Source organism: Onychostruthus taczanowskii, unplaced genomic scaffold (assembly GCF_017590055.1).
Source record: "Onychostruthus taczanowskii isolate IOZ18803 unplaced genomic scaffold, ASM1759005v1 scaffold32, whole genome shotgun sequence".
Lineage (NCBI taxonomy): Eukaryota > Metazoa > Chordata > Aves > Passeriformes > Passeridae > Onychostruthus > Onychostruthus taczanowskii.
This window is the reverse complement of record NW_024500572.1, coordinates 903962-1046071: the sequence shown is the minus strand read 5'-3', so window position 1 is coordinate 1046071 and position 142110 is coordinate 903962. Positions and strand designations below refer to the sequence as shown.

Below are 142110 nucleotides of genomic sequence, written 5' to 3'. Positions count from 1 at the left end.
GATGCACTTTTTCTTTAAGCAAGGCAAGTCAGTAGTTTTTCTTGGAAAAATCTGTGATGAGTCCCTGTTGCTCTGAAGGCTGAGGATGAGGAGTGTCAAGGACTGGTTTAAATCAGTCCATTTCCACTAAACAATGTAGAGGGGTTTGTCCCTGGTCATTCACAAAAAACTCCCACAGCTTTGCTGTGACTGTTACCAACACGCCTGTGATCTCATGGGGAAATGAGTTTATTAAAGAAACCTGAGATGTTGGTTGGAGAGAGGCTTTTGGATCAGTCAGTGCTGAATTCCTGATGGCTTGCCAGGAAGTTCAGTCCCAGTTAAGTTTCCAGGGAAGAAACCTTGTCTTCACTGAAGCAAAATTTCCTTTGCAGACTGAATTTCAGCCCAAGTTTAGAATAAATTTTCACTTTTCTCTTGTTTCTCCTCTCTGTTGTACAGCTCAGAAAAGCAGGTGATCTCTTTTCCATCCAGGGCTGTGACAACAGCTTCCACACTCCCACGTGTACACCCTCATACATGATGGTAATTATTACAAAAAGGAGTTTGAAGTAGCACCCCATTGATTTTTGGTTTCCATGCTGCAGATTAATGGACTGAGCACGCACTCTTTGTAATCACACTGGTAGAAATTCAATAATGACTCTGCCAGAGTACTCAAGTGACCTCAGACACTGAATTCATCCCTATTTCAACTATTTTTAATGAGACTGGCATATTTAGCAATGCCATCAGATGATTTGGAAAGCAAAGTGTCCTGTCCACCAAAGCAATACTGATGGGCCAACATTGAATTTCAGTGTTTACATCTGCTCTTTGCCAGAATTCACAGTGTCTGTGTGGCATGGAATTCATTCACTGGGATGTACTGAGCAAGAGAAATCTGTGATGTGTATGATCTGCAGGCTGCACTCCACTGGAACAAGATTTCAGCCAAATCAGAGCTCAGCCAGTACCCCTGACAATCCCCAGAGGAGCAGGATCTCACTGGTTAGTTTAGCAATTGTTCACTTGGGTTTGGAGGCTTTAATTGCTTGTGATTATCATTTCCTATGGCGTTTCTTGTCATGTCTGAGGAAGTGCAGGAGCGTGGTGAGGCTCTCCACTTGGAGATGCTATTTGTCAATTTTTATCTTGAGAAATGCCCAGAGATTTAATGAGACTGGTAAGGAATATTTAAAAGCTGAATCTGTTCATTGCTGGGGATGTTTGGCTGGCTGTATGTGTGCAGTTCCACAGTTTGGTTACGCCTGCTGTGATTTCCTCACCAGCTGTAAAACTCCTGTACATTAGAGATAAACATTGTTTAAATGCAGGGTAAATTCCCAGCAGAACTCCTGGAGAAGTTAACCTGGAAATGTCATGGTAAGGGCAGGGGACTTGATCACTCAGAGCTGGCCAGAAACTCAGCTTTTGCTAACATCACTCCCAGAGCCACCCAAGAAGGGGATTGTTGCCATGTTCTGTTAATTAAAGCTGTGTTAATTATTTTGGCAGGCAGCCTCTCCTGTTCTCTTCCGTATTTCTGGGGCTGGTGGAGTTGCTGAGGTGAGATGAAACACAAAGTCATCAAACATGATATAATTGCCACGACCCTCAGTGATGCAAATCAGTAGAGATTTGTTGTGGATCACACATTAATTCGCTGTGGGTTTATTAAACTAAAAAATCCCACAAGATCCCCAGAGCTGTAGAGCAGAGTGCATTTAGAGCAAAGCCAGCACACTCGAGGGCAAGTGGCTTTTACGTGTTGTGCATAAATAGGCTCTGACTTCTTAAATGTTGGGAGAGTAGGAGCTGCTCACCACCATCTGCTCCCAGGGGATTCCTGATTTCCCTGGCTTTGCTCTGACCTCAGCAACTGATTTTGAAGAGATGTGTCTGTAATGGGCAACAGGAGTTAAGGCCAGCTATGAGGATAGAAAGAAATAACCAGGTTTGTCATTTGGAGCCTGATTCAGTGTTCGGTGAAGAATGTCCAGCAGCTTTGCCATCTCTGTGTTTGTGGGAACATTTGGCTTTAATTTGGGTCACACACTGACCCTGGAGCAAGGGCACACCGTGGATGTGCATGAGCAGGAGAGTTCTTCCAGACCTCAGAGTTTGGGCATCACACACATCAGATGCTGAGGTGCTTTAACCACCAAAGCACAGTAAATCATTTCTATTCTTTATTATTTGCCATCTTTTCTGTGTGTTTCCAGTTTTCATGTGAGACACAGAGCAGAGTCTTAGTTTCAGTGGCACTCTCAAGATAAACCCCAGCCCATGTGGAGTGAGCAGCTGGCTGAGGTATTTATCAGGCTCTATTATAGCTGTTCCTGCCTTCTGGAAAATTATTCACAAATACACAAGCATGACTTCATTTTGCCAGGAAGCAAGACCATTAATCCTGCCTACTTTGAAGCCATGTCTTTTGTGGACTGTGGTGGGTAACTTATCTGTTCAGATTACTTGGATTGTTGGAGACTTCATCCCTTTGTAATGTTAATGACTGCTGAGTAGCTCAGCCTTGCATGAGAATTTTTTTCATACATTTAAGACTATTTTTCTGTTCCATCTTACATTTTTTTCTTATATTTTCCTGTATTTGACTATGCTTAGTTCTAAATTCTTGCATTTCTTATTTTATTATGTATTTAATATTTTTTATATAAGTCCTCTTAAAGGGGGATTTGGTTTCTAAGGAGTTAATTGCTGTGTGCTCTTTTACTCATGAGCCAATTGAATCAGATAATTTGCTGTTTCCTGAGTAATGTCAGAGAGTGTACAGAAAGATCTTTTGTTCCACTGAAGATGTTAAAGAGGGTTTGAGGATTCCTTTCTCTGCAAATCCTTTGCATGAAAGATTTACAGTATGTACGCTCCAAGATTTGGAAATGCTGCTATTTAAGCATCTACACATGTAATTAGTCACTAATTGTTAACAGCTCCTACTCTCTTTAGCTTTTTTATTAGACCTATTCCAGCTATCACTGAAATCACATTCAGGACAGTGTGTAAACCTTTCAGTTTTATAGCTGTTGCTGGTTTTTCACCTTAGGCAGGGAATGATGGAATTTTCCAAGGCATTGGAGTGCCGAGGTTCTTGCCCCTGACGTTCAAGAGCTTTTAGCTGATCGTAGCCCCCAACTCCTTTTGTGGGACCCCAGCCTGGTCTGTGCTGCCCTGGGGACACCTCCCTCTTCCCAGCAGCAGGACAGAGCACAGCTGTGGCCCTTGGGTGCCCCTTCTTGTTTCCACCCTCTCAGAGGGTCAGTGCTGCTGGTTTTCTTACCAGAGGCTGGCAGCCAAAATCCTGGTGGAGACACCCTGGGGAGAGAGGATGAGCATGGGTGAGTGTGAGGGATGAAGGGCAAGGAGCAGCTCTGGAGCCCTGGTTATGGAGTGGTTATTGAATTAAGGACAAGGAGCAGCTCTGGAGCACTGGTTATGGACCAGACCTCTCCTGAGCCTCTAAAAGTTTTCTCTCTCTCATTGTAATCAAGTGTAGATTATTTGGGCATTTCAATTTCATTCTTCCATCTCTCTTTATTGCTCTTTTTAAAATCTTAATGCTTCTGACTCCAATAGCCAAAACATCTCAATTATTGTCAGACTCCAAGGAGCTCAATGATAATAATTCTCTACAGGGAAAAAGATAGTTTAAGTGAAAGGAAGAGATTATTAGATGCAGGAAAGATATGTCAACAGTCATTCTCTCTTTGCTAAGTACGTGTAACTTAAATTTTAAAAGAAAGTATTGAAATTACTGCTTTTCAAAGAGAATACAAAAGGATAATGGTTGTTCTTTTTCTAAGGGAAGTCACATTTCTCCTGGGGCTGATGCCATAAGGTTCTTTCTTTGTACTGAAAACAGCAAAGTGCTAAACAAAGACTAAAGATTGAAGTTATTAGAGGGAGATCTATGCACTTACAATTTTATAGTTTGCACTATGCTATTCCTGGTGTTGGCTTCCTTCTGTGCATTCCTACTCACCAGGCTATAGAAACAGTTTCCATATTGCCCTCAGTCCGTGACAGCATTTTGACATTTGTCCAAGGCATGTAGATACCTGACCCCCAGGTTGTTTCTGCTGATACCTGAAAACTCTAGATTTGCAGGTCTGCAACTTGCAGGCTTTCCAGAGTTTCCTAAAGGTGTATAAAGTTAACCTTCACAGTCTTTGTAGGACTGGTGTCCCTCTAGTCTCTTCTCTAAGGCAGTTTGCACATTCATCTCTCATTTTGCTCTGAGAGTTACTGACGTGGGTAGAAATCACCTCCCTAACATCTCCCTCTCCTAAGATATATACTTGAGATAATGGCCCTTATTCCTCTGCTTGGCATGCCAGGTTAAAAATACCAGAAGCACTCAGCTCAGTTCCTCTCCAGTTCCAGTCAGGTTCTGGGAAGGACACTGATCTGATTAATTACCCCTTTGCAGCAGAATTGGGCTGGAAGTTTCTCGGGTGACCTCTGATCATGGAATTGCTGCTGCCTGGGAAGTCCCCATCATAAGCAGAGCTTTGGCCTGAGCCAGCTGAGGTCTCTTGTGTCAGAAGGGGGAAGTGGTTGATCTCCTGAATCCAGAACATTCACTTTAACCCCGTGTACTCTGTCCTGGGTGCTGCTTCTGTCCAGCCATGCCCAGAAAGCTGCCCGTGCTCTGTTCTCCTGGGCTGGCTGGTTTCTCATGGGCTGCAGAGAAACCTCAGCCATGCCCCTGGATTAGTGCCCTGTTGCCACTATAGGCTTGTCTGATGCAGCCCAACCTCACATTTCTGCTGGACACTGATGAGCCCCCAAAGACCAGAGCTCGAGTCTGGGGTGCTTGCAGTCTCTGCACTTCACTGCCAAAGCTGTGGCAAGCAGGGGAAGGCTGTGCTGCTAATTCTGAGTGTCTTCAGTCTTCATTTCTCTCCTCCTTGCCTTTAGCTTGCTGCCTCAAAGGGTCCTTTAGAGGAAGAAAGCCACAGTGCTGCAGGACTGGCTGATTTGCCTGCACAGGCTGCATTACCCAAGTGCTCACTTGTCCTTTGAACACGAAAAGACAGACAGGTGAAGCCTGGGGTATTACTTGGTACAAAGCAAACATTTAAAAAGCACAGAGTTTCAGGTCCTTGCTGGTAATGGAAAGTGCTATTTTCAAAAGTGCCATTTGACATTTGGAAGATTAACTGGTATTGACTTCCTGTGTGAGTCGGGCTCCTGAGTATCTGAGTCACTTTTGGAAACCTGAGCTGGCCATCTGTTTCACTTAGGCTTTGCAGTGCCAAGTGAAGCAATGCATAAATACTTGGATGACTATAGTTTGTAGTACCTAAATTTAAAAAAGCAGTTATTTCAACAGCCCGACACCTATTGGAATTTTCAGAACTTCTGGGGCCTCGAATTCCCAGTGCCTGGGAGAAAGCAGAGGCATTTGAAAGCAATCAGAGTCTGAAAGGAACTTGTGTTCTTGAAAACCCCAGAGCTACCCCAGCACTTTGGAAGGTGGCAGCAAGGTACTTCTAGAAATTTCACCTGCATCCCAGCGAGAATGTTGCAACAGACTTAAACGTGAAAGCAAAGTGAATTTCTAAAAATAGAGCCAAAAAGTGAGGTGTAAAATGGCAATGTACATGATGGGGACTTCCTGGTGCAAATTTGTGTTCAGATTGAGAAGGAGGAAATAAGAGAGGGAATGCAGGGACCTGCTCTGCGTGGGGCTGCAGGCTTGTGCTGAACAGTGGCTGCTAGTTTTTGGTTAAAGATAGCACTGCATTTTTTTAATATTCCCTTATAAGTAACTGTGTGCTGATTGTTCTAAAATAATTTAGAATAATGGCTGGTGTTCGAGTTTATTCCTGCAGCTGGATCAGGAGTGTAGAACAATTTCATGATTTCTTAGCTTTCTTAAAGAGTCATTGGGCTTTCTGGGTGAGGTGGATCTGGACTGGTTAACACGAGAGTAGACGCAAATAATTTTAAAAATATTTGGTTCCTGCTATATAACTCACTGATCTCCTTTATTCCAGTGTCAGAGCACTCAAAGCCTCCCTCACACAGCAGGCAGAGCTCTGCAAACTCCTCAGGACTCAATTTAAACATGGGTGTATTGTTTGTGTCCTCATTTCTCCCATGGACTCCTGCACGACCTTGGGCAAGTCACTTCATTTCTCTGTCCCCCAGCTCTGACAACACGAAATAGGTTAATAGTTCTGTGCTGTGCATGGAAATCCTGTCTGAAAGCAGCAAGAGAAATGTATTGCAATTGCTGTTGATGTTATGGATCTGTTTAAGCAACGTGTCCTCGTGGACTTGTGCATCATATGAGCAGCCCCTCTGAAGGCAGCAGGGCTGTTTACACACTCAAAGTGCTTTGCTGGACAATGGCCAGAAAACAGGGAAGAACCCATAACCAGCAGATACTCCCCAGGGCATTTAGCAGCAGGAATGATGGTTCAGAGCCCCGTTAGGAGGGCGGTGAGATATATAAATAATTGTCATCAGGATTTAGGCATTCAGGAGGCGCAGTCTGCTTTGCATGTAAACAAAATGTAGGTCTTGAGGGAGTCTGTGTCTCAGCTAAATCTGCTCATGTATAAATCCTCTTTTTTAGGCTTTATATTTTGTAATCATTGTAATTTAAATTCAGCTACAGTCCGCAGGATTTGCACATTTTACCACCATTAAGGAAGTCAATAGGAGCTGTGCATCCCACTCCCCGTAGCTGCCCTTCAATAATTAACTCCTTCCCCTCTCCTAAATCTGAAATTAGGGACAGCAGCAGCACTTGAGACAGCCTTTGAGAGCGTTCAGCTGAGAATCTGCATGTGAAGGACAACTAATTCAGCTGCTGTGTGTTTGTCTCTCCTGCCTGCTGCCTTTGCTGGGCTGCTTGCTGGGTCAGCCCCGGCCATCAGCAGAAGGTTGGGCTGTCCCCTGGTGATTCCATGCCAGGGGCTCAGACTGCCAGCAGCATGGCCCCTGAGCCCCTTGGTTTCCTTCTGGTGCTTGTGTGGCACCCTTCCCATCACACACATTGCGTGGAATGAACCAGCTCCCTGTGCCCTGCCAGCTGAACAAACTCCTCACAGCTCACTGCTGAGACAAGCTGGTGCTGGGGCAGGAACCCCCGTTCCCCCAGAACAGCCCCATTCTGCTGGCATCCCTCTTGTCCTTCACGTGTGTGCATTTCCTGGGCAGAAGTTGTGTTCTGTAGCTCTCCAGGGGTGACAGATGCTGCTTTGCCCATGGGCACAGGGGGCAGATGTTCCATGGAGCAGGACTGAGAGGAAAACACCCAGCCTTACAGACACCCATCCTTACAAACACCCATCCTTTCAAACACCCAGCCTTACAAACACCCATCCTTACAAACAGCCAGCCTTACAAACACCCATCATTACAAACACCCATCCTTACAAACAGCCATCCTTACAGACACCCATCCTTACAAACAGCCATCCTTACAGACACCCATCCTTACAAACAGCCATCCTTACAGACACCCATCCTTACAAACAGCCATCCTTACAGACACCCATCCTTACAAACAGCCATCCTTACAGACACCCATCCTTACAAACAGCCATCCTTACAGACACCCATCCTTACAAACAGCCATCCTTACAGACACCCATCCTTACAAACAGCCATCCTTACAGACACCCATCCTTACAAACAGCCATCCTTACAGACACCCATCCTTACAAACAGCCATCCTTACAGACACCCATCCTTACAAACAGCCATCCTTACAGACACCCATCCTTACAAACAGCCATCCTTACAGACACCCATCCTTACAAACAGCCATCCTTACAGACACCCATCCTTACAAACAGCCATCCTTACAGACACCCATCCTTACAAACAGCCATCCTTACAGACACCCATCCTTACAAACAGCCATCCTTACAGACACCCATCCTTACAAACAGCCATCCTTACAGACACCCATCCTTACAAACAGCCATCCTTACAGACACCCATCCTTACAAACAGCCATCCTTACAAACACCCATCCTTACCCCCCAGCCATGGCTGAACCTTTTCCCCTGCAGTTTAACACGCAGAATTCAAACCTGCACGAGAGGGGGTGTTCAGCATCACCTCCACCTCCAAGTGTTACAGTTGAGGGAAAGGGAGCCTCGATATCTGTGTTGCATGTGGAGCATTTTATTAACTCACAGAGGCACTTGGGGTTGGCTTTTTTTCCCCCTGGAGGCAATAGTAGAATTTGACAGGTGATTTTGTAGATGAAGACAGTAAACAGCTGTTGAAAATGGTAATGTCTGAGTGGTTTTGTTGTTTCTATGAAAACTTAGTTACACTCATTTCAGATTAATTTTTCATTGTCTTCTGTAAATGAGAATTGCTTACACGGCTGCTTCAAATGGGACTTTGATTGCTTTCCATCTACTGCCAAAACCCTAAAAGACTAAAAAAAATTCAAATGCATAAAACCACTTATGAGCAAAGATACAATAAATTCGTGTTACAGTGCATTTTAATTTGATAAAATAAAGTTTTGCTGTGCAGCAGTCTGTACTCATGTGTGAGAGAGGCATATACATTAGGCATTTAAATTCAGCACTGTGTTAAACAGCAATAAAAGCAATTCTGGCTGCTATTGGGAGCTTTTGCTGTGGTATTATGGAATTTCCCAAAAGTCTGAGAAGCAGTGTGGGAAAAATAAAATGAAATGTACTCATGGAAGAGGAAGTGCAAGTGCAGTGTTGCAGCAAAGCCACCAGAGAGGGATGGAGAAGGTGGAGCTTCAGTTCAGCCCCAGATTTCCGTGCTCCCTTTTTGGGGGGTGTGGAAGGAAGGGGCTGCCCTTGCCATCCAGGCACAGCACTGGGATGTTAGGTGGGACCTGGAACAGCTCAGTTTTCAGTTTATCAATGAACTGACAGACAAGCTTTCACACTTTTGTTCAGTGTGGGTGTGCTCACAGTCTCCTGTCAGGTGAAGCCATCTCTTCAGTGTACAGCACCACTCTGTTGTGCCAAAGAAGAAAGGCACAACAGCTGGCCAGCCTCAGCCATGGCTCAGGGCTGCTTTGGGGTCTGTTAGAGGTATTTACAGTGCTGGCTCCCTGCAGGGGGTGATTTCACCCTGCATGGTCTTTGGGTCTGGGGACGAGGTCAGGACCTGTTGGTTGTGAGCTCACAGAATGATCAGGCAAGTGTGAGTGAAAGTCATCTGCTCTTTTGTCAGATCACACACTTAATAACACTTGAGCCCTGTGCTGACCTTTTGCAGAAGTTTCTTTTGGCATAAATGTCAGGAAATGCTGCTGGAAATGAAAATATTGATAAATATAGTGCAGGATCTAAATTGTAACTTCAGCTTGCTGGGGAGCAGCTATGTGGGCAGCCTGCATTTGTTTTTGAAACATTGTGCATCACCCAGTCCTTCATATCAATACCTCTGAAAATGTTTCTAACACACATCATTTGCCTCCCAAGGCTTCCCACCACAAAGAGCATTGTTCAGGGAGGGAAATCACTGCTTCTTTAACAAATTGACACTTCAAAGTTCACAGCAGAGCCGTGTTTTACAACTTCTTCACCCGAGGAAGTTCAGCTCAGATGTGCCAATACATTTTTAAGGAGCTCCTGTTTTTCTTGCATTGAGCCAATTCTCCTGACAGGCTTAATAGGAGGTCAGGGAAGACAAATGCCTGGAGTGAGATCATGCAGCCCCTCCGTGACCCCACAAAGGGCTTTGACTCAGGCTCTGGACACCACAGGGACCTTCCAGAAGCCAAGAGCTAATGGAGCTGCCTGCCTCTTCCCACTTTCCAGAGCTTGGAAGGAGGGAGAGAGCAGGGGGCAGTTTATCAGTGACCAGGAGATGTGGTGTGGGTCCCCTCCCCTCTGGCAGTGTTCCCCTGCAGGGAAAGGCCCAGGCTGTGTGGCTAGTGTCACAGGAGCTTGGCTAGCACAGGGTAACCTGGATCTGGTGGAGGGTTTGAGAACTGGAGTGGGAAGGGGAGCAGATGCAATCTCAGCTGGGCAAATTCAGCCTGTCCAGCCTGCTTGTGTCTGTGTCACTTCCCCCTGTACACAGAGCATTTTGTTCACAAGGGCCGTGTCCTCAGCCTTTGGCTTGTCACAGGAGGTTTTGTGCTTGCCAGTAAATGACATCAGTGATTCCAGAAGCTCCTTTTTGTGTCTGCTGGCACAGGTAGAACATGGGAGTACTCTACGGTAATTTAATACAGCCAGTTTAGACATTCTCTGGTTTTTCTCTTCCCTTTCTCTGTCCTCTTCACTCAAGACATTTAGTGTCTTGTTGGTGATCTGTGAACCACATCATCCACAAGAGGAATTGAATTAAAATCTACTGATGTCAGGAAATAATGTGAATTTGCACTAGGTGTCAAACATTGAGGATGAGAGACAATCTCGGATAGCCTAGAGCATTTCTTACTTGCCTTAGGCATAATTTTGTCTTTATGTTTGACTACTTGGAGCTCAGTAATCCTGTAAATCCCTTTTTCTATATTCAGAAAGCTCCATCTGCTTTGGGAAACCCTTTAAATTAGTCCTAAAGGCCAAGTCTCTTTATAGAAATAACTGGATAGCACAGATATCCTATCTGCAAAAAAACCAGCCAGCTTCCTAGTAAAAAGTAATTCTTGGAAGGGTTGGTAATGCTGCTAAATTATTAAGAAAATGTTTGTCCATTTTCAAAAAGCTTTTTGATTGAATGTCACGTAGATGTGAGCATGTTTGGGATGTGTAACAGACTGTGGAGATTTTCCCATCTAGAGTGGGAGAATCCTCTCTCTGTCTGGTACAAACTGTGCATTCTGCAGCAGCCACAGCAGGACATTTGCAGAGATTTGTGCCCTTGTTTGGCAGCTCTGTGTGCACCACGCTGGCTTAGGCCAGCTCACCCTCCCAGAGCACTCCTGGAAGCTCAGCTCTTCACACTGCCCTGCAGAGCTTTTATCTCTGCCTTAGCCAGAACTTGGAGCGTCTGCAAGGGGAAGTTTCTGTTCAGACAAAACAAAGAGAGAGTTCCTGTGTCCTGTGCTGCCCTTTGCAGCCTGGTGACAAGTGATGCAGGGCTGCTCCCAGGTGAGGGCAGTGACAAAGGGGTGCAGCAGAGGAGAGCCACACTGGGAGCCAGGTCATTGAGTCAGGGTGAGGAGAGGGACAGCAAAGGGAAACCCAGCCCTGCTGCAGAGCAGCCAGCCCACCTGTGGGAGCAGAGCAGTGCAGCTGGTGGAATATTCAATAGCAGCCTGTGAGCAGCTCTCTGCTGGTGGAAAAGGTCATCTCTTGGTTTGCCTTGGGCTTTAGGAAATACTTTCAAATTGTCCTGCCTTCTCCAAGCTGACAGTGCTGCTGGAGAGGGCGCCTGAGGGTACAGGAGAGGTGACACTGGAGCACTGGCCCCACTGCCATCAACTTCAAAAGCAGAACCAGAGTGACTGGAGCCAAAGTAAGGTCAGGCCCAAAGTGTCACAGGAGCCTGGCTCAGGGCTGTCACCATGCTGCTTTCCCAGGCACAGGGGAACGGGCAGCAGCACTCACTGAGCAGCCCAAGAACTGGGAGAGATGTTAACACATAGCAGCACTCACTGAGCAGCCCAGGAGCTGGGAGAGATGCTAACCCAGGGCAGCAGCACTCACTGAGCAGCCCAGGAGTTGGGAGAGATGGTAACCCAGGGCAGCACCACTCACTGAGCAGCCCAGGAGTTGGGAGAGATGTTAACCCAGGGCAGCAGCACTCACTGAGCAGCCCAAGAACGGGGAGAGATGTTAACACATGGCAGGACTCACTGAGCAGCCCAAGAACGGGGAGAGATGTTAACACATGGCAGGACTCACTGAGCAGCCCAAGAACGGGGAGAGATGTTAACACATGGCAGGACTCACTGAGCAGCCCAAGAACGGGGAGAGATGTTAACACATGGCAGGACTCACTGAGCAGCCCAGGAGTGTGGAGAGATGTTAACACATAGCAGCACTCACTGAGCAGCCCAGGAGCTGGGAGAGATGCTAACACATGGCAGCAGCACTCACTGAGCAGCCCAGGAGCTGGGAGAGATGTTAACACATAGCAGCACTCACTGAGCAGCCCAGGAGCTGGGAGAGGTGTTGACCCAGGTTTTCCTGGATGGATTGTTTGCTGCAGCTCTGGTTTCTGTGTTTAAAGGAAGGATGGATCGTTTGCTGCAGGTTGAGGGGGTAACAGCCTGTCCCTGATTCACTCCTTTTCTAATGGCTCTGACAGGCTGCTACCCCAGGAAAACCAAACCAGATGGAGGAGCTGAGCTGGGAGGAGGCTGCAAGGGGCAAACCCCTTTATATTGTTTAATTTCAAGACCACCCCATCTGCTTGGCTGGCATCATGCTTCCCCCTGTTTAACCTTTTCTCCACATTGCAAAGCTGCTGTGTCAAACAAGAACCCCTGAGAGCATTCTTGGGTTTTCTGTGCCCACAGCTGTGTTTGCCACTGGCAGCTGAGATGGGAGCAGAGCACAGCCTGGGCTGACAGATCCTGAATGCTTGTCTTTAAGAATTGGCTCTCACGTGACATTCCCACAGCTGTGCAGTCACTGCTGCTGCTGCTCTCCTGCAGGAACAATTAACAATGTAAGAAAATTTCTCACCATGCAGGCAAAGGTGGAAATGCATCTGAAAGGTCCAGAGGAGCTTCTGATTTTGGCTTTGTATCTCCCCAGGGCCTTGGGAAGCTGAATTTCCATCAGTGCAGTCCTGCCTGTGATCAAACAGAGTGTTCAAAGTCAGCAAAGAGCAGCAGTGGTGACTAATATTGTTGAAGATTTCAATAACAAAGGGAAAGCTTGTGTTCTTTAGAATCTTCTTTCCTTTTTTTTTTTTTTTTGGACAGTGTCCCCTAAATGTCATTTGTATAATTACATAGAAACCTGGTTTGACTCATCTAGTGCAAAAAGGCATAGAAAGAAGGGCATAAAAAGGCAGCAATGATTGCTTGGAAAAAAATCACAGCAGAGTTTGAAATCTTTGCTCTGGGCGGTGAGGCAAATGTGTAATTCTGTGCTGCATGGAGGCATTCTGTGCTAGGCTCTTGTTTATGACTTTCTGCAATAGAAATCTCGCTGTTGTTTAAAGAGTATTGTGATATCATGGAGCCCGTGGTTCCCCCTAGCACTCCTGCCCTCTTCCTGGGGGTCAGGAGAAGGTGGAATTGTTTTCCTAGCAATGGAAAGTCACCTCTGCAAAGCACATCTCTCAAGAGCCCCATCCAAGCCCGTTGTGTTTTCTTGCTTTGCCTGATTTAGCACATTTGAAACTGAGGTTTCCCAACAAATCAGACATGGCAATTTTCTAATTGAGGTGCTGTAGGGGAAAGGCAGATGTGGACAGAAGCACAGATGTCAGAGGCATCACTGCAGAGCTGCTCTCTGCAAGTGCTGTGTCAGCCAAGGAGGCACTTGCTCTCCTCCCAGGCCACTTCCCATTAGGATCATGTCTCCTTCCTCTGTCTGGGTGAGCTATTGAGGACACGTTGCTGCTCTCTGTGTGGCTGGCAGCAGACAGGAGTGTCTGAGCCTGCCTGAGAGCCACGGCAGCCCCAGCTCTGAGCTGGAGCCTCCAGACACTCACACAGCAGCGCAGTCTCCAGGAGGAGCTGCAGTCCCCTGCAAACTTCAGTGAGCATTTTGCTTACAGACAGATTTTCTGCCATAGCAGATACCTTCTGTATTTTCCTGCCTCTCCATTCTGTCAAACAGCAGGGTTGGAACAAGTGGAACAAAGATCCAGGACCTCTCCTCATGGACAGAGTGCAGACCTGGATCCCCATCCTGCTCGTGACAGTGCCTTCATTCACAATACACAGTGAATTCTTTGCTCATCCACCCTAACTCCAAACAGCTTTTGCCCCACAGCTTACTTTTCTCTTCAAAACAACAAACTTTTCTCTTCTTCTCTTCTTACTTTTCCCTTCTCTTAATTTTCATTGTGAAAATTAAAACCTGTTTGTGGAAAGCAGAACATTAAAAAAAAAGGAAAACAGTTTTTTGGGCAGAAACTCTGATTGTGGTTCAATAGTAGTGATGGAGTAGGGGAGAAGTCAGGGAATCCTGGAATGGTTTGGGTTGGAAGTGACCTTGAAGATCATCCAGTTCCAACCCTTTATCTTGAGCAGGGACACCTTCCATTGACCACTTCCTGCAACTCCCATCCAGCCTGGCCTTGAATGATAAATCATGAAATGATAAATCTATAAAATGATCCATTTTTTATAGCACCCTCAATGCAGTAGACATAAGGAGAAAGAAAAATATAAATATCCAGAAGTGAGAGGGTGAACTTGCTAGTGAGATGCTGAATTAGGCAGAAATCCAAACGTAGATAGTTGGTGTAATCTCAGATCTATCAGCCGTGACAATATCCGTTTAAATGAATCCCTAAAAATGTTAATTGCACATCATAGGCACTTCAGCAATGACATTTCTGCCACTGAATGTCATGGGGACATTTTCCCCTTTATTATCCTTGAACAGGAGGAGTGAGCTACCACCAAATAACTGTATCATGAAACGTAATGGATCTACCTGCAGTATTTATGCTGGTTCCTCTTTCAATAAGCTTCTTTTTAAATTTACAATGAGCAAGAGCTTTGGATGGCATTAGGAAGGCAGAGTTGTTAAGCTTTGCTTTATGAACTGTAAAATAAAGGTTTGTCCATCAGACTAACAGAACTGCAGCTACTGAAAGCCCCAGGGTCTGTGGTTTTTGTAAATTTGAATGAGAGCTGCTTTATAACTGCAGCCTGAAGTTGGTCACATCTTTGTCTGATTTCCCCAGGACATTCACTAGCACCAGCTCATTCTCTTTTGTTTTAAACATTCCTAAAAAGGAGAAAAGACAGATAAAGCAGACAGGGAATTGGGGAATCATGGAAGGGAGCTTAAAACCCATCCAGTTCTGCTGACCTGGCTCCTCTCAGTTTTCTCTGGTGCCATTCCCATTTCCATGGAGTTCCAGGAGCTCCGGATTTCTCCCACTGCTGCTGCTCAGTGTTTTCCTCAGACTGGTTTGGGTTTCTGCTTCACTCTACTTGTGTTTGACTTTAGCATAGGACAGGCCATGTGAGCAGCACACAACATTACAGAGAATTTATAACAAAAGAGAAGGATTAAAAGAGTAACACAAACATTCTGTACAAATACAAATAAGGGGAATAATATGGTCTGAGGCAGGAGATACAGCCTGAGATGGGGGAGAGGAATACACTCATGCTGCAGAGTGCTCCTTAGTGAAGCTTGCAAAAATAGATTGACTTTCTAGAAAGAAAACTTCTTCTGCACCTTCCCCAGACTGGTATTCTCCAGCTTTGGGTTGAACACAGTATTACTGAATTCCCTGCAGCCCCCAGTCCAAGGGACTGCACACAAACTGGGTTTGCTCTGCGATGAAATTGCTGCTGTTGGGTTTATTTCTCAGAGGACACAGCTCATTTCAAGGTCTTTTTCTCTCTGTTCAGGCAGCTTCACGAACACCCAGAGAAGCTCTGCAGCTGAGCTGGAGCTGCCTTCAGACAGCTGCCATCAAGCAGTTGTGATCATTGCTTCTGCCCTGGAACAGCCCTTGGCAAAGGGAGCTTGGAAAGTTGTGCTTGTATCCACAGGGAGTGCAGGGAGCCTGGGGCTGGCACCCACAACTTGACTTTTCCTTGCCCCATGCACTTAGTCCATGGCCAGCAAGTGTGAAAAACTGCTTCACTTCACCTTAGTGCTACCTTCTTAGTTTCACCACAGTGTTCATCACTTAAGTGCTGTTATTCTCCTCACTCAGCCATTAAATGTGTGCTTTCTTTAAATCCGTTGCCTCTGCGAAGTGCAGGTGTTATATCAGCTTTGCATGCCTGCTGGATGGTGACTTGGTAGGTGTTTTTCCAGCAGGCAGGTTCTCTGTTGAGAAGGAATGAGGATTTTTATGTAGAAATATTTTTGGAGTTTTAGACAGAGCCAAAAACCAGATACAATGGCAGAGCTGTAAAAAACCCAGTCAGAACTAGAGGAGGTGGAATCTGCAGACACCTGACCTTTAAATGAGATGTGCATATCCCACATCTGATCTGCATACACACTTACAGCTAAATGTGATTTTTGTTGCCACCTGATTCGTAGTGCAGCTTCAGTTTGTTTCAGAGTGGGTGCCTGGTACTCTGACTTGCTCAGGAGCCCCGCAGGCAGCAGTGGGGCTGTGTCCCTCCTTTGGTCACTGTGTCACCTGGGGGCAGAGTGTTGTGATACGGCACGAAATGATGACACAGACACTGCTGCTCTCGAGGGGAACAAAAAGGAAGAAGAAGAAGAACTTTATTTTCTGACTCCAACATTTATAGTTTTCCAAAGGTGACCGTGGATTGGAGGGTGACAGTGCCACCTCTCCAATGCCACTGGACAGACCAAGGGTCCATCAATTCTCTCCACCTCCATGAAAGAATGCAAAACATAGGTTATTTACAGAACCGTGTGTGAGAAAGTTTGTTGAAAGAATGTAAACATCAGAAGGCTTAACAAAGTCTTACAAAATCAGGGCGACAGGCAGAGCTCTGCCACAGGGCCAGGACCCAGCTGGGACAGAAATCAGCTGGCCATGGCAAGAGCAGCTGCCACATCTTCACTGGGTTGAAGGTGGGGGCTGAGCCTGTCCAGCTCACAAATGGATTTAGTAATTGGAGTTCTGCAGGGGTTCCGTTGCCTCTAAGTGGAATAAAATACATGTGCAAGGTATTTGTGGCCAAAAATGTCATATCTAGACTGCTTTGTCAAAGGTGTTCTCCTGCCTCTGAAGATGTTTCACTGGCTGCTCCCAAACTGTTAAAGTCAGCAATTAAATGGGAATGATAAAACCTCCTTTGGGGTATTTGATCTCATCTTGCTGCATCTATCAAGCTGCAAGAGCCATGAAATCTGAGGCTGATGATGAGAAGATTCCGCCTTCCCTTCTCCCTTTGAAAGCTCTGGGTTTGGAGTGAGTCTCTCTGAAAATATCTGCTCGGGGTCTCCGTTCCTGTGCTGTCCCTTGGAAGCTTTTCAGTGCTTGCACAATTGCTGTCTCCAAAGGAGGAGAGTGCTGCTGGAGAGGTTCCAGCCCCCAATGAATACTGAGTAGAAAATGTCCTTCTCGGAGGCAGGAGGAGATGATGAATCACTGTGAAAGCCCATTCCCTGACCAATCTGCCGATGTAGTTTGTTATCTGCAATTGTAATGAAGACATTAGCAGCCTGCACCTCGAGTGGGGAGCGAGGTGAAGGTGGGAGATGGTGGCAGCTCAAGCCCTGGGCTTGCACAGTGCCTTTGCCAGTCTGAGGCAGAGCCTTGCACGCCTGATTCCTTTGGGAACGGGGGGAATCAATCTCATCTGCCTTGTGCCTCGTGTGATGCAGCATCAGAGAAGACTGATGAGCCTGCTGTCCTCACTGCAGCGTTTATTGGTGATCAGTGACTGAAAAACTGCTCTGCATGGGAGGAAGAAATCGGGGATTTATTGTGATCCCCAGTCAGGTGTCCCTCCTTCAGGGCCTGTCTTGTTCAGCTTTCTGCCTGTCCAAGAGGAGAGCATTTCTGGTTTTCTGTGCTCTAGTTAGCAACATGGCTTCTGCTCTTTGATCTCAGTGTAACATCGCTGAGATTAGCATCTGGAGGCAAGGCTTCAGGCACTGGGTTGTTTTTTTGTGAGACTAGAAAAAAAATTACCTTCACCTTGTTCCCCTGGGAAATAAAGGCACAGAAATATCCCACCATCCTACCCATGCAGGCAGTGCAGATTTAATTAGCTGAGAATTACCCTCCCACATGGCAGCTGAGCCAGGAGTGGTCCTCAAGGCTTTGCCCAGCCCTGCAGTGGTGGAGGCAGCTGGGATGCTGGGGCTCTGCCAGCGTGGCACAGCTGCCACGTTCAGGTGCCTAATGCCCACTGGTTTTGTTCTGGCTGTAAGGATCTCTATCTTCATGTCTTGCCTGAGGTCGTTCAAGGATGCTGTGGAAGAGCTGGGAAGTGAAATGAGATTTCCTGTCCTGGTCCAAATACCTTAATCAAAAAGCGATGTTTTATATCACAGTTTATGACAAGAAAGCCAAGAAACCTTATTAACTAATCTAGCTCTGATCTGGACTGTACAAAGAAATCAAGTGCAGCATTATATCATCCTCCTGAGGATACACACGTATATTGTGTTGTGATCAAGAGTTTGCTCAGTAATACCTTGGATATTTTCCTTTGGAGAACTTCATAATACTTTTAATGTCTTAGATTTCCATGAAATTATGTCCTCTCCATCTGTTAATGTCAAAATAGATCATCCTTTTCTTTCTTCTCTGCTGGTTTTTATGGTTAAAAGGTAAAAGCTAGGTTAATACTGCAAAATAAGATACTTAAACTGCATTTTGTCTCCAGTAGTTAGCATTACTCTGGAATTACTACATCCTTTCTGCAGTTTGTTGAGGGGGTTAGCTTTGTAACAGCTTTTATTAAGGACTTGCTGAAAGAAAGTTACTTTTAAGTGTTTGTACTCTGTGTGTACCAGTGGTTCAGGTGGGCCGTGGGGGAGCAGTCAGGTCTGGTGGAAGGAGGGTGGAACTCAGTGATTTTTAAGCTCCTTTCCCCCCAGACCATTCCATGATCTCTAAAGTCACCTTCACTCCCAGACCGAGTTCTAATTCTGCGCCGTTAATTTTCCTCAAAGTGCTGTGACTCACCCTGCTCCCCAGGCATGTTCCTCACAGATCTCCCATTATCAGCCTGGTTAGGAAAAGGTGCAGGAGAACAGGAGGTGGAAAATGGCAGGAACACAAGCCCTGAACCCTTTCCAAGGTGGGCAGAGCCCTGCTGTGCCTCAGCTGCAGCACACATGGCTCTGGGCTCCAGTTTGACCAGCAGCTCCTGGTGGCTTTGTCTCTGCACATGGCAACAGCATGCTTCAATACTTTCCTTTCAGCGAGGAGTCAGGTGTGCAGTGAAACTGGGGGATGATGGGCTTTGTGCTCCTCTCCATTTTTTATGTCACTTGGTAAGTGCTGATCTTGCATTAAGATGTCACTGTCAAAAGCGGAGAGCGTTAGAGAAGAGAGGAGCTGCTGAATTTCCAGCAGGTCGAAGTGTTCTCGGATCCCTGGGCACTTTCAGTAAAAATCTGTTGGAATAAAGGATGGCTAAAAAATGTTTTTAATCTAGGCTTTTTAAAATTTCTCTTTTGAGAGTCACTGTAATAAATCGAAGTTATTGATTTAGCCCGTAGCAGTCCTAAGATTCACTCATTTAAGAGTGGAAACTGCTCCATTACTTGGAGCAATAACCCAGCACTGTGAAATCTCTCCTCAGAGACTGCTGGGCCACACCTGCACATGGGCATCCAGAGGAGATTTCTGTCTGCTCATGGCCCTGGCAGCAGCTGGGCTCTCTGTGTGCTTTCCTCGGTGATCCTCTGCCTCCCCTCGCTGCCCTGGGAAACCTTTGCAGCCTGGTCAGCAACCCTGCCCTGGGTGGTCACCAGTGCTGGCCTCAGTGGTCACTAACCCTGGCCTCAGTGGTCACTAACCCTGCCCTCAGTGGTCACTAATGCTGCTCTCAGTGGTCGCTAACCCTGCCTTCAGTGGTCACTAACCCTGCCCTCAGTGGTCACTATGCTGCTCTCAGTGGTCACTAACCCTGCTCTCAGTGGTCACTGTGCTGCTCTCAGGGGTCACTGATGCTGCTCTCAGTGGTCACTGTGCTGCTCTCAGGGGTCACTGATGCTGCTCTCAGTGGTCACTGTGCTGCTCTCAGGGGTCACTGATGCTGCTCTCAGTGGTCACTGTGCTGCTCTCAGGGGTCACTGATGCTGCTCTCAGTGGTCACTGTGCTGCTCTCAGGGGTCACTGATGCTGCTCTCAGTGGTCACTGTGCTGCTCTTAGCGGTCACTAACCCTGCTCTCAGTGGTCACTAATGCTGCTCTCAGTGGTCACTAGCACTGCTCTCAGTGGTCACTGATGCTCTCAGTGGTCACTGTGCTGCTCTCAGTGGTCACTAACCCTGCCCTCAGTGGTCACTATGCTGCTCTCAGTGGTCACTAATGCTGCTCTCAGTGGTCGCTGTGCTGCTCTCAGTGGTCACTGATGCTCTCAGTGGTCACTGTGCTGCTCTCAGTGGTCACTAACCCTGCCCTCAGTGGTCACTATGCTGCTCTCAGTGGTCACTAACCCTGCCCTCAGTGGTCACCAACGCTGGCTCAGCTCAGCCCTGGCCAGCTTTCACACTGCTCGCCCTTTTCCAGGCCCCTAAGGGAACAGGATCTATTTTGTTTCAGTGGCTGTGCTATCAGCCCAGTGTGAGTCTGCCCCTGAGCCAGCTGGGCTGTACACCCACAGCTCCAGGTTTTAAACCCTCTGCTTTGCATAGAGCCAGTCCTGCATGTGAATGGAACAAAAATCTTTTTCCAAGGGTAAATATTTCTCAGAGCACTGAAGGTTTGAATGATCAATAAGTACTTGCAAAGGAATGCTTAACATCATGCTCAGAAATCTTCTAAAATCAGAAGTTCTGGTGCAGTTGGCACTGGCTGCTGTCCCAGGGGTGTGTGCTGCCCACACAGCTGGCAGCAGCTGGTGAGTTTCATGGCATTTTCTCCCAGTGTCACTCCTGGTTTGCCTTTTGTGCATCTTTTATTATCCTTCCATTAACAGAACATTTCCATTCCACCTTCTTTTCCCAAAACTGCTCTGCTCAGAGGCATTCAGGGGCTCTGCTGCCCGTTCTGCTGGGGCAGCACTTTGCTGCCAGCCTCTGCCAGGAGTGAATTCCCCCCATCCCTGCCCTGCTGAAACCATCAGCATCTCCTCATCGCTGCCCACCTGCTCCAGCAGGGAGGAGCTGTGCCTTCAGCTGCTGGCTGATGTCTCAGTGCCCACAGCCACCCTCCCAGGGGCTGCTCAGCACAGCCCTCAGCCCCCTGTGCTAGCCCCTGCTCCAGTCTGGCCCTGAATGATTAGCATTTTTATAAATTAAAATAAATCCAAGGAGCGAACCGGCCCAGGGGAACTCTCAATCCAATCAAATTAGACTCGTTTATCCACCCTGGAGCAATTCCTTGGAAGCTCTTCCTTGAGGAAGCTTCATTTGTAATCACTATGTGCTGTGTACTTTAGAAAAGTTTTATAATTACTTGCTGTTCCGGCTGCTGAGCTCTTCTAAATGTTGGATATTAAGGAACTGCTGTTTCAGTCAGTGAACAAGCTCTGAACATTAAATGTGCTTCACGAGAAGCGTTTTTTCCTCAGCCATTACACATCTCTGAAGGCATATTTTTTTTTCAAGTGGATGCTTTCCCAGCTGTTGATCGTGTCTGTTTCTGCTGGGTGAAGAGAGGAGGAGGAACCTGGCCATGGTGTGACATTGCATCAGGGCTGCTGTGCTGTGCAGGGAGGTGGCTGCATCACTCACAGATGCAGGCCCTGGCATATTGATGCAGGTCAGCCTGGAAGGGCACCAAGAAAAGCTTTCTGTTGCACCATGCACGTTTTTGGACATTCTTGTGTCTTGTATTTTACAGAAAAAAATACTTTAGCATTAATCAGAGAATTTTGGTACCATTTTTTATGCCCTTCACCACTAAAGCAGCCTGTGTTTGTCGTGGGTCAGGGACACCTGGCCAGGAGAGCTCAGGGGGTGATACCCAGTGCTGGGGAGAGCTGGAAATGCCAGCTTGGCAGGTGTTGTAGAAGGTGATAACCATGATTTCTGTCCCAGAATGGCTCACCACAGCACAGCTCAGGCACAGGATGGTGTTAGGATGCTGAAGGCCATTCTGGAACCAAGGGCTGTGCTTCCAGTGAAACCAGGACTCTGGGCAGTGGTTGGGAAAGATTTGGCAAAACCAGATGTGGTCCTTGCCTGTGGCAGCCTTCCCTGTGGTCCTCCTGATCCTGAGTGTGTCACCAGCCCCTCCTGATCCTGGGAGCAGGGCTGGGACACTCAGGGAAGGGGAGAAGAGGTTTGGGAGCAGGGACTGGCTGGAAATGAGCTCCTCCCCACCTGCAGGTGCCACCTCCAGCTCTCTGGAGCTGCCTGCAGAGCTGTGGGGCTTCTCTTGGAAAAGGTGCACATTTCCAGAGGATCTTTGGAGAAATGCATGCAAACTTCTTGGTCTGGAGACCTTTCCTGGAGTTCATTAACTCTCGGGGCAGCTTTGATGTGTGCAGAGATTTATTCTCCATTTGGTTGAAGTGAAGGCACTGGGATAGTCAATCACGTGGAAAAACGTTTTCTCTGCCAGTTACTAAGAATCAGAGCTAGAAATGGTGCAAATAATGTCATTTCAGGTGTCATTAATCGAGGGCATAATGGTGCCTTCAGCAGCCAAATGCAGGCTGCAGCTCAGGTGATTCTGGGGTCTCTGCACAGGCTCAGGTTTGCAAATACCTGAGCAGGTTCCAGGCAGTGTGTGCTCCCCTGGAGGTGTCCCAGGAGTGTGTAAACCCCAGCTACTGCAGCTGCCTCCTGTTTACAGGCTGCAAGATTTATTTAGTAGGAGCTCTTCAAATGGCAATAGGCTGGGCTTGAGTTATGAATTGCTGAACCCATCCATCCATCACATTCCTGCCCAGAATCACTCCCTAAATGCAGGCAGGGAATGTGCCACTGTCACAAAAGTGCTCCAGTGTCTCTCTTTTGACGCAGCAAGAAAACAAATTTCAAGCATTAGGTAGTATTAAGACTTTTCAGAGGGAGCCATCCAAATGAAAACCCATAATCAAAATAATAATTATCAGGGGAACCATTTGCTTTCAAAGTAATCATGCAAAGTAAAGCATAGAATACGTCTTAAGTAGCAAAAAAAGGGTGATTTCTGTTCAGAGGGAGAAAGAAAGTCTAGCACTTGAGAATGTTGTAAGTGCTTTGTACATGATCAGTTCTTGATGGATTCTCTCAGAAATGGGCCTTCATGTATTGTATGTAGAAAAGAGAGGAAAAATTGAAGCTGTAACGTGATGAATGCAGGCAAAGGTGTGATGAGGCTGGGATTGGGTTACTGAGCTAGGAAGTTACCTGTCATTCCCTTCATTTTCAAATCATTTCAGCATAGGGTTGGACTGCAGGAATATTCAGTGGAATATTAACACTGTGGGAAGGCATTTGGAAAGTTCCAGGAAAGCTGATGGATATTTTCTAATGAAGGGGATTTAAACTTTTTTTAAATTAAGCCAGAAGCTAGTCTAGCAAATTTCCTTAATATATTCTTATTATTTCTGGTGTAGTTAAAGAAATTTAATGTGAGGGAACATTTCCAGCATGTCTTTTCTTACTTGTTTTTCAAATTTGCTTACTGAGTTTGTGGTATATTTTACCTGCCACAGATTTTTTCTTTGCTTGGTCTCAGCTGCCTGAGATTTTAATTTCCAGAGAGCACCTCTAAGATTAGACTAAAATTGTCATTTTTTTCATTTAATCCTGTTAATTGTTTTAATGGCTTCCCCACACTGAGCCTCATTGCTGAGGATTTCTGTGATTTTGGTGGTGCACATCTTCAAGAAACCTTGGTTTTCTTTTTGGCTGCAGAGATTCTGGGCTCCTCAGCCTTCATGAGCTGCACTGGCCTTAACTTTGGCTGATCAGAGTTCAGATCAGAAACATCTTTGAAAAATCAAACAGAACTTGGAATGGAGTAAGTGTGTTACAATAACCTGGACTCCATCCCTCTGCAGTGCCCACAGGAGAAGCTTTGATAATTTTGAATAACTCCAGTTTGTGTGCTCTGAGGCAGTTGTAGATTGGAAAAAATCTTCCAGCAGTGTGATATCCACAGGTAAACAGCAGAACTTGCAGTGGTGGACCTGGCTGACTCCAGCAGCCCCCTTCAGCCCCAGTAATGGCTCTCCCTTTGCCTGTCTGCTGTCCCCAGGAGCACCAGCCTGTTCCACGAGGTCGTGCAGCTGGAGTTTGAGATCGCCAGCTTCAGCAGCCTGTCGGGCACGCAGCCCATCAGCTGGCAGGTGGAGTACCCCCACCGTGGCACCTCCGAGCCCGCCCTGGCCGAGATCTTCATCTGCCAGAAGGACCTGGTGGGAATCGTGCCCCTGGCCATGGTAAGAGCCCTTCCCTCCCTCCCTGTGCCCACCCTGTGCGGGCTGAGCCAAGCAGGGCCAGCCTCAGCCTCAGCAGGGAGTGCTCCCTGCCCTGGCACTGCCTCTGGAGCCATCCCTGGAGCCTGGCATTGCCTCTGGAGCCATCTCTGGAGCCTGGCACTGCCTGTGGAACCATCCCTGAATCCTGGCACTGCCCCTGGAACCATCCTCACTGTGCACAGCACCCAGCTGCAGCTCCTACACTGTCCCCAAGGAGAGGAACCATCCTCACTCTGTATTGACCCCACAGGAGAGGGATGTTGGGAGAGAAAGGGATGCTGAGAGGGAAGGGATGCTGGGAGGGAAAGGGATGCTGAGAGGGAAGGGATGCTGGGAGGGAAGGGATGTTCAGAGGGAAGGGATGCTGAGAGGGAAGGGATGCTCAGAGGGAAGGGATGCTGATAGGAAGGGATGCTCAGAGGGAAGGGATGCTCAGAGGGAAGGGATGCTGATAGGAAGGGATGCTGAGAGGGAAGGGATGCTCAGAGGAAGGGATGCTCAGAGGGAAGGGATGCTGGGAGGGAAGGGATGCTCAGAGGAAAGGATGCTGAGAAGGAAAGGATGCTCAGAGGGAGGGATGTTGGGAGGGAAGGGATGCTGCCTCTTCAACCGTCTCCCTCAGGTTTAAACCCTGAATTTCTTGCCTTTTCCCACAAAACCCAGTAGATTTTCCTTCCTACTTCTGTTTGCCTTGAACTTGCTACTCCAGAGGGCCTCAAGGACCTTCTGCTGAAGGCCAGGTTGCTTGGTCTTGGTAGGCTGAGGCTGATACTGATTCTCCTGCTTGATGACCTAACAGTGTGAGAACTTTTGGGTTGAAGTCAAAAATAGAAAACAATAATAGTCTCAATAATATATTTAAGAATCATGAAGTGCAGACTTTCCTGTGGGTAAATGGTTTGGGTTAAAATCTGCTCTCTCTGCTCAGGGTTTTTGGAAAACAAGAAATTTCATGGATTCTCCAGCATTTCAGCTGTGCTGTTGTTAGGCAGGCATTTTATTTTCTGTTGATCAGGATTTGGAGGAAGAGTTAGACATAGCTCTTTGGTTCTTGTGAATTTTGACCCTCCAGTGCATCATCTTGGTGGCAGGATTCTGGCAGTCTTTTCTTTGAACAATGTTCAGCAGATAATTAGATGAGTATTATTTCCTGGAAGTCCCAGTCTTCAATATATTCTTCCCCTTTGAAGAGTGAAACTGCTGCTCATATCAAATGAGGTCATGGCCAGCAATTTCCTGATCCACAGTCTGTTAAGTCAGCAGAAAGCCTGCACTGCATTCCAGATCTGAGGGGGAAATAATTGTCCTCATTACCTGTCAGCTTGAACAGGGAATATTTATTGGAGCATCTGTCCTCTGAGGACTGGAGAACGTGCATGAAGAGGAATTTTTGTGGTCAGATTTCATTTTGAGATAGATGCCTTCCACTGCCAAACAACAGACACGTGTCTGCTGGCAGACTTTGTGTCTTCTTGCTCTTTTCATGAAAGAATTCGTCAGCTTCTTCTCTGTATTCCATGTCTAAGGGAATGGAGATTCTAATATCTCCAGCCAGGGTGTGATGCCTTTGCACTTGCATACAGGGTTCTTGCAGACTTGTGTCTATCCTGCATTAAAATTCTACTCTGCCTGCGAGGGTTCCTGTAAGAACTGGAGGTCTAAAAGGATGAGTTTAGTGTTGTATAAATCATGTAAGGCAAGATCCTTTATTCCCAGCAGGTTGCCAGTAGGCTCTGTGGGTTCAAACAGAGGGTTCAAACAATGAAATCATTAAACCTTTCTCTTCACAAAGCTTTCTTGTGTTTATCTCATTGCTGTGGCTTGTGATAACACTTAGCCAGAGCCAAAATACACTGTGTTAGCAGAATGCAGCTGGGTGGAACAGCAGAGCACGACTGGCTTTACTAGCAGGATGTTGGTAGATAAAGGGAATTTTCCCTTCTCTGTTGGCTAACGCTGCACAAACAGCCAGGGAGCTTCCTTCATGCAGGCATTAATCTCCAGCTGAGCTGATGACCTGGCAGTTCTGCTGAGGAACAAGAGTCCCCTGGAAGCAGAGAAGGTGACCTGGCAGTGCTGGGAGGTCAGACCAGAGTCTTTATGTGCACTGCCCACGGAGCAGCAGCACGTGGCTGTGGCCAGAAACGAGATCTCAGTGCTGAGCATAAGTGGGGCTTGTAATCCTCTGGAGGGAGAGGAGGTTTTGTTGATCTTGCTGTTGATTCGAGCGTGGAGCCTTCCAGGGTAGAGCTGCTGACGTGCAAAGTCAAAGCTGTGACTGCACATTTGCAAAGTGACCAGGAAAAGGAGCTGCCCAAAGACCCTGCAGTGTCCCAGGCTGTGGGGGCAGCTCTGAGGGACACCCTGAAAGTCTTTCAGCAAACTTTTCCCTGGTTTGGGTGGAACATAAAGATAAAGGCTGTAAAGCTCATCTCATGTGAGCCATTCCAAACTTATGAAGCAAGAAAGATCATGTATCTTTTATTGCCCTGTGCCTGGTTACATTACAGAAAGGGTAGTAAGATGAAAACCAAGTGGTCTTCAAAAGATTAGTGCAGCCGTTGCTGTGGTGTTCTGAAAGAGATTAGAGAATTGACATTGTCAGCAAGAACTGAACCTGAAATGTTAAAATAGCCTTGTAGGGCTTGGCTCAGTGGAGCAGGTGGTCGGGTAAAGCTGCTGCAAAATCCACGGCCACTCCTCATGTAGTGAGAAGAGAGGGTTTTAGCAGAATCCATGTTCCATGTGCCTAAACAGTGTGCACAGGCAAGGAGCAGCAACACAGGGATGTGCTGCAGGAAATAATAGGGGCAAGAGACATCAAAAGAGCCGGACTGACAGGAACTGGAATCATTTTTTGCCAGAAAAAAATGACATGTAAATTTGAGGGAAGTCTATTTTTTCCCCCAAGCATCTGAGTAATTTTGGAGGATGTGTCACCCTTCAAGGTAGCTGCAGAGGAAAAATGAGACAGAAAAGCTAGAACAATGTAGTTTTAACTGGTTTGTTGCTTTCTAACTCTCCTATAACAGAATGTTAGCTAAGCACTGTGCACCAGACTAGGTTCTAGTCAGACACATCCTCTGCTTTCCAAATTCCTGAGTATGGCCCTTGCTGAGACCATCCACCCAGGGTGCCCTGCATGCAGGCTGTGTGAGGGTCTGTGTGTCTCACTCAAAGTGTGACATTAAATTCACATTGTTGTATTTCCATCACTGAACAGCAATAATTACCGAGGCAAGATTTGTAAAGAGGTAATGTCATTTATTAGGCTTTTGGATAGAGATGAGAAAAAATGAAAAAACGCTGTTTCAGGCACACACTCCCCCCTTCAGACCTCTGGACTCACTTGAATCACAGCTACAGAAAGTGGGGCTTGTGAAATTCATCAAGTAGCAGAGTTAAATAAGAAAACAAAATAATTTCTTAAGGCACAGAAAATGTATCCCATTGTCTGTGGACAGGAAGAACCTGCTGGCTGGACTGTGCCCTGTTCTGGCTGGTTTTAATTCCATGTTACTTGTTGCAGGATCAATTAGGAAAGTGCTTTTGCAGGACCTTAAATAATGTTCTGCTAAGCTGCCTTTGAGCACCTCCTCAGTTAATCACAGGTAGCCTCAGAACCAGCCACTTAAGGTGCACAGGCTTGCCTCCTTCCTTTCCACAATTTTTTCTGAGATTTGCATCCTGTCGTGAGCAAATGTAGGATTCTGCCTCTTGACCCTGTGAACACACCCCAGATTTCCCTCTGTGGTGTGTGCACACAGGAATCCCCCAGGAGAGCTCTGTGTGGTTCTGTTCTACACAAGCCACCTTCTGGGAAGCTCAGCCAGAGATCTCTCTTCGTGCTCTGAGTGGATAATGTGGATTTTTAACACTACCAAATTTTGCTTTGGGATAAAACAAGCTACAAAACCCGTGCATGAGTGCATTGTTCAATGCTGATATTAAAAGAAGCTCCTTCATGGGGGGGAAGATGGGAGATCACAATTTGATATTCATGCAAGACCATCTGTATGTGGACCTGGAGCTGCAGTCCTTCACCAGCAGGATGCTCTCCCTCTGGAGCTCATCTGCAGGTGTGACTTGCATGAAACACAGGCATTAAATGCTGAAGCACAAACTCAGTGTCAGGAGTCCATTCTGAGAGTTCTGCTCCAGGTTCACTTCAAAGGCCACTTGTCCCCATGGGAAGCCATGCAGCTTGCTCGTCCATGCAGATTTCCTCTTTACAATAACACTGATTTTCAGGTTTCACTCCTCACTGTGCTCCACTGGTACCTGCTCACAAGCAAAGCAAGCCTGGAGCAGGCTCAGGCCTTTCTGGAAGTTTCTGGCTGCTGTTTCACGTGCCCAGGAGTTTGTGCTCTCCTCAGCTGTACCAGTGGGTGTCATGAAGGATGTGATAATCTGTCTTTACCTGTCCTGCCCTTCTCTGCCATGAGCTGACTCATCTGCTGATGGGAGCTGATGCAAACTGAGTCCTCCCCCTGTGAACCAGCATCCTGGGAGCTGCAGCTTAAGGCAGGTTTGCAGTTTGTGTACACAGTGACCTGGCAGTGCCAGCACCAGTGTGTGCCTGAGTGCTCAGGCACTGCAATTCCTCACGTGCTCTTTGCTCAGTGCTGGGCTGTTCCTTAAGAAGTGCTTGGTTTGCCTGTTTCCTTGCATTCTGCACTCAGGGTGTTGCTGCTCCTGCTGCAGGAGCAGGGGCTGGACCCACCGCAGAGCTGTGACTCAGCCAAAACCACTTTTTGGCAGTTTTATGTGTGCTTGTTAACTGGCTTTCCATTAAAACAGAGGTGATCAAAAACTTAGCTCCCAAAGCACTGTTGTTTTATATACACATTTATGTCTGCTGTTCCCTGAGGTAAGGGTTTTTTAAGGTATTTCATTGTAATGAAGTCCCTGCAATACCATTTTAAAATATGGACCTGAATAAATAGAGTTTTCATCCCTGCACAGTCTGTGAGTTCACACCATAAAGCTCTATCTAGTTCAAGGGCACACAAGTGCAGAATTCTCACTCTGGTTCATCCTTCAGTCTTGAATGAAGTGAAGGCAACAGGCACGGAGGAGCTTTCCAGAAGGAAAAATCCATTTCCTGATTTGCTTATCACAAACAAACAAATGAACAAACAGATCACCCACGTGTCAGACTTTTCAGCTGACAGGTATTGTCTCAGATAATTCAGCTATGAGTCACATGAAATAAATACTGGGAGCTTAGGAAATTCATTTTATGCAAAACGGAGCTGTTCTATTAATAGTGCTAAGTGGGACAGCTTGAGCAGCACCCTGAAGTCAGGAGTTGTGAGTTCTCTGCAAGAGCAGAGTCCCAGTGCCCTGGTGTGCAGGGACACACACAGATCCTGCTGTGCTCCCACTGCAGGCTGCAGTGCTCCAGAGCAGCACAGCACTGCTTCCTGCAGCTTCAGGGGCTCTGATTGCACTAATTGTGCATAAATTGTTGATATCAATGCCTGCAAAGCACTGTGTCCCAGGACTGGGACCTGCAGTGTTTATTGATCCACCTTAGCTAGGGAAAATTGGCTTTTTTTTTGCTGCCTGCCCATCAGGAAACAAAAACAAAACACGGACAAACTGTTGTTCATTGATCTCAGTTTGGTCAGAAGGTGCAGACAGCATAAAGAACCCAGAATGACTCAATTTAATGTTGCCTTTTTAAGTCCCAGAGATCATTTCTACAGCCCTTGCTCTTTGCCTCCAGCTTCTGTTTCCCTACATTTCCTACATTCCTACTTTGTACAGTCACATGCAGTCCTGCCTTTTGCAGGAAATGAGAATGGGTGAATAAGGCTGTCCCAGCTGGCTGGGATGAATATTTCCATTGGATCAAGCTCTATGTCATTTTCTCTGAGTTTGTGCAATTTCCTCTTGCAGCATCCCCCAGTCTGACAGTGCTGTGGGATGGATTACTTTGGGATTTTTAAGATGCTGAGGAGATGTTGGGCCAGCTAACTTCCAGATTTTTAAAGATCTCTGAGAAATGTTAATATGAGGCTTAATAGATGCTCCTTAGTCTTGACAGGAGGCAAATCCTGCCAAGCAAACACAACATTGCAGAACAACAAGAATGTGCAGTGAGACACAAAGTAAATTATTGGCTGCTGGGTGTGCTGATGCCCAAATGCTCCCCTGGAAGAGGAGTGTCAGAAACCTCTGGAGAATTCTGTGTGTGAGCCAAGCTGATCAAAGTCAGGGGGCTGGGTGAAGGTTCAGTGAAGCTGAGCTCCCTGAAAGGGAAAGGAGGCACAGCACAGCTGGCAGGGGACACTTGTGTCAGCTCGTGGCACTGCATTGTGTAAGGTGTGAAATCTGGAGGCTGTGTTCTTCTTGTGGTGCATTTTGGGGCTCGTCTGAAGTGTTGGCTCAGCTTTGTGGCAGTGCCCCATCAGAAGAAGACATCTTAGGCAGCAGTGAGTATTTGAAGTGACAGCTGATTAAAACTGGGGCTGTTGAACACAGCCACAGAGGCAGTTTCCCAGCTGCCACACATGGCAGCAGAGCCAGCAGAGAGTGAGCTGTGCTCCCACGAGCTGCTGCCTGAGCAGGACCCTGCAGGGCTGGGCTTTGGTGCTGGAGCTGCTCAGGACTGTGCCCAGCCCTGCCTGGCAGCCAGAGCAGCTGGAGGAGGGCACAGGGCACTGCCCAGCAGGAGCAGGGCAGCTCCAGAGGCTGCTGCTTGCAGAATGTGCAGCTGCCAGGGCAGTTCTCACTGGCACTCTGCAGCGTGTGTGGGGCAGGCCAGGCTCAGCAGAGCTCAGCCATGGCCAGCTCTGCACTCCTGTGCTGCTGCCAGGGCTGGGGAGCAGGAGCAGCAGCATGGCATGGCTTTTTTTGGGAAAGGGAATGGCACTCAGCAGTCTCCATTGCTGGGCGATGCCTTCTCCTCTGGAATGAAGGCAGCAGCTCTCCCTAAGCTTAGTGTAGCAATATTAACTTGTTTGGCATCTGTTCTTCCTGTCTTTTCCCACTGTTTTCATGTTGCAGGAGGGTTCAATGGCTGTCTAGTTTAGTTCAGGACAGTTTAGTGCAGAAGTTTTCTCATTAGCTTTAGCTAACAGGTGATTGTCTGGACTTAACTGGTGAATACATCCACTGTCCAAACTAACTGCAGACAGCACATTTGTGGTTTTCCCTGGAGGGTGGAGGTCTGCAGCTCCCCGTGCTGTCCCTGCCAGGGGCTGGCAGCTGAGCAGGGGCTGCCAGGACAGGCCAGCTGTGCTTGCAGTGTGCCAGGGCACTTCCTCAGCCAGCCTGAGCTCAGCCGGGGTAGCTGTGACCCATACACAGAACCAGAAGGGATTTCTCTTCATTGGCAGCTTCCAGTGACGATTTTGATCTGTAAAGAGGGTTCTGATATTTCTGGAGGGTGCCTCACTCTTCACCAGCAGGTGAAACATTTGCTTAGCAGAAGTGTGCATTGTTTAGGCTGAGCTCTAATTGATGAGTGCTGAGGTGTTCCAGCTTGGGCAGTGAAACGATGGAGACAAGAGAAAATGCCTCACTCTAATGGGGTATAATGAGGGAGCATGGGGTTAAAACATCACCATGACTTTTATAAGACTCAGTGTTTTAATGAACTGCCCCCACACCTTAAAAACCCAGGAACCTTTCACCTTCAATTTGCTCTCAGTGCATGTTTGCCTTGCCCTGCTCTCGGTTTACAGTTCATTATCCAGACAGATGCTCCTCACTGAGGATGTTTGTCATGGAATTCACTCAGAATCTGTACTCCAAGCTCAGTGGCTCTGCTGGAGGGAGATAAAGCACAGAAAGCAGGACAGGGTTCAGCACAGGGCAGGGGACAAAGCTGGCACTGTGCTGCTGGCTCTTCTCTGCAGCAGCTGCTGAAGGGAGCAGCAGTGGGGATGGGATTTGATTCACCCGTAATCCCAGAACCAGAGGGGTACCAGAACCTCATCAAACCTCACCAAAAAAAAGCACTTTAAAGCATGCCCCAGCTCTGTGTGTGATCCCATGTGCTGAGGGAATTCCCAGCCCAGCCCTTGCACTCCATGGCCCCATTACTGTGGGGTGTTTCTAGACCCCAGTTCAGCTGCAGAGGGAATCCACACAAACACTGGAATTCCCCCTCAGAAACAAATCATGCCTAATATTTAGTGCTCCAGCACCATGGCATGACCACCAGCACGCTGGTGAGAGAGGGAATTTCGGCAGGCAAATGGAAAAAAAGCACCACTGACATTAATTTTAATCAGGTCCCAATCATCTGATTTGTCCTCTGTATTTTTTTTTCCTCTAGCAGAGCTGATTGTCTTTCTGCAAGATTTGTTACCCCACAGAACAATAATACAGGCTGTAATGATGTAATTTATGGCTGTAATTTGCTTTTGGAAATCCTCTATTAGTGAAAAATAGCAACAGTGCAGTTTTATTAATTGCAGTAGGTGACTGGTGAATGCTGAGTGTCAGTGCCAGAGCAGTGACTGTGTTGTGCCCTGCTCCCCAAGGTCCTGTAGGAGCAGAGCTCTGTGTCCTTTGGAGGCTGTGCAATGAGTATTTTGCTTAAACTAAGTAAGTGTAAAAATAACTCAAGTTCACTGGGAAGTTTGAGGAAATGACAGAGGGAATCATTAGCCTGTAAATTCAGTATTGAGAGGCACAGCAGAGTGTTACTGCACCCTGTAAAGTGCTCACACACAGGATGGCTCTGCAGAATTGCACATTTATTTACACCTTCTACCCCCAAACTGCTGCTTGCACTTCAAGCCTTGAGGTTCATTACTGAGCTCCACTCTCAGTGTGCCATGCCAGGGAGAACCACTTCATCTCCTTTCCTTCTTTAATGTGGACATTTTTTACCCTGGCATAACACTTTCATTTTCATTTGCATAAACCAGACTTCACCAGGATGCAGCTTGGGGGAGAAGCTTGGGCAGAAATCACCTCTGTGTGGCTGAAAGGTGAATTCTCTCCCCTTTGTGTTAGCAGCACACAGCTGGCTGAGGTCCAGGCTCGCTGTAACCTCTGTGCTCTTGAGCTCTGGTTTTGGGGAGCTGACAGAAGGCAGGAGCCTCCTGCTGCACAGATGATGTCAGCACCAGGAACCAAAGCCATCCGTCTCAGACCTGGGCGTCCTCAGGAATCGCTTTGTCCGGGGTCCTGCCTGCCTTTTTTTGGGAAGTTTTACAGCTTGCTGCTTGCTGGAGGCAGCAGAGGAGCCTCTCTCTGGTCTGGCTGCTGGAGCTGGGACAAAATGTCAATTGGAAGCGTTGAAAAGCAGGGCTGGAGGGGAGCTGCCAGCTGGCACAGGTATCCCGAGGCATAAGCTTGAAGGATGCCTTTAAGGGAGCTCCAGGAGTCAGCTCGGTGTGGTAATAAATAAACCATTCCAGACTCAGTCATTCCTGCCCGCTGCTCTTACCTCATCCAAATTATGGGCTGCTCATTAAGCCCTGCGAGCTCTGATAGGCAAAAATAGGAATTGTCTGGCGGGGTGGGAGCCACATGTCTGTGTGCAGCCAGGTTCTGCCTCTCCTGTGGCTGGGGCCCATCATTTTTCCAGTGGACTTGTATTTCCTGAGCAGGGTTTGGCTGGCAGGAGCCTGCTGTACTGCTGCTTCTGTGTGAAGGAACATTCCCTGCTTAAAGGTGGGTGCTGGTCTCCCTCCCCTGCTTCAGTACTGCCAGGGCAGCTCTAGCCCTGAGGAGTAAAAATCACAGTAATTCCATAAGTGGAGCCAGCTTTGTGGCTAGAGGTGATGTCTTTTATTAGGCCATCCACTAGAGGAGGAAAAAAAAGGCCAAGCTCTCAAGCACACTGATCTTTTTTAAGCCCCTTTCAGAGCTGGAAGTTGCTGTGAGATGCTCAGATAAAGTTAATGGTCGCTGGGATTGCTGCAGGTTACACTAACAAGGAAAATGGTGCTTTAAACAAATGGGTTTGATCCCTTGGTCTGTCATAGCCCTGACTTCCACAATGATCAGAGCCTCTTTCTCTAGCCAGGAGCCTCCAGCAGGGTCTGGACAATCAGCCCCTGGAGGTAAAACATGTTCCTGCCTGAGGAAGGGGGAAATAATTGCATCTGTGGTTATACTTACTGTATATATTTAATTTTCCTCCTTCCAGATATATGCCAGGTTTGGTTTCTGTAAGGCCCACCAGTCTATCAGACATGTGTCTGATCAATAATTTCATTTTCCTGTGTCACTCTCTCGTCTTTTTAACCACAGTGAGTTTCTGATGTCTGTACAGTATCTGCTCTCATTAATGCAATAATCTTGTTCCTGCCCTCTGTGTGCTTTGTTTATGTAGAGCTGCCGTGGAGTCAGTGAAATCAATAAACTGTTTGAAAAGGGAAAATAGCCTAGGTGCAAGGATAGGAAATACTTCTGACTATTTTCTGCATTTTTAGGACCACTTTTTCATTGGGGTTGCACAAGAGTTTGTGGTGTCTTTGTTACAGATTTTCCTTCTCAAAAATGAAAACTGTACAGCCAAAACAAGAAAAGAGCAAGTAGAAAATTTCTGCTGATTTCAAACCAGACTAAATTTTTTAAATTGAAACACTGAAGCAGAAGCTGCCTGCTTCACTTGCAGTGTGGATGGAACAGAGCTCTGACATCCACAGACTTCAGCCAAGTGCTCAGCCAGGAGTCCTTCTCAAAAATGAAAACTGTACAGCCAAAACAAGAAAAGAGCAAGTAGAAAATTTCTGCTGATTTCAAACCAGACTAAATTTTTTAAATTGAAACACTGAAGCAGAAGCTGCCTGCTTCACTTGCAGTGAAGCAATGGAACAGGGCTCTGACATCCACAGACTTCAGCCTAGTGCTCAGCCAGGAAATGAAAACTGTACAGCCAAAACAAGAAAAGAGCAAGTAGAAAATTCCTCTTGCTGATTTCAAACCAGACTAAATTAAATTAAAACACTGAAGCAGAAGCTGCCTGCTTCACTTGCAGTGTGGATGGAACAGAGCTCTGACATCCACAGACTTCAGCCAAGTGCTCAGCCAGGAGCTGAGGAGCTTCAGGAGCTTGTAGGACATGAGTTCTGTCTATTAGAAGGAGAAAGCAGCTCATTAATAATCCATGGCATATTAATCTGCCCAAATAAAACAAGTTCACAACCTCCAGAGCGGCCATAAAAATCATCCCTGTATCAGGCAGTGCCCCAGTTCTTTAAAACAAGGAATTGTCCTTGGGACTTAATCCTGGAAGTCCATAAAGCATTTAAAATTCCTTCACCTCAGTGGCAGAGTTCAGATCTCCCTCACCACCCCCAGGTTAATGCTCTTAGTGTGTTTCTTTCCACTCTTTTCCAAGCACTAAGGGTGCTCATGAGATAAAAAATTCTGTGTATGGCTGGCTGCTGTAGATGTTTCCATCTGTCTGCCAGAAATTAAATGTGTACAATTTATGCACTGCATAAATGCATAAAACCAGAAATTTTCAAGAGAACTTAGGACAATTTATTGCTTGTTTTATCAAGTGTAAGCGTGCTCAGAAGTACCTGCAAGTGCTCTTGGATCCATGGCAGCAGCAGCAATGGTGAGTGGCTTGGTCTCAGAACGAGGGCTTTTAACCTGTCACTTCACACATTTTCATCTGTTTGCATTTTCTGTGCTAAAAAGAGCCAGTTATGGTGCTGGGGTTGGAATATCTCAGGTAATCACTCCCATTTCAAGCCGTAACTACAATTTTTTTCTCTCTAGATAATGTTTCCTATGTAAGTGCTTTCGTTTCTAAGTCAATTTAGCCAAATACTGAAAGTGAGGACTGAAATGGCACAAAGAGGAGCAGGTAGTTTCCTCTGTCACAAACAAGCATCTTCTAAAAAAATCTGCTTTTTTTTAAAATACATGTGTATGCTTGGAGAATTAAAATGTAGGCTTCTGCTTCCCATCTTCTCCAGTCACTTTTATGTCCTTATTCTATATTTTAAGTGGTTGCAGACAGATGAAATGTGGGGTTCTGTTTCCCATCTCCTGCAGACGTTCTGAAGGTTTTTTGTAAAGTTTTAATAGGTTCCAGAATTGTTTCCTTTGAAGTCATTTTCAGTTCCAGACTCTTCCTCCACAGAGCAGGAAATGCCATCTTTCCTTGCAAATGCAGAGTGGCCACTGAGTCCTGGCAACAGAGACAGCTCTGGTGCAATATTTGGGGTTTCCACATTGAATTTTATTTCTTTATTTAATATTGTTTAATATTTGAGCTGTTCCTGATGGGGTTTGGTGCCACAGCTCCAGCAAGGCAGAGAGGCCCCAGCCAGAGGCTCAGCATTGGTGAGACACGCTGCTAATGATAAACACTCAAAAAACAAACTGCAACCATTTACAGCTTTGAACATGCTGAAGGGAGACACAATCTAACATGAAATCATTGCTTTTATTCTATGTCCTTATTAATTTGCTTCTTCCATCACCTTTCTGAAGGTTTGAAGATAAAACAGAGGGGGTTATATATATATATATTTATATACATTTATTTATAGATTTATTTATTTCTGAAGGTTTGAAGATAAAACAGAGTGGGTTATATATATATATATACACATACATATATATATACACATATATATATATCTATATATCTATATATTTATATTTATATATACATTTATTTATAGATTTATTTATTTTTATATTTATATCTGTATATATAAATATTTTATCTAAAATATAAATATTATATATAAAATATAAAAATTCTATAACATATATAAATATATAATATATCTTTATAGAATATATATATTATATATATCTATATAAATATAATTTTTATTTTTTTATTTTTTTAATCCATAAGGGATAGAATCAAGACCCACTTAGCTATAGTAGTACTTGGAGGTCTGTAGTTCATAAGTAAGAGTAATCAATTTCTTTGTTTTATTTTGCTTTAACTTTGGGCAGGCAGGCGTGGCACGGCAGGGGCAGCAGTGCCAGCCCCAGCTCTGGGGGAGCCCAGGCAGATGTTTGGGCTGTGCTTGCTCTCGGGGCAGGTGCTGCCCTGCATTCCTGGGCTGTGTTGTTGTGTTTAACAAAGCTTTAGCAGAGAGGAGCCTCCTCACAGTGCTGCTGTGCCAGCTGCAATTGGCATCCAAAGGAAGCTTTGAGCTCCTTTGTTCTCCTGTCCTGTCAGGAACAGACTGCAGAAATGGCAGCTTTTACTCACTAAGTCTGTTTCTTATGTAGATTTGGAGTGGCCTGATTTTCTCCACAGTTAATTTGTTCCTTAGGTGACATTTTCCATGGCACTGTGGACCACGGAGTAACCTGGATCCCAGCTGCATCCACGTTTGGAGGCTGAGGGATGCTGTTAAGGAAGCAGGCTGTCCCCTCTTGGTGTCACTCCTGAACAGCATTTCCCTGTTTCTCCTGCAGCTGATAGTACCCATGAAGTAAAAGCCCTTGTATTATAAAGTGATAAAGGAAGAGCAGGATTGAGATGTGATGTGCCAGTGGTGTTGGAATCAAGTGAAAGAGCAGCCCAAAATCCAACCAACAAAATCTGCCCTTCCCCACTCCTGCCGGGGTGCCTCTGCCTCAGGGGGTCCCCAACCAAAGCCCTTGGTCTGTAGGATCACTGCTGCTCTTCTGCAGGGAGTGCTGAGAATTTCAAGAGCAGAATTCCTTCCCCTCCTGTGCCTGGGGAGGTGGAGTGTCAGAGGACCCAGCTGGCAGAAAGCACAGTGTATAATTTACTGTTAATCCTGGGATTATGGAGATCAGCAGAGTCTGCTGCCTAGCAGTGTTATTTCCTTAATCAGCTGTAATCCCAGCAGCATTAATGCCTGCACCCACAGCATTGTGCTCACACACAGCTGCCTGCAGCTCTGCCCTGTGCCTGCTGTGGGGCTGGCACAGCTCAGTGCCCCTCTGGGCTGTTTGCAGCTGGCATGGGCAGCTCAGATCTCCCACACCTCCATCTCCTCCTCTTGCAAACGTGCTGTCAGGCAGTCAGTGTCCTCAGGGTGATGGGGAGCCTCAGTGGAAGCACAGCCCAGCTCCTGGAGCTCTCCTGGGTGGGCTTTGTCTCCTGCAGCCCTGCCAGCAGCCAGGACTTGCTGGCTCTGTCCTTGTTCTGTGACACAACTGCTGGGTTCATTTCAAGGTCAACAGTGCCCACCTGCCCCCTTCCCACATGCTCCTCCAGTAACTTTCCCTATCAAAACGTTGTTGTGTCAGTCCTTCAGGTCTGTGCCGTGGGTTTGGCACTGGTGAGGTGGCGTGGCTGTGAGAGGGACAGATCTGAATGCTGAGCCACACTTAACATCATCCTGGAGACTCCACTCACACAGTTTCCAGCACACTGGACCATTCTCATGACCTCAGGCTCCCATGGATTTCTCTGATAACACCATCTAATCGGATTTAGAGTTTAATTAAACAGCTGTCACTTTGCTTCCTCATTCTGCCACAATTTAATGTTGAATTAGTTCCTGAATCAGTCATGGCTGAGTGCTTGCCTTCTCACAATTGAGAGGTTGGATGAACATAAGGTTTGCTCTTCAGCTAAGTCCAAGCAACACTTTGCATTCCTGCTCTTTGTGCAGAGCTCCCACTGCCATCAGTGCAAGTTCCCTGAGTGGCCAGGGGTGGAATAAAAGTGAGATTGCTGCAGTCAGCCCTGGGGGTACCTAGCTGTGGGTGGGCAGACGTGAGCACAGCCTTCTGAGCCCTGCCTAGAGCACAATTGATTTGGGGGTGCTCTTTCCCCTTGCTAAGAAAGGTGATTTTTGTGAAAAAGCAGTCCTGCAGTTTGCTCTGGGCAGCGCAGTGGCTGCAGCTGGGGGAGGCAATAATGCAGCTGCTGCAGGTGGGCTTCATCCCATGAGCCCTGACACAGGCAGGGCCAGAGCATCAGTGAGGTTTGTGGTGCTCTGGGCTGTGCCAGCAGCTCGAGGGGGAAGCTTGCAGACCTCCTGGACAGTGGGGGTTTTCTAGCAGTAAATTTTAAAGTCATTTCTTACACACAAAATTCAATCATTTGCTTTCAGATATCTCCTTTGATACCTCCTTGAGCCTAGCCACTAGAGTTTTCCTCTAATCATTAGAGAAAAATTTGTTCTTTAATTATATGATTTGCTAATTAAACACCTTTAAATAATAATTATTTCCTTCACGTGTTGTATCCATTGAAGGGATGCCCTGGTAACAGGAAAGAACCTTCCAAACTGGGAGTTTGTAGATGTTCTTCAGGCAGGAAAGGCAGCTCAGCCTCTGCAGGGTCAGTCAGATGTTGCTGGGATTTGGGCATCCTGCTGCCAAGACAGTTGGAGGCTTCCAGAGCCAGGCTCCAACCTCCCTTGTTTCCAGGAGGATTATCTGTGTAGCCCTATCTCAGCTGTGGAAGTGCCAGTCCTGGCTTTTTTAGAGTTTGCAATTCACTTACAGAAACTTCTTTCTGACCTGGATATTGATGCTGACTTACAGTGCCTCTTCCTTCTGTTTTTTTTCAATTTACTCTGCTTCCTTCATTTTTGAATTTCTTGGGAACAAGTCCAAACACTGCTATCAGATGCTTTCAATTTTTTTTGTCACATAAAATAAATTTCATTTTAAAACTCCACTTGCTGCCTTGCACAGAAAGTAGATTAGTTCTTGGGGGATTTTAAAAAATTAAAGAATGTGGAAATGGCCAAGATATTGTGATTTTGAAAAGTGCCTTCATTTGAAATGAATTTGTAGTCTCTCTGAAAGTTTCTTAGGAGTGCTGTTTGTGTACTCCTGAGTTAGCCTGCAGTCAGGGCAGTATATTGCATTTAAAAATGGGACCCAGAACCCCCCACTCTGCTGCTGCTGCTGGAGAACAGTTGTTGTCCTGGTGGTGCTTGACGTGTCCTTGAAGATGGGACTGCTGCTTGTCACAGGGTGTTCAGGGGGTGGGAGAAGGCAGGGGAGCAGATCTGGGTGCTGTGGGTGACCCTCAGGCTGCTCCTGGACAGACAGACAGACAGACAGGCAGGCAGGCAGTCTGCTTGAGCTCCTTTTGTGTTGATCTGCTTCAGTTCAGCTTTGGAGGAGCTTGGCCCTGGGTGTTTCCTGTGCTGTGCAGAGTTTTCTGTCAGGGAGCAGGCAGTGGGGATTCTCCCTGAGCTGCCTTTATTGCAATGTGAAGGGAACACAGAGCAGGCAGGGTGTGCCATGAGCTGTTCCACACCCAGGGATAGAGGATACGTGCTTCTCTATTTTATTTCTAACCAAAAAAACACAATAAAACCAAGGCTTTGTTCCTTGGTCTCTTTTTCTGGTTTGTTTTAACTATCACAGGGCACTCAGAGCCTGAGGAAGGGAAGTGGCAGAGCTGAAAATTGCTTTTAGTATCGTGTGTAATATATTAATTGCTTATGCATCAGTTTTTCTTAATCTGTGTAATACCCATGAGTTATGGCTGCTCTCAGGGGAGGTGAAGGCAGAAGGTTTCCATCTGTGCTCAGAGCTGGGGCTGGGTGGGCACCAGTCCCTCCCCAGTGCTGGGGGTGCTGCAGCAGGAATCATTTGGGGTTCTTACATTTCTAGAACAGTCAACCTTCTCGGCATTTCCTTTTAAGTTTGATGGCATTTCTTGAGAGAGCTGCAGGAGAACCTGAGAAATAACAAGTTGCCAGATGAAAAGAAAATCTGACCTAAATTTCAGACTCACTAAACTTGAATTGAAAACAGTATCAACAGTATCAGTGCCCCATTTTGCTGCTGTTGACATCAGTGGCTGCAGTCCTCATGACTTCAGTGCTGAGGAATTTGCTGAATATTTCATTCACTTTATATCGAAAGCTGAAAAGTTGGAGAAAACTTTGAAGCTTTTCCTGCATGGGAATCTTGGGAATACAGTGATGCTGACATAGTTCAGGAGATCCAAGTGTGAGCCTGGTCGATGGTGCATTGAGAGGCTTTTATATGCCACAGCCCCAGACCAGACTTCAAATTTCCTTGTTATTTCCCCTGCAGTTAACAGCATCACTGACCCCTTCTGGATTCCTCACATTGCTTCATTGGCCATATCAGAGGAAATTAAATAATCTTGAAACAGTTCCAGACACAAAGTTCACAGAGAGGCCCTGTCTCTGCAATGGGCTTGGATTCATTTTTACTTTGAAGGCTCTCTCATCCTTACACACACATAGCCATCAAGTCTGTATTAATAAAAACTCTGAATTCACATGTTGGAAGGTGGATGTTGGGAATAACCCCTCATGTCTCAAAAGCAGAAGATCCCCACGCTGGGGGAGTGTGCCTGACCTGGCTTTGGAGAATGGTGCTGCTGAGCAGGGTGCAGCACTGAGTGTTTATCCAGCAGGTCAGGCAGGGCTGGGGTTTCTCTGCCTTTCAGCAGGCTGCACCTCTCTGGGGGCGAGCTGAGATCTTCAGCCACCCAGAGCTGGTGTGTTCTTCTGAGTTCTCCCAAGCCTTCTGATGTTTACATTCTTGTAATGAACTTTCTCACAGACTTTATGTAAATAATTAACTGTTTTGCATTCTTTTCTGCAGGAGGAGAAATTTAATGGACTGTTGGTTTGTCCAGTGTCACTGGAGAGGTGGCACTGTCACCCTCCAATCCACTGTCACTTTTGTAAATCTAGAAATACTGGAGTCAGAGAATAAACTTCCCTTCTTCTTACCTTGGGGTTGCAGTGTCTGTGCCGTTTTATTTGGTGTCTACAGAGGCAGGTGTGAGCAGGGCTGTGCTTTGTTTCGGTGCAGGACACGGAGATCCTGAACACGGCCATCCTGACGGGCAGGACGGTGGCAGTGCCCATCAAGGTGGTGTCCATCGAGGAGAACAGTGCTGTGACAGACATCTCGGAGTCTGTGGAGTGCAAATCCTCGGGGGAGGACGTCATCAAAGTAAGTTCCTGCCCAGGAAAGCTTCTGGGCTTTCACATTTCGTAGCCTGGCAATATCCACAGCCTGGGCTGCTGCAGCTCTCCAGCAGCTTGTTTGGGAAGAGTGTTTTCCTGAAGCACCGTGTCCTTTGATTAGCACTCGGGGCCCTGCTGTGCTCTTCTCTTATTTTCTGCAGAAATCATTTACCTGCACTGAAAGGGTTCCTTCCAACCACGTTTGCACCATCAGAACATTGTGAGTGGCTCCAGGAGCCTCCCCTGCCTGGGCCACGCTGAAGCTGAGGTGGGACAAATAACTGGAGGTTAGCACAGCATTTATTGGGATCAGCCAGGGATGTTTCCAGGTGTAATTTCTCCCTCTTCAGAGCTGGTTGGGAATTGCTCAGATGGTGAGAGAAGGTGTCTCCTGTGTGTTTGGAGTACATGCAGAACCTCTGGAGGATGTGGCTGTGACACCAGTGCTAACTGCTGGAAAACATACAGCTGCCTGGAAAACACAGCTCAATTAAGTGCTTGGAACAAAAAGGTTTGCTCATCTCATCATAAAGGAAAAATGGCTTTTAAATTATTTTTTTTTTCTCCATCTAGAATGCTCTTGTTTCCACAAAATTTCTTTATGTAGGGAAGTGGTTTGGGGTTCAAGGCAAATTGACATCTTCAATTGGTTCAGATTTTAAAAAGCACTCAGAAAGCTTCAAATGAGCACAGAGGCCTTTCATCCTTAATTCATTTTGAAATTCTCCATCAAGCTTTTATGTTCAATTCTTTAGAAATATCTTCCTCTGTGAAATCCTGGTGTAGAGACTTTGTTGGGAGTAACCTTTCTGCTGAAAAATAAAATCCAGTCATCAAAAATGTTGTCTTTTGGGCAGAGCCCATGGTACAAGGGCTGTGTGCATGAGTTTACAGCTCCTGTAAAGCCTGTAGATTACCTTAAAACAACAAACTTAGGGGGGAAAAAGGAGTAATTGGTGAGAGCTATTGAGAGCTATTTAATACTTATATTATCATCTAGAGGTTCAGGCAGATATTTTTGTGTGCTTTTAATTATGTGGCATTTCTGCTAATTAGGATTCAGGCAAACCTGACAGTGAGGCCAGAAGCTGCAGATGCTCAGTGCCTGTCTGCACTTGGCCTGTAACATTTAGTTATCAAACAAATGTCCTTTGTATGGTTCATGTAAAGAGCTTATAGGTAATGCTCCTGCCCAGCAATTGGCCAGCAGCTCAAAGCTTATTTATATTAATTTTTACTTCAGTTGGGCTGAATTGCATTGTTCTCAGTAACAATGTGGAAATCTGTGGAAATCTGTGTTTCCCTGTGGAAATCTGAGTTCAAGATCTATCTGCAAATAGCAGGTAAGAGTTTCCCAGTGATCCTCATGGTCCCAGGGCAGCTCAGTGCACAGTTTGAATCTGCTGACTGCTACTCCTTTACTTCTTTTATTGTCTCATAGTTCCCACTCTTTATTTCCAAATTTACAGCTGATTTCATGAACTTTAAATGTCTTTGAGTGCTCTAGACCTTCACACAGTGGTCCAACCTTTTAAAAGCGGACACAAAATTTATTATGGCACTAAAAAGGAAGCAAAAGCCAAATTTTATTTCGCTAAGCTGGAATTTACCAATAGGATCCATTAATGGCCATTGCAGCTGCATGCACGGGCTCCTTGCCATCTGCTGGAGCTCAGGTGGGTTTTGCTGCTGTTGCTGATGTTTTGTGCTCTTTGCTCAGGAGCAAACCCTGCTCAGGCTCCTGGCTCAGCTGCAGGAACGGGTGTGCTGTGGGGAGCCCAGCAATCCCCTTCCCTGGAGCTTTGTGGTTTGTGTTCAGGAGCTGAAATGGGGGGGAGTTGAAATGAATTCCACTGAGCACACCCAGCCACAGCCTGAGAGCCCTGGGCAGCAGCAGCTGCATCTCTGTGAGCCCAGAGCCAGCAGCCAGCTTCTCTGCTGCCTCCTCCTTCCTTCTGATGCTGTGTGAGCACCGAGTCTTTAAAGAAAAGAAAAGAAAAGAAAAGAAAAGAAAAGAAAAGAAAAGAAAAGAAAAGAAAAGAAAAGAAAAGAAAAGAAAAGAAAAGAAAAGAAAAGAAAAGAAAAGAGAAAAGAAGAGAAAAGAAAAGAAAAGAAGGGAAATGCCATTGTTCTGCTGCTCTGAAGCCCCAGGACTTTGGAGGTTTTTCTTCTCCAAAGGTGCTGTGTTGTATTCTGAGCAGGATAACAAATGGAAATTGCTCTTCCTTGCCCTCCTCCACACTTCCCATGGCCCTGTGGTTTATGGGATCAATGCACGTCAGCAGAACTTGAGAGGAGCTTTGTAGAAGTGCAGCTTTGCCACACCTCTGCCAGATGCCAGCAGAGTTACAGGGCAGCAGTGCTTGGAGCTGTGACAGGAGATGTCCTGTCAGCAGTGCTCAGCACCACTCCCAGCAGCCAGCCTCTGGAAACTGAGACTCAGAATGGGCATGGACTGAGATGCACTCAGCAATGGGAGCTGTAAACACCTTGCCATCACATCATAGCAGGAATTTCAAGGGCAGCTGGGTGAAGCCATGAGGTAAGGGAGGGAAGTCTGCAAGGATACAGTTTAGAAGTTTCTTCAGCTGCCTGCTCTGGGGATGGAGAACCAGCACAGCCCAAGTGGAAAATCACAGCAACAGCTCCTCAAGTTCCACAGAAAGTGCTTCAAAATCACCTCCAAAGCTTCAGCACCAAGAGTGGGAAAGGAAAAGGGAGGAGCAGCACCAGTCTTGTCCAGCTGCAGGTGTGATGGGAGGATGATCAGTTTGCTCCAGACCTGAGTAATGCAGTCAGAAGAGAGGATGGTTTGGTTCTACTTTGCTTTTCTGCCCCTGGTTGCAATTTACTCACTGTGAGTCTGTGCATTGTAGATACACACTGAGTTAAGGAATGGCAAACACCGTGATGGAAATGCACAGCCACTGCCTGAACTGTGAGATGGAATTAAAAGTGATTCCAGCCCGGGATCCTGCCTTGCAGAGCAGGATATCTGGGGCCATGCTGCATCTCTGGGCTGCCATCTCTCCAGTGAGCAGGAGCCAAGCTCTCTGTTTGTCCCCATTTCCAGAAATTGCTCGACTGGAGAGTGCACAGAGCAAGGCAGATTTTGGGTTCTGTGCTAATGTGAGCTGCAGAGAGCTCCTGTGGCTCAGCACAGCTACAGTTCAGCTTCAAAAGCTGCTCATTTGGGAGCAAAGAGATGCCCTCCAGTCTCAGCTGGCATTCTGTGCCCCTTTTACTCTCTCAGTTCTGTCGTGGTGAATGATATTCAGTTAGTTAAATGTACTGCTGCTGCTCTGCAAGGCTGCCTCTGAAATCTCTGTAATGAGATCAGATAATGGACAGCCTTTTCCCTAAGAAAAGCTCTCTTGCTTTGGGGGCTTTCTGCTTAGTTTTGCTAATCTGGCTGCTGATGCTGAAGATGCAGACCCTGCTGAGCCCAGATTGCATCCAAACCCTGGTGTTACCCAGCTCTGCTCTGCAGGCTCCATCCCTGTGTCAGACTGCATCCAAGCTATGGCCCTGGTGTTACCCAGCTCTGCTCTGCAGGCTCCATCCCTGTGTCAGACTGCATCCAATCCATGGCCCTGGTGTTACCCAGCTCTCATCTGTCCATCCCTGTGTCAGACTGCATCCAAACCACGGCCCTGGTGTTACCCAGCTCTGCTCTGCAGGCTCCATCCCTGTGTCAGATGGCATCAAACCATGGCCCTGGTGTTACCCAGCTCTGCTCTGTCCATCCCTGTGTCAGATTGCATCCAAACCATGGCCCTGGTGTTACCCAGCTCTGCTCTGCAGGCTCCATCCCTGTGTCAGATGGCATCAAACCATGGCCCTGGTGTTAGCCAGCTCTGCTCTGTCCATCCCTGTGTCAGACTGCATCCAATCCATGGCCCTGGTGTTAGCCAGCTCTGCTCTGTCCATCCCTGTGTCAGATGGCATCCAAACCACAGCCCTGGTGTTAGCCAGCTCTGCTCTGCAGGCTCCATCCCTGTGCTGTTCATGGGCACTGCTGGGAGCCTTGCCTGAGCACTGCCCACGGGGCCTGGATGCACTCTGGATGTGGAGCTCCCAGCACCAGCCCCGGGTGCCTCTGAGAGCTGCAGGATGCTGAGGGGTGCAGCTGGAATCAGTTCATCCTGCCCTGCTCCCGTGCCACAGAGGGAATCCTTCCTCAGCTGTCTCACAAAGCACAGTCATTCTTTTGTGGGGGTCACAGGTGGAGAGGGCTCTTGGGGTTATTCTTGCACTAACGTGAGCTAGCCAAGCCTTTGCAGTGTTGAGGTGAGAGTTTGCCAGCCTGCAGGGCTGTGTTTGCCCCTGTGCTGCTGGCAGGAGCTCCTGGCTGCACCTCCTGAGCCAGAGCTTCAGCTGCATCCCTGGCAGCCAGGGGTGGCCCTGGCAATCCAGCCCCTGCAGCAATTAGCAGCTCCTGGAATGGTTTCCACTCTGAAGGCTGCTCTAGCATTGCCCCAAAGCTGGAAATAGCATGGAAGAGCTCAGGTCTGAAGCTTTAACTTTTATCAAACAGTTTAATTTGAAAGAATGAGTAGTGTGGGCCTTGAGACAGCTTCAGTTTTCCACTAGGTTACTGATTATTCAGGATTATGCAGCCAGGCATTGAAATCCTTCTTAGGAAGCCTAATGTTCCTGTAGCACAGGATTCCCTTTGTGTGTAAAACCGTGGTGTTTAACTGGAATCAAGGCTGGAGAGCCACACGGAGTCTCTCTTTCAAAACCTGTAGAATTTAATAGAGGATAATTCCCTTTCTGCAGAGCACGTTGTTAAAAAGAAATCGTGGGAGAAATTCTATAGCAAGAACATGAATATCCAAAAAGCTCCTGGAATGATTATCACAGTCTAATATTTGCTGTCAGTTTTGTGTTGCTGACCTGTTGGTGTGTGGTGAATCAGTGATCCTGGTGCTCTTGTTCCTCAGTGGAATGAATGGCTGCTCCCAGAGCCTGACCTCCATGAGCTCCAGGTGCTTCCTGCTGTGCCAGAGGGATGACACTGAGCTGAGCACAAGGAGTCTCATGTATGAAAAGTGCTGAGCACCACTATTCTTTGCTGATTATCCTGTAATTTATTTTTTTTTTTCACTGAAATTGAGATTCCTTGAAGAGGCACTGGAAAAAGCTCTCTGCTCACAGAAGTGCTGTCATAAATATTTAAACATTTATGTAACCTTTGAATATGTTAGCAACATTTACATTAGTATAACAGAAATGGGTAAATGGGTTTACAGACAAAAATGCAAGAATCTGAACACGATGAATACGAGCAGGACATCCCCTGTTACCACATCTCCCCATTTCTGCTCAGTCCTGAAACCACACAGACCTCTGCCTAGAAAATGGACTGATGCCTCCCAGTTCTTCAGTCTCCACAAACCTGACAGGATTGCTGCATTGAAACCTTCTCTTTTTGTCCTTCTGAACTGTCCTTCAGAGGCTGGGCTGGTATCTCCAGAGGTGAAAACCACTGGGAGAATAAACAAGCTTGGGCTAGGGTGGACTCACAGAGCCAACCACTCATTTATTTTTAGGTTTTACAGTTGTCCTTCTTTCCACTCCTGTGCAGAGCAGACAAAAACCAGTCTGAGATCACCATCTTTTGAAAGGCAGCCTTAGCTTGTATTTGACGTGAAATTTGTCTTTCTAGAACTTCCTGACTCCTCCAGTAAAGAAGGAAGGTTTCCCAGGAGTCTGTAGTGGAATTTAGTCTGGCAAACCCGGGGTTCTGCAGAGGTGCCAACAGCCCCTCTCTGGCTGTCCTTGTCACCTCCTTCGTGGTGACCTCCAGCAGCTCGTGCAGTCCTGCAGTGCAGAGGCCATGGTGGGATCAAGAGCTCAGTCTGAAATGAGAAGTGAAGGGAGACCCAGAGGTTCTGCACTGGACTGGTACCAGTTCCAGGAATGTCCTTTGAATCCACTGCAGCCCATCTGCTGATTGCCAGGGGGAGGGACGTCCCCTCCCCAGCTCAGAGTGCCACAGGTAGCATCCAGGAGTGACTCTCTCTTGATTTCCTGGCAGCAGTTTTCTCTGTCAGCTCAATAAAATGGGATATGTTGCAGAGAGAATCTGTCCAAGTCATCTGGAAAGGCAAAGGCCTTTGTTACAAGGGGGCACAAAAACATAATGCCAGGAAAAAGACAAAGAGGAAGCCTCTAGGGAGTTGTGCTTAGCCCTGTCTTTGCTGTCTGCTTCTTTATTTCAGTTTTAATCTGGAGAAGAAGTTAGGAAAATAGAAAAAAGGGAGAAGTAGCTGAATGCAGCTTAATAATGAAAGAAACTGCTGAAATAGCATCAGAGAGCTCTTTAAAATGCAAAACTTCTTGCTGATCTGCTAAGCAGGAAAGAAAAAACCCAATCACTTAAAGGTGGTGGCTAAGCAGGCTTTCCCTTCATCATTGCTCACTTCTTCTGATGCCAGAGATAAAAAGCACTTTCAGAGGGAGGATGTTTTCATAGTGAAAGCATAAATACTACAGGAGATGAGAGACACATCAGTGCTCACAGAGTCTCCAGCTTCTCTTAGAATCTTCCTTGGCCTGGAGTGGGCAGGACCCAGAGCTGAGAGATTGCCCCTGCACTGCTCCCTGACCTTCCAGGAGCGTTGGCAAAAGCCTGCAGGAAAACAGAAATGCACTTCTGTCTGTCAAAAACTCTTCAACAAATATACCTTTTTCATTAAAAAAAAAAAAAAGTTCTAATGTGACACATGTTTTAAAAATCTGCTTTCTGTCCTTCCTCCATGGTCCCATGTGCCTTTGCCTCTGGGGATCCCCACCAGCCCTGTGTCCCCATCCTGTTTTACCCCACAGGACAGCAGATCAAGGCAGTGTAGCCAAGGCTGCCCTGGATAACTCCAGAACCAGTTGTGTGGGGTGTTATTTCCACCTTAGTTAGCCTGGGCTGGGGGCTGGTGAGGCACCACACAGCCTGTTCCCTTTGTTTGTGAGCAGCATCTGCTCAGCAAGTCAGAGCCCGCCTGGGGCTTGCTGGAGCTGCAAGCTGTAGCAGTCAGTCCATCTGCATCTGTCCTCTGAGGCTGAGAAACCTTGTTCACTGATTTTTTAACGTGACACTGTGTGAGGGAAGGGCAAGGAAGGCAAATGTCCCTGCTGTCATTTCTCTTCTGTCGTGGCTGAGGTGTGTTGCTTCCAGAAGAGCAGATATGGAATGAACCTGAACATTGCATGGGCATGAGTGTCAACACCCCAACCTTGGGTCAGCTGCAGGTTCTTCTCCTGTGTAGCACTGGTTGGGAAGTGCTGCCTTTCCCTGTCAGGAGTGATGGATGATGTTTCCAGGATGCATGCCTGGAAGGAGTTAAAATGCACAGAGAATTACAGGAATGCAATACAGCCCGAGCTCTGCTCCTCCTTTCCTCTCTCTCTTGTTCTGCCTCTTTCTCAGAAGTACAGGAGCAGAGGAGAAGCAGTGTAGGGACATCAGCAATGCTTGTTCTTGGGGAGGAGAGCCATGTTTGTCACAATGCAGCTCCTAAAGACCTGCCAGTGTTGCTGATGCATGCCCAGTATAAATAAAATATCAGCCTGGAGCAGTTTGAAATGCTTTGTGGTGGCTGCTCAGCCACCTCCTTAGGATGCTCTATGGACTTGTTGAGCCATTTGTTTGTGGCATAGCCACAAAGGCTTGTAGCAGCTTTCCAAATACACATGGAGATTGCACCTCAGCCCAGAGCCATTTTGGAATTGCGGTTTTGCTACTATTGTTATTCCTTTTCTTTCCCCAGCAGTTAGACTTGTCCAGTTCCTGACAACATGAGCTTTAGACAATATAAAATCATACATCTGGGCCAGACCTGGCCGGTCTGAAGCTGAGTGTGTTGTCAGAAATCTCTTACCAGCACGTGCAAGTGCTTCGCACCATGCATAAATAAGCAACTTGCACAACTAAACCAGAAAGTTCACTTTGTCTCTGGGTTGAACTCCTTAGAAATGAGTGGGTTGGCACCAGCTTCAGGACAGCAATGGCTGTGGCTCCAAGCAGAGTTCAGTTAGATTTTTCCTGACAAGCCTCCCAAACACTTGTGCTCAAAGGCAGGTAGGGCTGAGGAGCCAAGAGCTTTTCTCTGAAGCTGCTTTGTCGAGTGTTCCAGACCTAGGATGGACACCAGCAGCTCAGACACAGGGGCTGAGTGTCCCCTGGGATGTCCCAGGGGCTGCTCACTGCTCTGGGCACCAGCACCTCCCTGGGCAGGAGCTCAGGGCTGGGACTCCTGACATGCAGCCCTTGCTTGCCTGCAGCTGGGGCTGTGTAATGAGAAGCATTTTCAGGATTCCTCTCCCCTGGTGAAGCTGAGGCAGACACCGTAGAAAGAACAAGCAGCCCATCTAGGGGTGTGTTCTGAATAACTGCCTGGTATTATATGGGATATTACACATGTTATTGGGCTCCTTGTGACCTCTGCTGCACGGTGCTTTTAGATGAGATCAAACAGTCATTCTGAAACAGCCTGGTGTGAACTAAACCTGTTTCTGTATTGCCATTCAAGTTAATAGATGGAAAAATAGGCCATGGCATTCATGGTGCTGAAGTGAAGGTGTTTGTGCCCCCTTCAGGCTGTTAAACTGGCCTCAGGAGGTCTGAGGGAGAAGGCTGAAGAGAGGGATGGGTCAGATGTTGGAGCAGTGTAGTGCTTCAGTCAACAGAGCTGTTGGAGCATAGCCCTCTGAGGCAGCGAGGCAGAGAAATGTTTGTTTTATGTTCTCTGAAGTTTCTTTTTGCAATCTCATCATCAAATATTTTACCAGAATATGAGCAGTGCCTAAACCCAGGAGAGGATACAAACGTGGTGTGTCAGACTGGGAGCAGTTCAGCTCCTGCCTCTGTGGCCACAGAGGACATCCATCTGCTGGCTGAGTCTGGGGACATCAGCACTGCCAGCTGATAATCTCCACTTGAATAAAACAGTGCTGGGAATGGGTGGAAGGGAGCAGATGATGATATAAATACATGTTCAGGTGGGAGATGCATTTCCACCATTACCAGTGCTCGTTAGGGGTGATGAAGCAGAATTCTGACAGGATGGGAGCAAGAGCAGGAGTTGGGATCTGCTGGGTTTGCTGTTAATTTCTGCAGACATACCAGCTCATTTAGTAATGTAACAGCTCCCATTGCTCTCCACTTAATGTATGATTAATGTGCCACAGGATTTCCCCAGACATTTATGACACCTTTAGGAATAGAAATGACAATGACTTTATCACATGGAGTCACTTCATACTATCTGCATCTCTCTTAATGATTTATATATCCAGGAGTGATTTTATCACTAGTACTCAGTAACATAATAAATGAGAAAACTCAATGGTCTGTAAATTACAACACTGATTAAAGAAGTGATTACTGATATAACTCTTACATGACTATGATAATGCTTGCTTATATTTCAGGACAGCATTTACATATTAATGATAAATCTACTGTAGTGTTTAGAAATACTTTACAGCTTTAATCAAAATGTAAACATTTACAAACAGATAATGTTTATTGCAGGGGAAATGAGTCGACTTCTGTTACTCTTCAGTGGGTGAAATCTACTGCAGAGCCAGTGCTGAAAGCAGCATCACCCTGGTGGAGTCATTCAGGGCAGAGCTTTGACTGGCTGCTTGCCCCTGTGGAGCCCAGTTTGGGTTTGCTGGGTTCCTCTTGACCAGGCTGGGAAGAGCTTTGCTCATTAAGGATTCCCCAGCTCTGCTATCGGTTTGGAGCTCGCTGCATTGCAGACAGAAAATCAACTGCAAGCTTCATAACAGTATCCAGCTTTAGGCATCTCCAGCACGTTGTGCCTCCTGGGCCAGGGAGGGCTTTTGTGTTCAGCTGCTCCCACTGCACAAGGCCATCATTAACAGGCACAAGGAGAGGGGAGCCTTTTCTGTGTGCTTTGGGGTTCAGCCCCCAGGCTGGCGCTTGGAGCTCGTTTTGTCACGGTGATCACCTTTTCTCCTCCCCCTCTCAGGTTTCCGACAGGTGTGACTATGTTTTTGTCAACGGCAAGGAGATGAAGGGCAAGGTGAACGCCCTGGTGAACTTCACCTACCAGTACCTGAGTGCTCCCCTGCACATGACGGTGTGGGTGCCACGCCTGCCCCTCCAGATCGACATTTCTGACACGGAGCTCAGCCAGATCAAGGGCTGGCGAGTCCCCGTCGTGTCCAACAAAAGGTGGGTTTGCCTCACTGCTTTTCTTGGGTGCTTTGTGAAAGGAATGCTCCCAGAATGCTGCCTCTTCCCCTGAGGAGCAGCGGTGCTGGAGCCCCCAGCTTTGCTCTGGGCATCTGCAGTTAAAGCTGTTAAAGCTGTGGGACTTCTGCTCCTGTGCACGTGTCTGTCTTGGGCAGCAAAACACGGTGTGGAGCTCTGGTGAGGGCCACTGGCAGAGGGGTTCTTGGGAGATGGCAGCACAGGTGAAAAAGGGGCACAGTCCAGTTGTGTGGTCCTTTGTCACGTGAGGTGGAGATCCATAGTCCAGGAATCCAGAAGGGAGGGCTCTGTTTGAGGGGCACTCTCCATGAGCACTGCAGTGTTAATTTTCACTGATGTTTGAGAGCGTTTCTCCATGCTGTGTCCTCTGCTGCCGCCAGGCCCACCAGGGACAGCGATGACGAGGACGAGGACGAGCGGCGGGGCAGGGGCTGCACCCTGCAGTACCAGCACGCCATGGTCAGGGTGCTGACACAGTTTGTGGCCGAGGACTCGGGCCCCTGGGGCCAGCTGAGCTACCTGCTGGGCTCGGACTGGCACTTCGACATCACGGACCTGGTCAGGGACTTCATGAAGCTGGAGGATCCGCACGTTGCCAGGCTGCAGGAGGGCAGGATCCTCATCGGCCGGGAAGTGGGCATGACCACCATGCAGGTACAGCTTGGGTAGGGGCTGGGCATGGTCTGTGGGCATGACCGCTATGCAGGTACAGCCTGGGCATGGTCTGTGGGCATGGTCTGTGGGCATGACCACCATGCAGGTACAACCTGGGCATGGTCTGTGGGCATGACCACCATGCAGGTACAGTTTGGGCACAGACTGGGGATGGTCTGTGGGCATCACCACCGTGCAGGTACAGCCTGGGCAGGGGCTGGGCATGGTCTGTGGGCATGACCCCCATGCAGGTACAGTCTGGGCAGGGGCTGGGGGTGGTCTGTGGCTGCCACACACTGCCATGCCCACAGATTAGACACCTGTGGGGGTCACACGTGTGAATCCTGACTAAAGGCAGTGCATAAATATCAATGATATTTTTGCCCCTGACGAGGGGGAGAGGATGACGAGGAGGCATCTGACTCCATGGATATCAGAAGGCTAATGAATCACTTTATTATACTGCATTATTCTATACTATATTACACTATATTGAATTACATCTAAACTGAATCTGCCAGCACTCAACCCTGCCCACAGCTGCCCAGAACTGCCCTCATCTCGTGGCTCCCTCGTGGCTGTCAGCCAACAATCCCAACACACACAAACACACACCTGGCCCTGACAGGCCAAGGAAACACAACACCCTCACTTTGGATAAACAATCTCCATTTTGCATTCTACTGTGGCACAAACACAGGCACAGCAAATGAGATAAGAGTTGTGCTTTATTTCTCTGATGTTCAGAGAGTGTGAAACCCAGGAATATTCTTGGGAAGAACTGTGCCTTGCTTTTCTCTCTGAAGAGAAATGTGGCAACACACAAAGGGTGCATAGAGCTAATCTGTGTGGATATGAGGAAGGTGGGGAACACAGCATGTGCATGGACTGGCTATCCACAGTTCCCTGAAGAGAGCAGCCTGGCCCTTAATTTCAGCAAAGGGAAGGATATTCTACTGTCTTGATGTTCCTTCAGAAACAGAAAAAGCTGGAGGAACAGGAATTTCCCAGCCAAGACATGAAGGACAAATCCTAGGCTGGTAACCTCCCTTTGAAGCAGTTGGGAGGTTTAATGAGCTCATCCACATGGGAAGACAGAGTAACAGGAGAAGAGAATTTAAAATCCACTGTCGTGGTGACATAATGCAAATAACACAACTGGGACAGGACAGCTCCCAGTCTTGGGTGGTTTTCAGCCATATTCTCTCCACTCAGGTTTTCTGACCCTGCTGATGAAATCAGACTCCCTTCCTGTGCTCTTCATTTCTGTGCATAAAGCTTTGGAGACAGAAGGGATGATGACCTTAAGAAAGGTTTTATCAATTGACCAGCCTTTTCCTAAGTTGATTCTTCTGTGTTTCTCCAAAGGTTTTGTCTCCTCTGTCTGACTCCATCCTGGCAGAGAAGACAGTGACTGTGCTGGATGACAAAGTGACCATCACAGACCTTGGAGTGCAGCTGGTGTCTGGGCTTTCTCTCTTCCTGCAGCCCAGTGCAGCCACCAGCAGGGCCATTGTGGCCACAGCCGTTGCCCAGGAGCTGCTCCACACTCCTAAGCAGGTGATGTGCACTCTCAATTTACTGGGTTTGCCTTCTGGGATGGGGCAGGATGTTGTCAGTGTAAAGTGCAGGTGATAATTCGTAGCCAGTTTAGAATTTAGGTGTAGTCTGTGTCCATGTTCATTGCTTTTCCCTATGGATTTGCCTTGTCTTTTCTTCCCTTCCAATAGGGACTTCAGTCTGCAGTAAAAGTTCTGACTGCACTGCAGTTCATGCTGTTTACAGTTTTAATACCCTTCCTTTAGCTAATGAACCTGTTGTTTTCACTGCACAGGCAGTTTTTGGACAGTGATCCTGGTTTGCTGTGGGAGCATGCCCTTGTTTTCCATTCTGGGGAGCACAGAGCTGTGTGTGACACAATTTAATATCTTCAAGAACTGTAAAATAGAGGCAGAAGATGGCCACACCCATTTCTTTTCCCTCCTGGAGCTGTGACACACTGCCAGGCACATCTCTCCTTTTATTTTTCATGTGGATTTTGGGGGATTCATCATCCAGCTCATGTGCTGATCTTCATTTAAGCCAGCAAATTCCCATCTCTCCAAAGGGGCTCTCTCAAACAGCTTGTCTCAGGTCACAAACTCTGTGGAAAAGAAGACTGGAGAACACTACCAGATCAAGTCAAACAGTCACTCTGGCCCAGAATAAACCCAAGGGTCACTGGAACATCATTCCTTGGTCAGTTATGTGAGGGTTGGGACTGGGGACCATGCAATTAAATCTGTCCACAGCCACTCCTCTTGCAGAAACCATTTTTCCTCTCGCATAGATAGGGAGAGATCTCAAGTCAAGTTTTATGGCCCATTTTCATGATTATTGCTACCTAATTTTCTGGAACATAAAAATAATCTGGTTTGTTTTATAACTTAGTGACAGGAAAATGTCCAAACTAGAAGGACACGGTGTCCATCTGTTCCATTTGTTGCATCCTGTAAACATAAGAATCTTATGCAATTAACCCATTTATACCCTTCTTCAGGGCTTAGAAACCACATCTGGCATTCTGTCTTCAGACAAAGACTGTGGAAACAAAAACTGGAGCACTCCTAACCCAATGAAAATGTCCAAACTAGAAGGACACGGTGTCCATCTGTTCCATTTGTTGCATCCTGTAAACATAAGAATCTTATGCAATTAACCCATTTATACCCTTCTTCAGGGCTTAGAAACCACATCTGTCTTCAGACAAAGACTGTGGAAAGAAAAACTGGAGCACTCCTAACCCAACCCTGCCCTGTGGCACAGAGCAGCACCAGTCCTGCAGCAGCACTGGGAGAATTGTGGCTTTGATTGCAGCTAAAAGAGCCTGTGCATCTGAAAGGCTGCCCAGTTCCACTGTCAGCCCCTCAGAGTTATGGATGAACTGTCCTGAGCATGCAGAGACATTTATCAGCATCAGGTTATGGCAGGTTGTGCCAGGGGTGCCCCCTGTGACACCTCCTGTTGTTCATGGCAGCGTGATGTGACATTAGAGGGTACAAAAGAGTCAAAATGTGCAAACGTGGTTTGGGTTGAAATGACTTCTCCCAGCATCTGAGTTCTGAAATTGTTTTGGGGAAATGTTTGGTTTAAGCTGCTGTTCCTCTGCAGGACAGTCCCAGGTGCACATTTCTGACACAGAAGTCAGGCCCTGGTTCATCTCCATCACCAAAAACAAGACAGGAATAGATTTCACACTGGGAAATAAGTGGAAGGAGATGGCATAGGAGTGACCTAGAGAGCCACAGACATCTTTTCCTTTCAGTTGCAGTTTGAATGAAGGATATAACATTTAAGTCACTTTCCCTTAGAAAAATTAATGCAAATGTGGGAATGTTTGTGGCTAAATTTTGCAAGGAATGACTCATGATTTGGAGTGCATCAGCTGAGATCCTGACTGAGCTGGAATTTTGAAGGCAAATGCTGAGTGTTTTCTGAAAATCAAGCCCTTTTGAAAGAGGGTTTTTTCCAAGGAGACAGCCCAGGACTAAGCCTGTACTTGAACACTGTGAGGACTTCATTATTTAGTGTGTCTTTTCCTCTCAAGCAAGTTTATAAAAAGGCCCAAATAACTCATGCAAACCTTACTGATGCAGCTGACAAACAAAACTCAGAATTCTTGCTGTGGCTTTCTTTCAGTGACCATAATGACTGGATTGCCTTAATTATAATGAGCACACCTTATCTGCATACACAGCACAAAGCAGCCAGAGCACAAGTCCTGAAAAGTTGGCAGTTTCTCCACAAATACAAAGCACTCTAAAGAAGATAAGCCAATATTTTTTCACCTTGGATGCCTTAAGTTAGATACCTTTATCTCTGGCTGAGCAGCTAATTACCTGCTGTGACAAGGTGACCTTGAGGCATGCTGAGCCCATATATTATTTTTTAATCAATAGGGAGCTCATTGGCACTGAAAAGTGGATCAGTGATTTAGGTACCTAAAAATAGACACGGGTTGACCAACTTTTAAATATCAAAGATGAAGTGTCTTCTGAAAATTTGGAAACTCTGGCTGTGAGTGATCTATTTCTGGTGGCCATCTGCTCAGGTAGGAAAGCTGTTCCATTTGGCTTGCTGAGGGTTGTTAAATCAACACTGTCATCCTAAAGGCTTCTCCAAAATGTAAACAAAAGAAAACCTACAGTGTTGAAATGTTTTCTGATCTAAGTGAGCTTCAAGGACTCTCAAAGCTCAGCTGGCTCTGCAGGGGAACTCACAGTCACATCCAGCTTTTTTGTCACTGCAGGGTATTGCACGGGGCTGATGAACTGAAATGGGTCAGTGAAGAAAGCAGGGAAAAGCCTTTAATAAACATCTCTGTGCATTAGTGCATCTCTCAGTGCTGCTGGGGAGCTGCAGACACTTTCTCAGGGGAAAAGAGCAGTGTTGGTGCCTTCTGAAAGCCAAGTCCTGCTGCTCCCCAGGTGTGGTGCCTGGTCCAGCCCTGGGGCTGGCTCTGCTCTCTCTCTGGGAGGGGAGGGTGCCCAGCACCCTTGGCCAGCAGAGCAGGCTGGGCTCATGCCCTGGCCCTGCCTTTTGGAGGCTCTGGTTCAGCTCCTGGCCCTGCTGTCCTGAGAATCCACTGGCACCTCACAGTTAAGAAGAGATATTAGCAGTATTTTTATGGTGTGGGTTCATTACCCCATCCTGGCAGTGTAAGTTACACCCAAATTGTATTTCTGTCTGCTTTAGGCTGGCAGAGCAATGGAATGGCTCACAGGAATGACAAAGGAATTCAGCAGCATGGGAAAGGGAGAAGGGATGCATTGTTAGATAAGAATCTGAATTCTTCCCCTGCAAATACAAGCAAATTCCCACTGGAAAGGAATGTCACATTAGCAGATTGGACAAAAAGGAGAGAGAGAAACCCACAGTGGGGGAATGCATGGTTTGAATTAAGATCTGAGTCTTGGCTGCCTTTCATTTCCACATCGTAACAATCAAGCCAAATTTTTACTACACAAGCTACAGGCTTAAAAATAAATGCACATGTAATACTTTGATATTTCATGTGATAAAATTGCTGGGGAAATCCATTCCAGCATTCAAGTCCCCAGACAGAGCAGTCAGAGCTGGTCTAGGAGAAGCTGCTGAGAACAATATTCCTTTGCCTTTATTTGAGGGAGGGATGCATTTGTTTTCTGCAGAGCCAGCCATTTCTTTCCTCTGCTGTCCTGCCTCACTCCAGGACCCTTGCAGCTGACCCCAGCAACTGAGGGCTTATTCACAAATACTTTTATTTGTGCTGTAGTGAATGGAGACCTTTGAAAGGCCGCTTTATTCTGAGCATGGAATAAAATCAAATATCCTGATCTGTGTTTCTAAGCAGCAGAATTCTCTAAAATGCAACCAGTTTATCCAAGAGGATTTATCAAACGGTATATTTGGACTGATAAGGCACAATGTATTTCAAGGCCAGGAAAGGTGGTGGAACTGCCACAGATCAAGAGCTGAAAACACACCTGTGGTGGGGAAAGAGAGCAGCAAAGGCACAAGGGAAAGTTCAGACACAAGATGTCTTGATCAAGTTTTTTATGTGCTTAAGGAAAGCCTGGTGGTGATCGACAGTGGTTGTGGGAAGCAGTTTCTACATCTCTGGCCTGGGTTTTGCTGTCATTGGCATGACCTGATGAGCATTCTGTGACTCACGTGGCAGCTCAGTCAGCACTGAGATCCTCCTGCTCTGCGGGGAGCACTGGCTCTGATGTGTCCCTGTGGTCACTGGTTCTGGGGGAGAACACACCTCTGAGTGTGTGTGAGAGGAAAAGTGAGGGAAGTAAAGGCTGGAAAGCAAGACAATCCCTCAAACTCTTTGTTTGTGCTTGGTAATTAAAGAGCACGAGCATTTGTCACCTCAGTGTGGAGGGCGTGAGACGAGGGGCAGCAGCTTGGCAGGTGGGAAGGCTCCAATCCATCTTCATCTTCTGAGAGTAACTGGAGGACCTTGTCAGAGATTTGGAGGGGATTTATTGATGTGGTACACAGGATTTGCAGAAACAGCTCCTTGAAGGACATGGCACTAAATCATTTCCTTTTTCTCTCTTCTTTTCTTTTTAGCTTTTCAGAATTTATAATCATTTGGGAAATTCACTTCCTTGCCCTGCCTTTGGCTTTCCTTTAATGATGTGAATGAGAGGAAATGATCTCTTGCCAAATAGAATATTTGATCTGATCCAGTACATTTTGGCAGAATTTTAAACTCTCTCCCTTTTTCTCTCGTTTGTTTTCTTTCCCTTTTAATTAATGTTGTCCATAGTATGGGCATGACAATGTTGTTTTGTGAAAAAAATTAGTTCCTCCTTTGGAGAAACGTTCTCTTGGAAATAAAAAATGTCAGTGCTGGTAGAAAATAATGGCTAAGCCAGTGCACACCTCTGCTACCTACAGTAAATCACAAGTGTGCCTGCAAATTTCAGCTGCCATCCCATTTTTCTCTGTCAGTGCTTCATAAAACCAGGAATGCAGATTTGTAGGGCAGTGGCATAAAGAATAAAGTTGCTTTGAAGTCGCTGGCAACTTTGTCCAAATGCACAAAGGATTCAGTGAGGTGAATCCTGTGGTAGGGGTGTGGAGCTGTGCATGTTCCCAGCTGGGCAGGAGGCACACTGCCATCATTTCCAGCCCTCCCTGAACAAAATCCTGCACTTATTTTCTCTCCGAAGGAGGCAGGCAGTGATGATGGGGGAAGTGATGCTGGTGTTTTCCCTGGCAAAGGCAGGGTGTCTTCCCCAGTGGCACATGAGGCTGACCTTTGTTTTAGGGAGAAGGAGTTCAGCAGGATGCTGAATTGCCTGAGGAGGTGAATCCTTTTCTCTCTGCACATATCCATTAAAAAAACCCCTTTGCTTTCCTCTGACCGGGATTGCTCTGCTATAGATTTCTGTGATGGAAATTCGAGCTGTGCCCTGCAGCTTTGTGTTTGTTCACTCATTTCAGGGTTGTTTCTCTAATGAAAGATCAGATGTTTTAATTTCCTTATGCAGTTCATCCTTCCCAGCTTCTGAGTTACCCTGGCTCATTTTCAGCTCTTTGAAGTAAATTTGAATCACCAAGAAATTTGCCTTCTTTCCTGTTGTGCCACAACTTATTTTTCTCCTTTCAGTCCCTCAAGTACTTGCTGATAGTGCTTTGGAAATCAAATATTCAGTATGGCCCAACCTTCTGCCCAGCTAAATGCCCCTTGCTGTTTTCATTGAAAAGCTTTGAATTCAGCTGGAAGGGTAGCAGTTCTCTTTGTTTATAACCACAGCATAACAAATTGCAGCCAATTGAAAACCATATTAAGTTGTAAATTTGTATTATGACTGGACATTACCAGGGTGGCAATGTTTTTCCCCAGTGCTGGTTTTTCAGCCCAGTTGTTCTGATGTACCCAAGTGTGAAGTTATTAGAGCCATTTGTGGTTTAAGTGTGGGAAGGAAAGAACTTCACTTGTGTGGGAAGTTGCACTCTGGCAATCTGCCTGGCCGTCTGCTGGCTACGCAGGCAGGACACAGAACAAATGAAAAATTAAAGAAATGCCCTGCAAAGAAAGCTATTGAGATGTGGAGAAGTAAATATCTGTGTCATCTGGATGGGATTTCACATGGCAAAGAACTGACCTCTGGCTTTGTGCTTGCTTCTAATGATGACTTCTGACAGTGCTACCTGCAGAGCACAAAGACAGACCAATTAAATCCAGGCCATTTGTATTTTTATTGTAGACATCATGCCAGAATCCCTTCCTCCTCTTCTTGACACAGAAATTTGGTGGACTTTTTAATTATCTCAAGGATAAAGTGTGTTTTGCTTAAAACAAACCTTTCTCCAGCAAAATGACAATTGTTCTGTGAGTCTTTTTCTTTCAGATGAATCTTCTGCTCCAGCCATTTCCAAGATGCTGTGGTAGCTCCTTACTCCTGCTAAGATACTTATGCCTTAATTTGACAGCTCCTCATGACACCTGTGCATGTGTTACATGAGGGAAATAAGTGTTCTGTCAAGTGCCTCTGGTAATTTTTGTGATTTGCCTCTTTTGGCTTTTGTACGACAGGAATGACTTTCCGTACAGAGCTTGTACAATTGTAGCTTGCTAATGGCTACTTTGGTAATAAAGACGTCTCAAATCAATTATTTTCTACGTCCTTGCACAAAACATTTGCAGGGAGAGTATCAGTGGAACCCTTAGTGACAAATGTGATCGGTTTCCTGCCCCATGAGTCGAGGCTTGGTTTGTTTAAATGCAGCGCAGAGTCGCTGTGACCCATTTCCTCCAGCTGGGAGATGGATGGGCTGCGGGCCGATTCCTGAAGGCCCCGTGTTTAACCATCTCCCTGTCCTTGCAGGAAGCTGTGGTGAGCACCTGGATCCAGTTCAGTGACAGCTCTGTTACCCCTCTGGACATCTACGACCCCAAGGACTTCTCTCTGTCGGCCGTGTCGCTGGACGAAGCCGTTGTGTCCGTGCACCAGAGCCCTGCCCTGAGGTGGCCCGTTGTGGCGGCGGAGGGCGAGGGCCAGGGAGCGCTGGTCAAGGTGGACATGATGATCTCCGAGGCCTGCCAGAAGTCCAAGAGGAAGAGCGTGCTGGCCGTGGGGAGCGGCAGCATCAAGGTGAAGTTCGGGCAGAACGACGCGGACGCGGAGGCGGGCGGCGACTACGACGCGGACGAGATCGAGAACCGCGCCAGCGACCGGCGCCACAAGGCCGCGGAGCACGACGGGCGCTACTACGGCAGCTCCTCGGCAGAGAGGGACGAGGGGCCCCTCAGGAAGGCCAGCACCACCGCCAAGTCCATCCTCAAAAACAAAGTCATCAAGAACAACCGCCTGGACGGCGGCAAGCTCTCGGACGACAGCCAGCTGCAGAACATCCCCATCGACTTCACCAACTTCCCCGCCCAGGTGGAGCTGCCCAAAGGCGGGGCTGGCGTGGAGGACAACGACCTGGTGCAGACACCCCGGGGCCTCAGCGACCTGGAGATCGGCATGTACGCCCTGCTGGGCGTCTTCTGCCTGGCCATCCTGGTGTTCCTCATCAACTGTGCAACATTTGCACTCAAGTACCGCCACAAGCAGGTGCTGGTGGAAGGACAGACCACCATGACCCACTCCCACGACTGGGTGTGGCTGGGGAACGAGGCAGAGCTGCTGGAGAACGCGGCAGAGGCGTCGCCTCAGCAGGACGAGCACACCACCATCATCGACCGGGGCTCGGGCGGCGAGGAGAGCAACCAGCTGCTGAACGGCAGCGCCCAGAAGAACGCTCCGAGCCAGGCGCACAGGGCTGCAGACCCGGGGGGGAGGCTGGGCAAGGAGCACAAGGTGGAGCCTTTGCACTCGCCCACGTCCAAGAGGAAGCGGGTGAAGTTCACCACCTTCACCACCATCCCGCCCGACGACGGCTGCCCCACCGTCAACTCCATCCTCAGCAGCAATGACGATGACATTAAGTGGGTGTGCCAGGACATGGACCTGGGCGACTCCAAAGAGATCAGAAACTACGTGGGGAAGTTCAAAGACAAAGCGTAACTCCCTGCTGGGGGGTGTTTTTTTTGGGTTTAACCACACCTTGATGCCTTCAGTTCTACAGTATATATTGGGACGGGCGAGGGGGAGGGGAAGGGATCGCCAAGAGAAATGATGAGGCAGTTTTTATAATCAGGGAAAGAAATTTGCCAAACTGTCCATGGTTTGTTTTTGTTTTTGCTTCGTTTTGTTGGGGTTTTGTTGTTTGTTTGGTTTTTTTTCCCAGTGGTTATTCTGCTACTCATGGATTTAGGAAGCGGAATACAAAAGGAAAAGAACAAGGAAATGGTATGACCAGTATGATGAACTGGGCAAGATGGGGTTGTGAAAATTCATTTTATGGGTCATACAAATAATAATGATAGTAATATTTCACAGTACCAAAAATATCTGTAAAAACAAATGAGAGAATATAAGAGCATGAAAAGAATAAGCAAGAGGCAAACAATAACTTGTTCTGGTTCCAATAAAACATCACAGTTATGGACATATGACCCACAAGGAGACTTTTTATATTGGTACTCAAGGCATTTCTTTTCATTCCTTCATTTGAAGTGAAGATGTGTCTTTGGCATTACATCTGAAGGAGGAAGAAATTACCTGGTATTTTTCATTTTTACTTTTCCATTTGTCTTGTAAATTGAAACAGAATCACTTTCCCTCTTGTATTTTTCTTTTAAATATCTTGAAAACAGGAAAATTTAAAATTCAGTAAGTTCACAGTGGGACAAAGAACATTCTGTTTCTAAGTTACCTGTAAACAGTCTCCTGTCATTTAAAGAATTCAGGGGGATAAGTATTGACTAATAATTTCCACGTGGTGTCTCTTCTGAAAGCCTGAGCCTCCATTTCACCCTGGCTAGAAAGATGTTCTGTTTGGAAGAATTTTCATTTTCCTTTCAGGTTGGGGCTGTTTGTTTAGTTGCTCGTTTCAGATTTCCACAACCAAAGTTGCTGTGTTTCACCAAGGGAAGAAGGTGCTGTTTTCTGTTAGCTTTTACAAGTACCAAGCAGTGGGAGTGCCCCACTGGGGCACTGTAAATCTTCCTGGAACTGAGACCATCACAGGCCAAATATGCACAGCCTGCAGTTGGGTTGTTTTGGGGTTTTATTTTTCCAGGTTCATGAATTCATAATTTTGTGCTGCATTTCTCTGTTTATTCTGGTGTCACCAGCTCTCATCAAGCTCTGAAAGCAAGAAGAGGAATGGACAGAAAGACCCTGATTGCCCTACACATTTATTCCCTTGTACTGGGAGAGCTGGCCTCTGGGCACACTGTTGGGAGGGAGGGAGGGAAATACTGCTGAAGCAAGAACAAGAAATATCTGGAGCTGTTTTATAGATTTTTCTCTTTTTTTGCCATTGGACCAGCAAAGACTGAGAAGTTTAGACTAGATTGTAAATCTGAATTTCGAGTACATAAATACCAAGGCAGTAATGAATCGGAAGCAAATACAAAATAGAGATTTAATTTGTGGTGTGAGCTGGCAGAACTGTGCTGGCTCAGTGCCAGTTCACATTCATGGAGGACACAGATCAAAATCTATTCAATGAGGAGACCAGTGTCCTCCCAAAGCTCTCCTGACTGGAAGGAGGTGTGGATCCAGCCTTTGGAAAGCAGTGTTCTGTCCTGACTTAGCCAGAAGCACTTGCATCGTCCTGTCTTTGCCACGTATTCCCTTGTTTTGGGTTTTTTAATTACTAAACTCCGTAGTTTGGGTTTTTTTTTTTTACTTGGACAAAGTCAATCCTGCCACCCAATAACATAGATGGACATTTTAACAAGATATGCCTAGTATGCATTGTAGACTGAAAGAATGTAATATTTATTTATACATGTTATATGAATTGTAATTAAAATGCTTTACACGGCTTGACAAATTAACCTCTCTTTCCTCAGGGGGGTGCTCCTCTGTCATTTCTGTGGAGTGCTGCATCCACTGCCCCTTTCTGGAGGGAGAGCAGAGATGTGTGGGAGCTTTTCCCTGCTCTGAGCCTTCCTTGGTGGCTGCGTGCTGGTGGTGATGGATGGCAGCAGCAGCTCAGCCAGGCACAGGTCAGGCCAGTGCCACAATCCATCTTCTTCATCCCCTGCCAGCTCCAGGGCTCTGCTCCTGGCGTGGGCAACTCCTGTAAATAATTAATTAATTAATTAATTAACGGCTCTTCCTGGGAAAATGCAGGTGTCTGGTGGAAAAGGCATTTACAGCGTGGAGCTGCAGCAGAGGAGGGAGAAACAGAGCGCTGGAGCAGAAATAGTGGTGTGGTGGCACAGAAGGTACCAGTTCCAAGGAGGTTTTTGAGGAGGGTGTCCCACGAGGGTGGCACCCCCAGGAACCCAGTGCTGCTGGCTGGACAGGAGCAAGGTGACCACGCCGTGGGTCTGTGCACAGGAGGACAGGCTGGATTTGAAAAGACAACAGAGGGAAGTAAAAAGGAAAAAAACCTGAGCCCCGCCTTCACATTTAATTTGTCTGAAGCTCCAGAACATGGGGCTTCAGAGGCCAATACTGAAACTTCTCACGACCAAAAAAACTCTGTGACAGCCCTGTTCCGAGCGAGCCACCACAAACCATCATCTCAGCAGGGAGGAGAGCACTGGGCTGTGAAATGTCATTTATTGGAGACACTCACACCGGGTCAAGTGGCAGGATTTCCATCTCTGAAGCTCGTGGTTGCAGAGGCACTGGGGTGGGCAGGGAGCTGCTGGAGCTTGCACAGCTGCCTTGGCAGGAGAGGCAATCTGCCAGGGCTGCACAGATAACACGCTGCAAGGTGCATCTCCTGCCAAGTAGCCGGGGCAGAAACTCATTAATAATAATTTGCACTTAGAGGAGAGCCCTCATCTGAGAAGCTCAGTTGTAAAGGATGGAAATGTGAGCGTCCTGGAAGGGGACAGTGCAGGGTGGACACGTTCCCCCGCCTGCTGGAGGGCAGGGAGTGCAATCACCTGGAGCAGGAGCCCAGGGGAGCCAGATGAAGGTCAGGATTGGGGGAAGCTGTGATGGGTGTGATGAGAGGCAGCTGTGGGAGAGGAGAGAGCAGGTGAAGGCCAGTGGAGCTCCTCTGCTGCTGAGGCCACTGGAACAGCAGGGACTTCGGGGGAAAAAGTGAGTTCTGCTCTTATTCTTTTTTATTACTGAGTTCTGTTTGGAGGGAAGGGGGAGTTTCATGGTTTAAGTGTGGGAATCAGCAGGAGAAGCTGTGTTTATCCTGCCCTAGCTTTGGCAAGGGAATGAGGTGCAGCCAGCCTGGTGCTCACCCATGGGAGCCAGTGCAGCATCCAAGGGAGCAAAAATCCTGCTGGCTCCCAAATCCTGCTGGTTCCCAAATCCTGCTGGCATGGCTGAGCTGCTGGGCAGTCCATATTCCCTCCCCAGCACTCTCACTTGCCCTCAGCTCTAGAAATACTTTGACATGATGAAACGTGAGAGGTGACCTGAAGAAGGCTCTGGCTTTTGGAGAGCAGGGAGGCAGTGAGCTCCTGGTGCTGCACCCCGTGTGCTGGTCTTTTTTATTACTGAGTTCTGTTTGGAGGGAAGGGGGAGTTTCATGGTTTAAGTGTGGGAATCAGCAGGAGAAGCTGTGTTTATCCTGCCCTAGCTTTGGCAAGGGAATGAGGTGCAGCCAGCCTGGTGCTCACCCATGGGAGCCAGTGCAGCATCCAAGGGAGCAAAAATCCTGCTGGCTCCCAAATCCTGCTGGGCAGTCCATATTCCCTTCCCAGCACTCACACTTGCCCTCAGCTCTAGAAATACTTTGACATGATGAAACGTGAGAGGTGACCTGAAGAAGGCTCTGGCTTTTGGAGAGCAGGGAGGCAGTGAGCTCCTGGTGCTGCACCCCGTGTGCTGGGGTGGGAACAGGGCAGTGACCCCCAGTGCTCCACAGCTCCTCCCTCCCTTGCCAGGCTCCCAGACCATGGCAGCAAGAGGATTGCTGTGCTTTGAAATGCTCCTAGGCCAGATTGCAGTGCTCAGAATGAGCTGTGAGCAGAGATGCAGCAGCAGACAGAGATAATGGTGGAAATTACCAAATAACTGTCCCTCTTGGTTACTTCTTTTGGACGAACTCGGACCCATTCTTTTTATGCTTATGTTGAGAATTAGAGCTCTTTGTGTGAAGCAGCAGTGTCAAGGGCAGCCTCGAGCATCTTGGGGAGTGTCTGGTGTTCAGCTGAGCCGTGTCAGGCTGCAGAGGCACCCTGTGCTGATTGCACACACCCTGTGCTAATTGCAGGCACCCTGTGCTAATTGCACACCCTGAACCAATCCTCTGCCCGTCCCCTGGCTGCTGCAGGGGCTGCTCTGGGCACTCCAGGCAATCCTGCACATTTCTGGAGGTGTGTTCAGGGACAGTTGGTGACTCCTTTGGCCTGGTTTTGCCCTGCTCTGAGGGTTTTTGGCAGCTGCTTGGCTCTGTGGCCATGGAGGGAGTGGAAAGTGTCCTTATGAGGGAGATGTGTCGAGCATAAGGTGGAGCTGCAGCTCTTTGCAGCAAGAAAACTTCACTGACTTCACATCTTTGGCAGCATCAAACCTTGAGAGGAAACACAGAAAACAAACCTTGGAAAAGGCAGAGTGAGATGCTGTGTAGCAGAGAGAGGTAAGGGGGAGAAAAGGAGCAAATTATAACTTAAAAAAAAAAGAGCCAGGGAAAGAAATAGCGTGACCTTGCCAGGAGGGCTGGCTGTGAGCAGGGATTGCCATTTCTGCTGCTGCCTCCCCTGGCTGCACCTCTGTCCATCACCTGAGCCCTGCCCCGCTGCCAGGGCAGCTCTCCTTCCTCCTGACCCTGCTCTGGATGGATTTACATTTCCTTCAAAACTTCTGGGATTTGTTCTGGATACAGACACTGGTGGAAGGTTCAGGCCCTGAGGGCTGTGTGGGTGGAAACCCCTCAGGATCCTTTGCTCTGTCACTCCCCAGCTCTGCTCTGGGTTTGCTCCTGTCCCTGGCACCTCCTGGGCAGCTCCAAAGGGTCTCCCTGTGGGCAGAATGCCACAGTGCCTTGGGGGTGGTGGAGCACGAGGAGCAGGAGCTCAGGTGAGCTCAGCTCTGGGATGGAGCAGGAGCTCAGGTGAGCTCTGGGATGGAGCAGGAGGAGCAGGAGCTCAGGTGAGCTCTGGGATGGAGCAGGAGGGGCAGGAGCTCAAGTTGAGCTCTGGGATGGAGCAGGAGCTCAGGTGGGCTCAGCTCTGGGATGGAGCAGGAGCTCAGGTGAGCTCTGGGATGGAGCAGGAGCTCAGGTGGGCTCTGGGATGTAGCAGGAGCTCAGGTGAGCTCTGGGATGGAGCTCTGCAGGCTGAGGAGCTCCAGCAAACACCTCCTCCCTCCACAAACCCACCCTGCAGCTGGGCTCCTTGCTCCCAGAGGCCCCCACTTGTTTGGCATTCAAGGATGCAAAGAGGAGCAGAAATCGTTTGATATTCACAGTGACAAGTCAGGCACTGCCGTAGCCCCAGTTCCAACAATGCAGTGGACAGTTGTGTGTTATCTCAGTGTGCTTCGAGATCAGAGCTGATTTAAAGGTTATTCACCCCAGGAGAAATTATGCTGTAATTGAATTTATCTTGCATTTGTCTATTCAAGGAAACATAACTACAGTTTAAGGGAGAAAAATACATCAAGGAGGTAAATTTTTATCATCGGTTTGTATAAAAAGATACAAATTATTCCAGCAAACCTCCTCCACTGAGCTGTGTTATTTTCTGCATAATCGAAGTCCAGACTGGAAAATAAAGACTTCTTTCAGCAGATAAAGCTGTGCACCTTGAACTCGGAGCAGATGAGAGTGGAGCAGGGCAGCGCAGAGCATTGAAATAATGAGCTTGATGTGGGATGAATCAGAAACCCTGGGCTCCAACAGGAAAGGAGAGTTTAGCTGTGAAACTGCAAGTGGAGCTTTGGCATTCCCAGCCCGGGCTGGGAGCACTGGCTGGGGCCCAGGGCTGTCCCCAGGGCTGGAGGCAGCTTTTACCCGGGTTAGGGGATGGGGACAGGGCTGGCAGAAGCCCCTGCCCCCTTTGGGGCTGTGCCAGGGCTGGGAAGGAGCCGGAGAGGGTCGGGGGTGCCTCAGCCTGGGGGGCAGCAGGGACAGGCTGGGGGTCTCAGCGCAGGGCTGGGCTCAGCTGGGCCTCGGGAGCTTTGGGCAGCTGGGGGTGGCAGGGGTGGCACCCCCATACCCTGCTGGGTGTGACAGAGACACCCCTGGCACCCCCAGACCCTGCTGGGTGTGACAGAGACACCCCTGGCATACTCAGACACCCCTGGCACCCCCAGACCATGCTGGGTGTGACAGGGACACCCTTGGCACCCCCAGACCATGCTGGGTGTGACAGGGACACCCTTGGCACCCCCAGACCATGCTGGGTGTGACAGAGGTGTCCCTGACACCCCCCAGACCCTCCTGGATGTGCCCAGGGGTGTCCCTGGCACACCCAGACTCTCCTGCATGTGACAGAGGTGTCGTGGCCAGCCTCCTGCAGAGCTGCATGAAAATGCCCCAAAAGATGCATCAGCCTCCCTCCTGCCCCTGTGCCCCCAGAGCGGGTGGGGAGCATTCCCAGAGCTGCTGCAGTGTCACCCAGGCTGCCAGGGCAGGGACTGAGCCCAGCCCCCTGCTCTGGGCTCCTCTGCCCCACAGGGCACAGCCAGGGCAGGCAGGAACCACCAGCACCCTGTCCCTGAGCTGGGCTTTATCTCCTGATTTCATTTCACAGGCACATTTTAAATTGCTACATGTATATGGAAAGCAAACAATAGGGCTCTGTGCCTGCCAGGGACGTGAATCATGTCAGGGAAGTGAGAATAATAAAATATTGTTTAATATACTGCAATAGACACAGCAGATGTTTAACTTTCTTTCAATAAAAATGACCCCATATCATTTTATTAACTTTGGGGATGCACTGGTCTCCTCTCCAGAAGGCAGGAGAAAATCCAGCCATTGTAGCAAAAATTAAAGAGGAAATTGAAGGGGGATAAGGGGGATGTTATCGTGGCATGTTTTCTGCAGCTCTGTAGCACAAATGGCACTGGAACAGCTCCTGTCGAGTCTCACTCCTATCTGCAAAACCAAAGGGAATGAATTTGTACCCCAAATTAGTCATTTTCTCCAAAGCCAGCAGCAGGCTGCTGCATGCAGGCTCCTGAGCAGTCCTGAGCAGTCTCAGAGCTGCTCTGCTCCAGCCTGGCACAGCCACGTGGGCACAGCCCAGCGCGGATTTTGGGGAGGGGACAGCAGGTCCCCCAGCTGCTCTGGAGGGTGGATGCTCACAGGAGCTGCTCCTGCACCCACAGGGACCAAGCTCCTGCTCTGAACTCCAGCAGCAAACACACTTCTGCTGCGGGAAGCTGCAAGCTGCAGGTGAGCTGGGATTATTGCTTTTCGAGACACTTCAAGTGTTTTTCTCAGCATGGGGAGTGTGTTTTGATGTCTGCTGCTTCTACTTCAAAAGGCTATTTGACCATATTCTGCTTTGACATCCTTGTAAAAATATTTGAAGTGCTCCAGCAACATGAGAGTGCTTTGAAAAGCCCACTTTAAATTATCCTAGTGCTTCGTGCTTTTCTAAGGGCTCGGATTTGGGCAGTTTTGTATCACAGAACAATTTCATCACATTAAAGCTCATCAATTTGATGAGCTGGAATTTAGAAATTATGAGGATGGTGCACATGTGTAATGTAATTTTTGGAATGATGAAACTTTTGACAGGCTGCAGAGGCATCGCTGCCAGGCTGTGCCAGGGCTGGGTTTGTGGCTGTGCCTGGTACCAGTCACTGCTCAGTGATGGGACAGGAGAGGAGAAGGGGAAGGGTTAAACCAGAGAGACTCAGCTCTGTTGGAACAGGAATTAAGGCATTTCTAGACTATCAATATGTTTGACAAAGTTCTAAAATGTGCAGCCAATTAAGGGGAATCCTGTCCCACATTTTAATTCTTTCAGTGTCTGCCTGGGCCTGGCAGTGAGGCCCTGAGCAGCTCCAGCTGAGCAGGGCACTGCTCCTCACACGTGTTCAGCTTGCAGAGCTGCACTGGAGCATCTTGGCTGCCAGGGAAGCCATTTGTCACCAGGATCAAGTAATGAGTGATCAGAAGTTGGGCGTGCTGGCACCCAGCCCTCACCAGTTTGCGTGGCTGCAGAGCAGAGCAGCCTTTGGCTCTCCTGAGGTCCCAGCCCGGAGAAAACTGCTCTGGGAAGGGGCTGGGGTGGGCAGCAGGGCCCTGCAGTGCCCAGAGCAGCAGCCCAGCTCGCCCTGGCACGGGCTGACAGCTCCAGAGGGGACCCCAGCCTGCCCAGGGCTGGCACCCAGGACAGTCACACGGGTCCCTGCTGTCACACAGTGCTTGGTCTGGCTAGGGCTCCACCTGCACGGCCTGAGCAGTGCTGCCCTCCTTGTCCCCTGTCCCTGGGAGTGTCCCCTGTCCCTGGGAGTGTCCCCTGTCCCTGGGAGTGCTCTGCTCCCTGCTTTTTGGGCTCGTGTCCCACCTCAGCACTGGCCAGACCTCCTGGCAGCGGGAGGAGAAGCTCTCAGAGGATGCTCTGGGGCTGCTGAGTGTCTGAGCTGGTCTGGGGTGCTGCAGGTTGGCAGCGGGAGGAGAAGCTCTCAGAGGATGCTCTGGGGCTGCTGAGTGTCTGGGACACTGGGGAGCTGCAGGCTGGGACAGTGCTGGGACAGTACTGGGGACAGACAGTGCTGGGGACACTGCTGGGGACAGACAGTGCTGGGGACAGACACAGCTGGGACACTGGCAGGCCTGGCTGTGGTCCCTCCATCCCAGAGCTGGCTCTGTCCCCCAGCTGCAGTCCCAGCTCAGCTGGGCACAGAATTCCCCCACTGAGGGACATCCCCGAGCGTTCTGTGCCTGCTTGGGGCAGAGCTCTGCAGAGTGTCCTGGCAGAGGAAGCAGCTTCAGTGAGAAATACGTGTAAGGAAGCAGAAAAAGAACCAAAGAATGGCATTTTGTGTCCAGTGGCTGTGTCCCTGGGTCTCACCTCCTGGCTCAGCCTGCAGCCCCAGGCTCTCAGTGTCACCAGCTCTGCTGGGTTTCTCTCTGCTTGCTCAGAAGTGAATCTGTCTCAAACCACTCCTGCTCAATGGAAGCTGCTCTAATCTGCTTCCCCAGAGGGCTTTGCCTCGCTCTGCATAGAAACAAAATCACTGGGATAAGATTTGGTGTTGGAAATTGCTTTTTGGAAATTAAGAACTCTGTGCAGCTTCTAACTCCAGTTTATTGTCAGGCTGAGCAGCCTTGTCTCATGTCAGCCCTGAGCAACTTCTGTTAACACAGAAATACACAAATAAAACCAGCTCACAGGTGACTACAGACTTTTGAGGGAAATAGTGATGGATGTCTAAAGTGCTGTAATTGAACTCATGCTGGAGCTTTACATAAGCAGAATAAATGAAAAGAGCTCCCCTTTTTTGAGGAGGGGTGTTCAGTATAGATACAAAGGCAGGAAAAGCCAGGTTTTGCTGTACTCTGGAAATATCCACCGTGATATGAGCAATGTACCCACTTTCTAATCTCAAATAAAACACAGGCACCCTGCTTCACCCTGCTTAGAGCCTGGGGAGGCTGTAATTAGCCTGCAATGTTAATTCTTTCTACAATTCTTTACAAGTCAAAGTACCAAACTTTACTGAGAGACCTCCTCTCGTGTTGAACAAGGGCTTTTCTGTGTTGTGCTTTGAATTTAAGGCACCTGGAAAGACAAAGGCTTCAAAGCATCCATTAGGGTAACTCCTGTCAGATCTTCCCACTGCACTGGAACAACCCAAGGAGTGGATGTAAAATTCAAACTGAATCTTCAAGGTGTTTCATTAATGAGGAGCAGTGCTCAGTCGTGGAGTTAATTGCTTGGCTCTTATTTCTGTGACTGGGGTGGAAGCACTGGAAGATGGGATGGGGAGGAAGAATCAGCTGAGCCTTTGAGTCACTCAGAGGCCTCACCCCTCTGATGAGAAGTGTCAGATTAACATTCATTAATGGCCATAATTACCTGTGCCTGGAGCTGAGCCGAGCCACCCCAAATGAAAATTCAATCCTGCCAGGAGTGCCTGTTCAGCCTGCTCTCCAGAGTGCAGAGCCAGCAGGGTGCTCAGGGCTGGCACTGCCAGGGTGCTCAGGGTGCTCAGGGCTGGCACTGCCAGGGTGGTCAGGGCTGGCACTGCCAGGGGACACACGCAGAGCCAGCAGGGTGCTCAGGGCTGGCACTGCCAGGGTGCTCAGGGTGCTCAGGGCTGGCACTGCCAGGGACAGACACAGCCCAGCTGGGCAGCAGTGCTGTGCTGGCCCTGAGCTCCTGCACTGCTGGGCCTGCACAGCTCTCACCCTGCCAGAGCCCCCATTTCCCTGCAGCTTGTTCTCCTGGCTGCAGACTCAGCTTTAGCCCTCGGCAGCTGGGAAATGTGTCGGTGCTGTTGATAAAATTGAAGAACTTGTGCATGTGATGAAGCTCGGTGGCCAGCAAGGGGCAGAAGCAGAGCTGCCAGCGCTGCAGAGGGAACACCTCAGGGACCAGAGCTCCAGCAGGCTCCCAAACAGCACAGCAGGCACAGCCAGCTCTGCCTGGCCTGGGGGAGCTTGGCCATCAGTGAGGCACGTGTGACACGCCACAGCTTGGTTCTTTTGGGAACAGCAGCCAAAAAAGGGGAAAAATATCGGGTCTCTGTTCTGTCTCTTATGCAGCTTCCACTCTCCTAATATTATGCTTTTTTAGCTGGTTATAAATGGGATATTCCAGAAACACAGCATATGGAGCTTCTAAAACAGAAAAGGAAATTAGTTTTTCCTCATAGAGACATTATTATTTAGTCATTCCAGTTTTAAATCATACTGAGGAATGCAACAGCTGAAGCACTTTTGCTGATTTATCTGGGCAAGGATAGGACACTGCTGTAGTCCCTGACAGAATTAATGGGGTGCCTGTGGACATTCAGAAATCCAACACCAGTCCACTGTGTCTTCAGGAAATAAAGGCTAAAGAACAAAGTAGTTATAGTTTAATTTTATTCACCTAGAAACAAAAGGTCGAAAGTCACAGCATGGAGGTTCATTTTATTTTGTAAACTCATTAAAAAGATGTCCATGTACAAAATAAGGACATTTTAAACAACAGAACCGCAGACAAAGGAAACTATAAAAATTCAACACATTAATAAAAAGGCTTTATTTTCTTTCTGCATAATTCCTTGCACCTTCCATACCAGTCTGCACACACTCTGAAGTAGTACAGTTGTTAGAATCATTAAAATTCAAGAGGCTGAACATAAAGCCATTTGCTCTGCTGGAGGAATGTGTTGCTCAAAGATCCAAACCCTGGAGCACGTTAACTAAAAGTAAGACAAGAAGGAAGGACCTGGCTAAAGGCTGCTGAATGGTTACTGTGCATTGATCTGCTCACAATTCCAGCTTGCTTTGCTTCCTGCAAATGTTTGGAATAGTCCTTAGGGGAGGAACAGTGTTAGACTGAACAGGGCCTTGTGCAAAGGTGGCTGTTGTCCTAACACATCTAATGCAGGCTCAAAAATAAAAACATTGCTGCAGTCAAACAGCTTCAGTCCCAAGGAGTGTGAATGGTGCAGCAGCCTGCAGCAGCTGTCTGACAGCTCCTGGCATTCAGGATTCAGTCTGGACTGAAATCCTTGATACACTGTCAGTAACAGGTCAATAATAAATCTGAAGCTGTGCTGATTTGTGATTTGTCACCCCAGAATGACTCCCAGCACTGAACCCCACGTGCTGCTTGAGGCTCCTGTCAGTGGTTTCTGTCCCGTGTCCTCGGGGCAGGCTTGGCCTGCAGAGTGTGTCTGTGATCCATGTCCAGTGGGGGTGAGAACAGCCCCTGTGAGTCCCTGCCCTGCCCGGGGTGTGCCAGCCTCAGGAGCTCAGGAAACACCTCCCCTGGAGCAGGAGCAGCTCTGCCCGGGGTGTGCCAGCCTCAGGAGCTCAGGAAACACCTCCCCTGGAGCAGGAGCAGCTCTGCCCGGGGTGTGCCAGCCTCAGGAGCTCAGGAAACACTCCCCTCCAGCAGCAGCAGCTCGGCCGCAGTGCAGTCACCTCTGCCAGGCGTAGTGCAAGACACAGCCCTGCCCTAAGGCACTTCCCCACTGGCACGGGCAGGGCTGCAGGGTCCCTGGGCAGGCAGAGAGCTCGTGGCTGGGCACTGCCCTTCCCTGGTGCTGCTGGCAGCCGTGCCCGGCTCACAGCCTCCCGTTGGCAGCCGCCTCGCCCGCCTTGCCCTTGTGGCGCTCGTACTTGACGGAGACGATGAGGAAGAGCAGCAGGGTGGCTCCTTGGACAGCAGCCAGCAGGAAGAAGTAATAGTTCAATTGGCAGCCGTTAATGTTGCCTAGGGAGAATTGGGGAGGGAAAGAAGCATTAGCTGAGGTGGTACAAAGGAAAACGTGGATCTGGTCAAGGGGCAGTGGTGGAGACTTTTCTGCAGAACCAAACCAAGCCACGTCTCCATCCCACAGCAAAGTTCATTTTAATTATCCACAGCAAAGGCTGGCACTGCTGAGGAAGATGTGCACAGGATAAGCAATGTTTTCTTTTGTTCTCCAATGCCTTAGACCAAGTCAAAAGAAAATTAAAAAAAAAAAACCAAAAATGAATGCTGTAAAGGAAGAAGTTGGCAATTCCACAGATATAAAAAAGCCATTATTGCAATTGTTTCCATGAATGCTGTAAAGGAAGAAGTTGGCAACTCCACAGACATAAAAAAAGCCATCATTGCAATTGTTTCTCAGCCTTTTTTGGCAACAAAGTTTAGAGTTCATGAACACACAGGTGACTTCTTTGTGGTCCAGTTCACCTTTGAGGCTCCCTCAGTTACTGCTTTGGACACTGAGCAGTGTTAAATGTAGAAAGCTCATTGCTAAAACATCACTCCTCTGTTAGGAAGCATGCCCAGCTCCTGCTGGATTTCCAAGAACAATATATTGTGGCTCATTTCCAGCACACCACAGCCAAGTGGACCATTAGAATTATCAGATGTGTTGCAGAGACTAAAACAGTGACGTGTACATGGACCCTAACCAGCTGTTCCTGCAGCAGGCCTATAAACGTTCAGATTAAATTGCTTTAATTACTGAAACTTAAGATTCAATTAAATGAACTTATCATAAAATGCAATAAAATTAAACCGAGCCTTTCCTTGACATTTAAAATACAATATAGATGTGAATCTCCATTTCAAGAGCAGATGTGTTTAAAGAGCAGTAATTATCCTTTATGAGATGGGATATTAAACCCATGAAATCTTAGTTTTGGTGGCAGAAACAAGTCAATTCAATGGCAGCAAGCACCCCTGAAGTGCTGGCAGGGAGGGAACTTCCTCAGGAGCTTTTGGAGGCAGTCACTCACCCCCAATGATGTCATGAGATGGCAGAAATAGGAATTAGGGCATGTGAGATTACAGTGGTGATACAGCATGTCATGAAGCAGCCCCCAGTCATTCCCTGACTGACTCCTTGCAATTCCTCCCCTGGAAAACCCAGGTAGAGCTCAGCTGTGGCTCTGCTGACTTTTCATCTTGCTTCAGCAATGAAAATGGAGTTATAAAGTTCCAGAGGGTTACAGCAGGGGCTGCTGTGAGTGCTGCAGCTGCAGATCACCTGAGCCAGGTGTGTCCCTGCTGGGGAAAGGCACAAACACCTGGTGTGACAGTGCCCAGTGCCACTGAGCTGCTGACACTGATGCCAGTGGCTCAGGAAAGGCACAATCACCTGGTGTGACAGTGCCCAGTGCCACTGAGCTGAGCAGAGTGATGCCAGGGCCTCAAGAAAGGCAACCCCTTCCAGTGCTGGCCACCTCTGGGTAGATTTAGCACAGCCCAAATACTTCACAGAAAGGAGATTTGGCAGTGTGTTCTGTCAGCTGCTTCAGAGAACAAGGGCAAGGGGCTGAAGAAGCACCATCATCATTTGTGGGGAATTCTTCTTCCCTACTGAGCCAGTACCAGCTGAATGATCTCTGTATTGCAGAAAAGGTTCCTTTTCCAGTTTTGAAGTTGACTGGGGAAAAGAAGTCTCAATGGGATGAAATATTCCTTTGGGGAGGACACTTCCATAAGGTTCAGGCTGCTGCAGCTTTTAAAGAACAATCTTATCTTCTGCAGCTTTTAAAGAACAACTTAAAGCCACAGGTGCCAACTTGTGGCACATGCAGGAATCAGACACCACTGCCTTTTGGTAGATGCAAATCCAGTTGAAATGGCAAATTCTCTTGGACCAAACTGAAAGTTTAGGCTGCAATTTTAAGCCATGTGCACATGGCAGGTCTAGCAGACATTTTAAGAACTGTTCACACTCCTCCTTGTTGAGCTAATTAGCCCACTGAGGATGGGAGGGTTTGCTGAAATTCCCAAGGTGCCACCTACTGGTGCCAGTAATTATTTTTAACCTCCACTGGCAACTCAAAGCAGGTGATTTGTTGAACTTTAGGAGTACAAATAGCTAGCAGACAGAAGTGCAGAATTAACTCATGGTAATTTCAATGAAGTCACTTGAAATGAGGAAGCTGAATAATCACTTGGAGAGAAATGGGTACATTTTACTTCCCATAACCACAGAAAGCAATTTCGGTACTTTATACCAAATATATTCTTCTGCTGCACGCAATTTAAATATTTTTTACTGAAATGAAAATATTTGTAATTTCTAGAGATGAAATGCAGTAACAGCTGAGCAAGTAACTGAGGCTCTACAGAGGTGTTCCTCATGCTTTCAGGAGGAAAGTGAATTATTTTGCACAGTCACATTATTTCATGCTTAGATGCAAAATGAAACTATTAACAGAGCAGTAGACAAATTAATATTTTGAAAAGAATAACTGTGTTAAAACTGCTTTAAAACTCAACAGTGCCATGTCCTTGATGCTTAACTGAAACTTCTACTTTCCAGAGCATGAGCCCACTGATAAACACACTTACCAAAATCTGTGTGATTACTCATCCAGCCAATTTCTTTAATAGACACCAGTGCCAACAATCCAGAGCCAACAAAGGAGCCAATGCCCGAAAAGAAAAAGAACAGCCCCATAATGGCACTCTGCATGGACTTGGGAGCAGCTGAATATGCAAATTCTAGGCCTGTATTAAAAGATGAAAAAAAGCTATTAGAGTATGTAAGAAATGAGAGCAGATTGTTCTAGAAGTGTTCTAGAAGCCAGAGGTGTGTGGTGAATCCCTGGCAGTTCCCAGCTCCTTTTAATTGCTTTATGAATCCTCTTAAAGCTCATCAATGTATCAACCCCATGTTGAGACACAGACTTTAATCTTATTTATGTTCCATGTGTAAAATCAACAAATCTGAACCAACATATTCATTTTTCTGTCTAAAATTATCCCCAAAGAAATGAATTTAACTAGCTCAAACCTGCAGTTCCACGTTTCCCACCTTCCCTGTTCCCTGGCTGCTGGGCAGTGCAGGCAGGACAAGGAAAAGTCACCCTTGCATGAGCCATGAACATTTATTTCTTACAGCCTCAGTGTCCCTGTCTCTGAATGTGCAGACAGAAGAATTAACTGGAACTGGAAAGGCAGTAATTATTTTAATTTCATTTACTTTTGATCTAGAATTGTCTGAGTTCATTGCTTGCTAGCAAGCAATTCTTTTTAAGATTGGTAGATAGAGGGCTTGAACTTTCAGCTGTCTTTGCTCAAATTTCATCCAATAAACCCAAGAAAAAGGTACCAGTGACCATCCATCTGCAAATCTGTGCTACTGAATTTGTGTACCAAGAGCACACACTGGGTTAGCTCTGCCACACAAAGATTAATGCCCATGATTAACTCTCCTTTTTAGAATAATACCCCTGTCAAAAATCAAATGGGATTATTCACAGCAGACAATCAAATACATTCATTGCAGAGCTTTTTCTGACAGGTGAAATGCTTGTTTCAAAACAGTCTGCTCATGCTGGGAATTAATGCTACCTCATCTAACATTTTTCTTTGCAAGGAGAGCATTACAGACCTGAAATTGCATAACTCTTGTGTCTGGCATAACGAAGGCATGCTTTATTTCCAGCAGCACTGCTGTCTGCCTGCTCCAGGCAGCTTTTACAGAAACCCAGTGGCATTTCTCCTCAAGCAAAGGATGAACACCTGAAGGCAGGAGGGCCAGGCTGGGGCTGTGCTCCTGGAGAGAAGCAGAGCTGGCTGCTCTAGCCCCCAGCAGCTCCTGCCCCTGAGCTGTGCCCGCTCACCACCCTGCTGCTCCTTCCCCTGCTCTGCACACAGGGCACAAAGGGCCAGCAGGGAACTGAAACTGCTCACCCTGCTCAGCTCTGGGGCTTCCCTGACTCGAGCACAGCCAGAGAAAGGGACACACAGACACAGCTGCCAGCAGGCAGGGGCACAGTGCTGTTTGTGGCCACAGTTAACACTGCCTTTGTTTCCTAGGCTCTGCCACCAGTTCAACCATTCTGGTTCCCCAAGGAGTACTCACCTGCCCAACTGCACTTTAAGAAAAGCCAAGCAGAGTACCCTGAGCACACAGCAGCTTGTTTGTGACTTCTGGTTAAGTGACCAGAGCTGCCAAGGGCTCCTGAGCCTCAGCCACAGCTTGGGCACCAGGCCACTGAGTGTTCTGTGCAAGTTAAGCTCAAGTGTAACACGTGAAAGGATCTGGGCTCTTTTTTTTCTGCATTTCACAGATACACTGGATCTGAGTGTTCCAGCTGGAAAAAACTTTAAGACTCAGAACAAAAACCAAAACCAGCGTAACCCTGAACTTTCTGCAACAAAATAAGGTGCATTTCTAAATTTGAATGGCTTTTGCAGCAACACTAATATTTAATCTGGCATAAAGAATATAAAATCTTCTCTTTGCCTTCAGAGCTCCTTTGGCTGCTGGCAGCCATTGATAATGATTTCATGCTCCTGCAAACAAGCCCTTCTGAAATTAAAGCCTCGCTGCTGTTGTCATGTGAGATTACAATTCCCAGCTAAACAAGGGTGCTTTAGGAGGACTGACAGGATAATACAAAAGATTAATGCAATGTGTGTCATCTTTTTAAAGGTACCTCAAGTGTAACTAATGTGGCTTAATAAGAATATGCTTAGTTTTACAGTAAACACAAAAACAGAGGTATGTTTCAGCTCTTGTGCTGTTCAGTCCCTTTTTGCTCACAACAAACATTTCCCCATCATTATGGTTTTGTAACCAGCAACACTTTGATTATTTTAAGCCTGGATTTCATAACACAGTAGATGCCTTTATCAAGTTTAATACTGAATTGGTAAAGTACACTCTGAGTCTTGACAGGCCTTCTTAAAAATATTAAGAATTATGTTCAGATAACAATCAGAAGGCAGGAAAGAGCCTTTGTACAAAAAATCCAATGAAAGTGCACTACCCAAAGCAATTAAGCTCTGCATAGAATTTCTGGTACATTTTTTTTTCAAACACTGACCAAGAGTTTTCGAAGTTATAATGTGGTTGGCACAGACCAGCAGTGCAGAACAGAATATTCCCCTAAGAATTGTGCAAGCCTTAAAGGCTGAGAACTCCACTGAAGTCCTCTCAGCTTGGAGCTCAGCAAACAGAAAGTGCTTCAAGACCTTTCCACAGCCTGCAGATTTGCTATTTTTCCCTTGCAAACACCTATGAACTATTAATAGTGCCTGATAGAGAAACAAGGTTGTGTAAGACACAAGAAATTGGTTTAATTTTCCATGAACACTTGTGTTTCTGATAAGTCATCTGTTTATCCGAGTTAGGATTGAAGTGGCACCACCACTAAACTGACCACAAGTAATTAATTTTACTCTTTGGGTAAAAATCCGAAATACAGCCTTAGTTTTAGTAACTAACTAAATCAGGCAAGATTTTATCTTCAGATTTTTGCGTGTGGGCATCTCTGACAGGCACCATACACACATAATGAAATGGACAGCAAATGAGTAGACAGGAAAAAAACAACAAACCCCACTTTTATTCTCCTTGCCAAGCAATGCAAGCACCTTATTTTATTTCCTAACAAGTGTGATGACAGCAGCCCACGAGTAAGCAGACACCTGGTGGAGCAGAAGTTCTCTGTTCCACTCAGAGGGGAACAAATGGCCCGTGTGACAGCTGGGGCCACGGCCAGCCAGAGCTCCCAGAAGCAGAGCTCTCACTTCAGGCACTGTGATTGCCCAGGAATGAAAGTAGCCTCCCCCAGGGGAAGTGAAACAGGAGCTCTGCCACCAGCAGTCGAAGGAAAGGAGCTGTGGGTGCAGCCAGCTGGAGAGCACGAGCCTCACAGCGCAGTATTTGCAAAGAGAATGCAACACTTCAGTAAGGGACTGTAGTCAAGCAGAAATGCAGTGAGGTTTAAAATGAGTTTTACATGAGGCACTGGGGCATTGCATGGATTGCACAGGAGCTGCAGTCCCACTGCAGCAGAGCCAAAGAGGCTTACAGTGAGTTTTACATGAGGCATGGAGGGTTTGCATGGATTGCACAGGAGCTGCAGTCCCACTGCAGCAGAGCCAAAGAGGCTTACAGTGAGTTTTACATGAGGGACTGGAGGCATTGCATGGATGGCACAGGAGCTGCAGTCTCACTGCAGCAGAGCCAAAGAGGCTTACAGTGAGTTTTACATGAGGGACTGGAGGCATTGCATGGATGGCACACGAGCTGCAGTCCCACTGCAGCAGTGCCAAAGAGGCTCCTGGTCCCTCAGAGCTGTCCTGTGCTGGGAACCAAGCCCTGCTCCCCAGCACGTGAGCAAACCCGTGCTGAGAGCGTCCCAGGAGATTTCAGCTGTGCCAGCCCAGCCAACAGGGCAGGGAAGCCACAGGCAGCACCCAGAACCCTGAGCTCTCCTGTGTGAGCCTGCACTTGCAGGAAACACACCACAACAGCTGACCTTCTACTCCTCTCCTCCTTCACTGGCAGCTCAGCAATCCGTGAGCACACAGCATCTCACAGGCCCTGCAGGGCACTGAGCATCTCCTCATTTGTTCCAGACACACAAAATGTGAGCAGAGTTTCAGTTTGCTAAGAGTCATGTTGAACTACTGGAACAGCTACAGAAAAACTGATCTAGAAATAAAGTAGATAAAATTATAGAAAAATAGCTGCTTCATTATTAGTATTCACAAAAACTTTTCTTATTTTGCAGATGGAAAAGCTCAAGTAACGTGAATTTAAACTGGTAAGTCTTTCTAAATGTGGTTTATTTCTTCCCTTTGCCCTCACACAGGTGTTTCCACTTACTGACTTTCTAAACTGTGACCAAAAAAAAATCACAAAGCACAAATTGTATTTCCAACACAGAGGAATATTCAGAGGACACAAAACTGCATTAAAGTACAATATTGAAAGAGTAGATTGTTTTCCATTAGGACTTGCAAATATCCAGCACTAACTAGATGCCACGCAAATATTTTAGGTGTCATTGCTTGAAATTCAGTTTTGAAAGCACAGTCTTACATAGCCAGGCTTCAAATGTGCAAGACAATGGTGAGCTCTGCCACTTCAATTGAGCACTATTGTATAAAAATGTATTGGGAACATCAGAGCTTACCTGTAATGACTTGAGAAGTATTTATTTTCTAAGATTCCGTGGTTTATGATAGATACAAAAGCAGATTTAAGCACACACTCTTACCTGCTATACTTGCAAAGATTTCACTGAATCCAATCAGCACATATTGAGGAATCTGCCACCAGATTGGCAAATCTGCAGCATGGTAGGTAACATTCCCAATTGTCTGGTTAATTGTTTTAACCTTCACAATTTTCAGTCTGTTGCTTTCCAGAATTCCTGTGTGAAAGGGGAGGGAAAAAAGATTGACCTAAGATGCAAACACTGTTTTTCCACATTAAGAATTAAATTAGGATTCAGCCCTGCATTGCAATTAGAAAGGATACAATAGGAATATGTATTTGTTTCCTGACATAAAGCATTTCAGACTATTTCTGCTGTTGTTATTTCAAGACATAGTTGTTCTGCCATAGAATTAGTGATTATATTCTCATTCAGTAGCAATAATTATACAAACACTTAGCCCATTTCTGGATGGATCAGCTCAGAGCTCTCATGGACACTGTGCTGGGGTTTTTTTAAAGGCAATTTCATTTTCACAAACTACTACTTTGCACTGTTGAACCATTTCAACTGCCACCATAGTATTCATAAATTAGAAACCCTTTTGCTTATGGAAATGGCTCCACCAGTCCTGCAGAGCTATGAAAACCCTCTATGAATATGATTATGACATTTATATGACACTTTTCATCCAAAAAGATCCAAGAGCTCATTAGAGCTTGATTTACAAGCAATACATTGCATAGAAAGTACTTCATATGGGATGAAAAAGAGACAGGATAGTGTAAAATATAAGCATTTTTAGCTTGCTCAGCACAACAGTTTAGGGTAGAAAGTGAATATCAAATAATGCTGTGGGGTTTTGTTGAAGTTGCTCAGATTAAACGACTCACAGTTCCATAAAATACACAGAACAGCTAACAGTTAATAAAAACCCTGCTGCACCCAAAAGAGAGCTCTGTAAAGGCACTTTTGTCTCTTATCCTTGGAAATAAGGTGAATTTATTCATCACAATTCAGAGGAGCGGGGCTGAGCAGTGTGGTGACACTCCCAGGCCCCCTCAGTGCTGTCAGCTCGGGGCTCTTTCTGTCCTGAGCCCGACCTGTCCTCACCTGGGACACAGAACGTGTCCCCAAAACCCTGCCTGCCTCGTGCCATCCCAGCGTGTGCAGTGACTCCCTCTGCCTGCTCCCTGCCAGCCCCCCTCTCCTGCAGCACCCACAGCACCCACAGTGCCAACAGTGCCACATTCCGTGAGCCCTGAGCCCCTCGCGCCGCGCTGGCAGCGCTTCCCAGAGCGATCACAGCTCCTGCTGTACCAACAATCACAGCTCCTGCTGTACAAAACAATCACAGCTCCTGCTGTACAGCATGGTTCCCAGGAACAATCACAATTCCTGCTGTACAAAACAATCACAATTCCTGCTGTACAGCATGGTTCCCAGAACAATCACAGTTCCTGATGTTCACAATTCCTGCTGTACAGCATGGTTCCCAGAACAAACACAGTTCCTGCTGTACAAAACAATCACAGCTCCTGATGTACAGCATGGTTCACAGGAACAATCACAGTTCCTGATGTACAAAACAATCACAGTTCCTGATGTACAAAATTCCTGATGTACAACATGGTTCACATAAACAATCACAGTTCCTGCTGTACAAAACAATCCCAATTCCTGCTGTACAGCATGATTCCCAGAACAATCACAGTTCCTGATGTTCACAATTCCTGCTGTACAGCATGGTTCCCAGGAACAATCCCAATTCCTGCTGTACAGCATGGTTCCTGCTCTCCTGTGCCTTCCCAAGTCTGTGACATAAAACTGAGGGGAGCAGCCCGATCAGCACCTCTGTGCTAAGTGACAGTGCCAAATGTCTCACTAACATCTGAGATTTTAGGTAAAGATTGGTCTGAATTTATTCCTTCTTCATGTCAGGCCAGCCACCACATTTTCTCTATATTCCTCACTTCTTTTTAGGTGACCCATCTTGTTTTTATGTATCTTTCTTTAGCTCTTCACCTACCTCAGTGCCCTCTGAACTATGAAGGGCTGCTGTAATTAAAATAAAACTGGACTTCTTGATGTTTTAATGTTAATATAGCTGCCAAACACTTTAGAGTGGAACCTAATTAAAGTGTAAACAAAGCAGTAGAGTCATCTAAGAGCTTAGACACAATTTAATTTATTTGCACTCAACACAGAATTGTTGCACCTCAAAACATCAAGTGATCTTGATGTGTTTATACTCTTACAAAATAAGCATTGAGCTACCTAGGAGCACAATTACAATATACCAAACTTTGCCATAAATTCGTCTTTGAAGTACTTCAGAATCTGGAATCTATTGATTCTTCCCTTAAGACTTTGATAGACAAGTTTCATATTTAATTTTACACTCTTAGTAGTTAAAATAATCTGAACTTCTTGCTGTAATGGTTTAAACTCTATAAATGAAGTAGATTTTCCAGCTGAATAACCATGAACATTGCTGCTCAGAATTCACCATGAGATGCATGAAGCACAGCAGATGTTCATTAAATCTAATCAGTTGTATTTTAACACAGTTTATAAAATATTTTAAATAATCTAACCAATCTAATAGGCAGCCTGAGTAGTGTCCACAACTAATGGCTGTTAGATAAGCAAGTCAAAATGGAAATATGGCACAAACAAATCATTAAGATGTTGCAATGATTGCAAATTCTTGACATTTTCATGTGTTTAAGATTTCATTCAGTGTTCCGCTCAAAGGCAGTGGTTGGAAGTGATAGTGTATTTTAAGGATGCTAAAACATGGCAGCTATAAATATGACTTAATGAGAAAATAAAAATTGAATGAAACCTAGAAACCAACACCTTGCTAGAAATAAACAGTTTCCTAAACCCCAAATTTGTCACAACTGAAGCTCTTAAATTCCTGTTACGATGAAGAGATGTCAGTTTACTCCTAAAGGTCAAAACTTTCCAAACAGATTGCAAATAATCACCCAAAGAATTCACCTTTTCAGTTTCTACTGGGGCAGACCTGGGGAGGATCAAACCAACAAAAGCATTTGTTACATTTGTAGGTGAATTGAAAAAAGCATCAGAAACTTGAAGGAATTCTGCTGTAGGAACCCATTCCCCAACTCAGCCATCACAGCTTGATGTGCTCTTCCCCACTAGAATAAAGACACATATTGCTGGTTTTGAATTCCCTCATATGTGAGCCCACAGGTTCTATTTAAAGAGCTGACATTTTAAGTGTTTTACATCATCCTCTCTGCAGCAGCAGTGTCCTGAGAAACATGGAATAAGAGAAACACTTCTATTTAACTTTATGTCACTTTGCTTGAGAACTTTCCTTGCCCACAAAGTGACCTTGGCCTAATAATTACCTCTCTCATTGAAAGAAATCTTAATAACCATACAAAGTGTCCCTCTCCCTACAATACAGGGGATCCCAAGTGCTGCAATGAATTTATTTAATGCTGTAATGATTTATCAGGATGTTCATTACAGTGATGCTGGTGAGGGCTATAGACTCTGTGAAGCATTGCTCAGAGATGTTCAGTTCCACATCAGCAGCACTTAACAACTTGAGATCATCTCCAAAGCAGCTGATTTATGGGGCCAGCAGAGCTGACATCTTTTCCCTTTCATGCCACAGCTGAGTTATTTTACACTACACTAATTCCCAAACATTAGGGAACAGGAAGATAGGGGGGAGAAAACCCAAAGTGGGAGGAAACTCTTGTTCAGCCTTAACCTAACTTTTTTATTTCAGAGCATGGGAAAGGATTTTGGGTAAAATTTCAGCTTTTTTATACTTGTGAGTAAGAATGTATGAAGAAACATTTTTAAAGGGTATATGCAAAGTCTACTTCAGGCAGGAAAAAATGGTCCTATTTTATTGCAAGTGTTCAAAACAGTTTAGCAAATTGTTGGATGCAATCCCCTTTACTCAGGGAAATGCACCCATGAAGGCACATCCCAACTATCCCACTAAAAAACATCTGAATAATGCTGAATTAAATATTCACACAGCTCTTTAGAAAATGCTGTTGCAGTGAGCTGAACAATTCACCGTGTCAGGAGATGTCCAAGTCGTTTTCTTACCTGCAGCAAAGGCAGAGCACATCACAAAGAACATTCCAACTGCAATCCTCTTCAGTGAGGATGGCAGCAAGCCATTCCTCTTCAAAATGGGGTCCACCAGTTTGTCTTTTAGGGGTATCAGGATCAGGATAAGCACTGCATCAAACATCGTCAGCCAGGCTGCTGGGAACTGAAAGGGGAGATGACTCCAGTGGGCAATTTCATACTTAGGAGGTAATTTTTACTATTATTATACTAATTTTTACTATTACTATACTGATAAGGTTTTGATTGAACACTTTGATCCAAAATAAACAGCAATGCACTGACAGACATTGTGAAAATTCAAATAAGAGTGTTTAAAAGCTGAAGAAAATACTCAGCTCTTCAGGTTTTCATTGAATCTGGCTGCTCATACATCTGTAAGTCCAGTTTCTCATCTGACAGAATTGAACAATTCAGTCATGAAAAATATTTAACAGCCAAACTCTGTCTGTCTCCTCTTAAGCTTAGAACTATCACAAATATGCCACAGAAGAGCAGAATCAGTCTTACTAACGTAAATGCAAAGTTCAATTAAAATCAAGTTACCCTTGTCAAATGACTAGAGAGGGTGGTGTAACACATGTAAATCCTGTAAACCCTGTGTTTTACTTCTCTGTACCATTTCTGCAATCACATGGTGCCAGCCTTTCTTGAGAAGTATTGATTGAACAGCTTCTTTCAATATGCTGAAGGTAAAGTGATTATTGATTAGGCAGTCTAAAGTAACAAATGTGTCTCCAATTCCACGTGCTAATGTATCACTGAAGGATGGGGATGCATTCCCACTGGGATTGCAGGAATGCTTCTGTCCTGCTCTGGAAACTCAGGGCGTGGAGATCCATCAGCTTTCTCCAAAGGTCAGACTTTGGCCTCTGAAGGACAAAGAAACTCTGGATGAAAGCAGTGAGAATTACCTGAATGCATCAGAGCAGGCTGGTGTGAGCTCCAGACCCCTGGTGTGACAAAATCTGGGATGTGCATTGTGCTCCTCTCCTAAATCCCCAGAGGCTGAGGCCCCTGATTCCCAAAGGCACTGCCTGAACTGCCTGGAATTTCTGTACCACGCTGACCTAACCTGCATTCCCACTAAAGAAGGGCCCCTGGCACTTGTTTTGCTCTGCTCACCGTGTGGATGGAGTTGGTGTCGTTGGAGATCTCGGGGATTTTCAGATGCAGACTCTGCAGTACATACGTTGTCTGCATCTAGCATTAGGAAAGAGGAGTTGGGATTACTTGGACAAGGAGTGCTGAGAGCAAGGTATTTTTCATTTTGTAACCATTAACAAAGATTATACCAGAGGTGAAATGCTAACACAGCAAACTGAAAACAATTACGGTCAGAACATTACAAGAATTTTTAACCTTGTAGCTATTTTTACTAAAAACACAAAGAATCATTTGTGTGTCTTTGAAAACAATTTCTGCATTGTTTCTTTTGCCCAAAATGTATCTGATATTCTGAATCATCTCCATAAGGCAGAACCTGAAAATTAAAATGAGGTCTAGACCAGTAAGCCTGACCTATATGAAACAGCTGAAAGATGAAACACAGCACAGCATTTAAGAGATGTGAATCTGTACAACTGTGAGTCTTAACTACAATTGCAATGATTTTTTTTTTCTATTATTAGGTCAAGATATTATTGAGAGCATTCCTTAGTAGTCATTTTTCACCTCTCAACTTCAAGGTAAGTTTCCTATTTATAAGAGAACACCCCGAAAATGTTAAATCAGAGATTATGTAAAATATTACTGTAACCATTTGGAACTACTCACTTGAAAATACACTGTCCAGTAAGGTATTAAAGCCAGAAAGACAGGGATAATCTTGACAAGAGCTTTCACATCCTCCACCTTATCTTCTCTGAAGGGGCCCCCCCGAGACAGCTTGGCCATCTCGAAGAGGCTTTGCTTGCGAGGCGGGTGCAGCACTCCCTGGCCTTCACTTTGGAAAAGGATTTGAGATGTTTACTTACACATAACTGGCAATCTTCCTTATAAAAAGCTAATGCATTTCCAAAATGAGTAATTCATGTAAGTTCCAGCAGCACAGCTAGGCTAGAATGGATCCCCAGCGGGTGGAAACACGAGAGGAAACCTTCTGCCATGGAGTTTCCTTATTTCCCATCCTCCCCACACAGCCCAGCCCTGAACAACTGGCAGACCCTGGAGTAGCCTGCATTTTGTGATATTGCTGGTTAAGTCACTGAACTGTCTGGCAATCTGAACACATGCAAGCCCACTGCAGAGGCACCTGACACCTCTTACCAGTGATTCAACTCAACCACCAGTATTTCTGGGCAGCTCTTAGGTGTGGAAGAATTTTGGCCTCCCACCAAGCCACTTACAGCATTAAATGCAGATGACAGTGCTTTTCAAATCAGAAGGCATCCACAAACATATCTTTTATATATAACATATTCACATATATATATATAAAAGATAATATAACATATTCACAAAACCAAAGAAAGTTAACTAATGCTGAGAGCAGCCCAGTGAGGCTGTGGTACCCCTCAGGAACGCTGAGCTGGCAGGACACAGAGCTCAGCTGACACCATGGTCTGGCTGCAGGGACACCCAGTGCTCTCACTGTGCCTCTTCCATCCCTCAGCTCCCAGAAAGCAGCTCCAGCTCTCAGAGCAAAGCTGCCAGTGTGAGCTAAGGAGCTCAGTCCTAGCTGACTGAAGGAGGCCACACAGAAGAGCTGTCACAAACCTGTTTGCTGCGTGCTCCCCGTGGCTCTTCTTGGAGCAGCAGGAGTACGTGAGAATTCTGAACATGTCGGTGAAGGCACTGCCATCGGGAGGTTTGGTGATGAAGAAGCTCTGCCCACACAAGAAAACCATGAAGGAAATGCCAATGCAGACTGTTGGGATGCTGTACCCGATGACAAAGCTCACGTTCTGCTGGATGTAGGCAATGCCTCCCAGAGAGAGGATAGCTCCCAAATTAATGCTCCAATAAAACCAATTAAAAAACCTTCTTGTGGCTTCTGGACCCCGGTCTTTGACCTGGAGAAGATTAAAAGCAAGCCCTTCAGTTTCTGAAGAAAATAAGGTTAAACAGAATTAGAATCTTTGAATTAGAATTCAAACAAGCTGAATGCACTGAAGAGCTCAGGTTTCATTTAGAGTCACACTGCAATGATTTAAGTGTTTTGGGCTTCACATGTATTTGATGAAATGACACCTCAGTGAGAGCTGCACCATTATTCTAGAAGGTGAGTAACCTTCTAGAAGCTCAGCACAGGGATAAAAAACTACTCCACACTACTGAGAGACACAGCTTCCCCAGAGAGGCCACTCTTATTGCTACTGCACTGACTCTCCCTGGCTCATTTCTCTACAAAAAGCTCCCTCAGTTAACATCCCAGTACCACAGAAGTTTAAGTAACTATTTTTCAGTAACAAAAAGTTAAGCTGCCTAAAAATTCAAATATTGCCACAATTGCTTCTTCTAACTGCATTTACATAACAGTTAACACTATTCCATTTTCTAAGCCTCAAATGAATACTTGGTAATTAAACAACAAATTTTTAACAGTATTAATGCCTCTCATCAGAACAGAAATTGAGCACTTGTCCTTTGGACCTTTAAAAAAATTAATTAAATTTGGGTTGCCTGAGGATCACAAAGCCCCAGTAAATATTTATCCCTGTAAGTCAGTGCTGTTCATAGTGTTATTTTTTCTGTTTCTCTCACTGTCTCTCCAGTGAAAGTAAAGCCATCCCTGGTTTACAGAACTATCCTGTACAGTTTTCACCATCCCTCTTTATTATTGTCTATTGTAAGTTACCCCACATTTTGTAATTCAGTTCAAGGAACCCAGCATCACTCATAAGAGGTGATGTAAGAGAAATGATGCAAATTAAAATCTGAAATACATTAAAAAGATCAAGTAGTCTGTAGAAGAATCCATAATACTGTGTTTGTCAGTGGCTGATGACTGAAAGGCCATTAACAGTGGCTAGCAAGTCAGTGCCATGGCTGAGTCAGTTATTTTTCATTTGTAACTGCAAATTTCCCCTCCTCATTTGCCACACCTTCAACAGACCCATATTTAGTTTGCAGTATGAAAAGCAAGCTGTGCCTTATAAGTGAGTTTTTAACACTGCCAGTTCTGATTAACAGCTTTGGGTTTCCCAGTGGTGCACAAACCCATCTGTACCATTTAGCCAAGCCCCAGAGAGGAAATGTTAAAGTATCAATTCCTGTGCACAGTTAATAGCACTGCCAGGCATTCAGGTGCCTCTGTTAGAATGTCAAACTCAATCCTGGACACTAAACCCAAGAAATTCTCCCTCTCCAGCTTCAACTTGGTACTCAATTCCTAACTTTCACCATCTGCAGCAGTGGATCAATCTAGGAATTCCTCCTAAAGCCCAATGAGCAGCAGGATATTAGCAAACAATTACACAGAACACAGTGCTCCAGCTTGTCTAAGTGTTAGCAATCTGTTTGATGGAGTTTCCGTTTCTTCATCACAAAGTCTCAGTTCTCTTATTTCTGCAAGGCAGATGACTTCTCATCCTCCCTCTTGCACATGACCTTGCTGACATCTCTACAAAGGAAAGCTGGCAGAAGAAAGCACACTTTGATGCAGGTAAGAACAGGGAAGCACACCATGAGCCTTCTGTCAAGCATTATCCCAGCCTCCCACCATTAGCTCCTGAGAAACTTCCTGAACCAAGGATGGCTTCTCTCTGCTTAATCAATGCAGCAGCTCTCCTCTCCATGAGCTTGTGTAACCTGCCTCTGAACCCGGGTCAGCCTTCAGAACCCACAACATCCTGTGCCAGAGAGCTCCACAGGTAATGGCACAGTGGGAAGGAGTGCTCCACTCGCCCGCTTTGAACCCGCCCTGTCTGAGCCTCGCTCCTTTCACCCTGTTCTGGAAACAGCACAGACAGCTGAGCTCCAATCCCATTCCCGCCCCCGACACAGACCAGCTCCATCCCATTCCTGCTCCACTGCTGGCACAAACCACTGTCACACCTTCCTTTTCGCTGCCTTTTCAGAGGTAGGAAATTTAGACTGGTTTGTGATTCCTCACCTGGAAACTACTGACCATGTCTGTGGCCCTTTCTGGAAACTTCCCTCACCGTCTCCAGGGTCCTTTTTGTAGCAGTGACCAAAAGGAAGGCAGTGCTCAAAGGACAGACACACCACAGACTTAGAATGCATCTCCTCCTTCTTTATCAAAATATGTATTTGCACTAAAAATCACATCACAGCCACATCTGAAATGCCACTACAGCATTTAACTGGCAAACATTAATAAGTGAATAAAGGTCCCACTGAATCTCTGGTGGAATATCTTCTCAAAGACAAAGAACTATGAAGATGTCTTGTCAAAACCCTGCATGAAAGGAACATGACCACTCAAAAGTTCCTGCCAGTGGTAGTTTTCATTTGTTCCTACAGTCAACTGATAGTCACAAGTGAAAAATGTAACAAACACCCCCAAACTCATCCCAGTGAGCTCTGAGAGCAACCACACAACAGAGCAGGGATGGAACAGAGGAGCCTGTCCTCGTCCTACCGAAGAAGGTACAGTGACAAGAGTTCTGTGCAGTCAGATTTACAGAATCCTCACCCTCTAACCCACCACTGCAGACAACCACTTATTCTCTGAGACCCTCTGAGAGAGCTGGGTAGCTGAGCTGCACAGTATTACTCAGCTGCTACATAATTTCAAAGTTTTATACCGAAATCCAGCAAGCCCACAGATAAAGTCTGTTCCTCTCCCATCTGTTATTACTGGCCTCGTGAATGCCACAACTTGTTTCAGACTTGTTCTTTGCAGAGCCTTCGAGGTCCACAGGCTCATAAGAAGTTTGACAGCAGCAACAACAAAACTAGTTGCAGTCAAGGATCTTCAAATCTTTATACGTGGCTCCCCATCCTTATCCAGAGGCTGGAAAATCTATGCTCTACAAATAAATAAAGGCTGGAAATCACTCTAAAGCCATCTTTACTGCAGCAATTTCCAACAGCAACTGTAAAGCACCGATTTTAGCAGAGCTGGAAGATCTGTGGCAGTTATGGCCTGGTGGATTTGTTGGCTGTTGGGCAGCACAGCGTGGGTGAAACCTGGCCTCCCTAATCCCTGTCACCCTGAAACAGAGCCAGCTAAAATTAGAACCATTATGGCTGAGACCAGATTAGGAGTCTGCTACTATTCTGGCCTCGGTGCTGAAGCTGAAACAGCTTTCACAATAATGAGCAGCAGTCCTGTTGTTTCCTAACTGCAGAAAGTCACAGGCTGCTCTGGGGACGGGAAGTGGCAGCAAACACTCACTGGAAAGGGGAACTGGAAAGTGCCAGGTTATGGGATCACATGCTTAGAAACACCATTAGAACCATCCCTCAGATTCACACAGCACCCTGGAGCAGGCTGCAACTTCTAGAGAAACATTTATAAACACACTTGACAAAAGCTGCTCTGTCCCAGCTTTGCAGAACTCCTTTTGCTAAACTCACTGGTGGGAGTTACTCCATCCTAACTCTACTCTAACAGCACTTGTAAAAGCAGGCACTCAACAGAGTTAGGAACCACAGCTTCCAACTTCAGAGAAAAGTATTGCAATTCAGCTTCTGATCTTCCACAAAGTGGTTCTGCTAAATAAAGATCTCTCATTATACAAGAGCTCTCCACCCCAATTCTATACACACATTAAAGCTGAAAAATTCACACGGTAATTTTTAAGAGATCTGCAATGAAATGCAACTAACGTTCTGAAAGGTGCCAACTAAAGTACATGAGACACAATTCACCCTTTCCTTTGGGGAAAGAGGACAAATCCTACCAGCACACATCCAGCCAAAACACGTTTGCAATGTGCTCTGGCCTCCCAAGAACGTGGCTCTGGGATAGACTTTATTCTCAGGTGCAGAGATAGGTGGACAGATACAGATAGATATACCCAGCAACACAGATATACACTCATTTCCCCAACAGTTTTCTACATTCCTGTGCAGGGAAAAGGCACCCAAGAGGGCCCCAAGCTGCACTCCAAGGCAAGTGGCATGCTGTAATATATTTAACAAGAGATAAGCCAGAAAAAGAGAGAAGGGGAAAAATTCAGGCCTCGGCAGAGCTCCACTGATTATTATGGGCCAGAAAGGAGTATTTCTTTTGCTTCACCCTGCATAAATCACTGTGAATTATCTGCAAACCCAGCCAAAACCTGCTTTCCTTGAAATCCTGGGGGAAAAGCCTTTACAAAATCCAGCTACAACAGCTACACTTCCATTGGCAATGGCTCTCCTTTTGCTCTGTTCCTGCCATTATTTATCTCCCATGTTTAACTTTCATAAAGCGTTCTGGGGATGAGCAGTCAGTTTTGAAAAACACCTTACAAGATAAAGTCATATTAAAGCTATTTCACTTGATGGGCTCAGGCTGGCTTAAGCAGAGCTAATGCACTGGGGACACACAATCCTGGGCTATAATAATGTTTTACATTTATATACTGCCTTTCACCCAGCATTCAGAATACACGAAATGCCAAAGAATGACAAATGCAAACTGCACAAGAGAGAACAGAGGTATGCTTGGCAGTGATTCTGTGGTGGATTCTCCCTCTTTCAAAGAATTCATGGCATTTCTGATACCTGCTCTAACCAGAACTCGGAGCCAGCAAACAGACATGCCACTGGACTTTCAGTTTAGTTAGAGAAGCTGCCCAGCAGTACCTGAGCATACTGAAACCCTCCATCTGCAAAGCAGAAATTACATTTCAACATCCACAGCCAGCACACTGCCTCAGCACAGGACTGTAAAACAACTGCATGTAACAGCATTCCGGTTGCTACTGAAGTGCAGGTTGCCTCTCAGACGTTTTCTGTGCACCCCTGGGTCCTGCAGTGGTGACCCAACGGATGGTATCACTGTGGTGGGTCTCCATAAGGTCATCTGACAGGATGTGTCCTTACAGAGCAGCCCAGGTGATGTTTGCCACGGCCAGAGCAGCTTCCCCCATCATGTGATGCAGCACAAGCCTGCACAGAAATGCCCCTCAAGGGCAATGCAGTGCACAAACACCTACAGCACGAAAGCTGCTCCTTCTGCAGCCTTCCTTTGTCACAGGATGGTAAAGGACTCTGCCACTGCCCACGTCATCCTTGTCACAGCTAAAATGTGTATCCTGTACTTCATCCGATGAGCTCTGAGGTCACAAACTCACCAGTGAGGACAATTAACAGTCCACTTAATGGCCATTAAATATTCAAGCCAAGTCCTCAAGACGCTGATGGCTGAGCCAACTCAGACCCCACAGAGGGTGGGGGTAACCCCGGGCAGCGTAACCAGGAAACCAAGGCTCATAAGTGACCTGACACCCCACAGGCACCAAAATTACTCCAAACAGGGCCCAGCTTAACAACCTGCACAGGGAGCAGAGCTGGACGAGGCGCTTCCCTCCAAGGCCGAGCACCTGCAGAGCGGTCAGCGCGCTGGCAGCGCCCAGCCCAGCACGGCAAGCCCCTCTGCCACCCCGTGCCTCGCCATACTTGACCTGGTCTGCCCCGAACGGGGTGATGTTGGCCTTGACCGAGCCGACGCCCAGCCCCACGAGGACCAGTCCCACGAAGGTGGCGGTGGCGCAGTAGCGGGTGGCTCCCGCCTGCGAGCAGGGCGCCGGGGTGGCGTTGGCGGCCGGCGAGGAGCAGTTCTCCACGGGGAACAGGGGGATGTCCCCGCAGAGGCCCTGGCGGGTGTGCGGCGCGGCGATGACGGGGAAGGCCAGCATGCCCAGCAGGTAGAGCGCCATGCTGAGCAGGATGGTGCCGAACTTGCCCAGCAGCGCGTCAGCCAGCCAGCCCCCGAACGGCGACACCAGGTAGGTGATGCCCATGAAGAGCAGCAGCGCCTGGCTGGCCTGCGCGCCCTCCCAGCCATAGGGCGGCCCGTTGAGGAACAGCACCAGGTTGGAGGTGATGCCGTAGAAGGCCACTCGCTCCAGCAGCTCGGCCAGCAGCACGGCGGCGCAGGCCAGCCGCCGGCCCTGGAAGGCGCTGCTCGCCGCCCGCCCGCGCTCGCCGCTGCTCAGCAGAGGGCTGCGCTCGCTCGGCTCGGCCTCGTCCATGGCCCCGCGTCCCCGGCCCCGCGGCGCCCACCGCCGCCGCCGGCCCCGCCCCACGGGCAGCGGCGCGGCGCCATTGGTCGAGGGTGCTGTCACTCCGCCAGCGCCCTGCCCCGCCCCCGGCAGCGGCGCGGTACCATTGGTCGGCGGCGCTGTCACTCCGGCCGCCCAGCCGTCATATGGCCGGGTGGGGCACTTTGGCGGGGCGGAAGTGGCCTGGCTGTGAGGGCGCTTTGGTGGGGCCGGCCCTCAGGGTGTCCGGCAGGGCGGGCGCCGGGGAGGTTCCTCAGGGTGTCCGTCACAGCGGACGGGAGGTTCCTCAGGGTGTTCGTCAGAGCGGGAGCTGGGGAGGCTCCTCAGGGTGTCCGTCAGAGCGGACGGGAGGTTCCTCAGGGTGTCCGTCACAGCGGGAGCTGAGGAGGTTCCTCAGGGCGTCCCTCATGGCGGCCGGCAGTGCCCGCCGGAGCTGGGCAGCGCGGGTGTGCGGCGCCTCTCCCCGCTGTGACCCGGCTGCCGCAGGGCAGTGGGTTCGCACAGAATCCCCGGAGCGGCTCGGTCCCAGCGGAAGGGAGCTCCGCTTGGTCCAGGCCAGCCCCCTGCCCCGGCAGGGTCACCGGCGCAGGTGGCACGGGAAGGTGCCCGGGTTGGGATGTGAGGCAGGGCCCACCGCCGCCCTGGGCCCTGCGCTGCCGTCCTTGGTGAAAAGAGTTCTCCACGGAGAGGTGGAAGTTGTGCTTCAGTTCATGGCATCGTTCCTCATCCTGTGGCTGGGCACCACTGAAAAGAGCCGGGCACCAAGGTCTTGGCACCCACCTCTGAGATAGTTATATGCATTAAGGAGATCCCTTCTCAGCCTTCTCGAGAATAAACAGGCTTCCACATTCTCTCAAGAGATGTTCCAGACCCCAAATCATATTTTTTTTAGGTTTTTTGGTTGGTTGGTTTTTGGTTTGTGTTTTTTTTGGGGTGGGTTATTTAATGCTATAGTTAAAGATTGTCTCACAGCAAGGCCTTTCAGCAGGAGAAGGTGGTAAATGTGTGCTGGAAAAGGCTGGTTTTATATGTGGGGTTTTTGCGTGTTTTTATCTGTGTTTTTATGCGTGTTTGAGCCCGGCTCAGCACCCAGGACGTGCCTGGTGACTCAGGGGTGAGGGCACACAGGAATTATCCAGGCACACGTGGAGAGTGAACACTGATTTCGGTGGGACAAAGCACGGTTAACGTGGTGGTTAAAGTGGGAAAACATCCATCAGTGGTTGCCAGATCACAGCCCTCAGACGTGCTGCAGTTCCACCATCACACGTGTTGAGGTACAGGTTGTGAATGCATGGAACTGTCTCCAGCAGCAGATCTTAAAGTCTTGCTTTTGGCCAGAGCAAAGAGAGGTGCCCGGGTTGGGATGTGAGGCAGGGCCCACCGCCGCCCTGGGCCCTGCGCTGCCGTCCTTGGTGAAAAGAGTTCTCCACGGAGAGGTGGAATTTGTGCTTCAGTTCATGGCATCGTTCCTCATCCTGTGGCTGGGCACCACTGAAAAGAGCCGGGCACCAAGGTCTTGGCACCCACCTCTGAGACAGTTATATGCATTAAGGAGATCCCTTCTCAGCCTTCTCGAGAATAAACAGGCTTCCACATTCTCTCAAGAGATGTTCCAGACCCCAAATCATATTTTTTTTAGGTTTTTTGGTTGGTTGGTTTTTGGTTTGTGTTTTTTTTGGGGTGGGTTATTTAATGCTATAGTTAAAGATTGTCTCACAGCAAGGCCTTTCAGCAGGAGAAGGTGGTAAATGTGTGCTGGAAAAGGCTGGTTTTATATGTGGGGTTTTTGCGTGTTTTTATCTGTGTTTTTATGCGTGTTTGAGCCCGGCTCAGCACCCAGGACGTGCCTGGTGACTCAGGGGTGAGGGCACACAGGAATTATCCAGGCACACGTGGAGAGTGACCACTGATTTCCGTGGGACAAAGCACGGTTAACGTGGGAAAACATCCATCAGTGGCTGCCAGATCACAGCCCTGAGACGTGCTGCAGTTCCACCATCACACGTGTTGAGGTACAGGTTGTGAATGCATGGAACTGTCTCCAGCAGCAGATCTTAAAGTCTTGCTTTTGGCCAGAGCAAAGAGGGTAGGACACTGCTGGTTGTGTGTTTTCAGTGAAAAAGTTAAGTTCATTGACATCATGTAGTTACATACCAAACGTTCAGGCATGACTTATTTTGGAGCAGTGTTGGTAGTGGAGCAAGAGATGCTTGTAAAAGTAAATACAATCATTCAGTAATGGGCCTTTGTAAATAACATATGCCATAAAAATGACTCATTACGTATATTTGCTTTCTTAAGTAGTTAAGAAATTTCATGACAAAGGACAATGAGGAAAAAGCAACCAGCTGTACAGGCATTTCTTTGTGAACTACTGTAACATGACCAACTGTAACAAAATTGCACTCCATCTTTCCCTAGCTTAACACAGTATTGTCTTATTAACTGTGATTGTACTTTCTGAGGAGTTTAGTAATATTTTCAAAGTAATAAGGCACTTTGTCTTATTTTCCTGTTTTAGACCCTCCATAATTTACCTTGGTGAGTGAGGTGAGATTTGTGTGTTGACCTATCCCACGACTGGTACAAACACCAACAATGTGAGCAGCATTTGAAACATACATTAAAATGTTACTAAACTCCTCAGGTGCAGAGATGTGGGTACTCATTCAAATTCACAGGTTGCTGTTAGAACACACACATTCTCTCTGGAAGTACAGCAGGAAGGAGGTTTTCATTTCCCTCCAAACAACACTTAGCTGCAGTGTGTTTAAAACTTCATTGTGGTACATCCACCACCCTTTCTGAGCCCACAGTGAGCGCAGCTGTGTCTCTGCAGGAATGCATGCATGCATGTCCATGTTCTCAAACAGTGCTGAACATCTCCAGCTTATTGTTTCAGTCAAAGCCTCTATAGCATAAAGGCAGAGTTACCATAAATTGTGATAACATGTTAAGGTCTCTTTGAATGTTTCCTTTATTTCCTCTTTATCTCTCAGACTGGTTGAGTTTGCTCATTTCTCACGGAGCTGGCTTTGTCTTACTTTAATGTTTGCGTTTTTTTCTTCTTTGTGTTGCACACTAAACGTGTTGGACAGCTTTGCTAACCCAAAACGTGGCTTTCTGAGCCTCAGGCAGATAAGATACCCTGCTGCAGGGTGCCCCTGCAGAGCCTCCAGTTTTGGGTGCACAGGCTGCTCTGGGCACGCACTGCCAGAGCTGCTGGTGTGGCACACCTGGATGTTCACCTGGATGTGTCACCTGGATGTGTCACCTTGTTGTGCTAAGGCACGAAATGATGACACAGACACTGCTGCTCTCGAGGGGAACAAAAAAGAAGAACTTTATTTTCTGACTCCAACATTTATAGTTTTCCAAAGGTGACAGTGGATTGGAGGGTGACAGTGCCACCTCTCCAATGCCACTGGACAGACCAAGGGTCCATCAATTCTCTCCCCCTCCATGAAAGAATGCAAAACATAGGGTATTTACAGAACTGTGTGTGAGAAAGTTTGTTGAAAGAGAGTAAACATCAGAAGGCTTAACAAAGTCTTACAAAATCAGGGCGGCATCACCTGGACACCCTGGCACCAGCTCTGGACACCCGTGTGACACCTCCAGCTCTGTGACAGCTGAGGAGCCCAAACGTGCTCCCCATGGGCCACGTCAAGGCTGGAGTCCTGGCCAGGCTGACAAAAGCCCTCCACATCTCAGCAGGAGTGGGATTTCATGCCAGAAACACTTCTAGAATGGTGACAAAACCATTCCAGAACCAATGGTTTGGTTCTGCCTACCCTTAGATTGGCATTTACTCCGTTTTTAGCATTTCTGAAAAATGTGTTGCTCTTCAAGCTTGCAGCCAAAATTTTTAGTTCCACTGGAGTTTGAAGCGGTCTCAAGAATGCTGTAGTGAATCTAAGGAATTACTCAGTGAGATGCAGTTAACACAGCTCTGAGCATTGAGATTTGTTAGCAGAACATGAGCCTGCCTACCAAAATGTTTACAGTTTGCTAGAACCCACTCCAGTGTGTGTTTTTATCACTTCTGAACCCTCCATTTCAAAACACCTGTTAGCCTCAGAAATCCACACAAATTATTGGGAGAAGTACTGTTTCAAAAACAATTAATTCAATGTTTCTCTGCATGTGGTGTATTTTTTCTCTGTCTACCTGACAGTGAAATTTGAACAATGAGGCACTACAGGTTTTTGAAGACCACTTTTCTCTGTCTTCTCCAGCCTTTGGGGAAGCTGGCATCTATGTGACCCCACGGTGAATTACATCAGGCAATCAGACCTGGTTATGAGCAAAAAAGTGAGTTTTCTGTCCGATCAGCCTCCTTCTCATCACCACCAACGTCCTGCACCTGTTCTCAATACCTTTACAAGATGTTGGAACACGTTCAGGTGTGTCTCTACCATCAGTCACCTGTTCCCTGTTCATCTCCCAAGGGACTCCCCAAACTGGCCTCTCACCTTCCTGCCTGCTGCCCCACTCAGCTGTTCTGGCCATAATTTATCCCGAAGACTGACTTGCTGCTTTGGGATGTTGTTTTCTTCATCTGGAGTTCACGCTTGTTCTTTTTTCTTCCCCGTTTTGTTGTATCTTTGCATTCTGCCTGTTGCTGTGGTTTCCTGCCTTTTCCCTGGTCTCACACACCTGTGGTTCCGCTTCATTTTGTGACCTTCCTGATGCTGGGAGTGCTCTTTGGCCATCCCATTGCCTTACTCTTCGGACTAGCACATTCCTCTGGCTGTTCTGGTGCTTGGCATCCTACCCACATTTAGATTTTTTCCTAACGGTGTTCCTGCACCGAGCACGAGGCACCCCCAGGGTGGCATCAGGAGGCAGGGGCTGTGATGCTGCCCTGGGGAGGCCTTTGGATTAGCGTTCCCCGGCCGCGATCCGAGCATGTCATCTCAGTGCCTGCGTGACGAGGGCACACGGCGCTGTCCAGAGGGCTGGGGAGGCACCCCGGGAGCCAGGTGCCCTGTGCCCGGGAGCGCCTGGCAAGGCCGGCCCATCCCCGCCCGGGTGGGTGGCTCGGGGCCGCGGCCGCTCCGGCCCCGCTCCGCAGCGCCGTTTCCGGGACCGCGGGCAGGTGAGGCGGCGGGCGGAGCGGAGCGGAGCGGCCGCTATGAGGCTGCTGCTGCTGGCGTGTCTGCGGGCACAGACCGGCAACGCCACCACGGCCGCCAGGATCCGGTGAGTGCGGCGATGGGAAGGATGCGCTGCGCTCCGAGCCCGCCATGCGCGCCCGGCGCTGGCGCACGGCGGCGGCTCCACGGCCGGGATGTGCGGGGGGCGGCGGCTCCACGGCCGGGATGTGCGGGGGGCGGCGGCTCCATAGCCGAGATGTGCGGGGGGCGGCGGCTCCATTGCCGAGATGTGCGGGGGGCGGCGGCTCCATAGCCGCGGTGTGCGGGGGGGCAGCAGGGCAGTGCCAGGGGCAGCAGGGCAGTGCCAGGGCAGCAGGGCAGTGCCAGGGCACCAGGGCAGTGCCAGGGCAGCAGGGCAGTGCCAGGGGCAGCAGGGCAGTGCCAGGGCAGCAGGGCAGTGCCAGGGGCAGCAGGGCAGTGCCAGGGCAGCAGGGCAGTGCCAGGGGCAGCAGGGCAGTGCCAGAGCCGCTCCGGGGCTGCCCTGGCCACGGGCTGCGCCGTGCCCTCTCTGGGGATGCGGTGCTGGGAAATCACTCGGGTGAACAGAACAGCAGAGATGCTCCTGATGTCCCCGTTCAGCTTTCTCTGTGACGCGGGAAAGGGACGTGGCTGAGAGCATTGCTGCTGGGGCTTCACTCTGCGTGTCAGCTATTAGAAAAAAAAAATAATCACTATAAAAATGCAGCAATTTCCCCAATGGTTTTGTCCTCTGGAGGCCCAAAATAATGATTTGGGATCAGCTTATCTAAAAGTTGCCTACAGTTTAGTTGTTCATCTTCGGATGAATCTCTTGGGATATTCTGCTATTACAAGATTTCCCTGACCTTGATCTGTGCATTATCTCAGCTGTGATGTTATGCACAGAAGCATCCTCAGACGTTAAGGTTTCACACTGCTTGTGTCACACCAAGTGCAGCCTTAGACTTCTGCAGGGCTGCTCTGGTGTCTAAGGTGCTGGTAGGACCTCTCTGCTGGTCCTGCCAGTCACCCAGGCACTGGGGGTAGAAACTCCAGACAAGGCTGAAGGTTTTGCCATTATAAAACAATAAATGTTACCAAAATTTTGAGACAAAACAAGTAAATTATTTATGTGTGTATATAATGTATATATATTATATATATATGTATATTTATATATATATATTTTATATATACATGTATTTTAATATATAATATATATATTTATATATATATTATATATACACATATATATTTCTTTTTATGCCTGCATGTTCCAGCCAAGTTCCTGTGGCATTCTGCATTTCCTTTCATGTCTTACCCTTTGCTCTCACTGGATAGTACAAGGCTAGTTATTGTTGGGCACATCACTGCTCATCTTTCCTCTATAAGGTTATTTACCTTTACAAATTAAATATTTACTTACCTTTTTCTTCAATTCCACTTTGAGGGAAGTCAGACGTACATTTAGACTGGAGCTGTTCGGAGTTAATCTAGTGGAAAGCAGTTTTGCATTGTTCCTAGTTAAAATAAGTCTGAATAAGCCAAAAAAACAAATGCTGATATGTTATATCAAACTCTTTTAATTGCAGATATTGATAGTGAATATGTGAGGTACAGTGGCTGAGCACATCTCCAGTGCCCTGTGCCCAGCACAGCCACCCACTGCAGCATCCTGCTGCTCCCTGGGAATTCCTTACCCAAAGTGTGGGAATTTCTTGCCCAAAGTGTGGCTTACCCAAAGTGTGGGAATTCCTTACCCAAAGTGTGGGAATTCCTTACCCAAAGTGTGGGAATTCCTTATCCAAAATGTGGGAATTCCTTACACAAAGTGGACGCTGCTTTCTCAGGCCCACAGACCTTCAAACAGAAAGAAAATAATGAAAGATAAACTTAATTAATGTTCACCATAAAGCTGGGCAAAGGATTCCAGCAGAAGCAGCTTTTGAGGATAACTTGTGTCGTGTTCAGTTCCTCTCTTATCACCTGCTGTAAATGATATTTATTGAAATAATATAAATGAGCCTTCGGGGAAAGAAAATTCTGATCAGGGAAAAAGTAAAGAGTATTAGCCCAAAGTGTGGGAATTCCTTATCCAAAATGTGGGAATTCCTTACACAAAGTGGACGCTGCTTTCTCAGGCCCACAGACCTTCAAACAGAAAGAAAATAATGAAAGATAAACTTAATTAATGTTCACCATAAAGCTGGGCAAAGGATTCCAGCAGAAGCAGCTTTTGAGGATAACTTGTGTCGTGTTCAGTTCCTCTCTTATCACCTGCTGTAAATGATATTTATTGAAATAATATAAATGAGCCTTCGGGGAAAGAAAATTCTGATCAGGGAAAAAGTAAAGAGTATTAGCTAGCAATGAATTCCATCTTCCGGACTAAAAGGGTAGGCAGGTCATCACCAAAACCATCCTGTGCAGATATTTCTATGCAGAACTGGTTTTCTTAAGACTTTATGCCATGAAAAAAACCCCACAAAACCTCTGTGTGTGGCCAAAGGCTTGGCTGTGTCACTTCTAACACTAATCTGCCACACCTGAGTTTGTGTGCACGTGGTAAACTCTGTGTCATGTATATAACTACATATTCTAATTAATATTGCCCTCAGCTGTGGCTGTGTGCGTGCTTAGGGAGTTTTGTTCATTTTTTTAAAAATGTTGAACTTTTGGTTAAATATAAATGAAACAATGACGTTGGCTCCGGGTTGAACACTTGCCAGCACAGATTAATTTTATGGCTTAATATCACAGTGTGTGCTCTGTTTATGGTATTACAGCTCTTCCAATAACTGCTTCATCTTGTCATAAATAAGATCCTCATTTCCTGAGTTTAAAGTAAGCGGTGACAAAGGTACCAGAATCTAATTTGGCTAAAAATCAACTTGCTAAAACAAGTGGTATAATGAATGTGCTGTGGGCTTTCTTCCTATTGGTGTGCATCATCTTTAATCACCTTAAAAAACATGAGCAATGAATAAATACAGCACTAAGCAAAAGTCTGTGCTTAGGCTGCCATTGTTCACCCTTAGAAATGAGATCAAAGAGGCTGTCAAGGAAGAAAAGAAATTACTCTTCCCTGCCCCTTGAAATGTTTTGTTCATCTTTTATTACTTGGGAGTAAGGAGGAATAGAAATCTGGAATTAATAGGTTAATTAGAAAGATTTAGATTAACTGTTTTGCCAATATGTAAATGTTTTTGGAGAGGGAGAAATTGTTTTGGCTCTCATTAACTGGCCAGTTGAGACAGCCATTCTGTAAATCTCCAGGTAATCAGCTGCAAGAGAATTAAAACCACAAATCCAACGGTGCTTATCATTCCTCTGGACAATTGGTTTTGAGCTTAGACATTTACTGGAGTAATTCAGTAATCCAAACGTTTCTGCTATTTTGTTTTGCCCTGTGTGCCAGGGTTGGAATCCCACAGGGGAACACTCCCAGGGCAGGGGATCCTCCTGTCCTCAGGGCAGCTGTGGGAGCTCCTGCACCTCCCTGCTGGGGCATCCCTGCTGGGACATCCCTGCTGGGACATCCCTGCTGGGACATCCCTGCTGGGGCATCCCTGCTCAGGCTGGGGCATCCCTGCTGGGACATTCCTGCTGGGACATTCCTGCTGGGACATTCCTGCTGGGACATTCCTGCTGGGACATCCATGCCCAGGTTGGGACATCCCTGCTGAGACATCCCTGCTGGGACATTCCTGCTCAGGTTGGGGCATCCCTGCTGGGGCATCCCTGCTGGCACATTCCTGCTGGGACATTCCTGCTCAGGCTGGGACATCCTGCTGGGACATTCCTGCTGGCTCTGCTCAGGCTGGGACATCCCTGCTGGGACATCCCTGCCCAGGCTGGGACATCCTGCTGGGACATCCATGCCCAGGTTGGGACATCCCTGCTGGGACATCCCTGCTGGGGCATCCCTGCTGGGGCATCCCTGCTGGGGCATCCCTGCTGGAACATCCCTGCTGGGACACCCCTGCTGGGGCATTCCTGCTGGGACATCCCTGCCCAGACTGGGACATCCTGCTGGGACATCCCTGCTGGGGCATCCCTGCTGGGGCATCCCTGCTGGGGCATCCCTGCTGGGGCATCCCTGCTGGGGCATCCCTGCTGGGGCATCCCTGCTGGGGCATCCCTGCTGGGGCATCCCTGCTGGGGCATCCCTGCTGGGGCATCCCTGCTGGGGCATCCCTGCTGGGGCATCCCTGCTGGGGCATCCCTGCTGGGGCATCCCTGCTGGGGCATCCCTGCTGGGGCATCCCTGCTGGGGCATTCCTGCTCAGGCTGGGGCATTTCTGCTGGGACATTCCTGCTGGGGACATCCATGCCCACGTTGGGACATCCCTGCTGGGGCATCCCTGCTGGCTGGGACATCCTGCTGGGACATCCCTGCTGGCTGTGTGGCCATTCCCAGAGCAGGGACCTTCAGGCCAGCTGTTGATGTGCACCTTGGCATGAGATCCATCGCTGACACGGGCTGCCCTCGGTAGCACCAGGCTTGCACTGCAAGAACTGTTTGTGACACGGGTTTAAGCTTTGCAGAGCTCTTTGCTCCTTCCAAAGCTCAGTTACTGACTTCAGAACACAGAGACAGGAGGAGCTGGTCCCCATCCTCGCTCACATTTTTAATTTCTGTGGGTCACAGTGAACTTTATTCATCGTTCACTCATGCCAATGCAATTTCTCTGTGTTGCTTCAAGGAGAAGCTTGGGAGGGAAATGAAGCGAAGGACATGTTGTTTTAACAATTCTGAAAAAATAAGATCATTTACAAAGAAAACAGGAGATCAGGCAGGGTTTCAACTCGTGTAATTTGGTGAGCTTCAGTGGGAATTGTGAGTATTCAGGTCTGGCCAAGTTTCTGAGAGGCAGTGGGATGACTCTGCTCCCTTAACAAGCTCTGAATTGTGCCATATACATTTAACAGTAGTTGGTGCACAGCTGCTGTGCAGAACAGACAGCTGAGGGAAAGAGATAATTAATATTTTTGGATGAAGCCTATTTTGTGCCATTCAAGAAGTGTCAGTGTATCCACCTACCAGGAGCTTTTTGGAAATCAAACATTCTTTGTCTACAAGTAATTCCGTTAAATCAGTATCAGTTGAAATTTAGAATGTAAATGTTTCTGAAAGGAAGACATCACTGAAAACAGAGCAAGTTTCACAGCCATGATACCTTAGCAATAAGCACACTTTTAACTCCTGTGCCTTCTCATCAGCCAGGCTGTGTTTGCAACTCTAAAGCTGTTTCCTTAAATGCAAACCTGTGAACTGCAGATTGATGCTGAAGGAAGGGAGACTGCTAGCCAGGAGAAGTGAGAAGCAGTGATCAATTATGTAGGGAATAAAAAACTAAACATTGTAAAATATCGCTTGGTGTTCCATAGATGAGTTAGAGAAAAATGTTTTCTGTATAGAAATCTCAAAGTGAAGATGGGTCAGAAAAGGTTTGTACCTTTTAGCAAGGTCTCTGCACACAGTGGAGATCCAGAGAACACTCTTGAAAGTTTCACTTACAAGCTTTGTGATTTCCAAAGAATAGAAAAAATGTACCAAAAAAGAGAGAAATTAATTTCCTGAATGCTGAAATGAGAGGGACTGGGAAATACTTTGTCCAATACTCAGGTGTGTATAAATATCAGAGTAAGCAGTGGCAGTATAATGTACTTCTAAAAATGCTCTTCCACATTTACTGAATGGCTGGACTTCTCCCTGATGCTTTCTGCTGAGGAAAACACCCAAAATCTGGGAGCTGACAGCTCAACTCTACTTTAGAAATGTTATTTCCCCAAGTCATGGCATTGGCTTCCACAAGAGTTTCAGCAGAAGGGAAGAATGTGGCAAGGCCAATTCTAGATCCCAGCAACATTCAGGGTTTGTTGGGACATGTGGGAATTATCTCCTGTATTAAGAGCTGTGATAGAGAGAAAATGTAGCCTTGAGATTTGGCATTTCCAGTGTTGTCTTGGATCCCCAGACTGCAGGAGCTGGGTTAATTTTTATTTCTCATTCACGAGGCATTTGTTCATGAAATGGCAGAATAACGTGGACGGACGTTTGCCAGGAGCAGGACAGATCTGGGTGATGTGTCCCCTCTGCCTTGCCTTCCTTCAGGGACATCTGGGGCTTCACACACAGATCAGTCTTCCCAAAAAAATTCCCCTGCAGTAACTTTGCGGCGCTCCCCGATCGTGTTCCTTGGTAACAGCATATGTGTGAAAATCAGTCTGCTTTTTTTGGCTGTAAGGATGAAAAGCCATTTAGAAAATATGAAAATAACGCTGTAAATTTCAGCACTTAAATACTACCCAATAACTCAGCTCTACACACGTGTATTTGCATAGATGCATCATTTGAAGGTTGTGATTAATGATCTCAAACCCAGTGGAATGTTTAGGGGCTCAAGGCGTCTTTAAATCTGGGAATTTGAATTATTCTGGGAATATTTGCTTATTTTTCCTTCTAAAGATGTATGCAAATATTTTTACGTGCTCCTGAGTAGAATAAAAATCTGTTAAAAAACAAAAAATGGAAGTTGTAGAGGTAATGCACAATCTCTGAGCCTTGGAACACTTGAGGAAGTCCCTCTCTGTTTACTGCAGAAGCAGCTGTCGTTCCCCAGGGAGGCTGGAGCTCTGGAAAGTGTGCAGGAGAGGCAGTCATCCCTACTCTATTTCAAAAAAAAAAACAACCCCACTTTGGATTGGAATTCCTGGCTGAGTTTCTTGATTCCTGATGTCCTGAGAGAGTTATTTTCAAATTAATTGTAATATGCAAACATATTGCTTGTACATGATAGTGATTTATGGTAATTGGAATACTGATGGGAGAAAAAAAATCCTTTCAGACCATTTAATGAGCACCTGTGAAATTACGGAGTGCACGCAGGAGCATCCCGAGGATTTGCCCAGGAGATTTTCCCTCCACAGCTGGGAGATTTGGGCATCAGTGTTGTGAAATAAATGGAGAGCCTCTTTCAGGAGCAAGGCAGGTGCTTGGAACCAGCTCATGGGGCAGCTGCTGGGAGGAATTGCTCAGCAGCATCAGTAAGGAGCTTAAAATGTGGCTGTGTTTTATTATTTATTAGCATTTGTCATAATCGATTGGTCTTGTTTGGAACAGTGGAATGAAAGGGGTTTCTTTTTGGGTTTTCTTTTTAGGAACAAACCCAGCACCATATGTTGTGCCACGGAGCTCTGTCTGACACATGCTAGCACGTTCCTTCCACGGCCTCCAGACATTTCACAGCATTTTAGCACCAGTTTCTGCAGGATGACTAACTTCTGCAGCACAGAAAATCACATTTCTTGGGAGGCTGTGCAATAATGAGGAAATGAAAGCTGACGTGATCCAGGCAGTCAATGAGCTAGCAGGATTTTAATGCCAGGACAATTAACACACAATGAGAAATCAATCGGCTGCCACAATACGGGATAAGCAGAGAAGGTTCTTGTGGTGAGTTTGTGATCCTGGCAATGCAAACTCCTTGTCAGCAGACACAATTTGCTCCTGTGTGGCTCTGGCTGATGCTCCTGGGAGCATTGACAGCTGGTTCTGGTGTCAGGGGAGGAGTGAGGCTGTCTGTAATCAATCAATCAATCAATCAATCCTTGGCTGCCTTTGCAGCAGTGTTTTCATGTGAGAACCACTGCATGTAAAGGTGATGGCTAAGCTGACTGGCAGGGGTTTGTTGCTGGATTTGTTGTTTTTTTCTTTTTGGAATTGAGATTTTTAAAGCAGGCTGTGAAGGTGTTTGTGTAATTGTGTATTTGCTTATACTTCAATTATCCTTTGCCTGGTTTATAAATGGGTGAGCTGAGACAAGAAGCAATTAAACCCACCATCAAACAGAAGGGGAACTCATTTCAGCTCTCTGGCTTTCTTGATGCATTCCTTTTTGATGTTCTGCATTTCTAGTGGCATTGACTAGCTGGACATGTTTGTGCTTTCTTCACTTGTGTCCTGTCTGCAGAACAAGGGGCTGAGAATCTCTGAGAGCGAGGTCTGACACAAAAATTCTGACACAAAAATTCTGACACCTCCCTTCAAAAGGAGGGTTTCAGATAATAAGTTGAGTCAGGAAGGGTCCTGGGATTACTTCACTTTATCTGGTTTTTGGAAGCTGTGTTGCTCAGGCTTGGCCCATGCAGTGTTACCTTGCTTGGAAGCGTGCCTGTGGCTTCACAGTGGTGAAGATAACAAATGTCTTCCAGGAGAAAAAAAAACCCAGCCTTGTGAAAAGCTCCTGGTTGCTTGAACAAAGAAGGCATCAAGTTGAAAGTCAGAGCAAAGTTTAAGGAAAAACGTTTTGATTAAGTTGGCTTCGTACACTGGTGTGCCTATAACATTAATAGTGACTTCTTTATTCTTTTTCTGTTTGTTCCCATGATGAAGGAATCATCTACATGCTGCAGGTCACATCTGTGTCCTTAAAGATGCTTTCATGTATGAAAGTCCAGCTGAAGTAGCAAACCTGACCTGCTCAGACAAGTTTGATGCAGCCCTGGCCATTCACCTCTATAAAGGAGGCAGACTGCTGCAAGGTAATCCTCCTTCTGCTTTGCAATAAAAATACCTGCCAGGAAAGTCCTGCCAGGGAAGAGAGTGAATCCTCACTGCCACAAATGGCTGGAAATGTGTAAACCCACAGAGAATATCCTCACTCTGTTTATCCACTTCAGCAAACGTTCAGGAATGCTAAAAACCCCTCTCAATGGGAGATCTGATAGAGAGAGAGAGCTAAATAAATGTACTTTTAAACCACATAGTGCTTCTGATAATTAAGTACTTTAACTCCATCAGGATGAGAGCATTACATGAACATCAGGATCCTTTCAGCAAATGTGTTCTTTCAGAGGACAATGGCTTGGCTAAGTAGAGCTGGGCTCAAATGGAAGAAAGCAGGGAGGCTAATTTGATTTTTCTGCTCAAAAATGAGTCAGGGTTTTCCGACGTGAAGCGCCATTCCTGTCAGCTAAACTGTCGGAGACAGGATGTTATCAGACAAAGAACAAAATCCTCTGTTCTCTCTAGCCACGTGGAACCAGTTTCCAGCCTGCCACTAATGATACACTGGAAGCACTGGGAATTACAGAAATTACAGGCAGGCGCCTGCTGGAACTGCAAGTGTGCATCCTGAGCTGAGAGCTGGGGGTGTCACAGGAACTGGGGGCTGCAACGGAGCTCTGCAATTCCCACTGCTGCCAGGGCCACTTCTGCTCCCTGCTCAGGCCTTCAGCAGTGCCCCCTTTGTCCTGGGATTGCAGACAGCCTGAGTTGGGCTGTCTGCCCTGCCTGGGGTTCTTGTGTTCCAGAGGGGCTCTGACTTCAGCAGGGACCTGAAACACAAATACAAAATAAGTCTGTGAAATGGGCTGTGCTCACACAGGGGTTAAGGCTTGCTGGAACATAGAGATGAGTGGTTTTGTGACAACAGCTTGAATTGGTTTGGAGGAGGCTTATGGCAAGTCTGAGCACCATCTTTTTTGGGGGGGATTTTTGCTGAGGAACAAAGGATAAAGTTGAATTTTAACTGTTTATTGGAGTAAGATTTTACTGGAGTTTAACTTCCATGGCAATGCCTGAATGCTGTTGTCTTTTCAAAGCCCCAAGTGACCTGTAAAGCCTGACACTTCACAAAACCCCAGGAATTTAAATAAATCAGTTACACTGTTCTAAATGTATGTGCAGTGACAGAAAGAAAAAGAAACCAAAAATCTCTGAAGGGCAGGACAGTGATAGTAAGATTGCTGAGGTGATTAAAGTGTAAAGGTTATTGCAGACTTCTGGGAGGAAAAAAGGGATTCAGAGAACATTCCTGGAATGTTTAGAGTCCTGGAACATTTAGAAATTTAGAGATTGCACTACCAGTGCTGCCACACTATTGATCTGTTTGGCCTCCTCCTGGAAATTCTGTTTACAGGATCAACACACGTACTGGATGACATAATAATTATTCACTTTTAAATTTATTGAAGAGGCAGTGCATGTTTTATGTGGTGTTGCAGACAGCCTGTCTCTGGAAGATCAGAGGCAGTGGGGCTGTGATAGTGCACATTAATTCCCTCCACCTGCAAACATTAGAGCAGAACATCAACAAATGCCAAGGAAATTCTCCAAGTAGCCAGGATGGTAATTAGTCTTTCATTCTTTTTGCTTGCTCTCTCATTTTAGTAATGAGGAAATGAGCAATGCTAATAAATCCTGATCTCACAGCTCACTTAACTTCCACACACAAATGTGAAATCTATGGTGCATTTTCTATCTTTATCAACAAACTTTGTTTCCCATTTGGTTTGGTGTCCTGTCAAAGTGCATAGTTATTGTGTGGGGGGTTACAGTGCTAAAAAATTAAAAATTCAGGTTTCCTTTTCAAAGGGTTTTGCTCAGATTGGTGATTCATTGTTATCAATGTCCTTTTTCACTCCTGCTCATTACATGGACACATTGGCCAAGTTCTCATTGCTTTGCAGGGAGCAGAATTCCTTTTGGAGTCATCTTTGGTGGGACAGATGTCAATGAAGATGTCAAATGTAAAGAGAAACGCCAGGTAATGGGAGCAGTGCTGGAGAAAGCCAGGTGAGAGCAGGGCTGGAAATGTCTGACAGGAAATTGCATTTTTGTGGGGCAGATCTGTTGGGAAGTTTTCCATGCTCTGGAGGGTGTGCAGGCAGCAGGCAGAGGCTGGGCTGCCTGAAATCCTTGTGGTCTTTAATGTTATTTGTGCTTCAGTGGTGGAAGTGCAGCAGTTTGATCAGAAATTGCAGCCTGTGTGCAGCCTGCTTGTTTTGGGTTTCCCTGCTCCTCACACACAGCTTGTTGACAGAATGCCTGCTTGAAAAGTGGATCCCTCTGGCACAAGCAGATTTTTGTTTTTTTTCTTTTCTTTTTTCCCCTGCTAATTTGATCCTGTCCCTGGCCCCATGAGCAAAGAAGCAGAGATGGGAAAAAAAGCCTTTAAGCAAATTTTCTCAGTTTTTAGGGGAAATGGCAGGGGAGTGTTTTCAGGTGTTTTAAAGTCTGGAAAGCTCTCATGACATGCCAGTGTAGTCATCAAATGTAGACCAAGAACTGATCATAAACCAGAGGAAATGACTAAAACTAACAAGACTTCTGATCATGCTTCATAGTTTCAACATCCCCAGAAAAGAAGTTTTCTCCTGACTGATCCAAAGGTTTGTTGACTTCAGCAGTGTTTGCTCACGGCCATGGTGGGGGAGGAAACCTTTTTGTTGTTGCAGACCCAGAGCAGGATGGGTTTGGGGCAGGCAGGATCTGTCTCCTGGTTCAGCCTTGCTGATACCACTCTATTTCCCAGCTGTTATTGGCTCACTTAACGCTGGCAGAGATGTGCTGCTCTGTCTGTAATCCCCTATAAAATGTGGTAAGTAAACAGATTTTAAAGGCAGCACTTAATCACACTCATTGAAAAATCATTAGGGCATGTTCTTGTGTCTCAGTGTGGCTTGGAGCTGAAAGCAACTTAAGGTTCCACTCAGGAAAAAAATTTATGTACTTGTTTACTTTTGTTATCAAATAATCAGAAGTTGTTCTTTAAACAGGTCTGAAGGAAAGGAAAAAGATACCTAATGTGTCAGATGGATTTCTGCAGTGTGCAAAATGAGAAATACATAGAAACAATCTCTGTGTCCATTTGAGCCATCTCTGTTTAAAATATCTTCTGTCACCAATACAGCTAATGCAAAAACTGCTTTACTGAATGTTTTCTGATGGTGTTGAGTTGGGAACCTGAGGTATGCCTTAATAGCTTGAATTATCTGTGCTATTTCAAAATGTATCACGACATCCCTGTGCAGTTTACAATGTTGTCTCTGCTACAGGAAAAGCATCTCATTTTTCTGGGGGTTGTTCTGGATGTACCTCTTCTCCAGTAGCATCACTGGCATTATTCATTGCAGAGTTATTAAAAGAAACATTGATTTTTTTTTTCCTTTATTGATTGCAGGGCTCTAAGCAGAAAGCATCATGAATTGTAGATTACTTGTCCAGTACAATATCCCCCCACATTCCATAAAACAAACTATTGAACACTGTCGAGCCTTATGAGTGTTTCATTTTTAATCAAATCCCTCTAAATGCTGCTTGTACCCCTCCAGGGTATTTTTTTTTCCTATTGAACAGTATTTTGTAGACTTGGAAGTGACATCTTTTTATGCTTGTTAATGTGATGCATTGAAAGGAAAATTGCAGAACGTGGGGAGGGAGCACGTGCAGCTTGACAAAGCAAGCATTTGAGGGGCTTTGATAACCTTAAAGCTGTCAGGCTGTGTGTGTGACACTCATTGGGGGGCAGATCCTGCAAAACAAATGTAGGGGAAATAAGGTTTGCTTCAACAAGCAAGAGTAGGAGCTATAATTCAGCATTTATGGGAATTCTCATTAATGGTTGTGGTGATTGTGACATAATCAAATTGTGACACATCTCCAGTGGAGAAGCTCTGTCCTGTGATGCTTTACCTGGGACCTTTAAGGTGTCAGAGGCTTGGCCCAGGACAGAAACATTTCAGAAACCACATGAAAAAGAAGCACTGACCCATCGGTGGGGTGTGTGATAACCTCTCTTTTACATTCAGTGTCTCCACAAGGAGGTAAAGCAGTTTTGCTCAGCAGTAGTGTCTGGTGTGAAGGAGCCATTCAAACATTGCTTTGCACAGGACTCAGGGGCTCCACTGAAGTTCCATTTCAGAGCACCCAAACCTGTGTTTGTGCTCCAGGACAATTTACAACTTCACTAAAATCCAGCCTGTTCTTGGGATCTCCCCTGAGCAGGGCTCTTCACTAACTCTGCAGGAAAACATCTCCCACAGCTTCTGTTTCACCCAGCTCCACTCAGGGTAACCTGGCTGTCCATGTGTTTGGAAATCACCTTTTCCTGGGACAGCCAGGAATGGGAACTGCTCCTGTCACACTGCCCGGGGCTCTGCTGTCCCTGCAGGGCTGCACAGGGACAGCCCAGCACTCCTTCCCAGGCTTTGTGACTCCTGAAGCTGGGGAACCTCGGGAGAGGTCTGAAATCCCCATCTGAATTAGGGTTTGTGACTCCTGAAGCTGGGGAACCCCAGGAGAGGTCTGAAATCCCCATCTGAATTAGGGTTTGTGACTCCTGAAGCTGGGGAACCCCAGGAGAGGTCTGAAATCCCCATCTGAATTAGGGTTTGTCACTCCTGAAGCTGTGGGAACCCCAGGAGAGGTCTGAAATCTCCATCTGAATTAGGGTTTGTGAGTCCTGAAGCTGGGGAACCCCAGGAGAGGTCTGAAATCCCCATCTGAATTAGGGTTTGTCACTCCTGAAGCTGTGGAACCCTGGGGGATAAGGTGGTGTTCCAGGGTGCCAGGATGTGGGAAAAGATGAGAATCTTGACTCCATGTTTCAGAAGGCTGATTTATTATATTATGATATATATTATGTTAAAATGCTATATGAAAACTATACTAAAAGAATAGAGAGAAAAGGATTTATCAGAAGGCTGGAAAGGACAGGAGAGGAGGAATAACAGAAGCTCCTGACTCCCAGAGTCCGATGCAGCTGCATCTTTGGTTGGTTATTAAGTAGAAATAATTGACATGGAGCAATGGAAGATGCACCTGTTGGTGAACAATGCCCAGAGCACATCCCACAGCCATCAGACTGTTCATTGTTTACATTCCTTTTCTGAGGCTTCTCAGGCAGAATAGGAGAAAACACCTAGCAAAGGATTTTTTGTAAAATACCACGGCTACAGGGCGAGGTCTGAAGCGTGCATGTGGGCGGCACTGGGGTGCAGACAGGGGCACTGGGGGTGCCCCAGCCCAGCCTGGCAGCAGGGGCAGCTCAAAGGCTCCTGCAGTGGGCAGGGGCAGCAGAGCCAGGCTCCTGCTGCAGCTGTGGCATTCCCTGACAGCTGTGCCTGGTGTTTGGGGTTCCTCTCTGGGGAATCCTCACTTCACCTTCCCCAGAGCTCTGGGTGCAAAGCCTCAGGAGCTGCTGATGGTTTAAGCAGGGTTTCTGCTGGAGCAAGGGGAAAGCCAGCTTTCTGCCCTTCAGCTGGATCAGCTTTGTAAGCCTCTGATCTTAGTTCTTATCAAGGTTTTTTTTTTTTTTTTTCTGAAGTACTCTTCCTGTTTAAACACTTTAAGCAGATGATCCCAACTATTTTTGTGCCTTTAACCAGGTTTGCAGTGGCTTTCACCGTGGAAATGAAGGAGCTGGCAGCAGCAGAGTGGGTATGTTTGTGGGATGGGGATGCTTACTGTGTTACAGACATGTGTGCTCTGAAATGTGCCCTAAATAGTGTGGAGAACTGCAATAATCTGCATTGTTCCCAGCCCTGCTTGTCCTTTCAGAGACAGCATTTCGTGTTGGTGTACAGTCAGAGCTCTGCCATTGAAAGCTGGGTTATTGTGGAGAGTGTGGAGCACTTTAGGAAATGTTTCTCTGTAACATTTAAATCATTTGTTGTTACCGAGTCTCTCCTGATGCCAAATTGTTTCTTTTGGCATCATTCACTAAACTTTACATTGACAAAATTCCTCCAGACAGCATTAGTTACAATACAGAAATATGACTTGAAAATACTTGTTTTGTCAACCTGGAAACAGAATGAAGTTCTTAGGGTGAGCTGCAGGGGTAAATTAGATTTTGTGTGCTGAGCTGCAGATCAGTGAGGGTGAGCAGGACCCATTTGGGGTGAAACCAGCAAGGCAGGACCCCCCTCCTGCAGGGAGGTGTTGGCTCCCCTCACCTGGCCCTGGGGAGCACCAGCTACAGCTGAGCAATTAATGCAAGGAGTTGAAACAAAGTGCCTGGCACCTCTTCAGTTCTAGCTTGCATCGTGGTGTAACCATTAATGCACTCTTGCCTCAGAAATAATCACTGAGAGTGGAGCTTGCACAGCCCAGCAGGAGGCCACACAACCCCTGATTTCGGCATTAATTGATTTTTAAAATCTGTTTGCATTAAAAGGATACGTGAGCAGACGTGGGATTTGGTATTTTCTTTTACAAATGTGATTTGGTTTTAATAGTTACTACAATGAACCTCACGATGGGTAAAAGGGAAAGGGCACAGCTTCTGTCAGAGATATGGAGCAAGAAAAGGACAAAAGTGTAAGGAGAAGAAAAAAAATGAGCTTTGAAATCCTTTCAGAACCAGCACCCCAAATGCTTTTAAGTGCCAGGCTTTGATGTTACCTGAGCACTTTTGCTTGGGGCTCCTGGGACTGATGCAGTGCTGTGGGGTGTGTGGCAGGCAGGGAGCTGGGGCAGACCTGCCACATCCCAAATTCAATCCAGCTGCTGCTGGGTCCAGCTGCTGAGGCTTCGAGCTGCTGCTCTTTGGGAATGCTCAGAGCAGCCCTGCTTGCAGGCAGGGAGGAGCAGGAGCACATCCTTCCACCGCAGCTCTGGGGAAATTGGTGGTTTTTATGAATTATCTCGCTCTGCTCCTGCTCTGGGGCTTCCTTAGTTCAGGTTGGCACCTGAGAATTTACACTGCAAACAGGCAACCCACTGCACTGCACCCAAAGGCTGTCTCTTCAACAAACTCTCTTCTCTTTCATTGGATAAATCACCCTTAATTGTGAAGTAATCCAGCCCTTGTAACCGTCTGTACTCCGGGTGGGTTTGAAGCACTGTAAAGGATCTCGTGCTTGTGGTCAGTGTTTTACTGCAGGAGCATAAAACTGGAGCAGAAGAATTGCCTGAGCCACTTTTATCAGCATTCCATTTCATTTTGCATTCTGCTCATCCCATTTAAAATAAAGAGCACAAGAGAAAACGGATCAGTGAGCACATCCCTGGGCCCTGTCCCAGTGCTCTGGGTTTCCTTTTGGAACCCCCAGGCTGGATTTGCTCCCCTGATCCTTCTGGAGTCCTGCAGGGCAGGAGCAAAGCTGCTGAACCTGAATTCTTGTGAAACGTGGTGTTTTTGGGGTGTGTGCCCCGGCAGGGGGAGGCAGGGCTGGGGCTCTGCCCCCCTGCTTTCCCCCCTCCTTTTTGCAGTTTTTCTCTGTTTTGCTCACTTTCTCTGCAGAGTTAACTCTGGAGCTGGCTCAGCTCACAGTGCTGTCCCATTGCTTGCAGGGGGTTTTTACCATTTTAGCATTTTTGTCGTGCTGGCTAATTCAAAATGTTAGTGAGAGAAGGTCCACTGTTCAGTGATAAAGTGATGTAATGACATGTTAAACTATTTTTAGTGTTTTTTAATCCTTTGAACACAAAAGCTCAAGAAAGATGAAGTCCATGGAATATCCCCAGGCTCCCACTGTAGCACAGAGTTGTTTCTTTCTCCCCCACTTCTTTCCCATGTGGATTTGCTGCTTTTTTGTGCAATTTTGGTGACATTGTTCACCCTGATTCTCAGCAACCACCTCCTTTCCATCTGTGAGCTGCTTGGAGATGACTTTTTAAGTGTCCTCTTTTCTCCCAGTTTCTTTCCCCAGTTCATTTTTAGTAACTGCAGTGCCTGGGCAGGGGACTGAGGGCAGCCACAAAGGAACAGCAGGGAAAACCAAAATCTCTGCAATTAAAAAAAAATCACTTCTGTGGCTTCCTATTTCCTGAGCTGACTGGTTCAAGAATTGAAGTTTGTTTCTGAATTGATTTTCTCTTCATTAAAAAAAAAAAAAAATGTATTCCACAAATCCATAGTTGGAGTTATAGGAAGATATTGAAATAGGAAATTGCCTCTTTCATCACCTAAATTAAATAACAGCACTTCAGGAGTGATTTTGGAGTGTGGTAATTACCTCTTTTACTACAGCTATTTTAAGGTAATTTACTTTGCAATTTTTGTTTGTGAAGGTTCTGCAATAGCTACCAGGCACCAGTTTTCCAGTCTAGGCAAGCCTTTATTTTTGACAGCAGTTTCTGAAACTGATATGTTTATAAATTGTATTATGGATAAATATAAACTGGATTTTCAAAACCAGCCTTCCAAGACCTGCAGCTTTTTGGGAACTAGAGCTGATTTTCAGCTAGACAGCTGAGATTTGTTTTATTCCAGAAAAACAGGGTCATGATCATAAGAAAGGATAGAGAGACGAACTAAAAAATTAATATTAACTTGGCAATTGTGTTTATTGAAAAATTGATTCATTGATACTGTAAATGGACACTGTAAATATAAATGACATTGTTGCCCTTTGGAGTTACTTAATGTATCTAATAGTAAGTTTTGATTTTTAATAGTCAAAAGAAACACACTGACATGTGTTTTGTTGCTCTTTATTGTGTTTTTGGGGTTTTTTTGAGGATTGAGCAGATATTTTTATGTTGAACTCAGAAAGTTTTTTTTCTTCTCCTTCTCTTTAAAGCCAGATGCCAGGAAGAAAATCTATGTGCAAAGTCAAGGTGAGACTTTGAGATACTGCTGAAGCCATCCCGTTTCTGACATTCCTGTGGCTGCTGCCTCCAGCCTTGTGCCCTGAGCTGGGCTGGGCTGGGCTGGGCTGGGCTGGGCTCTGCTGAGCTGGGCTGAACTGGGCTGGGCTGGGCTGAGCTGGGCTGGGCTGAACTGGGCTGGGCTGGGCTGGGCTGGGCTGGGCTGGGCTGAACTGGGCTGGGCTGAGCTGAGCTGGGCTCTGCTGGGCTGGGCTGAACTGGGCTGGGCTGAACTGGGCTGGGCTGGGCCGGGCTGGGCTGGGCTGAGCTGAGCTGAGCTGGACTGGACTGGGCTGGGCTGAGCTCCCCATCCATGAGAGCCACCCACCTCACCCGAGGTACATCCCTGACAGTCAGGGAGCACAGCTCACTATTTTAGGTGTGATCACTTCATTTCCCAATTTATTTAATTAAAAATACCTCTCTGTGGATTCCAGAACTCATTCCGTTGTGTGTATTTCACTTTCAAAGAAGGCAACATTCTTTTCCAGCCTGTGCTGTTGAAATAACTCATTGTGAAGGCTGTTCAGCCTATGTTTAGTTTATATTTAAGGCTCTTGAGGGGTAATAGTTAAATAAGTGATTAACTAAATTAATAAAATAGTTTCTTCATTAAAATAATTAATCTTTAACATAAGGAAAAACAAGTACATTAATATTCAGGACAGATTAATATTTAATTTGTGTATAAATCTAATTTACTTCCTTTCATGTTGAGGGCTCTGTGTCCCAGCTGCCCTGGATCTCTTTTGCTCCCTCAGGTGATGTTATCCTGGGCGTAGTTTTAGATTTTTTAAGTTTAGCAGGGTTGTGCTGCTGAAGAAGTTCAGTGGGTGGTTGTACAGAATTTCCCACTGAATTCCAGCCTGCTGTCTGTGGAAGGGAGCCTGGCATTGCTGGGTGGGGAGGGCTGCAGAGGGGACTCGGGGTGCCTGGCAGAAATATTGCTTTTTTGGACTTCCAGAAGCCTTCAGGAGCCACAGCTCGGCCATCCAGGGCACATTTAACATGGGGCTCTCTTTTTTTTTTACACAGGAATTAAGACTACACCCAGTGAAACATTTGACTGGTCCAGATTTCTACAAAATGCAGGTAAAACTCATTTCCCCCCTTTATTTACTGTGTTTGTTCCTGACAGGCGTCAAGGATGAAACAAACTTAGAGTTTAACTAATTATGCAATAAAGTGCTTTAATTGCATGGGAAGTGGCAGAATATCCATCAGATGAGCCTGGACCATCCAGCAGCCAGAGTGGCTCTGAATTCTGCTCTGGCAGGGTGAGCTGCACCAGGAGTGCTCCTAGATTGGGACAGTGTCCCTGGAGGAGCCCAGCAGAGCCCCTGACCCTTATCCTGTCCCAGATTGGGACAGTGTCCCTGGAGGAGCCCAGCAGGGCCCCTGACCCTGAGCTCTGTCCTGTCCCAGCTGGGGCAGTGTCCCTGGAGGAGCCCAGCAAATCCCCTGACCCTTATCCTGTCCCACATTGGGACAGTGTCCCTGGAGGAGCCCAGCAGAGCCCCTGACCCTGAGCTCTGTCCTGTCCCACACTGGGACAATGTCCCTGCAGCTCCATGAGCAGCCCCAGCAGGGCCAAATGGTCAAATACTGGAATCACCTGCCCATGGAAGTGGTGGAGTCACCATCCCTGGATGTGTTTAAAAAAAGACTGGATGTGGCACTTGGTGCCATGACCTAGCTGAGGTGTTAGAACATGGGTTGGACTCGATGATCTTAAAGGTCCCTTCCAACCTAGAAATTCTGTGTAATTCTGTGAGCTTTATCTGTCCCAGATTGGGACAGTGTCCCTGTAGGAGCCCAGCAGAGCCCCTGACCCCTATCCTGTCCCAGCTGGGGCAGTGTCCCTGGAGCAGCCCAGCAGATCCCATGGGCTCTATCCTGTCCCAGATTGGGGCAGTGTCCCTGCAGCTCCATGAGCAGCCCAGCAGATCCCATGGGCTCTATCCTGTCCCAGATTGGGGCAGTGTCCCTGCAGCTCCATGAGCAGCCCAGCAGATCCCCTGACCCTTATCCTGTCCCAGCTGGGGCTCCTGCAGCCCTCAGGGGGGAGAGGAGCTGCCTTTGGCTCTCTGGGCTGCAGCTGCAGCTCTGCTGCCACCAGAGCAGGGCCAGGGCAGGCAGGTGCCCTGATCCTGATCCTGGCAGTCTTTAACCACCCCATCTCTCCCCAAAAAGGTGATTTACAGGCACCTCAGCCCGGTGACAACGCTCCAGTGTGGCGTTGAGCAGCCTGCTCTGCGGTGTGCTGCTCCCGTGCTGCAGGGAACCCTCAGCTCCCAGGGGCTTCCTCCCATCAGGAGCTGTGTGCCTTCAGCCACAGCCAGTGCCAGCTGAATCTGAGCATCCTGGGGTTGGTGTGTGCTCAGAAAATCACAGCCCACGAGCACTGTGCCACTCGGATTAATAATGTTCTGAAGTGAGGTGGTTTGTCACTTGCTAGCACGGCCTTAGTGTTGATTTGATCTCTTGTCCATTTGGTGATTAAATCAGCAGTCAGCAGATTGAGGAGGGGGAAGCTCCCCCTGAAGTGAATTTCTAATGTATTAGAGACAGTTCTTTGCCTAATGTGTGCTAATGCAAAAGTGCAAAATAATTCATAATGCACATGGAAAGCAAAGTAAAATGTGACTCTAACATCTGTGCCTTATTATTTAATAACTTGAAAACGGGCATCAGATTATTCAGTATTGTTTTTATGACTGTTTCATCTCATTTATCTTCTCTGCCTGGTGCCTCTGTCCATCTCTGGTGGCAGCCTACAATTTCCACTTCTCTTAATATTGCACAGGGACTCAGGCTTTTGGCTGTACCTTTGTGCTTTCCAGGGACTAATTAGGGGTTCTCAGTGAATTGCTTTCTTCTGGGCATTCGCAGTTGCAAAGTGTTTAAAATTCTACTAAACTTGGAGCAATCAGGAGAAAACCCTGAGCACCAGGAGGCAGTTTGGCTCAGAGGGATGGGGTTTTGGCAGTGTGGGCTTGCACAGTGTGCACCTGGAGAGATGCTGAGCTTTAATGCACAGGGAGCTGCTCCAGCTCATGGCATTTGTGTTTCTTAATAGACTTTTTTCATGAAGTTCTGTTCCTTATTTAAAGGAACTTGATGGTTTTTTTGAGGAGAAATATTTCTCCTTGCCTGTATCTTTAGCAGAACCCTTGAGCATTTGTCAAATTCAGGATTCCCAGGGAAGAGCTCACACCCTGCAGTGCAGGTTTGAGTGCAGCTGAGGCACCTCTGCTAAACACCCTTGGTGTTCAGGGTGCAGGCTGTTCTCTCTAATGAAATTGGCTCTTCAGAGTGCTTCCAGACTTTCCTCCACAGAACAGATTTCCTATGAATATTCTCTGTACTGATGTTTTTTTCCAGTCAGAGATTTGCTCCCTGTAAAGATGACACCAACACATGAACAGCCTCTTTAAATCAATGTCATGGCTTCAAAAAGAATTTAGTGGTAGCTTTAAGTGAGTGGCAGAATGCACCAAATGCACTTTATGGTGGGAGACTTCCAGCCCCCAAATCTGAGTGGTGCTAAACCAAACTCTGAGGAACGCCAGCTCTGTGTGCACTGCCTTTGATAGTTTGGGTGCCAATGCAAACAGCAATTGCCTGGCACAAATGGAAGCAGTGAAAGGTTTTTGCTGTTATTATTATTATGGTGCAGCACAATCTCAGTACCAGAATCATGGAATTGAGATTTTTTCACAGTCTCAGCAGCAGACCTGGGAGCTGCAGAGGTGATGGTGTGGGGTTATTGCTGTCTCCTAGCTGCAGAACCTCCAGGGGCTGGCTAGCCAGCATTCACTGGCTAAATCTACCAAAAAAAGGGGCTTTTAGAGTTAATTTGCATTGTGGTTTACAGTCAGCTAACAGTTTGTGTGCTGTGGATGAGAGACTGGGCAGCAGTGGCACAGCAGCAAGCTGAATCAGGTTTCAGCTTCAGGAACACAACACCTTCAGCCTGCTTGGGCTCAGCCTGGTTTTGGAAGGTTTGCTGCCTGTGTCAGCCTGCAGGTCAGAGCAGATGATCAGACTGGTTTTGTCTGACCTTGCACTGCAGGGATCTACGTGCAGCACAATCCCTTTGGTGTTAGCAATGTTAGAATTGCTATCTATAGACTCGGGAGAGTCAGGGGAAGTTCAGCCTTGTGCTGGAAACACTGACAGAAAATGACAAGGCAGTTTAGGAAAATGAGAAACCTGAGGCTGATCTTCTCCAGCAGCTCAGGGCTGGGGCACAGCAGCTTCTGATCAGCCAGGCCTGAAGTCATCAGAGCAGGATGAAAAGCTGCTTTTGATTGCAGTGGGGCTGAGACCAGACCCCAACAAACACCATGTGATGAGAAGATGCAGATAACTCACAAAGCCTGCTCTAACAGAATGAGAAATCTTTGTTCAGCCAACAGCCAGGACTCAAAGCTGCTCCCGTGGTGGTGTGGAGCCACAGGGTCATCACATGCTTATTGCACCAGCAAATAAAACATGCAACATGTTTTATTTATATGCTTTTGTAGTTTGATTTTTCAGCTCTCCTGTCATTTCTGCTTCGTGGCAGGGCTGTTCTCTGAGCTTGAGAAGTTGACTTCACCTGCCATGGCACAGGCAGGGTTTACAGAGGCATTAGATTTTCCTGAAGCTATGCTGGAAAGAGAGACCCACAGAAGAAAAACTGAACAGTAAAAGTTTGTGCACTTATACAGCTGAGTGTAGTAAAAGGTGTATGATAGAGCAGTAAACCGAGTCCCCAACCTGATCTGGAAGTGCAGAGCTTTTCTGTTTGATCTGTTAGAAATAATGAGAAACAGGAGAGAAGAACTGATTGAGAATTTTGCAGTCTAATTTTTCTGGGTTAGTAGCCTGTCCCTGGAAGTTCACAGGTCCATTAACTCTGTGTCCTCCCCAGCAGAGACTCCCTGCAGGCTCTGAAGGGCAGGGTGAGCCCTGGGATGGAGCTCTGCCTGCACTGCCCTCCCTGCAGGGAGCAGACTGCTCTGGGAGGAGTGAATGCTTGAATAAATTCAGAATTGTGTGAGTGATCTGTCTGAGGGGACAGGAGCTGGGCTCCTGCAGGTCCGGGCTGTCAGCAGAGCTGGGGCAGGAGCTGCTGCTGCAGGGCTGCTCTGAGCCCTGGGCTCTGCAGCACAAACCCAACCCCAAACCCAACCCCAAAGCCAACCCCAGGGGCTGCAGGAGCTCGTGGAAGGATTTCCTCAGTGTGCAGGGAGATGAACTTCACAAAGGCCATGAACTGGAAGGGTTGCAGTATCAAAGATGGGTGCTGCAGCTGGACAAATTTATCTGTTTCCTGCTCAAGAAAATAAAATCATTGTCTTAAAGACTGAAAGCTCAGCCATAAACCTGTGGGTTTCCTTTCCAAGGACAGCAGGCAATGCTGTCAGGTGCTCAGGAGGTGGATAAATGGACGATTTTTCAAAAGACCTGCTGTGGTTCAAAGTGACCAGGAAAGAAAATAAGGTTATTTCCCCTCACCATCTCATCATGGCTTAGGTTTTGTTTCTGAACAAAGCCAGAAATGGACGAATAATCCTAAATAATGTGGACTTGGTGTTGTTCTCTGAAAGTCTGTAAAGCACAACAGTGAACTTGAAATCAGGGCTTGGAAAATTAATTTTTAAATCTTCTTTACCTCTCAGCAAGCTAATGCTTGGTATTACTCATTCACTTCCAGGCCCGCAGCCTTCAGTAAGATTAAAGATTTGCAGTAATACATTTATTTTTATTGTGCACCTATGACTGCTGCATTTTTTTTTTCCTGCTAGTACCTGGAGGGATGGAGTTAAATGAATCTGCACTTCCAAAATCTCTTTAGATAACACTTGTACTTATTCCTGCCTTTCTTAGAAAAACAATGTCCCTACTGAAGCTGCAGAAATGATTCAGGCTTTTGTGTTTGCTGCCTGTGCTGGTGTTTTGCTGGGCAGGTTTTTATAATGGCCCAAGGTGGAGTGTCAGTGTCAGAGCCTGTTCTCTGCAGGGCAGCAGGGGATGGCCTCAAGGGGAGGGGATGGCCTCAGGTTGTGCTGGGGGGCATCAGACTGGGGATCAGGAAAACTTCTTCTCCCTCAGGGGTGTCAGGAGTGGCACAGCTGCCCAGGGCAGGGGTGGCTTGGGGTGCCTGGAGGGGTCTGGAGGTGAGTGGTGGCCTTGGCTGGGCTGGTGGAGGTAGAGGGCTTTTTCCTGCCTGGATGGTTCCCTGCTGCTGTGCTCACACTGAAATACTTGCTGTGGTGAGCAGCTGCACTGGGCAATGCCCTCCTGATTTCCACTTGGAATGTCCCCATTCCCTCCTCTGCCTTGCACTGAAGGTTTTCCACTTTGAATATCCCCATTCCCTCCTCTGCCTTGCACTGAAGGTTTTCCACCTTTAATGGTCTCCATTCCCTCCTCTGCCTTGCACTGAAGGTTTTCCACCTTTAACAATGGTCTTCATTCCCTCCTCTGCCTGGCACCTGAAGGTTTTCCACTTGGAATGTCCCCATTCCCTCCTCTGCCTTGCACTGAAGGTTTTCCACCTTTAATGGTCTCCATTCTCTCATTCTGCCTTGCACTGAAGGTTTTCCACTTGGAATGTCCCCATTCTCTCTGCCTTGCATTGAAGGTTTTCCACTTTAATGGTCTCCATTCTCTCTGCCTTGCACTGAAGGTTTTCCACTTGGAATGTCCCCATTCCCTCCTCTGCCTTGCACTGAAGGCCTGAGAGCAGGGCAGCAGAAGCCAAAGGCAGTGCCACTGTTCATGGCAGCCCACCTGGCTGGGGAAGGCTGGCTGGACAAGGCAAGGTCTGACAGCTTTCCCTGGCCATGCCCTGCCTCAGCCAGCAGGAGAGCAGCACTCCTGAGGATCAGTGCCATGCCATGCCCTCGCCAGCAGCCGTGGTGCCAGGCTCGGTGCCCAGCAGCTGGGTGCCCCCTGACCTGCAGCTCCCCTGAGCTGTCAGGATTCAGCAGCACACAGCCCTCTGCCCCTCCACCAGCAGCACTGTGGGAGCCCCAGGCTCCCTGCAGCTCCTGTGTCACTGCCCCTGCTCCTGGGGACACCTGCAGAGGACAGCAGTGACATTTCACTGCTCCCCTGCCCTGCTGTGGCCAGAGTGCAGCTGTTTGTCAGAGATAAAGGCACCAGAGCCCAGCCTGACAGAGCCTGGCAGGTTTGTGTGCAGCAGCATCTCTGACTGGCTCCAAACAATTATTATTGCACTGACAGAGATGCTAATTACAGTGCCAGGGCTTGACTTGCATTCAGTGCAGAGTGAATCTTCAAGGATGGTGGAAAACACAAAGCATGCAGTCTTTTTTTAATTTTATTTTTTAATTGCCAGGGTTGATGTACAAATCCTTCCATTTTGTGTTTCTTTGTCAAGCAAACAGGAAGATACATGAGGGAAGAGCTAATGAAGCACAGTGTGCTATTGGAAATCTGCTTTTGTAGCACTAGCAGAAATGGGGAGGAAGAGACTCTAGCATTTTTTGTTATTTGGGTATTTGCCTGCCATTCAAACAGGACAGTGGTACATGGAATGTACTAAAAGAGAAAATCACTTGAGGGTGCCACACTGATGTGTTTCCATTTCACAATCACACCAGGTGATAATATCTAATAATATTACCTCTGCAAAAGGCACGGGGATAGCAAAAATTCACATGCTGCAGTCTTGTTTCAGCTGAAGGAAAAAGCAAAAAGGTCTTTTTCAAAGGGCAGTTTTCAGCCAGCTGTGGCTGTGGTGGGATGCAGCCCTTGCACCTCAGTGTCCTGGGAGGACAGAGGTGCTGGAATTGCTGCTTTCAGGGACAGATGGCTTTTGGTGGGTGGAGAAAGCACCAGGTGGGAAATCAGAGCTGCAGAGCTCCAACAAAACTAACTCCAAGTTTTGTTTCTAAACAGCCAGAGCTCAGCATCAATAAGTGTTGAGCCCATAATTTAAAATGGGTGTTTGTGCCTTGGGGGGTAGCTGCAGTGCAGTCTGAGTTGTGGTGACACTTTTTGGCAGTTTGTTTGTGTGAGTTTGTCACAAATGAAAGCACTGCTGCAGGTCTGTGCCCACCCAGTCCCAAGGGCCACTGCCCCAGAGGAATGGCTTCTCCAACCCAAATGTTTGGGTGTTATCAACTGCAAATGATTTATTGGTCCAATGACCAGTAAAGTGTTATTTACCAAGTCCCTGCAGCCACTTCTGGCACCTCAGGGCTGTTTAGGTTGGATGGAACACTCAGTAGGAACCCTGTGACAGGGAATTTCAATGCTCCTGAACGGGACTGAATTTTCAAAGCAGATTTGTGCCCTGCAGCCAGAGCCCTGCTGTGGCCCCCGCGGTGTCCCTGGTGTCCCCAGAGAGCTGGCAGAGCTGCCTGGGGCTGCCACTCGCTGTCCCCAGGAGCTCCCCAGGGGCTGAGCTGGGGGACACCAGGCTCCTTTGTTCAGTGTGGACCCTTCGAGCCCTCTAGTGTTTGTTGCTGCAGGTTGTCACTGGTGTTCATCAGCAGCTTTTGACTTGTGCTGTGTTATCAGATGTTTTAGCAGAGCTCATCCCGTGCTGAGCCTGTCCAGAGTGTCCTGGTCCTGCTCCAAGTGCAATGTCCCACAGCACACCTCCCTGTCCTGCCAAAGCTGCACCCTCCTGAGCTGCTGCTCTGTCTGTCCAAGAGGCTTTCCACGGGAAAAGCTCCCGTGTTGAGGTTTTGTCCCCCCCCAAGTTATTTTTCATCTGTGTTTTAGCAGTAAGTGCAAAATAAATGCTGGGCAAGAATTTCATTTCTAGTTATCTGCTCTGTAGCAGTGCTGGCGTGCAGGGTTGAGAACCCTGGGACATTCCCTGGTCTTTAACTAGAAAAAGTGTCAGATCAGGAGCTGAGACCTGCACTGATTAACCAAATCTCATATCTGGAAATAGGTGCTGAGTTATTAGATGGATGCAAAGTTCTTTTTAGGATAAAACCATTGAGAGCCACCTGGAGCTGCTCAGCTGCCAGGGCCCAAAGCTGTTCTGGGCTCCAGGAGCAGCTCCAGAGCTTCTCCAGGTCCTGCCCATTGCCTCTGCACAAACCCTGTGCTCTAGACATGATGTACATCCCCAGGATTGGGATTAGGATTGGGATTAGGATTGATGCAGAGCAGGAAACAGGGAATAATGGTAATTTCTCATGATCCACTCTTTGCTGCTTTTACCTTTGTGTGTGCTCGCTCATGGAGCAGTTTGGAGTGTTCAGGTTTGCAGCTGCCTCGCTGACCTTTGCAAACATTTCCCAGGCATTCCTGCAGCCACAGGCAGGGTGCAGCTGTTCCTCTTGGTGTGTGGGCTCCGGAGAGTCAAGGACCCTCTGTATTTAGTGGAAGCTTTCTCAGGTAAGCTCTGGCTGTTTGAATGTTCTTGTTTGTCACTCAATGCATTCTTCTAATGTTGATAAGTTGGGCATGAGCTGTTTTATTCATTGCAGGAAACATCATCATATATTTACATCTGAAAAAAGGAATTCTTATGTAACCACTGATCTGTTCAACACATTATTTCTGTGCCATGCCTTTTCCATCCTGCTGGGAATGACAGAGCATTCAAATCAAAGCAATATTTGATGGTTTTGCTTGCCGAGAAAACTGTTTTGCTGTTACATGCAATATTGATGGAAGACAAAAGAAAAGATCATCTACTTCAAAATAACTTTTTTATCTTGCTGTCCCGTGGCTGTTACATTGATTTGCATGTGTGCTAATTAATGCCATTGAAGCTGCAAACAAATTTTACCACCCATTGTTCTGGCTGAGCGCTCAGACGAGGCTGAAGTTTCCTCAGTCACAGAAGGGAATATTTTGTCAGGCTCTGTTTGTGTCTGTAAAAGGTTCAAGCATTTTGAGCTGGAAATTCAGCCTGCACTGTTCAAGTGATTTTTAAAACCCTAGAAGCCTTGTGATGCTGAGGAACAAATGCAGTGTGTAGTGAGTGCAGTGCTATATTCTGGGGTCAAAAAGCAGCAGATGTCTCTTGTGCCTATTACTGAGTAATGATTGTAATGGCTGCAGTTACTTCCACATGTTCCTTTACACAGGAAAATATTCAAGTAATTTTGGCTCAGTGGCCAGAATCACTGCATTATACAGAGCATTGTTCTCTTGAGTGATTCAAAATTAATATCTGAGCTTAGTTAAATAACCCTTGAGTCAGAAGAGATTGCATGAAGCAGAAAGGCTAAATACTAACTTTCAGATATGCTAATATTTGAATTCTGAGGAGCAGTGTGAAGGCTGAGCATGGAATCTGGTGCACAGTCAGTCTTTTAAGTAGCAACAGATTATTTGTCTAGTTCTTCTTTAATCACGGAGCTATTTACACTGATTTAAAAAGTGATAATTTTTATTAATAAAACAGTTGTTCCTCTTCTGTTTCAGACTGGCACAGAAAGGATCCCAGTGTCCATCTGGGCATTATCGGACCTGCAGTAAGTTGCTACTGTAATTTTCATTTCTAAACATTTGCATTTACCTGGTGTGAGATGGCTCAGCTCTCTCCAAACTGAGCCTGGCTCAGAGGATTTCTGTTGTATCTTGGGCTGGAAGTATCTTTTATACTAAAAACTACCTATACCATGTTTGCAGTCACTTTCCAATACCTGTCACCTGTGTTAGACAGTGACTTTTTACTCCAAACCAGTCTGTGAGTGCCAACACCATCCTGAACGTGGATGCCAGGGAGAAGGAAGAAGGAGGACAGGGCATGCCCAAATCCCTCCATCTCAGACCCCCTGACCCCCATCTGCAGAATCCAAACCACCCTGGACAGTGCTCCAAAATTTTTCCCTTCACCCTGTGATTGCTACTGCTGTGCTACTTAAACTTTTGTGACCTGTAATTCTTCATACAAAGTTGCTAATTTGCTCCATGGGTTGAGATCAAATTCCCAGGTGTCTTTGGCTTCCTACCAGGGCCTCTGAGCCCCTGCCAGGGCTTTGAGCCATCCAGGGCATCCAGAGGGATGTCCTGGGTTCCAGCATGTTGGAGATGAGAAGCCCCAGCCCCTGCAAAGGCTGCTCCCACCAGGGCTGAGCTGTGCCAGGGTTCAGAGGGCAGAGTTCCAAAGGTCAGGGCTGTCAGTGGAGGGGCTCCTGCACTCCCAGCCCCTCCCAGGCTTTGCCAGGAGCAGACCCTGAGCAGCCCAGCCCTGTTCCTCACTGCCTCACTCCACACAGGGAGGAGATCTGAGCAGAACATCATCGAAGTACCTGGATCCCACTCTTGGCCACTGTTGTTCCAGCTGTGGGGTTTTGGACACTCACACACTGCTAAATGTGTCCTCTTGCAAATCAAACATTAGCAATGCCCATTTCAATAGGAATAACCAAGAAAGGAGCCTATCCAATGTTGAAGGCAGCAGTTGCCATCTAGGGGAGCTCTTTTCCACAGGCATTGCTAAGGAGGATTTTAATGCTGTTGTCCCTGTTGTCACCTCCTGTTCCCCTGGAGCACGGGGTCCTTGTTCCATCCCATCTGGGCTTGGGTGCCACTGCTGGGCTCAGACACCTTTCACAGCTGCCAGCAGCTGCAAAATGAGGTTCAGCTCTGACACCAAGCAAGGACAGAGCTGAGCTCACACCCCCAGCCCAGCTCCTTTTCCATTTAGAATCTCAGCACTAAAACCTGGGATAAACTGATGTTTCTTATGCATCCCCATCTCAGAATAATCTCAAAGTTCTGCCTCTGTCCTGATTCTTCTGTGTGCTGCCCGTGTAACTTTGTGCTAAAGTTACAAAAGTAATGGCAGGGCTTTTGAGGAGGAAATCCATGTTCTCCAGGTGGATCCTGCAGCACAGGGCTTGGAGAGGCAGCCTGAAGCCTTGGATCAAGCAGGGCAAAGGCCTGAGGAGGCAGCTGTGCCATGTGAAACAAACTCTCACTGCTGCTTGAAGGGGGCTAAAAGCTTCCCTGGCTCATCTGGGTAATGTGTTCCCTCTGTATCAGTCTCATCTCTGATTCATCTCCACATGAGCCTCAAAACTTGCAGGCAATTTGCTTTACAAAAAAAACCAAATAGACTCTCAATGGGCAAATAAGAACAATTTCTCTCTTTTCCCATTCAGTTTTATTCCTTGCAAATTTGGGGACATAGGATTTTATTGTTAAAAGCTGGTTTTACATTTTTATTTTAGCTGGGCTTTTTTCCACGCTAATACACAAAATGATTTGGAAGTGAACTGGTGTGGAAGGCAAATCTGGAGCAGGTGTAATGAAGCTGTACTTCAGAGTCAAAAGATGCACTTGCTGCCTCCAGTGAGGATTTTATAAACATTTCAGTCGTCTTTTTAAATTTACTTCACTTTTCACAAGCTAATGTCTTTACAGACCAGAAATAACCCAGTGGCAGTGCAGGCTGGATCAAGGGCTGAACCTCCTTAAAACATTTTAGAGCATATTTCTCTCGTGGAACTAAAATATTTCTAAAGGAAAAAAATACATCTCAGCTCTGTTGGTATTTAGCTGTACTCCTCTTATTCACATTGCTTCTCAAACCACAAAAATCTTAAGAAAATCAGTGCCACCGTCCATGAAGCGTGTAATTTTTACTGTGAATATTAAAAGCCCGTACAGTACGAGTGTATTAATTAAGAAGAGAAAGAACAAAGGCCCCCACTCTATTTTCTGCTTTACTCCCATGAGGTGATATATTTGCTGCCTTGAGATTATATCCTGTTCCCTGTGTTTTCTGTGCATGCTTGTCTCAGATGGTGCACTCGAGGTAACGCTGCAGGATTGAGGCCTGTGTTATGTAAAACTTTCACCATTGCAGCTTTCCTTTTGTTCATGTCTAGAATGAAATTTGGAACAGCAGCTAATTTTCAGCAGCTCCACATTCCAAGAATAGGAGCTTATGAAACTTAAAAAAAAAAGTTATTTTATTTTATTTTAAAGTTTTGTTTAAAGCATTCAGCTTCCTCTCAGAGCTCCTTCTGGGTTTTTGGCATGGCTGTAGGCACTCAGAGCTCCATCACAGCCCCTGGGGTCTGGGGTCACCTGGGCTGGGAGGGAAGGGGGCTCCTTTCCCAGGGGTGCTGCCAAAACTCAGAAACCTGGGAAATGAGGAAATTGTCCCTCTCCACTTGGAGCTCTGTTCTTTGTGTCTAGCTAAGGATTTTCAAGTTCTGTTTATTCCTTTTAATCATGCTAAATGGAAACAGCAGACAGAGCAAAGCCTGGTAAATAAACCTACTGAGTTAATCACCCAGCTTAGACAACTTCAGCAACAGAGGCATGCCTTCATCTTTTCCTGGGGCTGGGAATCGTGATTGTTATTTACTGGGATTAGGAATTTTGTGCTTGTTTTTTACTGGGATTGGGAATTTTATGTTTGTTGTTTACTGGGATTGGGAATTTTGTGCTTATTTTTTACTGTGATTGGGAATTTTGTGTTTATTGTTTACTGGGGCTAGGAATTGTGTTTGTTGTTTACTGGAGCTGGGAATTTTGGTTTTGTTTTTTACTGGGGTTGGGAATTTTGTTTTTGTTATTTACTGGGGCTGGGAATTTTGTGGGTTTTTTTTCTGGGGCTGGGAATTTTGTTTTTGTTTTTTACTGGGGTTAGAATTTTGTGTTATTAGATTTCCAAGAGGTCTTTCTGCCAGAGCCCAGCATCCATGTGAGTGCCTCAGTTTACTCCAGGCTGCTTCCTGAGCTCCCCAAGGCCCATTTTTACCCAGGGAATACAGGGACAGTCCCTGGGCACAGCCCTGCCCTGCCCTCACTCACATGGGGTTGTCACACCAGAACTGAGTAGCAGACCTGTGGGATGATTTTAAAGCTCAGCATTTAAAATATTTGAGATGAAAATGTGCTAAATGTGTTGATTTCTGTGGGGGTTTCAAGCACGAGCTGCAGTGCCCTGAGCTCTGTGTGTGCTCCTGCCCAGGTGGATCCACTTTTCAGCAGTGAAGTTGAGGACAGAGTTAAAAGGTAAGAAGTTCATGTTGAGCCTGCTCTCTGCCCCTTTTGAATTGTGTATTTCCAAAGGAATGTCCCTGCACAGCTGTGTGAGGCTGACAGGGCTGCTGGGATCATTTGGCAGGAACGTCTCAGACCTGCCATTCCAGACACTAGAATGACAGTACATTGATGGTTTGGGTTAAATCACACCTGATTGACTCTGATTTATTAGTGACAGAACCGTGGGAGGGTTTGGGTTGGCTGCAGGATGCCCCAGTTCCACCCTCCCAGCCATGGGCAGGGACAGCCCCAAGCCCTGGGCACAGCCAGGGTGGGACAGCCCCATGGATGGCCCTGGGCACAGCCAGGGTGGGACAGCCCTGAGCACTGGGCACAGCCAGGGTGGGACAGCCAATGCCCTGGGCACAGCCAGGGTGGGACAGCCCTGAGCCCTGGGCACAGCCAGGGTGGGACACCCCACGGCCCCCAGGGCTGGCACACCCAGTGCCCGTTCCAGCCCCGTCCCAGGGAGGATCCAGCCCTCTCTGGGTCTCTGCCTGCCCTGTCCCTGCTGCTCATCTGGTGTGTCCTGCAGGGCCCCCGGGGTGCACGTGCTGCAGGAGCTGCCCCAGCAGGAGCTGCACGCTGCCCTCAGGAGCTGCCTGGCCCTGGTGAACAGCTCCATCTCCGAGGGCATGTCTGCTGCCATCCTGGAGGTAATGCCACCCCCTGGGGGTGCTCAGGGGGGTTCCCTCCACCCGAGAGCACCTCCTGTCCCTGGAAATGGCTGTCAGCCTTTCATGGCCATATTTCAAAGCTAGTGAAGGCAAAACTTTTAAAGTATTCCTTTTTTCAAGTGTCAGCAATTAAGGTTTTCTTCCCTTGAACTGACAGTTTGTTATGCTTTCTCTATTTATTTTTAAAGGATAGAAAGTAATTTTATCAACCCTGCTAAATTAACGGCGCAGACCTGAGATGCAGAAATCAGTCTGATTTCCCGGGGTTGTCACTAGGCTTGATTCAACACCCACCTCCTTATAATGTTGCTAGAATGGACTTTCATTTATTTTTACATCCCTTCAAAAAGCAATCTAAGAGCTGTACTTGGTTATTTAATTCTGAAATGATTAATGAATGAATGACACGCTCAGTTAATCCTTTTGCCATCAGTATTGAAAATTAATAACCAGTTTTATTTCATACCTGTCAAAGCAGGGCACTGCTTAGTGTCAAGTGCTTTCTCAGAAAAAAAAATAAGTGTACCTGAAGGGGAAGTTCTTTGGGTAAATGCCTTTCATTGTTTCACTTGCTTGGTGGGTGCTGAGTGTTGGTGCACCGTGACCACAGAAATCATCACACCATTTGTACACAGTTGTGTAACAGAAATGAGCCTCCCTTCTGTTTCTGATGAGCTGCACTCCCACTCATCTGGGAGAAAGGACCAAGGGAGCGTGGCAAGAATGAGGAGGGGCAGTGCTGCTGAGACAGCAGCTGTGCATGTCCACCCCAAAATAGCACAGCAGTGCATGTCCACCCCAAAATAGCACAGCAGTGCATGTCCACCCCAAAGTGCCACAGCAGCCTTGGTGCACATTCCAGAGGGTTTGGGATTTGTCTGCACAGTGCATTTGAGACATGCTAACAAAGCACCCTGCTGGGAACACCTCTCTCCCTGGAAGTGGCAGTCCAGGACAGAGAAGTTCTTTCCTGGGATGGCCAGCAGCAGGAAGGGCCATCTGCTGAGTTATCCATATAATTATCTATATTGTTAGATAATAAGGCAGAAAACTCTGCATGAAAATCTTCCAGTCCTAGGCTGGAGAAAACAGGCTGGAGTTTGGAAATGCAGCTCTGATTGTCCTCAAAGTTCAACGTTTAACAAGGACACGAATCTGTAAACAGTATTTCAGAGTGAGATAAATATATCATAGATAAATGAGATAAATATGTAATCCCATCTAGTTCCACCTGCCTGGAGGTCTGGAAGAGCCAGGAGCCGTCACTAATTGCTCTGTCAGCTGGTTCTGAGATCTCTGAGATTTGACTGTAACTGATCTGTTTGTGTTTGGCATTTGAAGAAGAGAAAACAAATCATTAGAGCAGACATTAAAAATGCATCTCTGCTCTGAGAGCTCAGGAGCTGTGCAGTGGTGGGAGAGGCTCCACTGCTGAAAGGTTTCTGTGTTCCCTCTGTTCCTGCTACCAGCAGGCTTTGGACTCCAGCACCCTTCCACTGCAGCCCTTTTCTGTGCTCTCAGGAATATTCCAGCTGCTGTAAAAACTGTCACATTCTTATGCTTTTACCAGAAAGAAGCCAATTTAAAATTGTAGAAAAAGAAGCTGGACAGACTCTGCTGTGCTGTGAGGCACAATCCAGTCTTGCTCAACATGTGCAGCACCAGCAGCCTGGAATAACAGCCAGAGCAAATGATAAAAGTAAAAAAAACTAGAGATGAAGGGATGTTGTAAAGCAATAAAACTGAAGAGCCAACAAGAAGATGCATAGGCTAGAAGGAAGGAAATGAGGGACAGTCCAGAAGCCAGAGTGGTAAATAAAGCCTGCACTTGCTCTAGCAGCCCTGCATTGCTTGTTGGGGAACATCCACAGCTTCAGTTTGCAGCCTGCATCCTCCTGCAGCAGCAGCAAGACACATCTGCAGCCAAAATAATGGAACAAAACAGATGGCCAGGGGACTAAAATGTTGCTTGATGCTATTATTCCTGGAAGCTAGGTCAGTAAATTATACATATTTTCAACAATGCAAATGGTTCTTTTTACTGCTTGAAAATTGTCTAAGTATCTAAATTAAATTTGAAGCCACTTCTTGCAGTAATTATTTACAGCCCAATCCATTTGGCTGAGGCCAGTGGCATCAAGGCAGCCCTGCATCTGAAGCACTTGGCCATCTGTTCTGCCTCTCAGCAGCTATAATTCATTGGTACCTGGGACCTGAAGATTTTCTTGTGTAGCAGTTCCTGCCCTCCAAGTCACACAGAACAAATGTCTTTCCCTTTAGAGTCTGGAAATGACAGAAAATTAAATATAAACTTGGTGCTCAGCTTCAATCAATCACCAGCTCTGGAGCTTCATTCTGTGTGTGAGTGACCCCAGATAATCTGGAGGTTTCTGATACAAAGTGCAGAACAGGTTTTGTCATTAAGGGTTGTTATTTTTAGCACTAACTGCTGCAAAGCAGATGTTTGTGCCAGGGCTATGGAAATGCCATGGTCAGACCAATACACCTGCAGTGCTGATTTAAACAGTGCTTTTCTTGGCTATTTTAAATTATTAAAATATGTTGCTAAGTCCAAGCAGTCCCTTCCTGTACCTCATCAGCCTGGCTATTTGTCTCTTCAGTTTTGTACAAAATATAAAAAATCACGGTTTTCTCCTTGGAGTTTTGTTTCCTCGCTGTGTGGACTGAAGCAGAATTGCTCCTCATGCAGGACTGTAATGACAGCAATTAAAACTGCACTGACTCTGGAGTGACAGGGAATCAGCATGAAACAGATTTGGGGGAGGGAATCTCCTCATTATTCGACAGGGTGATAATTGCACGTGTGAGTATTTCTGCTGGCACAGTCAGTGCATCTCCAGGCTCCCCGGTTCACCAGCAGGGGTTAATCCTCAGATGCAGAGAGCAGAGCTGGGGGTCCCGGGTCTGCACCCCTCAGGGCTGCAGTGTGTTCTGTCAAGGGGCTTGGCAGAGCTCTGAAACTGAAAATTTTTAATTTTTCACTTAAAAATCTGGAGAGGTGGGAAAGAAGTTGGGGTCGTTTCTGCTTTTCTTATTAAAATCGTCATTGTTAGCACCTCAAAATCCACAAATCCTTAGAAACTCTTTCCTTTTTCTGTATTCCTCTAGGCAATGGACTTAGAAATTCCAGTGCTGGCAAGGAACATTCCTGGGAACGCAGCAATAATAAAGCACAAGGAAACAGGGCTGCTCTTTTCAACCCCCCAGGTAAGAAACCCAGCCACCCCCGGGTGCCCTTTGTGCCCCAGGCCTGGCTCTGCGGGGTCCCTGGGGTCCCTGGGGTCCCGGGGTCCCCTCCTGCAGCCGGCTCTGCTCCCCTCTGCAGTTCAGGCAGCTCGTACTAGGTGTCAGCCTTGTGAAGCTTTCCATGAGCTCCCACTTGTTGCTTTGGAGGTTCCATACCCAAACCCTGCAGAGATGCTCGGGGTGCTCACATTTCCCTTGTTCACAAATTCCTGCAACAGGAATTTGTGTCAGACAAGCTGGAGCTCGGCAGGAGAACGAGCCTGGAGTCTCAGGTGACACGTTTGCTGTCATTTCTGCAGTCAGTGCTAATGTAAAGTATTTTTAGAGGCAAGATATTGCTCACTCAGAGAAATTAATGATAAAATTAAGCGAAGTGTTAGGACGAAGTCTCAGGGAAGTTAAATAAGAGTGGGAAGAGAGGGAACACTACCCATATTTAAATGCTGGAAATGTTCATTTCAGCATATTTTCCTGCATTAGGGCTTTGCTGTTACATATCCCTGTATGCCATGGAAAATGGTCTCAGAAAAAGATTCCCTCAGAGTTTTATCCAACTCAAGATTAAAAAAGCGTACTGGGATAGCCATGGAAAATGGTCTCAGAAAAAGATTCCCTCAGAGTTTTATCCAACTCAAAAAAGCATCCTGGGATGCACCATTTGATAATTTTGCAAAGTAGAGAACGTATCTTATTTATTTACTTTGTGGACTGTGTGATTAATGCATTATGTGATTATTTACTTTGTGGACTGTGTGACTGTGTGATTAATCCTATCAAGTTGTGTTTCTGGAAGGTGAATCCTCTTGCTTGGTTTTGAAGAAGATTTTAATAGAAAAACCCTTCCAATTCAAGTATGGTTCTGTTTGTTCCTGGAATATTCAGTTTTTCCAGTGGTATCTAAAAAACCCCAAATATTTCTTTGATAACTTTTGTACATGTATTCCCTGAATAAAAATCTCACTGCCTTCCAGCTCCTCCAAAACTTGCAGGACACACAAGCCTATTGAACAGGGAGAGCTCTCTGGTGTCAGTGCTGGTGCATTCTGCTGTTTCCTCAGCCTTGGCATTCCAATGCATGATTAAACCAGGCCCAGTCTCATCACACATCCCTGCAGGAGCCTCTCCTGTGGTCTCCAGGCACCCCTTCCTTCCAGGGGTGGGATTTTATTTGGGACCTGAGATCCAGTAAGACGCTGCAGCCAGGGGCTCACATTTCCCCCAGTGCCCTCAGGACTCTGGGCAAAGGGCTGAGGACTGCAGGACCCTCTGAGAGCAGGGCAGGAGTCCCAGGCTGCCAGGAGCCCCTGGCTGCAGCGTCTTACTGGGCAAAGGGCTGAGGACTGCAGGAGCCTCTGAGAGCAGGGCAGGAGTCCCAGGCTGCCAGGATGTCCAGACCACTGTCATTTCACTTTCTGTGAACCCCTTCTAGCCTGAGCTGCCTTCCCTGCGCTGTGCCATGCAGAGATCTGAACCCCATCCTGCTGCTGCTCCTTTTTGCTGTTTTTCTAGCTCAGAATCTCTTTGGGGTGAGGACTGCAGCACCATTTACCTGTGAGCTTGCAGGTGAGACGTTTTGTAGTGGAATCAGCCAAGTTTGTGCAGCACCCAGAGGAGGGAAGGTGACATCCCCGTTTCTGCAAAGCAGCACCTGCAGCTCAGGCAGTGAAAGCCCCTTCATGATTTATTGCTGTCACACGAGGTGTGAACTGTCAGAGGCTGGGAATGGTCAGGAAAAGCCTTGTTTGCAGGGGAATGCCCTAATCCCACTGCAGGGCTGCTGAACTTTCTTCATGCAGAGGAGCTCAGGATGCCAACCTCAGCACTCAGGGGTTTGGAGATAAAGTGACCCTTTACTCGTGTTCCTTAGCTCCCCAAACCATGTCAAATACAGTTTTAAGCCACTGCACACAGTCTGCCAGAGGTTGAGAGTCACATTAGATCAAATAAATGCAATTAAGTTTGAAGACATTTTAATTGTTGGGACAAGGGACAGTGCCCATGGCACTTAGATTGTGACCTCAGAAGATTGGTCTGAGTGAGCTGGGACTGGAAAATGTTCTGCTAAGTAATTTTTTGGGATTTTTTTACTTTGACTACTTTGACACCTTAAGTATCTTTTTTGGTGTGCCCTCAAATGCATCAAGTTAGTGAGGAAAATGTCTTTAATCTACAAAAAAGATCAGAATTTTGTCTAGGTGCTTGGGAGAATCTGTCAAGTCTGTCTGGCTGGAAGAATCTGGACCACCAAAGCTGAGGAAAGTCTGGTGGATTAGAAAAGGAATTTTCCTTGCTGAGTTTGGTGGATCCTGTCTGGTTGTGAGGACACAGGCTGGGTCACAGCCCAGGACAGAAAGTATTGCTTATTTTCAGTTGTTTCTGATCTGAGCAGGGAAAGCTTTGCAGTACCTTGGGTAGGAGCAGTTGTGCCTGCTCTCTTTTGAAAGCAAATTAGAGGGATATTAATTGAGCATTACGCAGTGAGAATTGTTTTAAATGGGGAGTGCTGCTTGCTTTCTTCTTGCTGGAAGTGAGCTTTTGTGGCTTCCAGGAAAGCAGGAAATGTTGTGTCTCGTTGTAGGCATCCTTAACCATTTGCATTTGGCTGGAAATAGCAAAAGCCCTGCCAGTCATGGAGCCAGCACCCAGATGGAAAGAGTTAATCTGGAGGGAAAGCCCCGGAACGTTTTGTCCCTGACACTCCATCATTTGTGCACATTTCTGTGCACATCACTCTTAAATCATGGGCTGATCCTGCTGCTGCTTGAATTTGCAAGTTTATGGAATATTTGACACCGAGTTAATGGGACCTGAAGTAAAAAAAAAGTAAGAGATAAAACGGGGCAATAAATAATGCAAAGCTGTGTTAAAAGGGAAGGCACAAAAAGTTATTCAGCAGGCTGGGCTTCAGAATTCTATATCTTCCATGTCTGTAAGAGCTCACAGAAGGACCTAAACAAAGAGAAGGAGGCCAATAAAGGCACTAGGAAGGGACAGAGGTGGATGGAGCTGAGCTGGGCAGCCCCTGTGAGGGTTTGGAGGGCTGGCAGCAGCCCAGGGCTCCAGAGCTGTGCCCCTAGCCCAGAGCAAACCCAGGGCAGCACTGCCTGCACAGCTGGGGCCAGGGCTGCTGCTTGAGAATCCCCTCCTTCTGTCTGCTGAAGCTGCTCTGAACTGCTTTAACTGCAGTCTTATTTTCGTTATATAAATGATGCATTAACCATGCATCTTATTTTCATTATGTGTGAGCTGTGGCACCGGTGCAGCTCTCGTGGTAATTGAGGAATCCTTCATCCTTTTTTCCTCAGTGCCCTCATTTTCCAGCTTTATCTCCTGGATACCTGTGTTCCTGTGTCTCTGCAAAATATTACACAGGATTTATTTTAGGTACTACACAGAGGAGTTGACATTTTCTTTAGGGATGACTGGTCAATTTAGCAGGAGAAAAGTGTATTATGGATGTTGCTGTTGAAAAAGGCAGGTGGCTTTGTGGTGGAGCACTTCCATGGAAAGGGCAGGTGTGAGAGTGCTTCTGGGTGTACAGGAGATGGTTTGGCCCCATTTCTCTGGGTTGTGACTCACAGCTGAGCCTTGCACTGTGTTCTGCTGCCACCTGCACAGATATATTTTTATATATATATAAAAAATATATTATATATTATTATATATTAATATATATATTTCATATATATATATATTTAAATATATCTATATCATATCCCCTCCTGGGTGGGAATAAAGGTTTGTTGGAAGGATTTGCCCCAAGTAGTCAGCTGGCACAGAGATCACCTCCTTCACCTGGGCTGCTGAAGTCATGCCCTTAGCTTCTATAACTGAAAGGCAATTTGGGAATTTGACCCCTCTCACCAAAACTGCAGCTACAACAAAATAAGGGAGAGCATAAATATTTGTGCAAATGTCACAGATACAGCTGCTGCAGATGTGGTACTTCCCTGCAGTTACTTTACACACCACAGGCTTCTGGAAGAGCAAAGTGGAATGCTGCATTTCCTGCAGGAGCTCAGTTCTGGATGTCTGCATGCTGCAAGGGCAGCCTTGGCACAAACCACAGCTGAAATCCACTCACCTGTGGTCAGGGGAGACACCTGAGAGATGAACTGTGCTGTCTGGAGCTGAGCACCCAGAGCCAGGCAGCTGCTCGAGGTACGAGGCAAACCCAGATGAATTTTCCCATTGGCTCTGGGGATTGCAGGTGCTTGGGGGGTCACACTGGAGGAGGAGGAGGAGGAGGAGGAGGAGGATGCAGCTGAGCAGTCCTTGCTCACCACCTCCTGGTATTTTTCCATTTGCTTCTTCTCTCTCCTCCATTTTCTCAAATTTTATGCTTTGGACTCAGTTTGGCATTTTTTCCTGAAATTATCCTCAGCCCTGAGTATTGTAACTGTGAGTAAGGATCTCATTTCTTCTATCATTTACATGTTTCCAAGTTTTTGTCCTCCGTATCCACAATTTAAAAGAATGCTAATAGGACTACCTGTCAAGAAATGTTACATTGCTGCTTCTGCTCGTAGGTAATTTACATAAATTACTTTTAAACATTACTTTAAATAAAATCCTCCACAGGAGCATAAAATTAAAGTTGGGGATGTGGTTCAGTGTGAACAGTATTTATTACTGTGATTTTCCAGGCAATTGGATGAAGGCAGCAGCAGGACTCAGGTGAGCCTTTCCCACCTTCCCTGTGGAGCTGGGTCAGCTCTGACAGAGCCTGGGAAGTGCCAGGGAAGGGCTGAAATCCCAGCTGAAGCCCCAGGAGCTGTGGGTGGGAGAGGCTGGACACAGCCCCTGGCTCCTCCAGGGCTCAGCCCTGCTCTGGTGTACAGTGAGAGGTCACTGCTCACTTGTGTGCATGAAAATCTCCTTATTCTCTCACCTGGCCACAAACCTTTGCACAGCAGTGCTCTGTGGCTCTGGCTGTTGGATTTTCCTGCTGATTGTCCTGCAGGAACAGCCCAAGCAGTGCTGGTGCCCTGTTCAGTGATTTCCCCATCACTGTGGCCCAGGTCTCACACTGCCTTGTGCATTGTGCACTGAGCAGCAAAGCTCATCCAAAAACCCCAAAGTTCAACCAAAGATCTTACAGCTGTGGAGGAGTTCAGACACTCTGTGTGCTTAGATTTTCAAGGACAGTTGTCTCCTTATCCTGACGTTGATATGAACTCTGTTCTCAGCTGACAGACTGTAAATAATGTAAATAATGGATCTCCTCCTCCCATCCCCTCTGTGCCCTGTCCCCCTGCACTGAGCTGCACTACCAGTTGTGTGGTAATACATTATCTGAATTTCCCACTGACACCAGAGCTGTGTGCTTTCCTGAGCTGAACCAAGGCCCTGCTCTGCACACATCTGAGCACATCTGTAATCCAGCTGAAGCACTGGAAGCTGTCTCTGGATGGAAAATGAGAGCAGCTGCTCAGAACAGATTAGCTCAGACATCAGATCTCCTTTCACGTGTTTGAAGCTCACAATTTCTCTTGCCCAGAAGCAAATGAGAGGCAGAGGAGCAGGCAGAGGACAGTTGTGATCTTGGAGCTCTGGTATTTTGCCCAGTGAAGTTAAAGGGAATATGTGGGGGGTTTTTGGTGCTTGTTGAGCTAACCCTGCTCTATCTGTACCTGCCCAGGTGCTGCATGCCTGCTCCTATCTCACACTGGGTTTGTGTTTTTTAGTTTTACCATAAAATTCTGAAGGTGCAGCAGCAATGAGGTGAAAGTTTAGCTGAGCTGAGATCAAGCATCTGATGCCAGTTGTCCTCCGTGCAGAACAGACAATTCATTTATAACCAGCCTGGCTTTCCAACCACTGGGCAGGCAGGCCATTTTTGTGTCATTAAATGTGAATTGTCTTTGATTTTTATTGTCTTAGTTGGTGGACTGTGTAAAATAATAATTTTATTATTTATTGGTCATTTTTATAAATAAAGTATGGTATTTGACCTTGAGAAATTCCTTAGGACAGCTTCATCCAGTGGCTCACAGTTGGACAGGTACCAGCTATTGCACTATCATCAGGACCTTTTCAAAGAAATTGGAACTGATTCTTTTTTTCATCTTTTTTAGGAGTTTGTTGCGCTGTCCAAGAGTTTAATGAACGACCCCATTATGGAAAAGGAAATTGTAACCAGGGCCAAAGACTACGTGAAGAAGCATCATTCCTGGGAAGGGGAAAGGAAAACCTACCAGAATCTTGTGCAGAGACTCCAGTGACTTGGCAGGCTCCAGCTGAGAGCCAGCAGAGCACTTTAATGATGGAAATGTGATTAGCTTTGGGTTTCTCTTGGGTTCTTCCTAGAAAAATAGTCAGACACTGTTATTGTGTTTGAACAGCCCCGAGCACAGGGCCCAGAGCAGGCTCAGTTTGGGGCAGCAGGAGGGAGGCAGCCCTGGAGCAGGTGCCAGCTGCTCTGAGGCTCCCAGGGCAGGCCAGTCCTGTTCTGGACCCCAACCCCTGCAGCACAGCT

At 47.0% G+C, this 142110-nt stretch overlaps 3 protein-coding genes across 4 annotated transcripts in view; 2 read left to right on the top strand and 1 right to left on the bottom strand.

Moving 5' to 3' along the window:
- The window catches only part of TMEM132C (transmembrane protein 132C), a 174785-nt gene extending 111172 nt beyond the window's left edge, over nt 1–63613 (top strand). Inside the window, exons 4-9 of the mRNA XM_041410222.1 lie at nt 23869–24052; nt 41786–41929; nt 51942–52147; nt 52567–52840; nt 54209–54400; nt 61207–63613. Coding sequence (XP_041266156.1) covers nt 23869–24052; nt 41786–41929; nt 51942–52147; nt 52567–52840; nt 54209–54400; nt 61207–62391 — 2185 coding nt within the window. The 3' untranslated portion in view covers nt 62392–63613. The remainder of the gene's footprint in view (nt 1–23868; nt 24053–41785; nt 41930–51941; nt 52148–52566; nt 52841–54208; nt 54401–61206) is intronic.
- Nucleotides 63614–73397: 9784 nt separating this feature from the next.
- SLC15A4 (solute carrier family 15 member 4) lies at nt 73398–95205 on the bottom strand. 2 transcript variants are annotated; one of them, XR_005953095.1, is made up of 9 exons: nt 94591–95205; nt 88787–89082; nt 87845–88013; nt 87194–87271; nt 86045–86213; nt 82001–82156; nt 77331–77489; nt 74417–74747; nt 73398–74355 (listed from the first exon to the last, which is right to left on the bottom strand). XR_005953095.1 is itself a non-coding variant. In XM_041410365.1 (8 exons), the coding sequence occupies exons 1-8, from the start codon at nt 95158–95160 to the stop codon at nt 74599–74601; spliced, it is 1746 nt and encodes a 581-aa protein (XP_041266299.1). In that variant the 5' UTR covers nt 95161–95205; the 3' UTR covers nt 73398–74598. The 2 variants fall into 2 exon arrangements, 1 of the variants encoding a protein (XP_041266299.1); XM_041410365.1 differs by having other exon boundaries at nt 73398–74747.
- A 5125-nt stretch (nt 95206–100330) lies between these two features.
- On the top strand, nt 100331–141856 carry GLT1D1 (glycosyltransferase 1 domain containing 1). The gene is made up of 12 exons (XM_041410292.1): nt 100331–100398; nt 108709–108857; nt 110787–110892; nt 114486–114537; nt 117627–117663; nt 118729–118785; nt 126973–127068; nt 128107–128156; nt 131615–131658; nt 132224–132344; nt 135495–135593; nt 141710–141856. Exons 1-12 carry the CDS (start codon nt 100331–100333, stop codon nt 141854–141856), a joined length of 1026 nt encoding a protein of 341 aa, XP_041266226.1.
- The last annotated feature ends 254 nt before the right edge of the window (nt 141857–142110 follow it).

Coding starts and splice junctions, on each gene's coding strand:
- GLT1D1 (XM_041410292.1), top strand. CDS start 100,331: ATGAGGCTGCTGCTGCTGGCGTGTCTGCGGGCACAGACCGGCAACGCC. Junction 118,786..126,972: donor CAGATTTCTACAAAATGCAG/GTAAAACTCATT, acceptor AACATTTCCCAG/GCATTCCTGCAGCCACAGGC. Junction 128,157..131,614: donor TGGGCATTATCGGACCTGCA/GTAAGTTGCTAC, acceptor GCTCCTGCCCAG/GTGGATCCACTTTTCAGCAG.
- SLC15A4 (XM_041410365.1), bottom strand. CDS start 95,160: ATGGACGAGGCCGAGCCGAGCGAGCGCAGCCCTCTGCTGAGCAGCGGC. Junction 82,157..86,044: donor GTGCTCTGCCTTTGCTGCAG/GTAAGAAAACGA, acceptor CCTTTCACACAG/GAATTCTGGAAAGCAACAGA. Junction 77,490..82,000: donor AATCTTTGCAAGTATAGCAG/GTAAGAGTGTGT, acceptor CTTTTAATACAG/GCCTAGAATTTGCATATTCA.